At 45.7% G+C, this 125,220-nt stretch overlaps 2 protein-coding genes and 1 long non-coding RNA gene across 4 annotated transcripts; 2 read left to right on the top strand and 1 right to left on the bottom strand.

Annotated features, from left to right (window-relative positions):
- Positions 1–7,671: 7,671 nt before the first annotated feature.
- Positions 7,672–69,584, bottom strand: C2H18orf63 (chromosome 2 C18orf63 homolog). Its single transcript, XM_060376950.1, has 13 exons — positions 69,532–69,584; positions 67,802–67,939; positions 45,124–45,202; positions 43,796–43,852; positions 40,588–40,699; positions 40,011–40,052; positions 37,751–37,827; positions 35,410–35,519; positions 28,502–28,598; positions 28,304–28,392; positions 26,628–26,811; positions 16,147–17,079; positions 7,672–15,458 (listed from the first exon to the last, which is right to left on the bottom strand). Exons 1-13 carry the CDS (start codon positions 69,582–69,584, stop codon positions 15,291–15,293), a joined length of 2,139 nt encoding a protein of 712 aa, XP_060232933.1. The 3' UTR covers positions 7,672–15,290.
- Positions 69,585–69,943: 359 nt separating this feature from the next.
- On the top strand, positions 69,944–102,903 carry LOC110542132 (cytochrome b5). Of its 2 annotated transcripts, none has more exons than XM_021628776.2 (5): positions 69,944–70,212; positions 95,315–95,443; positions 96,938–96,967; positions 101,496–101,530; positions 102,548–102,903. In XM_021628776.2, the coding sequence occupies exons 1-5, from the start codon at positions 70,084–70,086 to the stop codon at positions 102,627–102,629; spliced, it is 405 nt and encodes a 134-aa protein (XP_021484451.1). In that variant the 5' UTR covers positions 69,944–70,083; the 3' UTR covers positions 102,630–102,903. The 2 variants fall into 2 exon arrangements, with proteins under 2 accessions (XP_021484451.1, XP_060232957.1); XM_060376974.1 differs by lacking the exon at positions 69,944–70,212 and adding an exon at positions 70,367–70,531.
- Positions 102,904–112,794: 9,891 nt separating this feature from the next.
- LOC132652258 (uncharacterized) lies at positions 112,795–115,704 on the top strand. The gene is made up of 2 exons (XR_009589727.1): positions 112,795–113,820; positions 115,311–115,704. It is a non-coding gene; the product is annotated as an uncharacterized LOC132652258 (long non-coding RNA).
- Positions 115,705–125,220: the final 9,516 nt, after the last annotated feature.

Here is a 125,220-nt window from a genome sequence, read left to right as displayed (position 1 = left end):
AAATGGAATCAATAAATCTGCCTGCTCTGGAATTCACTTGCCCTCATTACGGGGCTGCAGGCAGATCAGTTTTCCTGGCAAGAGTTGGGAGGTGGGTTAAGGACCTGGTTTGGTGACCTCAGTCAGGGCTGCTTTCCTTGGAGAGGTGGAGAACAAATAAAGTGATGGGGGGTGAGGTGGGGAAAGAAACTGGCGAGGGCAGAGAGTCCCTGGGAGATAACTTAACTCCATGGAGAATAGGATTGTCTAGTGTGGTTTGCCTTATCCTGTGCACTGAGTGGAGGCCAGTACCACTCCAGTCTGACTTTTCTGCTCTTGCTGGCAATCTTTGAGGTTAGAAACTTGCGACTCTTTGGGATCTCCCATGGGTTTTCAAGGCAACATGGTGGCCCGAGTTGACCCTGGAGAGTAGAAGGAACTAGATGGCTAGGCCCCAGTGTGAGGACGGCTGGAGTGTCCTCCTATGGAGCTGATGCAGCCAGTGCGGTGGGATCCTTGGGAGGCTTACCCACAGCACCGAGTGAGTGGCCATGTGCTGTGTGGGTGTCTGTCTTGTATAATTTAGAAATGATCGGTAGAGGTACATGTGCTCATAGAAACACAGGTGAGCGTGTTTAAGGGATCATAAGAAGTTGCTAACACGGATTTTCTTGGGGACAAGAATCAATCTGCCAAGACCTGTACTCCAACCAGGAAGCTGTCACTTTGGGGTCAGTTACACGCCTGGGCACCTGCTGAGAGCTGGTGAGTCTCGGCGCTACCAGGGATGACTGAGGGAACACTGGCTGGACCATACCACTCGCTTCCCATTGATGAGGAAGAGCGGCTGCGCTGCTTCCCAGAAGACCACTGGGCCCCTGGGAAGTCCCCGATGTCTGCAGGAACAGGGCATGCCATGTCCAGCCCCTGGACATCTGTGGAACATGTGAGGCTCAGCTTGCTGCCAGAAGCACAGCCCTGAGCAAAGAGGGTGTGTAGAATGTGAAGGGCAATCAGGATGGGCATAGAATGAGGTCACAATGTTCTAGCTCTAAAGAGAGGGCCTGGAGAACCACCAAAAAAGCCAGACCCCCCTGGAACCAGGGTACAAAGCCGCAGTGGATTGTGGGAGGGCAAAACTACTGCCTGGTTACCTGTGTGTGAATGCCCCAATCAGGATCTCATCCGCCCGATCAGTGAGGAAAGGAAGCAACTTTGGCAGGTGGCAAAGCCTCTGCCTCCCTAACCAGTGGTCCCAGGAGAGGCAAGCACCGAGAGAAGGCGTGGCCAGACCCCCACTTTCCCCAATACACTCACCTCAAAAATCTCCTCAGGACCCCAAGCATAAACTGTAAGGTGGGAGATTTGCATCTTATAATGAATGTCAGGAGTCTCAGAACCCAGGTGAAATGCTCTAAAAACTTAGTGACTTAGAGTTATGGAAATTGATCTAAATGCAAATAAGGAAGTTTGCCAATCAATGGGAAAGGGACAGAGTGGACAGCATGCTTGTGTGTGTGTGTGCTTCTATATAACAACAATCTGCTGCATGACTAGGTTTCTGAAGAGAAGGACATGCTATTTCTAATTTTTCTCTTCCCAAATGAACAGAAGTCCTGGCCCCCGAGTGCTCACTTTATAAAAGAAAGCCTTGGAGATATTTTCCTGTTATCTGGCTCCAAAGCACCCAAGCTGTGTCTTGACCGGCACTTGAAAGTAGCAAGTCTTTCTTTCTGGTCTAGACACTGGCTATAAACTGAGAGTTCTAGTCTGTTTGCTTTAAACCTCCCAGCTGGGTCTCAGCTGGAGTTGACATGTGCCCTGTTCTGATGCCCCACAGCCAGGCAGCCATCAGGACAGAGGAAGGGCAACACGAGTCGTGGGTGGAGGCTTTAGCAGTGAGCAGAATGACATACAATGTCTTCCTGAATCACCAACGGTGCCACTGCTTCTAGGGCTGGAAGCATGCTAGCACACACCTGGACACAGCTGGAAAAGGCTTCAACCTGTCCCTGGCTTTAGGCAACTAATAGTGCTTCCAGCCACAGGAAGGAAACACCAGACTTGGAGCTCACTCAAATCTCAAACTGGTTGTGATTGTTTGCTTTTGTCTCTTGTTTTGTTTTGCCCGGGTTTCAGAAAGGTCCCAGTTAACAGCTATCTGAATAACATATATTACCTATTTTGGCTTCATTCTTACCTGAAACTCATGCTTTGTCTAAGCCAATATTCAAAGCTTGCTGGCTGCAGTGGTACTCATGAATAAAGTGCATGGGATAGCGGAGGTATCTGGTGACCTGCTGGTGGATGCCATTGCTGGAAAACATCTGCCTTTTCTCCCCCTACCCTCTCTTATTTTCAGCATGAAGATGTCTGTTTGTTTGTCCTCAGCTGGAGGAAGGGCAGCAGATGTGTGAAATGAAGTCATTAGCTTGGGAAGGCCTCTGCCATGTTTGGCCCAGCACAGCTTGCTGTCTTAACTCTTGTCTTTTCCCACATTCCTCCATTCTAGCCAGGTTGGTTTCCATACTCCTGTCAAAATACCTGGAACATGCTACATCTTCAGTTTGCAAGTGTCATTTTTCTTTTTGGTCTCCCCTGTCCATTTCTAAGGCATTCTCTCACATCTGCAGCTCACAGAGTTTTCTCTAATGACCTAGAGAGAGGCATGACCCAGAAGGCAGCTTTGGTGTCTAAATACCCGTGCCAACATGGCATATGTTCCATTGCTCTTCATCCTGCCACGTGCCAGTCTTCTTGCCCTGAGCCTGGGTCCTGTAGGACAGCCCACATCTTTTGGTAACTCTAGCTACAGAAACTGTGACTCTGCAGCCCCCTAGCCCTGTAACTCGTAAGGGTCAATGGGCAGAGATGCAGCCCATGGTGGCTCTTCCTCAGGGTCCCTGGCTAACGTTTTAGTGGGAGACCCTTTGTGGACTCAACACATGCCGCTCCATCTGCTCTCCACTCCTCCCTGCCATGCTTCCTTTAGATACGTTTGTTTGTGGAATATATTTATACCCGGGAAACGATTCCTTTCCGTGTAATCATTTTAGATAAAGCTATCCTTCAGCTTCAACATCACAGAGTAAAGTCTCCCAAGTCCGCCTTGAAGAGATGAGAAATTCTGTAGCAGAAAGCCAGTAGAAACTTTGAGAACACCATGTTGTTGAAAAGTAAGAACTCTGTACCTCATTCGTGATAAACAGTGACATCTATAAATGACCTTATTTTAGAAAACTTGTATAAAAGTCTCATGGGCTTTTGGCTGTACCAGGGAAAATCTGGTGGCTGGTTGCACAGGAGCTATGCCAACAGTTCACAGAGAGTGAAAGATATTAGTGTGGAGTGTCATTGCCCTGTCTCGACCACGTCAAGCATCCTATATTCATTAGAGATCTCATGAGTGGAATGACATTTCTTCTCATTAGGCTGAGGCTAAATGAGGACTTGTGGGAGCCAAAGCTGCAGCTGGATGGGAAATGGGACATTGGGCAATCACTGCCACAGAGCTTCCCAAGATGTGGGCAGAGACGTAAATGTCATGTTTTAGATGTGGGACGCAAGTGGCTCTGAATTCCGGGCTCAGAGGCAGAGACCATGGTTTTAGTACCCAAAGAAGAAATACACTTCAAAAGAGAGTGAGAAGGCTTCCAAGCTGTTTTAGGTTAAAATTGTTGCAAAGAACCAAATGATTGCTACACTTGCTCAGCAGCTGCTCCTAATTCATCCCTCCTCTTCTTTCAAACTATGACGTTCTAAGAGACAAAAGTTACTATGTTTCTTCGTTTAAAATGTTACCCAATTGCTTAAAATTGGGCATTTTAAGAATTTACAGGAATGTAAGCTACAGACTTCAGGATTTATTTTTAAAATGTGCTTTTAGTGTTTCATCTCTTTATTCCGTGTGAATTGATTAGATTCATCCCTGTCTTCCTCCCTCCAGCTCCCCTACTGCCTCCTCACCCTGTTGTCCTCCTAACTTAATGTCCTTTTTATTGTTACTAATAACACACTGAATACTATCACCAATATTTTCTCCCAAAGGGGCGAGACCTCGAGGGTCCTTCCCATCCATGCTGAAATCTTGGCTGCTCTTGTGTAGATTATCGTGGTGGCTTTGAGTTGATGTGAGCAGTAGCCAGGTCATATCCAGACAGAGTTGAGGATTTCTTCACTGTGCTCCCATCAGTCTCTGCTTCTCCTGCTTGTTCACAGCATGGCGGACATTGTGTAACAGGGTTAAGTGTGTTGCGCAGCAGCTGCAGTGAGGCGAGGACCACAGTGTCTCAGGCTTACCATTCCAATGTGTTGAATCTGATCTGAATGGCCCCTCTCCAGAAGCTGAACAGGAGGCAGAGGGGCCTGGGGCTGGCATTACATAGCAGAAGGCCCCCGTGGGACTCAGGCTGTTCTTAAGCTCTAACTGCTTAAAGAGAGCAAAGTGTCTGCACACCGTCTATCTCATGCTCCCATCTCAACACAGGATTTTTCTTCTTCACTGAACAAGGCAATGAGCTATGACCCTGGGTGATGCCAGATCCCAAGATTTCTATATCTGTATCTAAGCCTTCAATGAAGAAAGACTTTAATTTGCAGCAGCATCTTGCTTTTACAGCATAGAGGCTCAGGTTTGAACTTGAGACCTGTGTCTTTCTTCAGACGTAGAATGCTGGCGGGAAGGCGTTTTCTCTGGACTCTGCTTTCGGGACCTAACCATCTTTGCTTGTGCAAAGTAATTACTGTGGTAGAGCTGCATTTCTCAGACTGTGATTCTTTAACTTCTAGAACAACTGTTTTCCCTAAAGATGGACTTGGACTGCATCATTGTTGTTATTTTATTGCTTATTTCTGTGGAGGTGGTGCATGGATCTCCTGTGTGACCCTAAAAAGAGATCTCTGGACTTTGAGAGACCCAGGCAATATGACTTCTCTGCACTGGAAAAGAGGACTCAAAAAGGCAAGAGAGGGACTTTTGAAAAATGAGAAGTGACAATAAGGAAGGCAAAATGAAGGTACAGTCGGGCGGGCCGGGCTAAGGAAGGAACCAGTTGGGCTGAGGTAGGGCAGTGCCATGGGTAGTGCTTCACATGACATTGCTGTTTAGAAGGAGGAGGTCCGGGCTTGCGAAATGGACACACGCTGTAGCCCTAGGAGGCCACTGGGCAGAAATTTCCCAGTTCATTTCCATGGACGATTTTTAAATTAATAATTAATTATGGTCACACACACAGTGCATGTCTCTTTTTCTGTGTCTGTGTGTCTGTGAGTTTGCATACATGATCCACCTGTGAGTGGAAGTCAGAGTATAGCTTGCAGAGTGGGTTTCGGGGATTGGACGCAGTCACCAGGCTTGCTCAGAGAGTTTTTAAACTTTGTGCCATCTCACCAGGAATACCTTTCTTCCAAAGTGCATGGCTGTATCTGCTGCTGGCTACCCTGGGAAGGGGTGACCAGCTTGTGGCAGCCTAGCCTCATGAGGGAGCAAGATGAACGCTGAGGGAAAGGGTGTGAGCAGCAGGGGGTGGTTCTGAGCCCCAGCACTTACGTCTTCACTGAGTTGTGAGAAATGCATATGTGACCCACACAGGAACAAACGCATGGGGATCTGACATTCCCCCCTCTACACCCGAATGGAGTTTGGAGTTTGCGCTCTCTGTGAATAATGCCACCATTCACCCAGGAAACCTCAGGCATCCATACCTTGCTTTTCCCATGGTCTCAAGAGAGCGGCTGTTGGAATGAGATTACAGGGGCTCTGAGGAAGCATCTGAAGTTCTGGTGAGAATGTCTCATGTATGCCCTGGGTGAGTCACTGTTATTATTCCTTTTTTGTTCCTATTTATTTCTCATTATCACTCACTATCAATTATTGAGTCATAACAAATATTATTTAAATTTTATATACATAAATTTCTTTTAAGTCTTTGACATTTTTCACAACAAAAAGGTTAGTTTTTTAAGGGAGCAAAATGAGACTCCAGAGGACTGTTATCTATTTCCATAGTTACCGTGTAACTCCACACCTCAGCTCCTTCCTTGTTAATTGTGGGTCTAGGTTTCCATCGAGGAAGGCCACTTCCTGCTCTAACCTCCTGCCACATACCAGGCAGGTTGGAGAGATGCTGAGAAGTCATTCGGCACAGCTCCATGTTCCAGCAGAATTACCCATTAATCAAAACCAGTAAACCAGTTTGATCTGGAAATTCCCAGTTCTTATTTTCTGACTCCCACCCCTTCCCCCAAAGGAATTACACAGCCTTGATAGACAACCAGTTTTGATGTCTCACAGTCCATGCTCTGGACTCAGACAGCTTACTTGCACTTTAAGGCCTGTTTTTGAGCAAGGCAGCATCAGGGAAGTCATGGTCCCTGGCATCAGGTGCCTGCCTTCCCAGCAGGACAGGGAAGCCAGTGAGCATGCCTGTGTGCTTGTGGAGAAAGCAGCAAGGAAAGCTGGTCAGTCTTCTCCTTGGCCACATGGAGCTCGCCGAGCTGACACACAGACAGACTACCTTGTCTCTGAAAGAGATCATGCCTGTGTCACGTGCTGTTCCTGTCAGGGAGGGAAAGTAAAAGCCATATGCTGTGATGAAAATATTCTCTGATAATGTGGAATAAACACTCTGTTTCTCATCATCCCTCGGATCTGAGCTTCACTTGAAATCAGGTTAGCGAGAGCTAAATTTAATCATTGTGTGACCTGATTGGATATTTGCAACCCGGGGTATCGAATATCCTACTTTCTGTTGCTGTTCTCAGTTTCATCTCAGTATTTCCTTGGGGACTGCAAAGGCATAGTAGGCAGCAGAATAATGAAATGTGGTAAATCTGCTCAGAGAGAAATATGACTAAAATACTTTCCTTTGTTTCACTTCTACAGCCCCATATTTAGGGAGGGTTTCTTTGGTTTACAAAGCACTAAAGCCCATTCTTGGAAGGAAAGAGGCAGGCAGAATTGTTGCTCTGGAGGATATGGAGACTGTTCCACTTTATAACACACAAAAGTCCTTTGTCTTTTAGATACATTATAAAAGTAGGTCATGCTGTTAATTCTCTTTGTACAAGTTTGCTAAGCGCTTATGGGACTGTGTGAGAAGGCGTGCCTTTGGTCACCAGCACACACAGGGCTCTCTCCCACCCAGCACCTCTCCCCTCACCACTGACTGCATGGATCTGGAGCACACAGGGTGGCCTGGAAACGTGTTGCTCTGAGAGAGTTTGTTTTCCCTGATGATGAAGGCTGAGTGTCAGGCCTTTTGGTAACTGTGAGAAATTAACACTTGTTCTCAGATAAGTCTCACATTGTAAGCTAGATAGAGTTTTAGGCCTAGGCCCCAAACCATCCGAGAATGATTCTCAAGAGAAAAGCAGTAGCAAGCTAGCTGGATGTCTAAGGAGCTTTGTCGATCGTGGAAGTTCCGTGCACCATGCTGAATCCTGCCCTCGCCAGTGGGTGAGATACATGCTCCTAACGGAAATGAGTTTATGCAGGAGCGCTGGCAGGAAGACTGTGACTCTGCAGAAGTGTGTCAGAAGCCGTGTGTACTGCATTCCCCTCAGCCCTGAGAACAACCTCGTCCGTGGATCTTCCTCCACTGCTGCATCATGTTTTAGAGCAGAGCAGCAGGAAGAACAGCACACCGAGCCTCCCTCATTGCTGCTGTAGCTCACTTTTTGTTGCTGTGAAATATCACTGACCAAAACCAATGTGGAGAAGAAAGGCTTTATTTGGCTTACAGTCTACAGTCCATCACCGAGGGAAGCAAAAACAGCAACTCAAAGCCGGAACCCGGAGGCATAATCTAAAGCGCAGAACACGGAGAAATGCTGCTCCTGAGCTCTGAGGTGCTTCTCCATCCCCCTTCTCTGCCTCTGCCACTTGCAGAACTGCACACTAACAGTAGAGAGTCTCAAAGTCACAAGCTAAGCCCATGAGTGCATTCAAGCTCTCACAGAACATAGCTCTGAGCTTGACTTTCCAGCCCAGCGTCCCACAACCCTCCCATCACCCTTCCCCACATCAACATGGTCAGGTCCTTCAGCAGTGTCCCAGCCCTGGCCCCAGCACTTGTCCTGGTTTGCTTCCCATCAGCATCTTATCACAAAGGTCTTATGACAAGGAAAAAAAGTGGATACAGGATACAGGGAAGTAGGATCTCAGAATGAGCTAATAACACGCCTGTTGGGAAGAACACTCACCATGTAATTCCCTAAGCATTAACACTTAGATTGCTGTTTCCCACCGTGGACAGATCTACTCGGGTCTCCAGAGCTTTGCTCTCCTGTTGAGAGCACTATAATCCAAGCAAAGCAGCCATCTTTGTCTTCAGAGGGGGAGAAAAGATTCACTGTACCCTCACTTAATTCCCCTCCGATTGCTCCCTACTGCACCTGCCAAATACAGTTCTAATTGCACGTAGTATTATGGTCTCGGGAGGCACTTGAGTATTGAGCGTGTGAAGAGCTGGCTGAAGAGGGACTCCATCCCGCTACGGGGACGTCACCACCGATGCAGGGTGAGACTTTCTGGCAATGTGCTGCTGGAGTCTCACTCATGGTCCTATATGTAGCCTCTCCAATTAGCCTGATTAACTCGCCAGCTCACCAAGGAGAACTGTCATGGAATTGTGCTTATGTCTGTTTTTGCTGTTCTGTCTTGAGGAAGCAGGGAAAAAACTCTCATAATATGCTCTGATTCACAGAGGTGGAAAGAGGGGGGAAATTCAACAAAACTTGCATACACATACTTTCCTGTGTTTTATACTAATATTCTTAAGCTCTTACTGAATGAGTTGTTAGTTTTCTCGTGGCTGCGACAGAATGCCTAGCATAAAGAATTTAGAAAGAGGCAAGTTTTCTTTAGCTCCGCTTCAGTCCACATGGCAGGGAGGGTAGAATAATTCACATTCTGTGCCGAGGAAGAAGTGAAGGTATCCTTAGCCCCTTCCAAAGCTCCTCTACCTCCTAACAGGCATCAGATTTTATCTCATCAGGATTAGGTAATTCTTTAGGTCAGATCCCTCAGCTGACTACGGACTACATTAGCAGGCATACTCCTAGACATGTTTCTTAATCTCCTAGGCATTTCACAAGCCAATCAAGTGAAAAGCTGTGCTTAACCATCACAGTATCTATTATACTTCACCAGGTAACAAATCACCTCCAACACTGTGGCTTAAAACGGGGATGAAGAGGATTTATCTCATACAGTTTCTGTGGGTTGGGGATTTGAAAGTGGCTTGGATATGGGATAGATGACCCAAACAGGGCTCCTTAGGAGGCATTTTAGGAGCTTCTGGTGGTGTCCATCAAGCACTAAGTGAGCTGCACCTTTTTCTTCGCATTGCAACACTGACTAGACATAGATTCTGTTTCCCCATGCATTCTTAAACAATTGAGCTTTTAAATGTCTATCTCCCACTTCTCTTGCTAAGTCTGGGCTGGGGGCATTTGATACATTGATAGATACTAAACCTGGTTACTGCTCAATAGCTCTCACTGTAACACTTACGTTGGCTTTTAAGTTAATGAAAGGATACTTTCCTGGTCTTCCTGTTCTTCATAGTTAATCATCACAGTGACACATAGTTATTTCAGCTCAACGCTGGCCATATGTATGCCTAATACGAAACTTTCTACCTCTGCCTTTTGTTCTCAGGCCTGCCTCTTGGCATCTTCATTATGTATTAACTAAACTGAAAACAGGGAATGCAAGCTAATGCTTTATCTCAGAATCACATAACCGACTTCTTCAGGACAAGTCTGTGACTCCAAGATCTGAGACCCTTACACAGACATACTTGCAGGCAAAACTCCAATGGACAGAAAATAAAAATATAAAAAAGAACAAGTCCTATAAAGTAAAAATCATATAAGACAAGCTATAGGCCAACACTACAGCTCAATTCACTACTCATTACTTTTTCTAATGAAAATTCCTCAAATGGCCTGATGTAATTAGACCATTTAACTTCATGCTACAGTAGGTCATGTGTAAAATTTATACTCTAGTTCTAGCTAGCTCATCAATGACATTTTCTGAGAACTCTGATTATTCCTAGATTTAGTTTTAAAACTGTAACACTTCCTTAGAGAAGCATTCCAAAGTCTTGCCAGTTATAAAAATTGACTTTCACCTTGTACAGCAGAAATGCCTTCTCACCAATAGGCAGAATTTTCCACATAAGTAGCAGATCAGGAAGACAAGTCATTTTTACTTCCATTTTCTGTATTTCTGGAGAAGGAAAACATTTCATGGGATGGTGTTAGCTTTTTCCCCTGCAAAGCAACTATCCTAAAGGAGACCATAGAGCAATAACTACAACAGGACTGTCCTTCCTGGGGGAGCAGGGCTGGACAGGACACAGGACCTGGCCTTCCCAGCAGTCCGCGGCACAGAAAGCACCTTTGGGCTATATGTCTTAAATGGGAAGGCACCAGAAGCCAGTTAGACTTTAGGTTACAAGAACTCCTAATGTGGGACTGGCAAGATGACCCATCAGGAAAGAGTGTTCTGGTCTTGCAGAGGGCTGGCCAAATGTGGCTCCCACTGGCAGCTCTCAGCTCCAGCTCCAGCTCCAGCAGATCCTAGGGCCCTGCCGACACTTTGGTTTACACACACATATCCTCACATGTACATGTAATTAACTTAAAACATCTTCTAACAAGCCCTCTTAGATATGTGCATACTGTGAGAGGAGAACAAGGAAAGCCCAGGGAAGCTGCTGCTGCGCAGGTGCTGGAATTCAGTGTGCAGAGTGACTGGTCTTTGTCATACACATCAGAGCAATGTCTAGGTGCATTCAGCTCAGGGGGGTGAACTTACTTTCTTGAGGCTGATACCTGGTACTTTAGCCTGATCCTGCCACTTGCTTGGCTGCACTGGAGTGAGCAGGTTTTAGAAAGTCGTCAGTTCTCTTACCTCAGGTGCAAGGGTTATCACAGTTCTATCGCATGATGTACTAAGGACCTACGCTGGTTTCCATAGCAGCAGGTGCTCATGAGGAAATAAGCTGCAGTGGGAAAGGAGTTTGCAGGATACCTAAGCTCTTCTCCTTCTCTATACCGTCACTCTGACATATGAAAAGCACATGGATTTGAAATGTCTTTACTGCTTGTCATCTGAAATAATATTCAGCAGGAACATTCCGAGCATCAACACATAAGGGTCATGAATCTTTAAGTCCTTATGCTGATTATTCATAACAACCTACAAATATATATTAGCAGGCACAGCATAAAAACAGATAATCTGCAACTTGAAAACAGAGAGTGCAAATTGGTTGGTAAATTTGTCAAATAAAACCAATCACTGAGATTCTCAAGATTTTGTTTGCTACAGTGAGTAATAAACACAAATAAAATAATTGTAACATATAATAAAATATAAAACCACATACAAATATAGTAAGCACCAATGTACATGAGGAACATTTTTACATAACTATAAATATGATTCTTGGCATTAATTTTGGCCTATTTCCATAAGTTTGTTTTGGTGTGGTGGTTGATTTCTAAGCCTCTGGATATAGGCAAACATAAATTATTTATGGTTAAAGTTGTAATGCAGAATTGAAAAGCAAGGAATGAATTTTTGGAAGGGGTCCGTACTGCAAACAAAGCATCCAAACCTAAAAGAGAAAAATTTGTTTTTTTCTAATTGGCTGTGCAGTTATTTTGGTTTTCAGAAATTGAAGTCTTTTAAAAATATTCTATGCTGTGAATTTTGCCTTCGTGTATGCATGTGTATCATGTATGTGCCTGGTGCCTGAGAGGCCTGAAGAGGGTATTGTATCCCAGATCCGATTGGAATCTGAGTTATAGATGATTGTGAGCAGCTATATGGTGCTGGAAATAAACTTGCATCCTTGACAAGAGCGGCAAGTGCTCTTAACTGCTGAGTTGGCTCCAGCCCCAATAACTAAAGTTTTAATGTGAACCAGGATCTTCATTGATTTTTCTGTTGAATTTTGAGTACAGAAATTTGGTGTGTATAGAGTGCATTTTTGTATATGTATGGAGATCACATATGTATGTGCATGGAGATCACATATGTATATTTACACAAGGAAACAAACTCATATAGATTCATTTTAGCATAACAAGCCTTGCATGTATGTGACCATTTATCTAAAATGAAATCTAAAATGGGATACAGCTCAGTTGATACAGCTCAGGGCTTGCCTCATATGTGCAAAGCCCTGGATTCAATTTCCAGGATGTGAACTGAGCTATAATCTAGCACTCTGGGAGCCGAGGTAGGAAGATTAGCAGTTCAAGGTCATTCTAGGCTACATAGTGAATTCGAGGCCAACATGGGCTATATGATGCCTTGCCTAAAAGGAAAAATAAGAAATATTATGCTGTAGGTCTGCGTAGCTCAGCTAATAGGGGATTATCAAGATTCTTTAAAGAGCTGGGAAACACTCTCCATTGCTTCAGCAGTAGACTGACGTTTTAACTACTTTGCTTAGTGATATGGTGTCTTCCCAGCCTATGGGAGAGTGAGGGAGCAGCCCCAGGAAGCATCTAGGGAAGGCCAGTTCAAGAATGGCATGTCTGGATGACTCTGCTGACCACACATGAACATTCAGGTCTTTACCGTGGCCTGCTGGCTACCCACTACATGGACTGCATGAGAAAGGAGTTAATGTACACTCTTCCTGTGAACATGATTGTCTTTCTCAGGGATTTCTGGACGCAGAAGTGCTCATAGTGAAAGCATAGAGCAAACCAACTTCGGGGTATAACTTCAGGAGACAGAATTCCACAGCATCCATATTTAACAAGCACAGTGCAACTTAAACTTGTTTTTGTTTTTGTTTTTTGTTTTTTGTCAGTTTTATGTACATAATGAAGGATTATTGTAGTAGAATTTTCAATGAAGAGTTTTGACTTTTAAAATGTATGCTGATTATATGTTATCAAATCCAGTTAAAGCCTAAAATATTTGACGTGATGAAAATTTTCCTTAGGAGAGGAGCACCATTTGTGCTTTTCCTCCCCATCTCTAACCATCTGTAGAGGACAAGCAGGCAATTCTGGACACTTGCTTCATCACATACATAGTGCTAAGCCTGAGCCACAGGCACACGTGAGTTGGCTAGAGACTATACTCAGCCTTTGGGGCAAGTCCTCCCATTCTAGGAGTGGACACAGCATGGCCACTGCCTGGCACACAGCAGGACTAATGAGTCAAGCTGGGCACAGAAACTGCCACCTCAATAAAACTCCAAATCTGTAGTATAAATGACCTCATGTCTCTGGGGGTTCCCATGCGTCACACAAAAACAAAAATAAAATTTAGTGGCAATACAGCACACCACCAACCCCCTAAATAAGCACTGGGACAGTGTGCCCAGAATTATGAATAAGCAGAGACTATAGAGCATAGACCCTTTCCTCGCATAACTACAGCATGGTTGGTTTGGAGATGAACACAGGGGATCCTCTCAAAACGCACAGTGTAAATGCTCCTACAAAGTATTTTCTTTAAAAAGTACACTATACCTTAGCTAGAGTTGTATTCTGAGGTGTTTATGAATGGAACTGTAAGAATATTTGAATTTGCCTTAAAATGTTGCAGTAAAAAGCACCTAAAGGGCAGAGGAGACAGTGTCAAATGTCAACAGGCAGGAAACGGGGGTGATAGGCACCTAGCTTCTTCACACTGCTGCCTGTTGTCTTTATACTACTGTGTCTGTGAAGCCCCCAAGCTCTGACAATAAAACAGAGTCACTTCAAACTAATATCAGTAATAAAAACAGTAAGGGCAAAATAAAAGTATTTTAAACTATCAATACACTGAGTATTGCACTGGGTAGGGTGGCACATGCCTTTGGTGCCAGCACTTGGGCAGCAGAGGCAGGTGGATCTCTGTGAATTTGAGGCCAGCCTTGTCTACATAGCAAGTTCCAGGCTAGCTGGGGCTACAGAATGAGACTCTGTAATTAAAAACAATGTACTATGTAAGAAAATTTGGTACCAGATTTTGTATAGAACAATTTACATAACTTATAATACTGAAAGGGTGTAAAAAGTTAAGTCCCAATAGGAAGAGAAGTTAAACGTGATGGGCCCACATCAATGAAATACGGCGCAAATACTAAGGAGACGACGGTAGAGTTGAGAAGAGACCACAGAGCAGCACACACAGCCTTCGTGCTCACAGGCAGTGTCTGGGAGAGCATCCTCGGGTTCTGAGCGAGCGCTCCTGCAAACAGCAACTGTGGGTGGTTTTACGTTGTAGAAACTTACTACTTGGTGTGCGTGGGTGTCTTGCCTGCATGTATGACAGTGTACCACGTGCAAGCCTGAAGCCCACAGAGGGGAGCAGTAGAGCCTCTGGAACCGGAGTTACATGTAAGTGTGAACTACAGTGTTGGTCCTGCCTGAGCCCCCTCTTCTGGAAGAGCAGCGCGCTCTTACCTGCTGAGATAGCTCTCCAGCCCGCGTTCTTTAACTTGCTTACTGAACTACTCCATTCACAGAAATGTCTGTTAATTTTATCACTGGGCAGAAGTGCACAGATCACCACAGAAACCACAATTTTCTCATGTTCTTCCCAATAGGGTGATTTCCTATTAACATCGTGTTGGGCACTAAGTAATTCAAGAAGAGAAAGTGGCATCCCTCTATGACAGCATGGAACCTACGACACATTTCTCTCATCCCTAACAAATGCAAATTGCCATTTCTAAGACACAAACAATATTTTCCTCAGCCACATGACAGCATTAACATGAAGATGTTTAAAACCACATAAAATATCACATCACAACATATAGAAGAAGAAAATGACATATCTTTTAGTTAATTCAAATCAGGTTGAAAATTCTATTAGTTATAGAAATAGCATTTGAAAAAGAAAAAAAAACCGTTTTCTACTTGATTCTTAAAGAATCTGAACGTATGCCAATAGCTTTATGTGAAGAATACTTGTGGATGTTTTAGTAATGTGTTTGTTCTTAGAATAGAACAGATGGCAACAAGGAATAAAATGTTATTTCCAGATGTAACTTTTTGTGAACTCGGTGCCAGCGACCCAGAGCGAGAAACAAGTCTCAAGCTTACGGGTGGCTGGCACCATGGCATTTCAGGAGTGGACTTTAACTTACTGGTTATCTCCGGGGCTCCATGCAAGGTCTGCCGTTGGGATCATGCCCAAACGACAGTAGGATTTCAGGTTTGCACACCCTGGCAGCTGCTGTGGCTGCGGTGCAGCGCTGGCTCCCTAGGCTCTGAGAGCCCAGAACTGAAAAGGAGCCTGAGGGGTCCTTTGTGTGTGCACAGTACAACCAGTTGCTTATTCACAGGATGTGCGGTCCCAATGTCCTTGCTAATTTAAGCTTGGGTATCTCTAAGGAACCAGGAAAAGAAGTGTGTAGCGCTGCAGTTACCAGGCGGCCACTCTGTTCCACACTGTAGCGGGCCTCAGGAACGATGAGAGAATCCTCAGGTTTTGTTGTATTAGATACCTGTGTCAAATCAAAGAACAGAAGACTGTTACAAACTAACCACATTGCTAACAGTTTTTCTTAATTAAGAGAGCTGGTCTCTGTTTTTAAAATTATTTGTCAATTTCTTATGTGTGTTAAAAATGAGTTTTGGTCATTTTTGTCCTAGTACTTTTTCGTAATCCTTGTCCCTCTTCCACCAACGCCCGTTAAAACATTCCTGCTTCTCCTCTGAGGTATTTCTTTTGGTGACCAGCTGGGTTTCATTTTGGTTCCTTGCATGAGCCCGGTGGGTGGGAGTTATGTAAGGCAACTTATGAGTGCCTCCACTGCAGACAGTGAGTGATGCTTTCCCTGCAGCCATGACCGCTCTGAGTGGGTGGACTCGGAGCCCTTCCCATCCACGCTCAAGTGTGCGTGCGCCCGTGTTCGCAGGGAAGCACAGCTGCCGTGAGCTCACGGATGCGGCCGTGTGGTGTCCTGAGACCCGTTTCACGGCCCCTGTCCTCCAGCTCATGCCCTCTCTGCTCCCTCTTCTGCCGTTGTTTGGTGACCTGAGAAGGGACTGAGCTAGGTGACCCTTTCACAGAGGGGCAGATGGCTTTCCTAATTATCCTGTCTCCACGCCTGCTTGGGCAAGCCGTTCGCATTCTCCTTTGAGGGTCTGAAAGAACACGAGTGTTCCGGATTGGAAGAAAAACCACGTTACCTGGCTCTCAGAAGAACGAGGTTGCCTCTTGTGTGCATCAGGGCGATGCCTTGTGTAAGCCTTTGAAGACTCGGGACGCAGCTTCTGTCTGCGGCTGTGGGCTGCCTTGCGCTCTGTTAGGCCGCGTTCAGCCGCACCAGCGTCGGTAATTTCATTTGCTAAGTGTTGCTGCTGGAGTTGCCACTCTTCAGCTTCTGATTCAAAAATGTGTGGCTGGCTTTTGAGTTTTAGTGACTCGTGGCTTTTCCCCAGAATCTGTGTTATGAGCCTGCTTGTTAAGCTGTCTTTTCCCGGGGTGTGGCTGTCCACGGCATTTCTTACACTGCTACTCGACACCTGCGTCACGCTGGCGGACACCGCGCGCCTCTCGGAGGAAGAGGGTGGCCCCGTCCTCCGCCCACACAACTGCCCCTGCGGGGGTCCGGAGCGCGGCTGGTGTCCGCCGTGGGTGTGACTGTGACTGTTCGGCTTTTTCCGGGCGGCTGTGCCTGAACTCGGCTTGCCTCCCTGGGTTACACTGGGGTCCCGTGCCGACCGGGTAGATTCTGTAACGGCGTTCTGCTTTCTTTTCACGGCGCCAAGTGCTGAGCCGGCTTTGTTCACTTGCTCGGATTTCTTTTTGAAAACCGGTACGAACGCTGGGGCTCTGCTGGCTTGTGCGCAGAGATGCTCGCCTTGAGCCCGTGTATCTTCTCTGCTGAACCCTGCCTGCTCCAAAGGTGGCCGGGAGAGCCTTCCGCCAGCAAGAGGCGCGGGCTGCGGGCGCCCCGCCGGGAACACGGCCGCCCTCTGCTGGCCGACCGCGGGCTCCGCCGCGCGGCCGGCTGACGGTGCGAGGAAGCGCGGCGCCCGCGACGCCGTCAGCGTGGCTTGAGTTAGAGAGGCTCTCAAGAGTCTCTTAGTTGTCAGGTTGGGTGGTTTGACTTTGTTTTCCTGAAAGGATAGAGATCAGGGAAATTAAAAAAATGAAATAATAAGTGAAAAGAGAAAGGCTCCGAATGCAAAGTAACACTAACATACAAGAAGAGCTGAACAAGAAAATACACCCGAGCCTCCGTGTAATGTGTCTGTTTCTCACGGCACATTCTAACCCTAAGTAAACCAAGTGTGAAAATGACACGCAGCTATGCCGTCTTCCGGATGTGCTCAAGGAAGCGTCTGGTGCCCCGTGCTCCCTCTTTTCACTGCTCGAAACTGTAGCCTCTCCTTTAAGTCCTTTCTTGAGTGCTCCACCCGTCAACCTACCCCGAAATCGGTTTTCTTTCAGTGTCTCAAGCTTCTGCTATTTGTCATTAATAAACTAGGACAAGGTAGCGTGACCTGCTTCAGTGTCCATGTTCTATCTTCTTGAAGTGTGTGAACTACGGCTTACTTCTTCCTACTTCTCTCAGGTTACTAAGAAATACTTGTTGAAAAGATCTAATGAAAGGGTGGGTACATTTGCATGGAACCTTTATGTGAGATTTGACTTCAGGACACAAGCATGTCCTCTTCTTTAAGCACTTGGTGCATGTGTGAAATGAAACTTTACCATGTTCACTTCTGAGCACACAGATGAACACTGGGACAACACAGAGATTAGCATGGCCCCTGCACGTGGTGACAGGCAAATGCAGGTCATGCTCCATGCTTAATATCAAATGAATGAACGAATGAATGAATGAATGAAACCTTACCATTGAACCATTGCGTCATTCAGGGGCATCAACATTCTTACCCCTGAACTGGTAAGCTCAGCAATCTTCACCCCACACAAAAACAAAAACCTTGTACCTTGTAAATACTAATTCACATTTCTTCCTTACTCTGGGACTCCAGCAACTCCTGCCTTACCTTCTTTTGCTAGGTATCTGCCATTCTAGATACTTCATATGGGATTATATGAGATTTTCTTTAGTGTCAGGGTTATTTCACCTAATACAGCATTTTTTTAAAAGATTCAGCTATGTTGTGGCATGTATCAGACTTTCCTTTCTTGTGGCTAACTCTTTCTCTGTATGTATATGACAGTTTGTTTATCTGTTCAGCTGTTCATGGAAAGTGTTGCTAGTGTTTTGAAATGAATGTATACTGTGCTTCTGTGAAAGAATAACTGCACTAGTTAGTTGTAGGTTTTTGTTTTGTTTTCCAACTTGCCACAACTGTAGTCACGTGGGAACAGGTAACCTCCCTCCCTCAGACTAGTCCATGAGCATGTCTGCGGAGGTACTTCCTTGACTAATCACTGATGTGTGAGGGCCAGCCTCTGGGCAGTGCCACTGCTGGGCAGGTGCCCTGGGCTGGATGGGAAAGCATGCTTGGCAAGCCAGTCAGTGCCATTTCTCCAGGGTACCTGCCTCTGCTCCTACTTGAATTCCTGCCTGCAGTTTCCTCATTGATTGACTGTCAGTTGGTGGGTCAAACACCCTCCTACCCCAAGATGCTTCTCTTCATGGTATTTACCAACAGAAAGTAAAGCAATACAGTAAAATTTGACAATGAAATGTAGACCATAGACTTATCTTTTTATCCTTAAAGATAAAAAATGTCACAGCTTGAAACAAAAAATGTAAATGTTATAGAAATAATATGCAAACCACAACAACTGGTTTTTGAGGTCCAGTTTTTGAATTTGGCTGAGAAGAGACTAGGAGACAGTTTTGGGAGATCAGAATTATAAGTGGGCACAGAAAACTATAAGATTGATCCAATTATCTACTAGGTATAACAAAGCACATAAAAATGAAATGGCTTAAAATTAAGAAAAACCAGGGCTTCAGTATATACACTTTGGGAGAACACAAATATTATGGCTCTGAATAATGAAAAGGGGGGGGGGGAGATGTTCTTCAGAATATTCTCTGTAAAAGGGAACCATCATAAACTAAAAGTTGTCACTAAAACCTTGCATACCATCAAGCCATCATAAGAGCAAAGACTACCAGCACCTGCTCAGGTCTGGAAGGAAGGCCTCCCCTACTTGCAGTGAGCATGGTGGACTGGTACAAAACCTCTACTCTACTCTTCCCATTGCTCCTCTGGAACAAGAACCTGTGAAGCTGAAGTGTCATGTTCACATTTGCACTTAGGGTGCTGACTTAATGCCTGCCAGTCAGATGCACATATCAACCATTTGGAAGGAGAAAGGAGGGGAAGCGATGCCTGTGCTAGCTTGGCTGAAAAAGTCAAGCATAAACACTTTGATCAACCTCAGCCATCAGTAGGCAGACTGTTGGTATAATGTTCTTTTGGAACACTTCACCCGTGTTCATTCAAATGTTGATTTCTCTCCCCCACTCTCTGGTTTCAATCTGGACAATGAATTGTGATACTTATTCTAAGCATCACCTGTCTCAACTTCGTGTAAACATGCCAAAATAAAGCAACTAACCACAATGTTGAGCAAGGGAAAGGAAGCAGGAAGAGAAGGAGGAGCCAGAGGACAGGAAGCAGTGGGTGGCAGAGAGATGGGAGAACAGAGGCAGGAGAGAGATCTTGGAACGATATGGAGAGAATGAACCGGACCTAAGAGTTCACAAAAAGCAAGTATAATGGGTAAAATCTAAATGTGAGGAAACTGAGGACTTGGAGGTTTAGGATGGAGTGACTATTGCCCAGCATTGTGTTCTAGGTTAATTAAATAAATCCCAGTCTCTGTGTGGTGATTTGGTTATACAGCTGTTTAGGACTAACAACAAGCTTTACCAGAAGATATATCAATAGAAAATATTAATCACAGCTTACAACAGCAGACCTGCACCATCTACTCTCTAGATTTCTGGCTGTCCAGTGCAGACAGACATTATCTGCTCACTGGCTGCAGAGAGCCCAGATAACCCACTGACATACTTGCCGAAGACCACCGTCCTTGGGCTGTGCATGCTATGTAAGCAAACAGATGCTAGCATAAGAAAGATTCTTAACCTAGGCTGCAGTTCTACCAACTACCAAGAGAAATGTCAAAACTGATGGAGTCACTCTGGAGAGCAAATGTTTTCCCATTGACTTGAAAGAAACATATAAGAACTAAGTTGAAGTTAATTATGGACCAGAAAAGAACACTTGCTTTCTAGATCCTTGAGTTTTGCAAACTGCATGTCTTCTTCTCTTTAATGAACCTATTACTTGAGATACACGGAGAAAAACCCCAGGCAGATTTGGATGAGAACAAATCTCTTGCGTTCTGAGAGAATGTGTGTGCGCCTGGGAGAGGCTTTATTCACACCTGCTTTTCCTCTCCTGTCTGAGAAGGGCGCACCTGGTGAGAATAGTTTCCAGGAGACTGCTTTGCAATCTAGTTTGTCAATACATTATTATTCACTGTCTTAATTTTTAAATGCTGTACATAGCCACAAGGGAGGAAAGTTTTAGGTTTATATTCAAAATGTATAGAAAGAAACAAAAATGGCCTATGTAAACAACAGATGAGACCATAAATAATTCACAGAACTTAAATATTCTTATATGGTCAATGAACTGAAGCTTTGTGAAGCTGTGAGCCAATTAAAAAGCATATGCTTCATTATACATGTCATTTATCTAAGTCATTGGAAGATGTATCTTAGTTGACCTTTAATTTCTAGCACTGACATATAATGTATACAAGTTTGTATAGGGATAAAAGTTATGTAAACTATAAGTTTTACAGATATCCAGTGGTGGCCCACTATTAAGGTAACTGTTAAAAGGATTGGAGAAGCCTTCACTTATCTAGGCTATGTGCCTGGATTTTACTCAAGGGGAAAGTCCCTCTGCTGCATCCACACATTCAGTGTGGGAAAATCAGGACTGTCCCTTCCCTCCTGTTACCTAGGAAAGCATCCATATCTATCTGCTTGTCTCTCTAGGCAGACTGTGGCAAAGAGGTCAGTATGATTAGGGTTAGCAGCATACACACAGCACATATACAACCCCCTACACACACACACACACACACACACACACACACACACACACATACACACACCACATACAACCTCCTCCACAAACACATACATATACTCATATACACATTTAAGCACCACACACACCACACACCCAGACACAGACAATCCACACATGAAAACACAACACAAATACACACATATCACACACACACACTGTCATACATACACCATACATATACCACACATACACGTACACACCACACACACACACACAAAGACACACTTTCTCACACACACACTATACATACACCACACACACACACACTCTCTCACATACTATACATACACCACACACACACACACTCTCTCACATACTATACATACACCACACACACACACACACACACACACACACACTCTTCATGGCTGCTACACCTGGGCATAAGGTAATCCAGGGTGGCATAATTCACCTACACTAGCAGTAAGGGGCAGTGATAGAAAACGTCTGGGGAGGGAAAACTGAAAAATAACCAGAATGACAGACTAGATTTTCATTATTTGTTAAGTTTGGGTTCTATTTGTGGCACCACACTTGTCTGTCTTGCTTAAAACAGAGCCCTGGATTGTAGGAAACATGGAAGCATGAAGGCTATGTGAGCGTTAATGACATGACACATGGAAGCACCTGCCCAGCCCCTGAATGGAGACTCTGCTCCAGGCAGGCCTCCTGTCCAGCAAGCAGCGGCACGAGGACTGCTGTAGAAGAAGGGGCCCTAGCAGACAGAGCAGCGCGTGATCTGAAATGGTCCTGTTTAGATTTTCACTTGACAAAACCCTTAAAAACAAGTCTGAGCTAACCGAGAACAGGACCTGGCCTGGCATTTGGTGGTGGTAAGGGGCTGTCGTTCACTCTGTGGGTATAATAATGACACTGTGCTATGTAAAGATGCTTTTTAAATGCTGCATGTAGAGAAGCAAATCTATTGGCTTGACGTAAGGTGAAATAACATTTTATCTGATACTTGTTTTAAAATATCCATTTTACCCTGCACTTAAAATTCATTTTCTCTCAAGTAATTTTGAAATTTTCCATAATTAAAAGCAAGGCTAGTCTGGCTAAATCCTCCTGTTAATTTAATTTTGTAGAAAGTCAGCTGCATTTAGAAAGCTCAGGAGGGCTGTGCATCAGGTTTTTGTCACCAGTGAAGAACAATGGTCTCCTGACAGGGCTGGCCACAGCTGGAACCTGCTTTGGCTGCTAATTTCTCTGCTTCCTTCATGGCCTCTACTTGCTTAGCTCCTAAGGGCTGCCTCTGACAAGCCTGTGCCCTGAACTCCACCCTAGACTGTTCCCACAGTCATCAGGGGCCAGTGTTCTAATCACTGCCACTGTCACCTCAGCCCACTCTCAGATGAGGACACAGAAGCACGAAGAGACCCAAGGACTGCTCCAAATCCACACTGGCAAGGAACTCGAGCTAGGCAACCTGTTTCAGAGCCTGCGCTCTTGGCCACAAACCTAAGGCTCATTTTTATTGTATTTTCTCCATCATTGGGCTAAGATCTGGCCAAGCTTCAATTTTAAGTCAGAAATGTGTTTAACTTTGTGTTGGTTAAGATACTTGTACGCTGCTCTGTGGGTCCTTCTGTAACTCTGAGAAAGCAATTCTTCCAAGAATCACCACTGAAAATAACTGAGCTAGTGTACATAAAAGCAGCTGGCACACAAAAGAACAGACAAAAATATGATGAAGTCTATTGTCAGTAGCTGTATGAAGGCAGGAATGTCAGCTAAGTGCTGCTGTACAGCAAAGCTTCGCCATAATAAATAATAAATCGTCTGGATTTATTATTCATAGCCCAGACATGGGCTGGAAATATGGAGTATGCAGCAGCTATCAATACAAATGCAGGACGCAAGTGTCCACTCAGCAACAGTGCCTTAGGTTTGATTTGGCAAGCAACCTAACTTTAAAAAAATACTATGCCAACTAAAAAAAAAAAAAAATGTTATACCAGGCAGATATGGTGGTGTACGCCTTCAATCCCAGCGCTTAGGAGGCAGAAGCAGGTGGCTCTCTGTGAGTTCAAGGCCAGCCTGGACTACATAATGAGTTCCAGGACAGCCAGTACTGTATAGTGAGACCCTGTCTCAAACAAACAAATAAACAAACAAACAAACAATGAATACCTGTGTAAACTTTGAGACTATCATATAGGTAAGAAGTAAGCATTTGTCCCTCACACCCTCTTCTCAGGAAGTGGCCTTGTCTGTAGCCACTAATGCTCAACTTCCCAAAGTTATGCATTCAGTGATATGGGCCCTGCCCATGAACACAGTTCACAGGCTGGCCAGTGACAAGTGGTGTGATCAGACCTGAAAAGGTGGCTTCAGCTGAGGCTAGCAAGAGAGAGTTCACAGTTCCCAGCACCCACATGCCCACTCATATTCACCGGTACCAAGCACACACATGGTGCACAGATAAATGTGCAGATAAAGCGCACGCGCGCGCACACACACACACACACACACACACACACACACACTAAAATGCTAACAACTCTTTTTTAAACAAAAGAAGGTCTGGCAAGTTGGAAATGAGACAGCATGACAGCTGAGAAGACTGATGTGAGTGTAGTGTTTGGCCATAGAGGTCAGCGAATGACGGTCTAATCACCAGAGCAGGAAGCTACAGAGTCAGACAGGCCTGAGTGTTGCAGTGAGACGGTAGCCCTCGTGAGTGATCTCTGGAGAGCATGTGGCTCCTGATAGATTTCCAAATACAGAGCAAAGTCCTCCGAATTAGGAGCGCAGTAACACAGAGGCAGGCTTCCCAAGCACAGGGTTAGCTACCACTGTGCACCAGTACAGAAGACACTCAGAAGGACCTGGTGGGCACAGGACCTTTTCCAGAATGGGCTGAAAGACTTCCTGGACTGAGGAAAGGCAATGCTAGCCTGCTGACAGGCTCCAGTGCTCTCTACTGAGAGTGCTGAATAAAATCCAGCAGCCACAGTGACTCTTACCACTCTAAGGCAACAAGCTGAGCCACATACAATGTACAATGTCAAGTTCAAGTCACCAGGAAGACAAGCAAATCCAAATGCTCTATTTTTCTGTTGGTGATGGTGCATACACAGACACACACACACGCAGTGCTTGCAGCAGCTAAAGGCACTGGGTCCCTAAAATGTGTTCTTTTGACTGCTGAGCCATCTATTCATCCCTAGGACAGACACACTTTTTCTTTTCTTTTTTCCAGACAGGGTTTCTCTGTAAGAAAAACACTCTTAAGAGTTTCAAAAGAGGAATCAGTAGAAATCTAAAAATATTTTGAAATAAAAGATAAACAAAAGTTTAAGAAACCATTCATTAAAACTATCAAATGCTAAATATAAATGTAAGTACTGATCGATGTAGTAGTATTGAAATATTAAATAGAGCATATTTGAATATAGGAGCGATGGGAAGAGTTCATAGGGAGAAAGCCCTCAGTAGCATCTGTGGGCACACATGTGTATGCATGTGTGCGTAGATCTGCCTTATGTGCATGCATAAGTTGACAAGCTGCGACAAAGTGTCTGCGGAGATGCATGGGCCAGGGAGAGCTAAGATGCTGCTGGATCACAGGCCTGTGACCGCAGAAGCCCAGAAGGCTAGAGTAGGAAGAGCAAGGTCAACCGGACTGCTTAGTGAGACCTTGTGTCAAGAAGTAACAGGGAGCTGAGCAGAGTCCAATGGCAGAGTCTTGCCTACTATGTTGGGGTCCTAGGTTCAATCACCAAGTACCCCCCCCACACAAACAGTTAAGATGCTTCACTATATTTAAAAATCTTTTAAAATTAATGTTCATACAACACTATTTACTCTAACTGTAAAGCTTAGCAGTAACTATATTTCTGCTATATCTGTGGAAGGATAAATAAGTAAATCAGAGACAAATGATAGCTCAGAGACACATGTAGAGAGTAATCTTAAGAGAAAGATGTTTCTGTAGAATATTGGGGGTTTTCAGTATCATTGTATGGACAAATATATCTAATTAACAAAGAAATATAATTGCCACATCACACTATATTACAAAATAAATTCCAAGTGAACGTTTGATGACATCATAGAAAATACATGTATGATTTTGGAATGTATTTTTAAAAGTTGAGACAAAAGTATGGCTACCATAAAGAAATACCCTGTTAATTTAGACTGAATTAAAACTGCTGCTAAGCAACAGCATTAGGAGAAAGAAAGCATGTTGCAGAGGGGAGGGGAGAATGTGGCCTACGGCTGATGGAGAACGCAGACTGGCATGCTGTCGGAACCCTGTCAACGGGTACAGGCCTTCCAGGCAGTTACCCAGGATACATACGTAATCACGAGCTCGCGCATGAGAGCAATGATAGTGAGCACATCTGCAGAACTGCTGAGTAAGGACTGACAGTGCCACATGTGAACAAGGGCAAGGAGCAATGGCAAGAGGTGCACAAAGGCCAAGGCCGCCTCAGGAGGTCGGCTGGCGTGTGTCCTAACCCTGGACAGGCTCATGCTGCATTTACGGGACCCCTGCCTGAGTCTAGAGGCTGTGCGCCTGAGCGCTCACTACCACATTACTGCAAACAGCGTGCACAATCCAGCTGCCAATCAACGGAGTGATGGGAAAGTAAACAAACTAGGGCCTAACCATGTAACCATGGAAATGAAAGTGGACAACCGTCACTTGGTGGAAGAGCATGGGTGAGTGTCACAAGCACTAGACACAGAAACACAGACACAACCCTTCATCCGCATAAAGCACAGAGCAGGATGTAACTGAAGCCCAGTCTAGGGAGTCGTGACAATGGCTACGTCCCTGGACTTACGCCACAGGTGAAATAGGGAAGGCAGGAGCAAGGTGCTGCCTTGGGCCACAGGAAAGACTGCTCAGCAGTGTCTGTGCCCACCTGAGTCTTGTGTCTGCTCTTACTGTGCTTGCTGTACCGGTTTGCTTGATATCACCGGGAAGCCTGAGCTTTTCTAAGGGGAGCAGAGGAGGAGTGGATCTGGAGGCTGCTCAGGATATGTTAAATGAGAGAAATAATGATATAATAAATGCAGGTGGGGCGATGCCAGAAGTAACTCTCCCTTAAAACTCCTCTTAAAACTTCCAGCTCTAGTAAATACAGACTCAGAGTCTGTCAGTGTGTGTCTTCTTCCCTGAGCTGCTAAGTCGGACTGCAGCAGAAACCCCAAAGCACCCTTTCGCCTTTCACTTGTCTGCCTTCCTCCTAACGGGCTTCCCAGAAGCTCTTCTCTGACTCCTCCCAGTGGGCAGCGGGCACCCAACTTGTACAGAGCAGGCCTGCACCCACAGTTCAATCTGCCCAGCTGAATACCTCACACCGTCTCTCTCTTTAATCGCCAATAACCCAGCTCATGCATACCCAGATCGGTATGAAACATATCAGAAACTATTGTGTGCCAAATCAAACAGAAGCACAACCAACGGCAGGATGAACAGGTAACAATGAACAGCATGTGTGAGAGGCTGGGCAGAGAGAGCTGTGCTCTACTGCAGAATCAAGAGACGCGAGAAAGCAGTGATTGGCATGCAAAAGTGGGTAAGTAAGAGTGCATCCCACCTGCACCTGAGGTCTGCTCAGCCCCTGCGTGTAGTAGCATGGCTTATTTGTCATCTTGATGGGAAATCCACATAAATGCGGCAGTTTAGACTTCAAGTCTGAAAGAAAGCTTTTCAGCACACCGTCCAGATCTACCCTCGGGAAGAACTGAATGGGCTGACTTCTGATGCAGGTAAGAGGGTACCTGAGCAAGGTTAAAGAAAGAACAACACAGAAGTTTCTCTCTACTAGACACAAAGTCTCGTTTGTAGAAGGCGGTAATGTTGACAAGACAGATAAATGGCTTCTATTTATGTTATGTTTTACAGATGCAAAAGCTAAAAAGCATTCCTTCACTTTTAAGTTTATTAACAAATTATATATGTGGGTGGTAGCGTGGGGTGGGGAAGGCAACGTAGTAGGCCTTGATACGACACAAGCAAGGTGAATCACTGTGTCCCCATTTTGTAAGAAGAATTTTAAGTAGATTACATTATTCCAGGAAATATTTATGAGGTGTGTGCCATTGCTGGTACCGAGTATAAAGACAAAAGCAGCAGACAATAAACTGCCCCTAGCTTCAAAAACAATGGAAAAGTTGGCCCAGAGAAGGAAACACATGACCATTATTTTCAAACTTCAAAAGCAGTCCTTCAAGGAAAGCACCTTTCTACTGAGAATGTCAACACCTGGGATAGTGTTGGCATCTAATGAAAGGGAATTGCTGGCAAGCGTCAGCTGTAGGTTTGGTGGATTATCTTGGTTAGGAAAGAGCACAGCGAGGACACATTGGCCGGTCCATCTCAAAATCCCAGCCTCTCAGTGGTGAAAGCCATGCCAAGAAAGATTTCAGAGCTCCACCTAAACACTGTGTTGTTTCAGTGTGTGTTTTAAAGTGAGAGCCATTTTCCTAAGTCAGTGCTGTGTGTTAAGTGCAAGTCTAATCTAAAGCACCAATCTTTCAAAAGGGAGACCCCAGTAACTTTTAATTTAACCCTTTCAACAATATCCAAAGAACACTGGGGGGCGCTCTTGGCTAAGGAGAATCCTATGATGGGCGTCTCAGGTTCTATTACGAAATACATATACACACATATATTTTTCTATTCTGAATGTTCTTTCTCTTCGAAAATTTTGCAATGGTCCTTAAGGAAAACTCCTCATAACCTGGGATGGTGATAATTTCAACACTGAGGCAGGAGGATAACCAGTTCAAGGATCAACTTACACAAAAAGATCTTATCTCAACCTCTGTCCTGTCACCACAGTGGTTTCATATTAGAAACAATTAAGATCTGACGGGTCTTCTATTAAAAGATGAGAGGTCAGAAGTGCAGCTCAGCTGCTGGAGTGAATGCCCATATTAAGTGAGTGCTGAGTTCAATCCTATCCCCAGCATAAAGTGCATTGTGTGGTGTGTGTCAGAATAACAGCACTTGAAAATCAGTCAGAGCATCAGAAATCCAAGAATAGCCTGGGATACATAGTGAGTTCCCAGCCAGCCTGGGCTACATGAGATCTATGTCCAAAACAAAACCAGAACACCCAAAACAACCAGCCACAGAAGAGTCTTATTAATCTCATCCTCTAAGCTAAAACAACTGTGCAGAAAAAGTGGTCTATTAAGCAAGGGGCATGAGCAGGGTTGGCCCAGAAGGCAGACAAAGAATCTGCTATCACTAGTGTGCAAAGGATACGTGAAGGTCCTTTCGTTGATCATTCTGAAGTAGACGCTGCAGTATGTTCTCATCTCTCCTCCACCATCCTCTGGAAGTTTGTAGCCATACTATAGGTTAAGCACACAATGTAAACCATTTCAGAGGAGGCTATTTTTAGGTTACATGGCAAAAAAAGAGATGGAGTAACATTTAGCATGAGATACATCTGCTTCCTACCAGGTCATCCCAGTGCCTCCGGAAATCTTCAAAGGAATGAAAGGGGCAGTCAGGCGGTGCAGTATGAAGAACATTTATTATCTGCCCCATCTTCATACTACGAAAAATGTGATTTGATACATTATGTCAGTGATTAAGTGTAGTTCAATGTTATTTGAAAAGCTAACTGTGATTTGGAAAGTATTCCAAAGGACTTAGCAATTATGTTACTATCCAAATGCAAACAACAAACCAATCACTTGCTCCTAGCTCCAAATACAACTGCATTAAATCTTTTACCGTAAGATGTAAATTTTAGTTATATATAACATGCTTTGAATTTTTTTAAAAAAGGTTGTAGGAAGTCTTAATCAACTTAATATATACATTACTTCACAAATGTACAAGTTTTGTGGTAATGATATTTTTGCGTGTCTGAGATTATTCTGATCTAGTAGAAAGGTCCTTCCTACCCTTGGTAACTGCAATTACACTGTTTTTATGAGCCCAACTTGTTAGCTGCTACATAGAAGACCTCACAGGATTTGTCTGTCTGGCTTATTTTACTTATTATCACATGTTTCCGGCTTATCATCCATTTAGGGTTGCCTTAGGGCTGAATTTTGCTACATTGTTTATACAAACCTCATCTATGGGTATTCCGCCTAGGTAGACACTTAGGCTGCATCCACATTTTAGCTACTGGGAATAGTGCTACAATGAGTATGAGTGCAGAAATATCTTTGACATACTGGTTTTATTTCCTTTGGATATGTCACATATATAATATATTATTAGGATTGATGATCATATGGTAATTACATTTTAAAATTCCATTTACCCTTTTGAGAAATTTTCATATTGTTTCTATAATATTTGTACTAATTCACATTCTCATGAACAGTATGCTGGCATTCCCTTTACATGTGATACTTACTTTTTTTCTTTAAAATCTTACATATGATACTTACATCTTTTCTTTTAGCACTGACAACTGGGGAACACGTTTTCAAATGCCTGAGCCTATGGGAGACATTCTCATTTAAACCACTACAGATGCGTAGCACCGGTTTTATTGGATTCTTTTTCTTTGTTCTTTATCTTTTTAAGTTCTTTGCATACTCTAGGCATGAGTCCTCTGTTGGATGTAGAGCTGTTGCCGATTCTCTCCTGCTTTGCAGATTCCCTCTTCATTTAATGCTTTAATTCATTTAATACACTACATGTACTTTTAGTTTTATCAGTACCCATTTGCAAATTGTTAGAACTATTCCTGGGTCAGTGGCACCCTACCAAAAATGTCTTTTCCTACACCTGCATTTTGTAGGGTACAGACTGTTTTCTTGTAGGATTTCGGACTTTGAAGTTCCTGATGGAAGTCTTTGATCTATCTGGAGTTGATTCTGTGTGTGATGATAGATATGAATTAAAACACTCCTTTGATCTGGAGTTAATTCTGTGTGTGACAATAGGTATGAATTAACACCCTCCTGTATGTGTGTATCCAGTTTCCTCAGCCTGTCTGTGTCTGTCAGCTGTCTTTCCTTCACTGTTTTTGGCATCTTGGTCGAATATCTCATGGCTGTCATTATGTGCATTTGAAACAGAATCTTCTATTCTGTTCCACTGATCTATATGCCTATTTTTGTGCCAATACCTTGCTGTTTTATTACTATCGATGTGCAATATAACTTAAAATCTTGTATGGTAATCCTTCCATCATTATTATTTTTTAAATCTAGGCTTGCTATCATTATCCCTGGCCTTTTGTACTTTCATGTGAAATTTAAAGCTTTTTCTTCTCTAAGTCATATAAAGTTTAATTGAGATTGCACTGAATCTGTAAACTACTTTTGGTAGGATGGTCAGTTTCACAGAATTAATTCTCCAGTCCATTGGCATGAAAGGTCTGTTGTCCTCCCTTCGGCAAGAGCTTAGTGATTCCCAGGACCAGCTTGTTGTCTGCTGTTCCTCAACCTGCTACTGCTGAGCATGGCTCAGTGCTGCCAGGTTCTGACAGGATGAACACCACGCTGGAAGCCAGGCTTCTGGACCAGGACGGGGTTCTGGGTTTCTCATGAATGGCTCAAGTGCCTTAGGGTGAGGCCTGTGTGTTAGGCAAGGCTCCCGGTCTCACCGTGGGAAGTGGAAATGAATTTTTCCATTAGGGGGTTACAGGTAGCTCTCTTAGAATGAGATTGCTGGTGGCAATGGAATCTTGGGCATTCCAAAGCCTATGGAGATACCAATGTGTTACAGCCCCTTGGTTAAGCTGCTGTGCTAAGCATGGCAGAGGCTTGAGACCTGCCAGAAGGCAGGTTCAGTGAAATGCAGGTTAATGGCTGCTGAGGCAGTGCTCCACTGGTGAATGGTGGAAGCTCACTGCAGCCAGCAGCATATGGCTGGCTGATTTGCAGTCAAGGCCTGGATGGTCCAGAAGCTCTCAGAAGTGAGCAAGTAGCTACTTGATTGGCAGCCAAGTTTGGGGCATTCAGTGGCAATTTGCCAGGGAAGAGGGGAGCCCTCCGTCCCCCAGAACAAATGATAAATCTCAGGTGGTCATGGTGGAAAGATGATGGCATCACACAAGTTTATTTCCTGTGAAATCAGGGACTTACAGACTTTCAGCAGTGGGAGGGGTTTTGAGGGTGAATATATTTGAGTCACTGAGGTCAGAGGTGCTAAGGATACTTGATTTACATGATTTAGTTGTAGTACCTCATTTACCTGTACTAGCATGGTCCTATCACAAGAAGGAGAACACAATTCTTAATTATCCTATGGGCAAGTGAATCTCCAAGTACAATTGAAGGTCATTGCTGAGATCTCCTTAGCATAGGGTGGGGTATTTTCATGAATAACCAGATCCTTGCTGAGCAGGTTTTCTTATCCTGACCCAGCCTGCACTCTTCCCTGAGGGCTGTGTGATGCTTCTTATGAGATCTGGGGTCACCAGATGAGGTGGAGAGAGAGCTGTGCTGAGAAAAGGGAGTCCACCATTATGGATGGAACATGGAGGCTATCTGAAAATGTCATATCCAGCAGAGTTCCACACTGGTTTTTCCACTTTTTAGTGATTTCCTCCATTTATTTAAGTAACTTGAATTTTTCATTTGGAGATCTTTCACTTCCTGATTAGGTTTATTCTTGGGTTTCCCCCCTTTGGTTTGTTTGTTTTGAAGGTCTGCGAATGGACATATTTATATGGATTCCTTTCTCAGCATGTTTGTTATTGGTATGTAGAAAGATATTATTTTTTTGTAAGTTAATTTTGTATCCCGCCACTTGCTGAAGGTGTTGATCACTTACAATTTTCTAGTGCAGTATTTGAGATCTCTTATATATAACATCTGCAAAAGTAATTAAATAGGGATAATTTAACTTATTTGTATTCCTTTAGTTTCCTTCTCTTGTCTTACTAGTCTAGCTAGGGCTTCATGTACTATATTGAAAATGAATAAGAATAGAGGACATTACTCTCTTACTCCTGATTTTAATGTGATTGCTTCAAATTTTCCCCATTTAGGATGTTGACTAATGGGTGTGTCATATAGCTGTTTTATGTTGAGGTATGCTTTCTCAGGTTCTATTCTCTTTAGGACTTTTATCATGAAGGAATATTAAGATTTTGACAAAGGACCTTTCTACATTTATTGATTTTTGGTAATGCCATTATAACAGATATGAGGTGATATCTCATTATGACTTAAATTTGTATTTTCCTATTATTGTTGCTGATTTTTTTCATGTATTTATTGGCTACCTGGATAAATTTTGTCTATTTAAGTTGTGTGTAGTGGCATCTGCTTTAAATCTCAGCACTCAAGAGGCAGAGGTAAGGTGGAAAAAGAAAGAAGGAGGAGGAGGAGGAGGAGAAGTAGGGGAAGGGTTTATTTCTTTAATCATTTGAAAATCAAGTTGTTTTCATGCCAGTGAACTGAGTTCCCTTACATCCGTCCCATGTGGATGGAGTGTTTGCTCCCTCCTAAATTTAATTAACATTGTAACCATTTTAAGAGGTAATTAGGCTATGAAGGTTCTGCTCACAAGGAGTATATTGATGCAATTATTTCAGGTTTGGGTTCCTGTAAAACAGTGATTTTGGTCCTTTGTGTGTAGGCCCTCTCTTTGCCTACACCCCATGGGACATGCAACAAACTTTTGGTAGAGACTTGATGTGTGGGGACTTTGATCTCACACTTCCTGGCCTCTAGACTATAAGAGAAATAAGTCTGTACCGCTTATACGTTTTCTGGTACTTCGCATTCTAATATAGAAGTACACAATATTCTAAGAGAAATGTAGTTTAGAAGTATTTTCTCCTACTTCATAGACGGTCCTTGTTCTTTTGAATATTTTTCTTGGTGAAGCTTTTTAGTTGGTGCAGTTCTTTGGAACCATTTCTACTTCTGTAGTACAGTGTTTCAGGCAATATAAAAAAATTCATCCCCAGATCAAAGTCATGAAGTTTTCCTACATAGCACTAAATTATTGGATTTTTGTATAAAGTGAGAAATAAGGGTCTAAATTTAAATCTTTTACATGTGGATATATAGTTTTCCCAGCACCCTTTTTGAAAAAGACTATCATCTCTATCTTGTCTTCAAGACAGTTTTTCTGAAAATCAATTGATTTTAAATACATACTTACAGACACGCTGTCCTGGTCTCTGAGTCTATGTGTCTGCTTATATGCCAGCATCATATTGTTTTAGTTACTGCAAGTTTGTAGGAAAGTTTGAAATCAGAGTGTGATATCTCAGAGATTGCTTTAGCTCCTTGGGGCCTTTTACTTCTATAAGAAATTGATTTTTTCCTATTGTTTGAAAAATGGCATATTTTGGTAAAGATTACATAAAATCTATAGATTACTTCTTGTATTGTGGACATTTTAATAAGTCTAATGCTTCTAATCCATGACTGAATTTTCTTTCCAATTATTTGTTTCTTTGTCAATTTCTTTTAGAAGTGTTTTATAATTTTAATATTCACTCTTTGGTTAGACTTATTATACAACTTCTTTTTGGTAGATATTCTACCAAGAATTGAATGAAATAATTTCATTCATACCAAGAATTGAATGAAATTATTTCATTCAATTCTTCTTTATAGTTCCTTGTTGAAGCATAGAAATGCTGCTGGGTTTTCTTATTTCATATTTCTTGTTGGTGGTGGCTTGAGACACAGTCTTGCTATGTAAGTCCAGGTTTGTCTTTAACTCACTATGCTCCTGCCTTAACCTCCCGCATTCTGGAATTACAGGTGTGCAGCATATACAATAGATTTTTAGAAGATTCTGTAGCATGCAATGTTTTAAATTCTTGTCATAGTTGTAGGTTTTGATAGGATCCTTAAGATTTTCTATTTGTAGCATCAAATCGTTGGCCAACAGAAACCGTTTACCTTCTCCCTTTCAAATTATGAAAGGAAATTTTGATTTCTTTTTCTTTCCTAACTCCACAGGCTAGGGCTTCTAATACTATGTTGAATAGAAGTTACAAAACTGAAATTCTTGTCTTGTTCCTAATCCTAATAAAAAGCTTTCAACATTTCACCACTAAAAATGACCTTACAGTGGGCTTATTATGGTCTTTACTTGTACTAAATCTTAATAACTGAAATGGTTAGGGAAAACGAAGTTGAACTGCTACAAACAATGTGCTAATCACAAACACGCACAAAATAGAAGTACAAAATTTTCCCATCTGCAAGTATTCTTGGTGCTTGTTAAGACTGCAAAAAAAGTCTGTTACAAGAGAAGTGAGTCAGAATCACATCCTTTCCCCTTCAATATTTTACCATGTATAAGCTTTTATTTAATTTTCCTGAGCAAGTTAAAACTTCTTCTCAATATTTTTGTATCATAAATGAATCGTTTTCTGATGATAATACAGTCAGTTTATATTAAATTATAATAAATCATTATTATCTAAGTGTTAATAAATTTTGCTATTAGGATTGTTGTAGCATTGAGAAATTTAGTGATTTCACTATTTATTAAAAGCAGAGCCAACAAATATTTAAATACAAAACAAATTATTTCAGTAATTCAAAAGGGGAAAGTTACAGCTTCTGTTATTATAACAAAACTGTTCCAGTACTTTCATTTTTGTTTTCATATATGAGTGTTTTGCCTATATGAACGTATGTGCAGCACATTTGTGCATGAAGAGGCCAGAAGAAGATGCAGATCCCCTGAAAGCAGTTACAGACTGCTGCAAGCTGCCGTGGTGCTGAGAACTGAAGCAGGGTCCTCTGCAAGAGCAGCCAGTGTCCCTCAGCTGCAAGCCTCCTCCCCAGCCTGCTTCAGTCACTCATAGTGCTACAGTTGTGTGTCCAAAGTTCAAAGCAGTGTAGAGTTTTGCACACAATGGTAAAGACGCAAAATTATAAGACTCTGACTATATTCTGAACCCACTCTTCACGGTCAGCCTGACTGGATTTAGAATGACCTAAGAGATTGCTGAGGGCACTTGTAGATGTCTCTGTGAGGACTCAGAAACGAGTGACTGGAGGCTTGCCCTGAGTGTGGGCATTGCATCCTCACAGCCTGGGACCCAGGCTGAACAAAGGAGGGAACAAGAACCCTGGCAAGCACTCGCCTGCTCCATTTCTGCTTCTTGACCTTTGATAGCATAAACTGTGCTGGGTAGTTTCAAGACAGCATTTCTCTGTATAGCCTTGGCTGTCCTGAACTCACTTTGTAGACTAGGCAGCCTCGAACTCACAGTGACCCGCCTGCCTCTGCTTCCCTGAGTGCTGGGATTACAGGCATGTGCCACTGCACATGCTAAAACATGATGATTTGAACCCTCTAAAACTGTAAGCCCAAATAAACTTTCCCTTCCATAAGTGCTTATGTAAGATATTATGGTCACAGTGGTAAAAGGTATCCATTATACCAGTTTCACATTACACCTAAAATCTTACCTTGGCAAAACGTAGCACCAGTTGTTTAAAATGGAATGTCTCTCAATGACAGCACTCTGGTTGGTATGAAAATCCTCTATAATGTGCTGAGAAATATCAAAGTCCTTTAGCTTTAAATTGAAATAAGATTTCAATATATAAGTCCTCAAAGAATTTGCCACAAAATAAACATTAAAACAATACACACTGACAGTGCTTTATAAATGTCTTAGTGATTTATGCTTTTCTGAATCCTGTATATATATATGTGTGTGTGTGTATGTCTATACATATACATATATTTATATCCACTTTACACTGATCAGTGTTTCAGCACATCCTGCCTCTCCACTCCATTGTACACCGAATACATTAGGTTATGCTTTCCCTTCCATATCCCAAACCATAACTTTTATTTTATGCTTAATTCAATCAAGTTTATTATGTTAATTTACAGAATTATTATTCAATCAATTTTATTATGTTAATTTACAGAATTATTATTATGCTAATTTCCCTCTAAAGGAAAGTATTTATGTTTTGTGTGTATCTGTGTGTCGTTTCTGCATGTGGACATGTGTGCAGATGCTGATGGAGGGCAGAGGGCAACCTTGTGAGTCGTTCCTTAGGAATGTATCTCTTTATTTTGAGACACGGTCTTACTGGTTTGGTGCTCTTGCCAGAAAGGCCCAGAGATCTGCTTGTGTGTTATTTCAGTGCTGGCATTACAAGCATGCACCACAGTGGCCACTTTTTCTTGAATGTGTACGCATGGAGGGGAGTTGGTGGCCGAGGGGGGCCAGAAGAGGGCGCAGATACCCTGCAGCTGGGATTATAGGTGTTTCTGAGCAATTTGACATGAGTCTTGAGAACCAAATTCAGTTTTCTGAAAAGCGATACATGTTCTTAACTTCTGAACCATCTCTTTAGCCTCAAGAGGTAAACATTATGATGTGATGTACTGTGCTTGAGAAGTCTGTTACCTAAGCTATGCTATGAAGAAAAAAAGAAAACAAACAGGAAGTTAGGAAGAAGGAAAGAAGAAAGAATAGAATGAATAAATAAAGATGGCCAGGGCAGAGAGTCATTAATGCGACCACATACTGGCACGATGCAGAATGACTGGTTTGGGAGAAAACAGAATCTAAAACAAAGTTCTGAAGCTACAAGAAAAATCACACCCTTCTTCCCTATACCTTGGTAATCAAAAACATCCTCTAAGCACTGCCAAATGTTTCCTGGAAAGCAAAACCACTCACCCTCCTTCACCCTTCTCTGTCATTGGGGAACCAGTGACACCCAGTAACGAAGTAACACATATAGAGTGACTGACTATCGGAGCACAAGACCCTACAGCAGGTGCCATGGGAATTAGGAAGGTAGAAGATGACAGAAAGCATGTTGTATGAAAAAGAGATGTAAAAATGCTACTAGAATGTCAAGAGAAGCCTTGAGATGAAACTGTATTTTTAATGTTTCGAGGTGGGAAAGCAGCTGAAATTTGTGCCGAGGAAAGACAAGGTGATATGTGGATGTGTCTAATGATATTTTCAACAGGAACAATGCGATTAAAGACCCCATGTTAAATAAGGAGAATGATGTTGGGGATAGCATAGACCTGCCAAGCATTCAGCAGCATGCACTTTATTTATTATTTTTTGAAAGCTGGCATGGTGTCCTGTGCCTACAATCCTAGTACTCCAGAGACTGAGCTACAAGGATAGCTGCAAGTTTAAGGCCAGACAGGCAGATAGCAACTGATAACCAGCCTGAGCTATAAAGTGGACTCTGTTCAAAACACTGAATCCAAACAAACAAATAACAAGCACTGGGCTGGAGAGCTGGCTCAGCGGTTAAGAGCACTGGCTGTTCTTCCAGAGGTCCTGAGTTCAATTCCCAGCAACCACATGGTGGCTTACAACCATCTATACAAGGATCTGGTGCCTTCTTCTGGCATGCGGTGTACATGCAGATAGAGCGCTTAAATAAATAAATAAATAAACAAACAAACAACAAGCACTAAGCCCTTTTAAACATCAGCACACAATGGCACGCTTCATTAAGACACTTAAGTGTACATTTGTACGTTGTCCGCAGTCATCACACTGGTCTCTGGTATTTACCCTGCACTCCTGCTAGGTCCTACCCATTTTTTCTCCCTCCAAATAGTCCCCCTTCTGTTTTCAAATATGTATGTATGTGTGTATACATGTACACCCTACATATGACAGAAAACATTGCATGTTTTTGCTAACAAACCTTCTATCAGCTTCCATGTTAAAAATTAAAATTGAGTAGCATATTAGTAATAATAACATGTACATACTAATGTGGGAACTTATAGAAATCAAATATTTTATACCTCAGGTGGCGGCAATCTTATTGTATAGACTTCTATACTTAGACAAACTTGTGTTTCTGTTACGTTGATGTCTAATACTGAAAAAGAATTAAGCATGAATATTCTGGAATTGGTATTCCGTCCTATCAAATGAAACATTTTAGTAACACATAGTACTTTATTCAACTTACACTTTAAGAACAGTTTTTTATCCATATAGTAAAGTTCAAATAATTAACCATAGGTTTGACACTCTACAAATTACACTTCTAAGACAAAGATATGAATCACTGTGAATGTGCAGGAGGGAGGTCCTAAAACAGGAAGACAGTAAGAAGAATGATACTTCCTATGGTTTTAGTACACTCAAGAAATACTTTCTACTCAAGAAATACTACTCAGCAATTAAAAACAAGGAAATCATGAAATTTGCAGGCAACTGGTGGGATCTAGAAAAGATCATCCTGAGTGAGGTATCCCAGAAGCAGAAAGACACAGAGGGTATATACTCACTTATAAGTGGATATTAGACATATAAAATTGGATAAACGTACTAAAACCTGTACACATAAAGAAGCTAAACAAGAAAGAGGACCCAGGGTCAGATGATCAATCCTCACTCAGAAAGGCAAATGGGACGGTCATCAGAAGAGGGAGAAAACAGGAAACAGGACAGGAGCCTACCACAGAGCACCTCTGAAAGACTCTACCCAGCAGGGTATAAAAGCAGATGCTGAGGTTCATAGCCAAACTTTGGGCAGAGTGCAGGGAATCTTATGAAAGAAGGGGGAGATGAAAAGACCTGTAGGGGACAAGAATTCCACAAGAAAAGCAACACAACCAAAAAATCTGGGCACAGGGGTCTTTTCTGAGACTGATACTCCAAATAAGAACCATGCATGGAGATAACCTAGAACCCCTGCACAGATGTAACTCATGGCAGCTCAGTGTCCAAGTGGGTACCCTAGTAAGGGAAACGGGCTGTCTCTGACATGAACTTAGTGGCTGGCTCTTTGACCACCTCCCGCTGAGGGGAAAGCAGCCTTACCAGGCTAAAGAGGAAGACAATGCAGCAGTCCTGATGAGACTTAATAGGCTAGGGTCAGAGGGAAGGACAGGAGTACCTCCCCTATCAGTGGACTTGGAGAGGGGCATGGGAGGAGATGAGGGAGGGAAGGTGGGATTTGGAGAGGATGAGGGAGGGGACTACATCTGGGATATAAAGTGAATAAACTGTAATTAATATAAAAATAAAATTCAAAATAAAAAGAAATACTTCAATTCTGACATCCATTACTGAATTCCAGTGAGGCCTCACACCAGGCTTCCAGCTGGAATAATGCTGTGCTGACAAGTTGTAGCTATGGCACCCTGGGGAGAAGATAGTACCTGAAAAGAGCTTCAGGAGCTTAAGGGAGGCTGACAACAGTATTTATTGAGCTGTGACCAGTTACAAGGCTGCATTTACTTAGTAAAACTTTAGTGAGTATACACTTAAAATTTCTGGGTTTTACTGAAGTATATTACATTTAAACAAAAGTAAAAACAATCTTCTAACAGGCACTGAAGAAATCTGCTTTTCTCAATTGTTATCTTAAATCTCTAATTAAGATTTCATGCTAGCACAGTGAAGCTAAACTTAGGTCCAAACTCACTCATCCAGAATAAGATCAGAGTGTTTGTTACTGTCTAACTGAAACACAAAACTAGTGCCAGACAGGAAACACGGTTCAGCAGGACAGGCTCCTCTGTTCCAGGAACTGGGGATTACAGATAAGGATTTGAGAACAATGCTCAGATGATGGGGAAACCTATCTATCTGGTTAATAATGCCTCCTGGAGTCTTATGATCACATCCATCTGTGACCTCAGCATGGCTTTTTAGGAGCCTGCCTGCCTTCAGTGTAACTATGCAGAACAATCAAACAATGAGATAAGATGTTATAATAAAGCCTATACCTGAGACTATTCATGTTCTTCTAGATAATACTTTCAGGAGAAAAATAATATTCTAATAAAACTAAACTTCAACATGGGGAAATACAATTTTAATATAATTTAAAAATATATTCAATTATTTGCAGAAATAAATATCTTCATAATCATTTTCTTAAGTAGAGAAAGTAAAATACACCTTTCCTCTCAATGAGAAGTAACTTCCCAGGTGAAATTCTGATTATAATTATGTCTGACAAATGGTAATGTAACAACCTAACATTGACTTTAAAACAAATGTTAGCTGTATTAATGTTTTGTCTATTGTTTATACATTTTTACTTACCAACAGCACTTTGCTTTCCCGTATGTGAAAGAAAATCTCTTCCTTAAAAAATTCACAGGATATACCACATTATAATAACTCAGAAATAATTATTAATAGAACCATTTAAATAAAAGCATAAAAGCTATAAAAATTATAAAACAAATATGTAATGACAGCTCATAAAAATATTAGTCAAAAACTATCTCTTCGCTAAAAAGGACAAAAATACACTATTCTTCCTTTAAAAAAATTATCTCTTGCTATAAGATACTTAGAAAACCATCAGACTTCAGCACAAATTTCAAGATGGTCATTTGGATCCAACAATACTGACAAGCAGTGTTTATTTTATCAAATCCTTCATAAATTTTATTCTTAAGCACTAAGTATTATAATAATAAAAGCATTTTAAAGCAGCATACACAGGCCCCACACAAGGAGATGACAGTGGTGTTATTGTGGCTTGTCTGAAGATGTTTAGAGCTGGAGCTAAGAACTCTTCTCTAAAAGTAAGACACCTTGAAATTACAAACAGATGTACACAGAGAAGTAATCTACTTCAGAAGGTCCGAATGGCTGGCAAACACAAAGTCACCTTGTACCAAGAGATGGCCTGTTCTGTTCCAGGCCGGAGCAAGTCTAGCCGGGAGTGAATAGGAAAGGCAGTTTTGAAGAATCACAGGAATCACTCTTTGTGGAGCCTCCATCTAAGACATCAAAGAAAAGACGGGCAAATTAGGAACAATTGCTATGTATCTATAAGCTCAGAAAATGCCTGCAGTTTCAGGTCAACATCCACTAAACTAAGCAATTCTGGGCAGAAATTATAGCTGTTCCTACGAGCACTATTTAGTTACAAGGCTAGAGAATTTAAGGAGAAACTCATTTTGAAGCTACTGCTGTGGCAACGCTTTGTGCCAGCTTTTCCTGTTTATTTTTAAGTTGAACACGAGCGCTGTGCGGAGTCTTCACCCATGCATCCTGCTCCACACACAGGAACTCAAGCAAGGATGACACTGTGGTTTGTTCATTTTGTTCCCTGTAGTTAACACTACAAATGGCTAAGTACAAAAGCACACATGCAACAAAATGCGCACATATTTGTTCAGAGTTCATCTTTAATAGTAAGCTTTCATTGCTGACTCCTGAGTTATAGGAATGAAATGTATCTTCCCACTTGAAGTGTCTTCTAAAAACTGGGCAAGTTATTTGAAACAATGGCTCATTAAATACCGGCCTTTATGAACAAAGAAGAGTTCTTCTCTATGGAAGAAAGGACAAGGTAAGCCCTGGGAAAATCACAGAGCCCATCTTGTTGGCTCTTCTTCTAGAGAAGGAAACTCTCCTCCCCCAGGTTATTGTATGAAGGGTGTTTTCAGGCTGTGGTCACAGGAGAAGCAATCTAGAGTCTGTCAGTCTCTATGACCTGAAGAGATAGAGAGTCCACAGGGAGTCAAAGCAGCTAGAAAGAGCTGGCGAGGACAGGACTGCAGGAAGCAGGCTGCAGAGCCTTGGGGAGGGGCACTCCTGGTGTTACTGCTGAATAAGAGTTAGCAAGCAGATGTGAGGGAAATGCTGAAGGTTAGAGTGAGAACCAAGGTTGTTTGCTTTTTAAGCATTGAATAAAATCCAGAAAAATCTGCCCTGAAATCTGTAAGGAAGGCAAGCAGAAAAGTGAGAGAGCCAGGACTATACTGGGAAATCCACAATCACATATAGGAAGAGATTTAGATACCCTGAGCCTGACAATTGACACAAACAGACAGAAAACAGGAACAGAGTAGATGTATCATTATCAACCAATGAGACCCATTTAACATTTATAGGATACTTAATACAATAAGACCTGAATACGTAGTTTTGTCAAAATGACAAGAGATGTTTACTAAATCTATAGTAGATATGCTCTGGACCCTAAAAATAATTTCAATTTTTAAAATAAAAGCTTTATGAAACATCTGTCAAATTGAATGAGAAATCAGCATCAGAAAGATCTCTTGGAACCCCCTTTGGGAACCCTGCAGCCTATCTGGAACAGGTGTTAGGAAGCATTTATACTAAAGTCAAGGGGGCAACGATTTAGAGAATGTGTATAACACCAAACGTAGCTACATTAAAAGATAACGAAATTCTCAACTCAGTGGCATCAGTGACCACATTAAGTTGAAGAAAGGAAGTACTACAAGCTGAAAGGGGAAAAAAAATCAACAAAATATAAAGCGGTAAGACAATAGAGAAAAATAAATGAAACCAAATCCTCTGTCCTTAATCCTATCAACGATTGTCAACTCTCTAGCTACACTGATCAAAGAGAGAGAAAAAGAAAAGGAAAAAAAAATCAAAAGATCACACATATAGCCAATGCTAAATAAAAGAAAGGAGCCATCACTTTACATTTTACAGCAAAAGAGAGAGACTATCAAAGCAACTTCATTAAAAAACTTGGAAGTTTAGATGAAAAGGACACAATCCTTGAAAAAAATAAATAAAAGCTCTATTACCAGTTAAAATACTTAACTGGTATTATAACTTAATAACTCTATTACCATTTAAAATTAGAGTTGAACTTCTTCAAAATCTAAGTTCCAGATACCAATATGGATGAGACTCAGAAAACATTTAGGGAAGAAATAGCAAAGTTAGACATAATTTCTTCCAAAAAAGTTTATTTTTGTTTTTATTTAAGGGAGGGGATACTCTTTTACTAGTTGGTTTCTGATGGTAGGGATCCTAACTGATCCACAGCCAGGAATCGTCAATGGTTGCCTTGAACAGTGCTGAAGGGATGAGTAAAGCATTCTTTTGGCTGTGGATGAGGATTTCCAGAGAGAACTAACTCAGGGTAGGGCCCATGCCACATGTGGTAGAGCCATGCTCACAGGCTGTGGCTGAGGCCAGGTGGACAGAGGAGGAAGCAGGAAGCCCCAGAGTGCAGGCTCTCTCTCTTGCTCTCTCTCGTTCTCTCCCACCTGGGTGACCTAAGGCAAGAGGAGCTTTCACACCACAATGTGCTTAGCCCTCTGAAGCTGTGATGTACTGCCCAACCCCACACCAACTTTCTCTCTTTGAAGAAGCTCACCATTGGTAGAACACAATCTATAATTTTGTTTCTCTCTCTGTTAGCTATATAATTGTGGCAATACTTCCATCTCTCAGGATTTCAAATTTTCCCCCAGTGTAAAAACGTAGAAAACCCACTCATTCCTCTCATCCTTAAATGTACACAAAATAATTGTCTGGAAAAATCGTGAGGTCTTTTCCCACACATAACAATAACTTGTGAGAAAGATACTCCAAATTTTGTTTGTTGGCTGTGGTGGCTAGGTTTTGGCTGTTTATTTATTTTTGGCAACTGTACACAAACAAGGGTTATCTGAAAAGAGGAACCTCAACTGAGAAAATGCCTTCATCAGATTGACCCCTAGCAAGTCTGTGGATTTTTTTTTTTTTATTAATGATTGATGTGGGAGGGCCCAGCCTAGTGTGGGTGCTGCCTCCCCTTGGCAGGTGGTCCTGCATTGTGTAAAAAAGCAATCTGAGTGAGCCATGTGGCAGGCCTGTAAGCAGAGCTCCTCCGTGGCCTGCACCTCATTCCTGCCACCACGTTCCTGCCTTGAGTGCCTGCCCTGGCTTCGCTCCATGGTGTGCTGTGGTGTGAAGGCTAAGCCAAATAAACTCTTTTCTCCCCCAAGTGGCTTTTTGGTCATGGTGTTTTTATCAAACAACAGGAAGCGAACTAGGAATCTGGTAAAAGAATTAGAACATACAAGCAATATAATATCTATATTGTTATAAACACATACCTTTGCTCCACATTTTTCAATATAGATATTGAGCCTCCCAGATTTAAAAAATGGTATCTATAACAGAAAGTCCACATTTGTAAAAAGGACTTAACATAGATATATAACAAAATATTGTGATACATAAATATTTTAAGCAAAATACAAGAGAGGGCATAGATTCCACTGTCATCCTTTATTTCTCTTATATATCCATTTGAAGAAAGATACTGTGATAGCCACTTTTCCCCTGCAATAGGATCTGTGACAGGTACACTGTCAAGATGAAGTTACCTGATAGTGACATGATATCCAACCCATATAGGAGAAAAGGGAAATGAATTTCATGTAAGTACTTAACACCTTATACATACACAAAGCATACTTAGACATGATTATGGAAAATGGACCTACAGAAGTTTAAATTTAAAATTTTTAAAGGCTATTATTTTTATCTTGGTGGATATTATTTTGCTAAATGGACATGATATCAAGCTGTCTTCTCTATGTGTTTGTGCCCGGTAGATCAGTGCAGCTCACAGTCCTCACCAAAGAAGCTTCTTCATGTGGCTAATGGTGATTAAGACAGACTCATGACCAAGCAGTGTGTAGGGAATACGTGACTATGAACCGCTCAGTCATAAATGGGATAATATATCATCCTCCCTACACCCAAGGCTCATGGGACATCATGGAGGAGAAGCAGACAGAAAGACAGAAAGAGCCAGCGGTCAGAGAGGACTGCTGTGACAGGCCAGTGAACACACAAATGTACAGCAGTTGTGTCACCCTGCACAAAATCAAGAAACATGCCAGCATGGCTGGGGGAGGGACCCACACGTAGCTGAGAAGCCACTGAGTGTGACAACCAGGGAAGGGAGAATCTGTTTTCTTCAGGGGTGAGGTACCTGTTAGGTGACTAGAGTCTTACCCTATGCATGTATGGGCAGCACTATCTAGAGTCAGTGAATTATTTTTTTAGAGGATATAAGGTTGGGAGAAGAAAGGGGTTATATCTGAAAGGATGTGGAGGGGGAAAGTGGAGGAAGAATGTGATAGAAATAAATAAAGAATAATAAAAAGTTTATTTACTGAGATGAGAAACTTAAATTTAACTGAAATATTGACAAAGGGCATGAAAGCCCATCCTGTCTTAGATACTGTGCCATAACATAGCTAAGCGTTTATGCCAGATAAACACAGATTCATTAGAATCACTGATAGATTTAAACATCAGGCATACTAAGCTAAAATACAGGGTGGTTAGTCCTGGTAAACCACCTTAATCTCTGATAGTATACTTGAGTTGTTGTTTATCACTATTGCTTCCAATAAGCAGTAATACTAACCGACATCACCACCCAAATTTGGTTTACTATTTCAGGCACAGGTGCTGTGAGCATATCTTCATGCAAAAGTAGCAACTGCCTGTGGAGAAAAAAAACAAAAAACAAAAACACATTATTTTCAAATTGAATTTGACTACTTCTATACTGGCATGTTACGGAAATATTTAGAACCAGTCTAAAATCTTTCTACCCATTTTGTTATTTTTCAAAAGGGCCAGAGGTGATTTGTAGTAAGTATAACTAGATAACACCCAAACAGGGAGTGCACTCACAGACTGTCTTCCTCATTCTGTCCTTAGCATTTTGTTGTTTTTGCAGTCATCTTATTGTATAGTCCAGGATGCCTTTAACCTAGATCCTCATTCCTCAGCCTCCAGACTGCTGCGATTATAGGTACACACTGTTACATCCAGCTTGCTCCAAAACTCTTACAGGTTTTATTCTTCTCCAGAATATTTATTTCAGTATATAATCTATCTCGCGTCTTTTGAGTACATCAAACAAAGGAACTAATACATAAGTCCTTAATAATCAGTCTTCAGCTGAGCTGTTCTTAAAGATTATCTTGGGCCGGGTATTAAAAGGTAATTCTTAGAGAAGTATTCTTCATTGTCATGTTTTGGTGTGAAAGTTTAGAGATTATATTAATCTTTTAGTATCTTTAAATGCCTTCTAAAGAATAGATAGTAACTATGTATTACTTAGTATCTCTATGTTGTGAGGAGCCTGACCTAATTCATGAATTAAGTCTTATAGAGAATTAAAGTGTATTTTCTTTTATGTGCATTAGTGTTTTGTCTGCATGTATATATGTGTAAGGGTGTTGAATCCCATAGAAGGGGGTCACAGACAGTTATGAGCTGCCATGTGGGTACTAGGAATTGAATTCAGGTCCTCTGGACCTGTGCTCCCAAGCACTGAGCCATCTCTTCATCCTGAAGAATTAAAAAAATAATAGTCACAAATATAAAAGCTCCACAGTAAGATATTTATCTCAAGCATTTTAAATCCCTTTTTAAATGTAACCTAACATACTCAGGTTCCTTGCTTTCAAAGTATATAGATGGATTTAATAAATATTTTGAAAAACTTTCTAAAATAGCTATAATGGGATTTTTAAAGTGTAAAAGCTTAGCTAGAATTCACATGTTTTTACCTGCACATCTTTATCTGTGTGCTCCTCATCTCTGTTTCTGCTACCCTGCTATTCAATGTTATCTGGACAGCGCAGAGTTTGTGTAAATCTGGAAGTATGATAAAGAACAGAGACTGCTGCCTGGACTCATTCATAGTTTCTTGTTGACTGTGTGTTCCAGCAACCAAATCTTCAAAAACAAACAGCAGTAAAAAGTACATCAACAGTTTTAGCCATAAGGTTTCAATTCTAACTCAGCAGGTAACATCTGATGTCATGGCAGAATAAGAAAATAAGAATAAATTAGTAAACTTTAGCCACAAAGCATCACCATCCGCCTTCAAGGTTTTCTAACTGTTTCTAACTGTACTCAACACAGTCCAATTAAGATATTGTTCAGCTCCAGTTATCCAGTTAGTATCCAGTTCAGTGATTTATTTATTTTTACTATATTCACAGACTTATGAACCTATTAATGCAATAAATTAAAGCACTTTCATCATCTCTCCAAAGATTCTACATCTTCAGTTCTACAACAAAAATCAAATGGCTAATTTAAGTGCAAATAATAATCCCTAATTTGTTAAGTACCTAAGTCTTTTCTAGGTACTTGCTACATATGTGTTATATTGTATTTAATAATTTCATCCTACCGATCCTGGCTATTCTTAAAGTTGTATTTCCAGAAAAATAGAATATTTCCTCCTACATAATTTAAAAATAAAAACATATAGCAAAGACTTCTGCTATTTCCGATTCTCTCTATAAATCACTTCAAAGTTAAAGAATATATTATTTTTAATTTTACAAGAAAGAAAATGTTAGCCAGATTTCATTTCCAACAAATTATTTGGCTTTAAACCTCCATTTGGGGCACATTTTGATGCTGTTAATTCACATTCTGCCTTTGAGCTGTATGTCATGCGTTGCAGAAAGCTGAAATGTAAATGCAGGCTAGGAAGGTCACATACTCAACGGTGCACAAATAGGAGAAAGTTAACACAAACATATTTCCTCTCTTTACAAAGAGATATGAGCCCCGGAATCTGAAGTGTGGGTGGACTCTAGCAACCAAACGGCTTTGTGTTTTCATTTGAGGAATGCTCACCATGACCTTCGGCCTGAACACACCTAGCTCACAGAAACCACAGCTTATGAAATTTTCTTCAGCATTTTAGTGCTGCATTCACTTATGCTTCCCACGGGCCCTCGGGATAAGTTCCCTTCCCTCGTTAGGCTCCACTTTCTTAGTGACAGCAATATCTCCAGTCTTTACAGACATTTAAAAGGTGATTCTAGAAATTTCTAACGCTTTGAAAAAAACCGAATACCCTTTTCCTGGCCCCAAAACTCGCCCTATTCGGAACCAGCACACTCTGCCCAACTGTGGGGACTCTCTCCTCGATGGGGTGCTCCCTCCCGCCTCGGCTCTCGCCTAAGCGCTGCTTCCTCACAGAGGCGCCTGCGAAGCTGCAGCCTTCCTTCAGGAGGCGAGGGCGCCTGGCCTGCTGCTGCGCCGCCCAGCACCTCGCTCAGCACCTCGTCTGCCTCTCAGCGCTCGCTCGCTTGCTCCCCTCCGCGCCGCCCTGCAGCAGAGGCCGGGGCTTCGGTGCCTCATGCTCCAGGCAAGCCTCGCGCCCCAGTCAGAACCTCTCCTCACACCCAGCTCCTGTCAAGTCCCACGCGCTCCAACTCCCATCAGGCCCTGCGCTCCGTCCAGCCTCTCCCATCAGGCCCTGCGCTGGGGTCTGGCCTCTCTCCCATCAGGCCTTGCGCCCACGCTCCTGGGGAACTCCGAGTTCTCTCTGGTCAGGTCTTGTTCCTGACCCTCTAGCTCTCCAGTCAAATCTCGGGTTCCTGTGTGGAGCCTGGAGCTCCAGTCAATCCCCTGTTCCCTGCGGGGTCCGCTCTGGGCGCCCTCAGGCTCCAACAGGTCTAGGACTCCACTCAGCCGAGGCAGCACCTACCCACGTCACCGCCAGGCCTAGGGAAGGGCTCCTGTCACCTTGTCAACTCTCTGCTCCAATTGGGCCCTTGTACTCCCACCGGGTCTAGCTCTCAGAGGCCCTGGGCCCTGGGCCTCGTTATAGCCCTTTGCAGCTCTTCCAGCGCATTCCTTATTCCCAGCATGCTCTCTGTCGACAGCATCCCACGATGCCTTCCTTCAGAGTGTTTCAGGGCTTCTCCGCACAGGCGGCAGTTTTGAGCAGCGCCTGCCCTGTCAGCGTGTCCTGCCCTGAAATACAGCTCTGTCACCACCCCAGCACTAACCGTGGGTTTCGCACCAAATTCAGAGTTTGCTTATAACCTCTCGGGTCACGGAAATGCCTGGGAATGGGTGGTTCCGTGGTCAGTGCAAAGGATGGCTGGGAAGCCGTAGGCCACACAGTTGGCTGACATGAGAGATGGCAGGCTGTTTGGTTACAGGACATGATTCTGCTGAGATTCTCTTTGCAACTTCCAGAACTATTGTGATGACGAAAAGTCTTAAAAAGCTGGAAGTGCTCTCCTTTTAGTCACTTGACAGGTAGTTGTTAAGCACGAACCAGCGTCAACTGCTCTTCTAGGTGTTTTATGATGGGCGCACTAAGCAAACGGTATTTTCTGTCCCAGAAGAATTTACTCGGAATATTACTAATTTTCCATTAGTAATACCAAAGTGAACTTATTCTTGTCAGACCCACGGAAAACGAGAGTTCTGAATGACAGAGTGTTGCCTCTGAAAAGTTCTTTCGCAAGACTCCAAAGAGCTTTCTCCTTGCAGAGTCACGGATTTCTGTGATAGAGTATCTATAACATTCAAGACTGCAACAATTCAGACAAGATGTGCTTGTGAGAATTCATGCTCCACCTGTGAGCTCACCCCAACTGCTGATGAAGGCCTCCAATGCTAATGAACTTTATATCCATGCAATTCACACTAAATTCTGTCCTTTTGCCATCAAATACTCTTTCTCTTCACGCTTCTTAAATATGCTAATAGTTCAGGTGATGCTATAATTCTGAATGTAACACTTTAAAATCAGTAATAGTTTTCTAATCAAAATCAAACAATGCAGTGGTGACGGATTTGATTTTGAGGATTGCTTAGATAATCCCTTAGCTTCTGACCTGGGTGACATCATCATCTCTGCTTCTGGGGGCTGTCTAGGATCCTGAAAACGTTGCATAGTTAAGTATCTGGGATTCTCCTATTGGCATTATTTTAACATTGTTATTGCTTGTTGAAGGGGGTCTCTGTGACCACTATGGCCAGCAGAGTGACAAGCCAGAGTATGTAAGAAAGCAGTTTGGTTCAATGTGACTGAGTAGCTGGTCTTAGTTCTGGAGTCTGACTCTGAGTAACTTATCTTAGGAACATTTAAGCATAGGACAATTTGCTGAAAACTTGTTCTGATGATAATTCTGTGATCACAACACAGTATACATGATTTTTTTTTTTTTACTCTTTGTAAAGTCCATAAAAATAGGTTCTATAGATTGACTGGAAAAAAAAAAACAAGCATATAATAAGGGTCTAAGGGAGTATCTAGTGCAAGAAAATCTCTAACCACAAAGGTGGAGCAACGGTCAGTAGGCTAGAAAGCAATTTGCTTCCAGCCTTTGGGTAGATAATGGGCTTAGCTTTCCTTTTTGGAAACAACCCTGTGTATTTAACATTCCAGGTCCATGCAGTGTTTATCTGTGAGCACAGAGACCTGCATGCCTCGTACGGCATATGCTGAAGACCAAAGGCTTGCAAAATAAATTTAGTGTTTAAACCGTTACCTGTAAATAATTTATTACTCTTCTGTCCTAATCCTATTTAAAGAGGAGTAGCAAACGTGCCAGGGATGATTGTTAGGGTTTGAAAAAGAAATATTCACCATTGCCACATGGGTTGTTGGTCCTCAGCTATCATGTCAACTTTAGTACTGTAAGCTACCCGAGGATGCAGAACATGTGGGGACAAGAGTTTGGAAGTTAGACTTGGTCCCCAGTTCTTTCCTCTGTGTTCTTGCTTCTCATGAGCTGCGTACGAGCCCTTGCTCCCATCCTATAATGTTTGGTCTAAGTGCATGAGATCAAATGATCATGTACTGACCTCTCTGAAACCGTGAGCTAAAATCAGTGATTCTCCTTTTCTAAGTGTTTGGTTGTAACTTTGCAAAATTAACTAATATGAATGCATTTATAGCAGGATGCTGTACATATATTTAACTTGCCATTGTCTGAAGTTACTGTGATAAATGGCTGTAATCACCAAATGCCTCCAGACGCTTTGAAAAACAATTGTTTAACTTTGAGATTGTAATTTAATTACAGTATTTCACCTCCCTCCCTCTAAGCCCTTCCATGTACCTACCTCTGCTCTCCTTCAAACGCATGGCTTTTAAAATTAATTGTTACAAGGAACACACATATACATACACATGTTTATGTATCCTGTTCAGTCCATAGATAATTACTTATATGTGTGTTTTCAGGGATGACTGTTTGGAACTGGACAACCAATCAGCATGTTCTTCCCTAGAGAAAATTATGTCTCCAAATACTTTTACTAGCTGTATGACTGGAGATGATAGATTGATGGAGTTCATTCCTCATTCTGCTGCTGAAAGAATCTCAGCAGCTTGGTTGGTGTTTATGAATAGTCATGGGGTAAAACAACTTCAGCACATGGAAATATGTTGTGCAAGCTTTAGTTTATGATATGTAAACATGTTTTTGTTTTGGTCCCAGGTGTGGGATGTGGAACTGATTCAGATTGTCCACAGCAGCAAACTATTTACCTCATTCGGGCTCTGAGAGGATCTCTGTGCCAGCTGCAGAGAGTTTAAATCGGAGGACCCTGGAGAGAAAATAAATGCCAGAGCCCAGGGAGAGGAATTGGGCTCTGAGTAAGAAGGCTGCTGGTTGCTGTTGATGCATGCAGCATGAGGACCCCCTGAAATGAGGACTGGACTTCCTCCAAGGAACCCTAAGACCCTAACCAGCAGGAAGTAGCTAAGGAAAACTCCGCCTCCCTCCCCACTACCCTCTTTCTCTCTACCTGGTGTGTGGTGTTGGAAAGGACTGTGGTGGAGAAGGGAGGAAAAGACAATGAAAAACATAAATAAAATAGTTTAAGAAAAGTAACACCAACAGAAAGATATTTTATTTTTAAATGAATCCATATTTTAGAAAAATTGGGAACTACCTCTGGTAGATGGATAATTATTTACATATAATTAAATATGTACAAGAAACAGACAGATATTGAAAAGGCATGAATATAATGTAGATTTTCTGTTTGTATGTAAATGGAGTCCACTTTGGAGAAAAGCTTATTTTGATAAGAAAGCAGAGAGAAAAAAAAGCAAATACTTGTTAGAGTATATTTTTATTTGCAGAAGGTTAGGACTGGAATCAATTTTCTAAATGTTCATTACAATGGCCTCACAAGTAGAAGTCACAAGACATTTATAAATATTTGTGTACTTTTAATTTCTTAGGTTTCTGTGACTAAGTTTGACTGTTTACAGTACTTTGCCAGGTAGGCCTGTGTTTAGAAGCCTTATTGAGTAATACTAACAATTTTGGTGGGTAAGCTTTACTGATTTCTATGTGCTAAGGATGAATTAAGGGCTTTACAACAGCTGAGGACTAGGCCCTCATACCCTGTATCACACATCTAATGAAAGTAAAGACAGGATTCATGTCACTGATCTCCAGATGGTTTGGGTTTTGTATGTATGTGTGCACTGGTGGTTTTGCAGGTGCATGCACATGTGTGTCAAGGCCTGAGGTTCACTTTAGTTGTCTTAATCATTCTCCACCTTGTGTATTGCAGCAAACTCTCCCACAGAACCTGAGCTTGCCATCTTGGCTAGCCCAGCTGTGCAGGGATTTTCTCTGCCCCTCACCTCCCTGAGCTAAGATTCCAGGAGGGCTGCCTCTCCTGCCCACCTCACCATTCATCCTCCTGTCTTCTGTCTGCACGGCCAGCCTTTTACCCACCGATAGATCTCCCAGGTTTAAAGTTTTGTTTTGAAATTGGAGTTGTTTGGAACCAAAGTTTGAAGCAGTCTTTGGCATTGGGTTACAGAGGTTGTCAGTACCTCAAGAGTATGGCTGCATTGAAGGCCATAGGGACACTCAAGGGAAAAGGTATAATATGGTTCAACTGAATGCAAATATTTGAAGAAAGAAAAAGCCAGAAATAATGATATTAATAACCAACAAAATAAAAATATATAAAGATGCTTTTAACAAAACAATCAATGAAATTAAAAAAGAGACAAGAGAAAGAAACCCAGTCAAACTGGAAAATGAACTTTTGTCCTTTTGTCAAAGTGAGCAAGACTGGCAAACTTCTAGCAAAATTGACAAAGAAAAAAAGCACCTATTACTAATGTCAAGAACTCAACTTGGACATAACTGCAGGTTCTACATTATTAAGAAGGATAATAAGAGACTAATATGAACAGATTGAGCACATGAAAAAGTTCAGAGATGTTGGGAGCCGCGTGAGAGTCTCGCCGGCAGAAACCCACGCGGACACAGAATCCTCCCGCAACAAAATCTTTATTACAGTCACGCGATGGAAAACGGAGAGGAGAGAGGGAGCCCCCGATGTGGTGCTGTTTATATAAGCCCGGGTCGCACCTGAGTGACGTGTGAATACCCTGACTGGCTGCTCACTTTTACCCCGCCTGATGACTTGGACCCATCATGCTTAGCGGGCTTGTGACGTGTCAATACCCTGATTGGCTGCTCACTCTTACCCGGCGTGCTTACACAATCCTTAGCGTGCTTATGTAATCCTTAGCGTGCTTACGCAATCTGCGCATGCGCACTGGAGGTTTACAGTTTTGAGGGCGAGATGTCAGCGCCACCTAGTGGCGTCTGAGTCTTGGCTCTCCACATCCCCCTTTTGTTTTAAATAAATGAAAACTGCCTAAAAGCCTATAAGCACGGTACAAGAGGGCCCTAAGCTCGATCAAGCGAACTCCTTCTTTGGGGAGTATGCGATCAAGAGCTTTAGATTACTCCCTTACCCCACCAGGTGCAATGGAAACGAGTCCTCTGGGTGCAGGGGCTAGGGGAGAAGATTTAAAAAGGAGGTGACACTCATTCCCGTGCAATGGAATAAAATTCCAGGGAGTGCAAGAGCTGTCATCCTCCTATCTAGGTACCATAACCGTTTAGGCAAAGGCAACATTAACCTGGATCACTCATCGACTCAGTGCAATGGGTAAAACCCCTGAGGTACATCGACTGAGTGTCACAGTCTGTTTGAATTTTTTAACATGGATAACCAAATTTTTGGGAGACGATCCTTGTTCCAAGGGTGCTAGTGCTTGCGCGATTGCGACCTAGTCACGTTTGTTTTGGGTATTGAGTTTGCAGAACAACCAGAGTAAAAACACTAAGCCACAACACAATGCTACACCAAACATTCCAACCCCCACCCAATCTTAAGAAAAGGCAGAAGAAACCCAGGGTAAAGCCAGTCTGTGGGCAATGAATCCACTCGAGTAGAATTAGTGGTCCTCCTCGCCGTCCTTGGCTCTTTAAGAAGTAGCAGGTGTATCTGTTGAAAGATCATCTTCAGCTGTCACGAGCTTTCACGTGAGGTGCTCCGGTACCCAGAATGGATTGTTTTCTTTCTGTGGAAAAACACAGACAGCTCCCCTGGATCTTATTAAAATAGGATCCAGGCCTTTCCACTGTCCAGTTAAGACATCCTTCCATTTAATCATTTCCTTGGGCCTGTTAGGCCCTGAACAGTGGTGATCAGCAGCCGAATGGCCTTGACTGTCCAAATTTAAAAAATTGAGAGTGAAGAGTGCCAATGAAACGGTCACTCGTGGCACTGAGGGCAGAGCCTCCTGGGCGTAACTAATGAGCTGGGGATGGGGATGGGCCGGAAGTCATGGGTTCCATCCTCAGCAACATTTTCCGCATCCTATGAGCTGAGGCATATTCTGAAAGTAAAACAGGCTGTCTGCCAAGGGAAGCCACATTGGGCAGAAGTATCAGAAACTGTAATCATTGGCCGGGATGGGACTAGAGGGCAAAGAGGTGAGAAAAGCCCCGTGGACATTAGGAAAACTGGACAAGGCAAAGGTTGAAAGCTGCGCTATGGATTAAAATGGCTTAGGCTCCTTCCATCCCACCTTACAAGTCGCAAACTGGACATGATAGGCAAGCAGCCCCATGTGCCATCCAGGTGACATCATCTCCTACCTGAACCTTCATGATGTCCTTTCACTGGACTCAACCAGCTTAAGAGTAGCTGATAGAGTGCCTGCCTAGAAGGCACAATTTCCTGGCTTAAACATCATTGTACAAGGCAGAAGCAGGAGATCAAAAGCTCAAGGTTATCCTTAGCTACACAGCAAGCAAGTTTGAAGATAACCTGGGCTCCATAAGACCCTGTCTCAAACAACCAAACAAGCAAAAAGTAAATTTAATCAAGAGTATTAATTCGGGAGCCAGTAACTCACCATTACTAGCACTTAGTAAGTGAAAAAAATTTCCCACACTTTGTTTTATTAAATAGGATTTTAGGGTGCGGTGAGCATGTTCAATGACACCCTGACTCTGAGGGTTATAGGGGAGACCTGTCAGATGGGTTATTTCCATCTGATGACAAAACTGTTTAAATTTTTGAGAAGTATAGGCTGGCCCATTGTCAGTTTTTAGAATTTTGGGCTTTCCCCAGGCACTCCATGCCTCTAGGCAATGTTGAATAACATGGGCTGCCTTTTCTCCAGTCAGGGGAGAAGCAAACATGACTCCAGAGCAAGTATCAACAGAAACATGCAAATATTGAAGTTTACCAAAAAATGAAATGTGGGTAACATCCATCTGCCACACTTGTAGTGGACAGATTCCTCTGGGATTAATCCCAACATGAGGCATAGTTAAGAACTGACAGCAATTTTGACATTGGGTAACAATATCTCTAGCTTCCTTTCTAGTTATGTTAAATCGATTATGCAATGTCTCAGCTGTAACATGAAATCTTTTATGAAACTCCTTAGCCAATTCTAAATTTGAAAGGAGGGCAAATGCAATCATCTTTGTGGCTCGATCTGCCAGGTCGTTTCCACGGGACATGGGCCCCGGTAGACCGGAATGAGCCCTGATGTGTGTAATAAAAACAGGGGATCTTCTGGTAATTAAGGCAAACTGAATCTTTTGAAAAATTTTTGCAAGCTTGCTAGACGCTTTAATTAATCCAACAGCCTCTAAGATTTTGGTTGCATTTACCACATTACTAGAATCAGAAACAATATTTAAGGGACCTGGAAATTTTTCCAAAACTTCTAGCACTACTAAACATTCCACAATTTGAGGCGAGGTCTCATGATATTGCTTAGAAATACCTTTATTATTAACCACATAAGCTCCTATTCCTGTTTTTGACCCATCTGTATAGACTACCAGTCCATCCCGAAGTGGTTTTTGGGACGTTACATGCGGGAAGACTACCTCTTGAGTTAAAGCAAATTGCAAAATAGGATGTTTTGGATAATGATTATCAATTTAACCACTAAAAGAGGTAACCAGCACTGCCCAAATATCAGAGGTAGCAGTTAATACCTGAACTTGGTGAGCCGTATAAGGCACTATTAAAGACTTTGGCTCCTTCCCAAAGTATGTAATGGCTGTTTTTAACCCACGAAGTGCGAGTTGAGCGACTGCATCCGGATACCATTCAATAATTTTTGTAGGAGAAGCATTGGGATGAACCCACACTAAGGGTCCATCTTGCCATAATACAGCAATTGGTAAATGTTTAGTTTTAATGACACACAGGTCAAAGGCCTTAGTTTCATCTACACGTTTTAATTGGGCATCCTGTAAAGCGTTTTCTACCACTCGCAGGGCATGGCTTGCAGCCGGTGTTAAGGCTCTGGGTGAAGAAATATGAACATCCCCTTCCAAAATATCAAATAGGGGCTTTAATTCAGCAGAAGGAATCTTTAAAAACGGCCTAAGCCAATTTATATCACCTAATAATTTTTGAAAATCATTTAAGGTATGTAAATGATCCCTGAGAATTTCTATTTTTTGAGGAACTATTTGTTCCGGATAAATAACAGTCCCTAGAAAGGAGCTCACTTCTGAAATTTGGACTTTTTCAGTGGCAATATGCAATCCCCATTGTTGCAGGGTTTTTTGCAACAAAGGATACGCATCTTGTAAGATGACTAACTCCTCATGGCACAAGAGAATATCATCCATATAATGAATCAGCAACAAGGAAGGAAATTGCTGTCTAACTGGTTCAAGAGCCATCTGCACATACAATTGACACATGGTGGCGCTATTAGCCATGCCTTGAGGTAGGACTGTCCACTGATATCTCTGGTCTGGCTCATGGTGATTAACTGCAGGTAGGGTAAAGGCAAATCTCTGTCTGTCTCGTGGGCACAATGGAATGGAGAAAAAACAATCCTTGATGTCTATTATTATAATTCTCCATTGCTTAGGCAGGGCTGAAAGCAGAGGCAAGCCTCATTGCACTGTTCCAAATAATCGCATCTGTGCATTAATAGCCCTCAGGTCATGGAGAAGCCTCCACTTTCCTGATTTCTTTTTTATAACAAAAAATGGGTGTATTCCAGGGGGAAGTAGATGGTTCCAAATGACCAAGCTGTACCTGTCTTTAACCAGCCTTGTAGCAGCTTCTAGCTTTTCAGAGGAAAGGGGCCATTGAGGAACCCATACGGCTTCCTCTGTGAGCCAAGATATGGGCATGGAACCCTCAATGGCAGTTAATGAAAACCCAGGCCTTGTTTTCCTGTATTATTTTCCTGTGAAATCGGGTGCAATCTCCCTTGTTCCTGTTTTCCAAGGCCTCTTCCTTCCTTATAACCCATCCTTTTTATTATATCAATTGCCTGTTGAGAGTACTCATTGGTCAATGCTAATCCTAAATCCTGCAAAATATCTCTTCCCCAGAGATTGACAGGGAGAGGAAGAACATATGGTATGAAACTTCCTGTTTGACCTTCCGGTGCTTGCCACCTCAAAGAACGTGAACTAACTGCAGGGCTGGCCTCATATCCCAACCCTTGTAAGGAGTGGGATGATTGTGTAACAGGCCACGCTTTAGGCCACCAGGTGGAAGAAATAATGCTTTTATCAGCCCCAGTGTCCAAAATACCAGTAAAACCTTTTCCTTCTATCTGTAATTGTAAGGTAGGTCTGGTCTTAAGATCAACTACCAAATGAGCAAAATCTGTTCCTGTGGAACCGAGTCCTCTTGTGCCCCTTGGTGTTTCGGTAGATGGGAAACAGTCATGAAGACTTGGGAGGAAGACTAATTGAGCAATCCTATCTCCAGGGGAAATAGAAAATATACCTTGGGGGCAGGAACAAAGCACCTGGAGCTGTCCCGTAAAATCCTGATCTAAAATTCCAGGATGGACCATAAGTCCTTTTAAAGTGAGAGAGGAGCGACCCAGAATAAGACCGACACTTCCTTCAGGCAGGGGACCTTCAAACTCCACTGGGACAGGTTGCACCCCCATGTGTGGCATTAATAAGAATTGGGAGGTGGAACGGAGGTCCAGGCCTGCTGATCCTCTGGTTGCTCTATAGCTGGATAAGCCCTCCTGTTGTCTGTGTCCCATTTTTTCTGGGGCCCTGGGACTTGGGGCCCTGAAATCCGTTTTTTGGAATATCTTCATTCCTCTCATCAGGGGGGTTCTCATGCTGGATAAGCTTTCCCTGAATATCTCTAATTGAACGGCATTCATTAGCCCAGTGATTGCCTTTTTTACACTTAGGGCAAAGCCCAGGAACTTTCTTTTGCACAGACACATGACAATCTCTCTTAAAATGACCCATTTTGCCACAATTAAAACAAACTTTATTGTTTTCAGAACTTGGGCGGTTATTGCACTGTAATATAGCTGCCGCCAGCCCGGTGTTGGTAAGCGGGCCTCCGAGTCCTCGGCAAACCTTTATCCAATCTGTCAGTCCTTTGTTCCTTCTGGGGGTAATGACTGCCTTGCATTCTGGTGAAGCATTTTCATACACCAGCTGTTCTATCATTGGCCGGACCCTTTCCGGGTCTCCAAATATCCTGCCTGCTGCATCCGTCATTCTGGCCACAAATTCTGGGAATGACTCCTGAGGACCCTGGATAATTTTTGTTAAATGGCCCTCGGACCCACCCTTCTTTGAAAGGGCCTTCCATGCTTTAATGGCAGCAGCAGATATTTGGCCATATGCTCCCCAATCATAATCTGTCTGTTGCTGGACATGCGGACCTTGTCCTGTTAGTAGCTCAAATGTCCAGCGTTGTTGATTGTCTTCTGCATTGGCATTAGCCCTAGCTTGGGATTGACAGGCATTATACCATAGGGCTTTCCATTCCAAATATACTCCCATATTAGGGAGGGCAGCTTTCACTACAGTCTGCCAATCATTTGGGGTCACTGCTGTAGAGCCTAGCCTCTCAAGCTGCATAATTGTGAAATTATCATCCACCCCGTACTTATTAACTGACTCTGCCAGTTCCTTGACTAGAGGGTAATCTACAGGCATGTGGACACGGCCTCCCTCCACATCTTCAACTACTGGAAAAGTCTGAAAAATCTTGTGTCTATCTTCTGTTGAAAAGAAGGAATCAGGCCAGTGCCTCCCGGTATAGGATGGGGGAGCACTGGAGACAACGGGAGCGGCCGACTGAGAAAGTGTGCCCTTCCTGTTCCTCATACTACCTTGCTTTTGATATAATAGTGACGGCCGCTCATCCGGATGGTTTCGTTTTTCCTCATAGCAGGCTGCTTCCCCCTCCAAATCCTCTTTGCCAGAGGGATATAGCTGCTCAAATCCCAGGGTGTTCTTCCCCTGACCTCTCTCTTCCGTGGCTTTAACGTCCACAGAAGGGTCTTTTTTTCTTAAAGACGTCTCTATTTCTATCCATTGGGGCCCCTAATCTCTTCTCACGTCCTGATTCTGGCATGTCGTCTCGCATCTCCCCTACCCTTAGCCTTTTGCTAATCCTTTTTCTTCCGAGGCAGCCCTCGAGTTTGCACGAGACCAAAAAAAAGGAGAGCTATAGCAGCTATCACAGCAGGGAAGGCCATAAGGGCTTCTGCTAGCCGAAATGAGAAACGGGATAAATCAAGGTCGAACATGTCTTTCAGGACAAACCTTAATGTTGCGGTTCTGAATTCCTCCCCGCTAACGGGGGCCCTCCTTACCCAGCACTGGCAGTAGCAGGCTCCCTGCTCCCGGGTTTCGGCACCAGATGTTGGGAGCCGCGTGAGAGTCTCGCCGGCAGAAACCCACACGGACACAGAATCCTCCCACAACAAAATCTTTATTATAGTCACGCGATGGAAAACAGAGAGGAGAGAGGGAGCCCCCGATGTGGTGCTGTTTATATAAGCCCGGGTCGCACCTGAGTGACGTGTGAATACCCTGACTGGCTGCTCACTTTTACCCCGCCTGATGACTTGGACCCATCATGCTTAGCGGGCTTGTGATGTGTCAATACCCTGATTGGCTGCTCACTCTTACCCGGCGTGCTTACGCAATCCTTAGCGTGCTTATGTAATCCTTAGCGTGCTTACGCAATCTGCGCATGCGCACTGGAGGTTTACAGTTTTGAGGGCGAGATGTCAGCGCCACCTAGTGGCGTCTGAGTCTCGGCTCTCCACAAGAGAGATGCAAATCAAAACGACCCTGAGATTTCACCTTACACCCATCAGAATGGCTAAGATCAAAAACTCAAGTGACAACACATGCTGGAGAGGTTGTGGAGAAAGAGGAACCCTCCTCCACTGCCGATGGGAATGTAAACTTGTACAAACACTTTGGAAATCAATCTGGTGCTTTCTGAGACAACTAGGAATAGTGCTACCTCAAGATCCAGCTATACCACTGCTAGGCATATATCCAAAAGATGCTCAAGTACACAACAAAGATATCTGCTTAACCGTGTTTGTAGCAGCTTTATTCATAATAGCCAGAACCTGGAAACAACCCAGATGTCCATCAACGGAGGAATGGATACAGAAATTGTGGTACTTTTACACAATGGAATACTACTCAGCAATTAAAAACAAGGAAATCAGGAATTTTGCAGGCAAATGGTGGGATTTAGAAAAGATCATCCTGAGTGAGGTATCCCAGGAACAGAAAGACACACATGGTATATACTCACTTATAAGTGGATACTAGACCTATAAGATAGGATAAACATACTAAAATCTGTACACCTAAAGAAGATAAACAAGAAAGAGGACCAGGGGTAAGATGATCAATCCTCACTTAGAAAGACAAAGGAGATCAACATTGGAAGTAGGAAAAAACAAGTAACAGGACAGAAGCCTACCACAGAAGGCATCTGAAAGACTCTACCTAGCAGTGTATCAGAGCAGATGCTGAGACTCATAACCAAACCTTGTACAGAGTTCAGGGAATCTTATGAAAGAAGGGGGAGTTAGTATGACCTAGAGGGGACAGGAGCCCCACAAGGACCAAATATATCAGGGCACATGGGTCTTCTATGAGACTTTCTCCAAGGACCATGCATGGATAACCTAAAACCCCTGCTCGGACGTAGCCCATCCCATGGTAGCTCAGTACCCAAGTGGGTTCCCTGGTAAGGCGGACAAGGATTATTTCTGATATGAACTCAATGACTGGCTCATTGAGCTTCCCCTCCCCCTCAAGGGAGGAGAAGCCTTGCTGGGCTGCAGATAAGGACAATGCAGCCAGTCCTGAAGATACCTGATAAGCTAGGGTCAGATGGAAGGGGAGGAGGACCTCCCCTATCAGTGGACTTGAAAGGGAGCAGGGAGGAGATGACGGAGGAAGGGTGGGATTGGGAGGGAAAGAAGGAGGGGGCTGCAGCTGAGATACAAGTGAATGACCTATGATTAAAATAAAAAAAGAAATAACACTGTTCAAAGTACATAAAATATATGCATTTGCCCATGGTGTCATGATTTGAGAGGATAATAAATGTTAAAAATTAAAAAAAAAAGTTCAAATGGGGCTTGGGCGATGCCCAGTCAGCAAAGCACTTGCAGCACAAATCCAAGAACTGCAGAATTCAGAGCCCTAGAACCCACAGAAAGCCACAGGCAGTCATGTGTGTCTATAATCCCTGAGCCACTGTGAGGAGATGGGCAGTGAGGCAAAGTATGGAGCTTTCAGGCCCAAGCCAGGTATGCTAGCACACACAAAGTAAAGGTTGGGAGGCCCTTCCTAAAATAAGGTGGAGGAGGGAGAACCCAAGGGTCTGAATTCACACACACATGACTATAGACACATCATACTTACATCACACACACATGTGCGCACACACAAAGTTCAAAGTATCATAACTTACCCAGTATGAAAGATACATTAAATAGTCTTTTAACTAGTCAGAAAAAAAAAATCCACTGAAAAGGAAGTCCGCTGACTCATAGTAGACCCATGTGGTTTAACTAGGAATTCCAAAAAAATCTATAAAAGTAGTCCACCAAATCTCCTCCCAGAAAAATATAAAAGAAGATAATGGTCCAACTTGTCACATGAAGCTATATTCCTTTAATATTCAATTCAGCAAACTGCAGTACCTAATATAAAAACGAGATAGCAGCATCTCTTATAAATATAGGCACACAATTCTAAATAAAACATACACAGAATGCAGCAGCATATACGAAAATTATATGCCACAAATACATGAGGTTTATTCTAGAAACACAATGCTAGTTCAATATTTAAAACTCAACACATTCCTTCATAGGAAAAAATTAAAAAGAGGAAATCATAGGCTCTTTCTACAGTTGTAAAACAAGATTAAAGCTCTCTGCCTCCTGAGATAAGATGTCTCAGAAAGCTGGTGGTCACAGGAAGCTATTTAAAGAACATCCACAGAAATATCAACCCCACTGCCTGTGGTGGTCAGTCTTGATTGTCCACTTAATGGGATTTGGAGTCACTGTAATAATAAGCTTCTGAGAATGTCTATGTGGGATTTTCTAGATTAGTTTAATTGAAATGGGAACACTGGGCCTGGCTCTGTCTCGTCCACCACAGCTTGCACTCCAGGGCGCCAGGACCAGCATGAGCCGGATGGGCAGTGGGCAGCAACCGTGTGCCTCATGGACAAAAATCAAGTAACCATGGGCAAAGGAGGTCCTAAGCAGCCGAGAGGCGAGGTGTGCAAACGTGCCAGGAGGAGCACAAGAAGCAGGCCCCGGATGCCTCCATCGCCTGTCAGAATTCTTCAAGAAGTGCTCAGAGGGGTGGAAGACCATGTCTGCAGGAGAGAAGGGCCAATGTGAAGCCAGGACAAGGGCCGACAAGGCTCGCTCCGAGACAGAAACGAAAAGCTACATCCCTACCAAAGGGCAGACCAAAAAGAAGTTCAAGGTCCCCAGCACATCCCAGATGCCTCCCTCGGCCTTCTTCAAAAGAGAACACCCCGGCTTATCCATCGGTGATTGAAGAAGCTAGCGAGGATGTGGAGAACCCTGCAGCGGACCACAAGCAGCCATAGACAGAAAGGCCGCCAGACTGCAGGAGAAGAGCTAAATGAAAACTCGACGCCGCAAAAAACGGGGTGACCAAGGAAATAAGAAAAGAAGGAAGAGGAAGATGACGAGGAGGATGAGGGGGAGGAGGAGAAGGAGGAAGACAAAGAGGAAGAAGAGGATAATGAGGATGAATAAGTTGGTTCTAGCACATTTTTTTTCTCTATAAAGCACTTAACCTCCTTGTACACAACTCACTCCTTTAAAAGAAAGAAACCCTGAAATGTGAGGCTGTGTAAAATGTTTTTAAACTGCACAGTGTCTGTTTTTGTATAGTTAATACACAACTGAACATGTCTTTAGACAGCCCTGTCCTGGTGGATTTTCAGTGGCCACTAACTGGCCTGGTACAGTCTGGGTGTGTAAACCAGCATGGAAACTTAAAGCACGTGGTTGGAGCAAAGCACAAGTTAGTTACATATGGGGATGGTAGGGTTTTTTTTTCTTTTGTTTTTTTCATCTTCAGTTGCCTGCGATGCAGCTTATACGAAGGTAACTGTTGTTCTGTTACCTGAATACCACTCTGTAATTGAAAAAAAAAAAAAGACAAGAAAAAAATTGCGGCTGTTTTGTTGATGTCCTTAATACTTATAAGTAAATACAATTTTTTTTTTCCTAAAAAAAAAGGAAGACCCACCCATTCCATGGCCTGGGACCCTGGGCTGAATAGAAAAGAGCAAGCCAGCTGAATAGCAGTAGCTTAGCTCTTGTGGGGGTTTGAACAGGACCGGCTCCATAGACTCACGTGTGTGAATGCTTGGCCTGTAGGGAGTGGCACTATTAGGAGGTGTGGCCTTGCTGGAGGAACTGTGTCACTTTGAGATGCTCAGGCTGTGCCCAGTGTGGCTCACAGTCTCAAGATGTAGACGCTCAGCTCCTTCTCCAGTGCCCTGCCTGCCATGCTTCTTACCATGACAGTAATGGACGCTCAGCTCCTTCTCAGCGCCCTGCCTGCCTGCCTGCACACTGCCATGCTTCTTACCATGACAGTAATGGACTGGTCTCTGAAACTGTAAGCCAGTTGAAGTGAAATGTTTTCCTTTATAACAGTTGCCATAATCATAGTGTCTCTACAGCAATGAAAATCCCAAGTAAGACAGAAGTTGGTAGCAGGGCCTGGGGTATTGCTGTGATAGGCCTGACCATGCTTTCATTTGGAGGACTTCGGACTATGGGACTTTGGATTAGGAAAGCAATGTGTTAGGTCTGAGAATCGCTGAAGGAAGAACCCAGTATGTATGGAAAAGCAAAGAGTATTCTGCAGAGAAAACCAGCATGCTGGGGTCCGTCACTCATACAAAATGGAGATGGCCCCAAGGCGGGGGGTCATGGTCTCCTTTTAAAGGCAGAAAGAATTCCTATTGTGGCTCTGTGACTCCAGTTGGGACTGTCTGGTGCCCATGGAGGCTGCTTGGCTCCTGGGATTTAAGTCTTCTCACATGAATGCCTTAAAGGGGGCTTACTGGGCCCTCTAGTGGGAACATGGAAGCCAGTGGTGCTGAGGGTGACTTGAACTGGGGGCCTGGCTCAAGAGGCTTCAGAGGAGAATGTTAACATGTGGCCTAGAGACTCTTCTTGTGATATTTTGGCAAAGAATGTGCCTGCTTTTCGCCCTTGAATTTGGATTAATTGTGTTGGCAGAGGAAATCACCTGTAGTCTTGGGCACGTGGGCACTTGGTCCCAGTGGTGGGACTGGATGGAGAGATTCAGGAGGTGCAGCCTTGCTGGAGGCCTCTTCGAAAGTTGGGTTGGGAGGTTGGAAGGGAGGTTGAGGCCTAAACACCACAAATAAAGCAGAGTTTAAAATGGAGCACTACATTGTTCTGTTTATATTTGCTAATTGTAACTAAACTTATAACCCTGGACATATAGTGAAAAATCAAATACATACCTTGTACCACTTGGATAATCATTACTCTGCCTTTGTTCTGGGAAACTTGTATAAATAAAGAAGCACTTGGTTGCCTGATGGTCAGAGCCACAGAATCAGCCTGATTGCTAGACAGAGCTGCTAAATTCCCTAAACCATTTCCTGACTCACTCCCTACTCTCAAGGAATCTCCTTTGCTTTCCCTGTCAGCAAAGACCTGCAGACTCTCCCGTGCTGGGGAAGGCCCTGCATGTGATGAAATTAAAACAGCTGAAGGAAAATATATAAGAAAACTCTGTGTAAATACTCTGTGTTCATGTATTAGAAGGGACAACAGTAAAAAACTCTTCCTAACTCAACATATAGTTTTAATTTAAAAAAAACTATTTAAAAACTGTGTATACACGTGCACCTGCTTGTCTGTACAAAAGCTAGATACATGAAGGTGACGTTGGAGGCCAGAGAGGGCTCTGGGGTAACTGGAAGTGGAGTTACAGGAAGCTCTGAGTAGCTCCATGTGAGTGCTGAGAACTGGACCCAGGTCCTTCGCAAGGGTGGCACATGCTCTTAACCATTCAGCCATTTCTTCTGTCTTTGAAGGAGATTCTTCTTACAATCTCAGCATACATGTGTAGACATTGTGCTGATTTGGAAGAGAAATGTCTCCCGTAGTCTTGGGCACGTGAGCACTTGGTCCCAGCTGGTGGGACTGGATGGACAGACTCAGGGGGTACAGCCTTGCTGGAGGCCTCTTGGAAAGTTTAAGGACTCATGCCATTTCCAGTTCTTCTGATTTGTGCTTATTTATCCTGGTCACCGTGAAGAGACACCATGACCATAGCAACTCTTATAAAGAAAGCATTTAAGTGGGCCTTGCTTACGGCTTCAGCAGGTTGCCCCATCATCAGCATGGCAGGGAGCAGGGCAGTGTGCGGGTGGACGTGGCAGTGGAGAAGTAGCTGGGGACTTACATCTGGATCCCCGGTGGGCAGTAGGAGGAGAAAGCCACCGGGTTTGGCTCGAGCTTTTGACACCCTGAAGGTGCAGTGACACACTTTCTCCCATAAGACCACACCTACTCCAACAAGGCCTCCACACGTCCTAGTCTTTCTCACTTCTGCCATTCTTTGCTGACTAAGCATTCAAATAGATGAGTCTATGGGAGACAGGCATTTTATTGAAACCACCACGGAGCTTTGGGTCAAGATGTGAGCTCTCAGTTCTTGCTTTAGCCGTCATGCCTGTTTCTTGCTCCAGCAGCCACGCCTTCCTTCAGTGAACCACGTTTTTCCCTCTGGGACTGTGAACCCAAATGAACCCTTTCTTCTGTAGGTTGCTTTGGTCATGGTGTTTTATCACAGTAACAGAAAAGTAATGCAGAGGTTGACCATATTCTATATAAATATGGCAAGGCAAAGTTAGAGAAAAAAAATGGAGGACTCATTCCATCTGATTTCAGGAATTATTTTGTAGTTACTGTAGTTGAGGCTATATGGTATTGGTGGAAGCATAGACATTAATCTATGCAACAGAATATAAAATTCAGAATTAATTCCATGTAGCCATAATTAACTGATTTTTGATAAATAGACCAAAAGAATTTGGTAAAGACAAGCTATTGAAGAAGTTAGTGACTTGTCTCAATTATGTGGTCCTGGCATAGTGATTATTTCAAGCTGAAACCTTGACTTTTTAACACCAGGAGTAAAAATAGCCTTGATGACCAAAGGGCGGCAATAAACCTTTACAGATAGGTGCTTTACGTGGCCCTTGTCCTCCATTGTCTTTCACACCCCTCTCACCTATCTCCTGACTTCCCTGGAATTTACTCCACAGTTCAGAGGTCCATTTGCCCTGTCATCTCTTCACAAGTTTATTGTTCTTGATCTAAAAAGCACCACACTTTGCTTGTTTTTTTTTTTTTTTTCACTTTTGTCTCTTATAAAGATCTCCTTGTGCACATAAAATTAACACCACTCATGTTCTTTCTCTTGCTGACCAGGTCCTGTGTTTGTTTGATTGCTAAGTATAGCCAAATAACCCATGTGTGAGTTGCTACTGTATAGTGGATTTCTTACTCCTTTCCTTTCAAGTCTTCTCAACAAATAATGCTCGAGAAATTCGATACAAGAAGAAGGAACTCCAGTGTGAGTCATTTACTTTACACAAAGAAAATGGAGCTTTTAATGTTGCAGTTGGGAGTAGTGGGGTATGCCTGTAGTCCAAGCCACTCAAGAATCAAAGATAGAAAGATCTCCTGGAACCAGAGAAGCCAGCATAGGCTACACAGTAAGTTCCCATCCAGACTGGATCACATAGAAAACACCAAAACAAACACAGAACCAAATAAAAATTTAGTGTCTCCAAAATTAACACTGCTTTGACAAAGACTACGATGATGAGAGGAAAACCCACAAATGGGTTAAAAAAAAATCACACTTCTTACAATGAACTAACTTATCTGTAAAATCATTTGAAAAATTACAAAAGCGAAGAAAGATGAAGTCCAAATGAAAATAAGCACATGGAGCAGTGGCTCTGCGAGGACTTCCACCCTGGACACCTATGGAAGGGAGCCAGGGCAGAAACCGCTGCACAGGGTGTTGAGAAACTGGGTCCCTCAGGCACTGCCGGAGGAACGTGAGTGGACAATGACTTGGCACTTTCTGAACAAACTGGTCATACAGTTACTTATATTTCCTAACAGCCACACTGTGTGGCATTTATACCAAAAAAATAAAAAGTTATGTTCACACAAAACTTGTATACGGTTGCTCATAGCAATATTTCTGGAGTTAATCAAAAGCTGGAAATAACCAAAATGTCCTGTTAGCAGAGAGCTTGTAAACAAGGTGTTGTAACACGGTCGCCCACACTGTGAAATCGCCCTGAAGCTCCTGAGGTCAAAGCCTGGCCCCTGGCAGTCCTAACAAGCGCAATCAACAATCCCAACAGGCCACACAAACAAACAGTGATAGAGAGCATCAGAGCAAGAAGACCTATTCAACGCCGTCACATGGGGAAAGCGACTAACAGAGCTCTGGTGACCGCCTGCCTGCCTCAGCTGGTTTTTGTCCGGCATAAGTTCAGGTTTAGATGGAAGGCTTAAGCGTAACTAAGCATTTCCAGCTGAGTCACTGACCCACCGTTGGCTCAGTTCCAGTCTCCCCTGTAATGCATGCTGACAGCTCGGCAGAACTCTGTGGACTCTCTTTCCTCGGAGACAAGGTCCTCTTCTGGCTGGCACTGGGCTTGAGCTCTCTCCTTCTCCCAGTATGAGATTCCTATGGAAATAAATTTGGGGGCAATGTCTCAGCAATCTGATAGCTAACGGAGGGGACAAAATTGTCTCTCCCTGGAATACCCTTGCTCCTGCCAGGACGGTTATGTAGCCTCTCAGTGATGAAGATGAAGTGACTATGGATACAGTTTGCATCTTGGATGAATATCAACAGCAATTAGTGAAAAAGCCAATCTCAAATATGTTATTGTGTGATCCCATTTACATAGACCTTGTGATGACAAAAATAACAGGAATGAAAGAGGTTCCTCATTACCGGGGGGCGGGGGGAAGGGGTAGGGATGGCATGGGATGTGAGTGTAATTCCTGAACACAGCGCCAGCTAGAGCTTGTGACAGGGCAGTCACTAAGGTAGACATGGACCTTGCTGTGTAGAACAGGCTGGCTTCAGTCTTGCTGTCCTGTCTTTGCCTGCTGTTTTGCAGGTGTGTGCTTCCTTGTTTTTGTATTGCAAAGTTATGTGTAGCCATTCCAGGAACTGGGTGAGAGATACAGAGAACCTATTTGTGCATATTTGTAACTTCCCATGAAGATATGCTTTAAAATTAAAGGTTTAAAAAAAAAAGACCCAGGCCAGGTGGTGGTGGTCGCCCTTTAATCCCAGCACTTGGGAGGCAGAGGCACGAAATTTCAAGGCCAGCCTGGCTGCAGAATGAATTCTAGGAAAGCCAGGGCAACACAGAGAAACCCTGTCTCCAAAAAACCAAAACAAAAACAAAAAACAACAAACACAAAGAAAATCAAAACAAAACAAAACAAAGTCCAAACAAACAACTCATTTGGAAAAATTTCCTACATTATATTTTAGTTGATGTAAAATAAAATATTCATACGTTGTATGTGAACTAAACTGATCAGCATCCTAATATAAATAATGCACCTGAGAAATAGTTCTGGCTAACAACTGGAAATACTTTCTTGTGGTTAAAAAGAAACAGTGGAAACAGTTTGGAGTGCTTTAGGCAATGTTTGCTTCCCAATGAGCAGGTCTTCCTGGAGAAGCTAAGGGGGAAGGAACTTAGCTCCAAGCACCGACTATGTTCAGGAACTTACTGATTTCCTTGGGGAAGCGCTGGTGTGCCAATCACTTAGGTTTTTTGTTTGTTTGTTTTTTGAAGTTAATTACCATTGCTGAAAAGACCCAAATAAACTTCGAAGGGCTTTTTAAATAGGCAAATACATTCAGTCTTCTGCCTCCCGACCTCTTAGAGGTCTCTCTTAGACGTCTGTGGGGCTTACTTCCTGTAAAAGGGCAGGGAGTGACGGAGGAGCTGACCCAGCGCGCGCTGGTCCTTACTTAGGAAGGAGGAGGATAAGAAAGAGGGTAAGAAAAAGTCTTGCGGCGTCAGGGTCCGGTGGCACAGAAGTTACTTCGGGTGCCAGAAAGTACTAGGTGCGAATAATTTCTATGAGGCATTTTCCTAGGAGTTTCTGTCTGCCTGTTAGAGGAGCCACTCCCAACCCCTGCAGACACAGTGAAGCAAAGTGCCCGCGCCCATACTTTTGGCTCAAGGGCTGTGATGCGGTGTGAGCGGCTCCTTCACGTCTTCTGTGTTTAAGGGTTCCCCCCCGCACAGATGGTCACTCTGTGGATTTGGATCTCTGCGGTTTTTGTTCCAGACGATCATCAGGATGCAAGGCCGCCCTGGTTAGGACACACGGAGAGTTCAAGCGAAGCTGGGCGCCAAGGGACGGACCCGGGGCCGGGACGGAGTTTGCCGCGGCCACCCAGGCTCCGTCCCGGCTGAGCGCCCGGACCTCAGGCCTCGCCTCCCTCCCCGCCTCCCCGTGACCCCACCCGCCGCCTCCTGCGCAGACTCGGGAAGGCCGCACCCTCCGCGCCGGCAGCGGGTGATGGTGACGGGCACCTGTGCTAGCCAATCAACAGCCGAGCTCTGCACGGGGGCTCGTGATTGGCCTGCTGGAGGGCGTCGGCCGGGCGGGAGCACCGCACTGGCCAATCCCCGGAGGCCATGCGGGCCTCGCCCAGCTCGCGGCGCCACCCCCCCGGTCCTGGGCACGCGGCCGGCTGGGGCCGGGGATGTCCCGGGCGGAGGCCGCTCAGACGTGAACAGCGCACCACCCTGCACGGCTGCGTAGCGGGGCCCGGGAGGCTACTGTTCCGAGATGGCCGGGCAGGCAGACAAGGACGTGAAGTACTACACCCTGGAAGAGATTCAGAAGCACAAAGACAGCAAGAGCACCTGGGTGATCCTGCATCACAAGGTGTACGACCTGACCAAGTTTCTGGAAGAGGTGAGCCGGGCGCGCACGCTCCGGTGGGGCGCGGGGAGGGTGGCCCCGGCCGTGGGTCTCCCGGGCGTGACCTGGCACCGACGTCGGGCGCGTTATCTGTGAGCGAGCAGTTGTTTGCGTACCTTTGGGAGGGACCTCCGCGTCTGCACGCTCGTGTTCGCTTCTGAGCATGCTCACCTGCGTGTGCACACCTGTGTCTGTGCTCCTGTGCGCCTTGGGTTTGCACACCTGGGCATGCCTCCGGGAGGGCAGGGAGCATCCTTGCAGTGTGAGCTGTTTTCGCAGGCTGCCGTGGGGGACAGAGCTGGATCCGTACAAGGTGCTCTGGAGTGGCCCGGGTAGAAGCTACCTGCGCACTTGGTGGGGGAGGGCACGGCTGCGTGAGGATTTTAAGAGAGCCTTTTTTCTTCTTCTTTTGGCTTCTCCTGGCATGTAAGGCCCTCTCCACGTAGACCAGAAAACGCCCGGTTTCCCAGAGCACTTCCCAGCTCAGCCGCCTGGAGACCACTGGTCTGAAGAGCTGATTCCCGCGCAGGGTTGCCTCACTAGGGTTGGAAGTCCAGGAGGGGCCGCCCTGAAGTCCAGACCTGGAAGCTTACTAGTGCCCACTAAGCGGAGACTGAATAGTGTCAGCTTTAATGCAGTAGTGACTTGTCCGAGAGGCCCAGCCGCTGATGGTGACTCCCTAGTGTGTGCCTTGAGCTAGTAGGAGGAGGGCATTAGGCAGCGCAGTCCAGAGACTGGGACTTCACCCTTCAGCTACTTCGCAGGTGTATAAAGGAAGGCGTTTCCGTCCGCGGCACTGCCGTCAATGCTGTAGTTTCGGCTGCACAGCCCAAGTGGCATTTCGTAGGTGCTGTCTTCACTCCCTCTGGATGCACTTTGTTCCTTTGAGAGTGTTTTGAACCACAGCAACTTTTACATCCCAGTTCTTCCCAATAAATAAGAAGACTTATCTATGATAAGGGGTGATTTGCATGGTTTGTTTTTGTATTTTGTCGTTGTTTTGGAGGGCTGGGCAAAAGTTGAGGCTTAGTCTTAGCTAGATTATAATTTATACCAGAGATTTTTGTTTTGTAAAAAATGTTAAACACAGAGAAAAACTTGGAAGTTTGGGGTTGGATGCTTCTTGATAGAATTCCCGACTGTTGACGATAAAATAGGGTTCTGGTTTAGTTGGGGATGGTGTGAGGTGTGGACTCAGCCTGCCTTCATTCTGCTGCTCCCAGAGCAGCTTTGCATCACAGCTCCTCCAGCTAACAGTTCTGTGTAATAAGCCACCCACGTGAGTGGCTCCTCCTGTGGAACTGGCTGCATGTGCCCGGTTGGGTGAGGACTTGCACACAGCTCAGAGGTCCTCAGCTCAGCTCTCGGGACATACCGCCACAGTTTTTCTTCTTTCTAGATTCCTCCAGTTTCAGTCATTTTGTTAGCTCTACGTGATTGTTTTCATGCTTTGGTGTAAAACAAATACTTTTCAAGGCCTGAAGCGAAGCGTCTAGCCATCTGCCCCACTTTCCTTTCCTTAGCCCCCCCCCTCTGCTTCCTTCTACATTTCAAGGTTCCAGAAATTTCATGAAGTACGGGAACTGAAGAATAGTCCCTTCTTGCTAATTTACAAGTGAAAAAAAATGGGAGGAGCATCCTTCTTACACGAGGATGTTTCTGTCACTAGGAGCCCTGTCTCCACCAGCTCTGGGTTCACTGGTCCACAAGGCTGTGCTCTCCTGAGGCTTCCTTATCCTTTAAGAATCCCTCATTTCTGTTGAGGAAGCACGTGCTGTGACATAGGTGCCTGCTCTGCTGTCTGCCTGCTCTGTGCCTTAGATTCCGCCTGTGTAAATGAGAGACCAGCAGCGCCTTCTTGCCGCTGACGTGAGAATGAAAGCATTCACTAGTGGGGTGTGCATGCCTGCAAATCTTGGCACTTCCAGGAGTGGGAGGCAGGAGAATTCCTGAGAGTTAGAGAGGCTAGCCTGGGCAGCAGTGAGAATCTGCCTCCAGAAACCAAAACTAGAAAAAAAAATGTTTCCTGAACAGAAGAAGATGAGTGTTCCGTTTGTAACTGCGGTCCTGGCAGACTCCAGCTGTGGTTTCCTTTTTGCAGGGATGTGTGTCGCTGAGTGCTTGAGAGTTCAGGTAAAGTGCAAGGCCAAAAGATAATCTTGAAATATTGGAAAAATCTTTCTAGTCAAGAACACAGTTTGAAGGTTACTTGTGCAGTGTGAACTCTGTTCTCAAATTAATGTTCTGAGGTTCAGAGGATGGATAGAAATGCAGCAGGAGGCAATCTAAACAGCAGCAGGGCTTTGGTTCCTGTCTGGTGCCTGCCAACAAGATGATAAGCCTTAGTACTTAAATCTTACGAACCTCCCTTTTTCTTCTAGTCCTGACCCCTAGAGTTTACATTTATGAAATCGAGCCTTGTCATCAGATCCTGTTATTAGCCAGGTTAGTGATATAGACATTTGAGAGATCATTATTTGAAATGAAAACAGGTGTCTAAGGCCAAGGACCAGTTTGCATTTCCCCCTTCTGTGGTTGGGCCAGGTTTCGGCGGAGCTGTGGAAGGAGGGAAGAGAGCATTGCTTAATCATCCCGTTACCTTTCTCTGCTGGGCAGTGGGTGTTTGTCACACCGATATCTCCTGGACAGTGTGGAGGCAAGTTGGCTCTCCTCCCCACAGAACATTTTCTAGTGGTTCTGACAGTCTGTGGTTTTAAGCTGAAGCTTGAGTATTCTCTGAGAGCATCCTTTTGCTCAGAGGCTGTTAGCTTCTGACTCACTTTGGCTTGGGGGGGGCGCTTAAAATGAAATTTTGTTGTCACGTTTTACTTTTTGTGTCTGCTTATAGACTAAGAATTCAGAATCTGTGACCCCTGTCCTCTGAGACATTTAAGATGCTCTCTTTGATTCTGAGAAACTGGAGGGCATAGGACTTTTCCTTTGGTGCAGCCATACCACTAGCTTGGGATGGAATTCTAGCTGGTGCTGCAGCCACATGTGCCCTTAATGGATGTAAAGTGGAAATCCTATTACTTGGTGGAGTAGTTTGGTTGGTGGTTCAGGCATCCTGGGTAAATAGGTAGGAAAGCCTTATCTTGAAGGCCCCCTGGAGACTGCACTTATGTGTCTTTTAGGCATTTCTTCTGTGGTGTCTGTATGTGAGTGTGTGTGTGCCTTTTCTGAAAAGAGATTCCAGTTTGTTTTAAAACAGTAAAGACCAAACCAAAACAAAAGCACCAGTAAAATCAAAACAAAGGTAGTATAGCACACTTGAAGCACTTTACTTTTTTTGTTTGTCTTTAAGGTGATGAAAATTTTATAAATAAGGAAGTAAAATGGGTTATGCAGGCCAGCTGGGATAAAGCAGGCTCTAGGTGAAGACGCTAATCGCTGCTCAAGGCGGATGTCTGTTATTCTAGGAGACTCCAGAACCCTGGGAGGCAACCCACGGCACCTTTCTTGTGTAATAGAATCTGAATAGCTCTTGTCCTCCTCCACTCAAGGGAACACATCGGGCTGCGGTAGGGGCACTGGGTCTGGTCTTAGTGTACTGGGGGAAAAAGTGTGAAAAAGGCTTAGAAAACATGGCATGAAAAGGTGTTCAGAAAGTTAAAAGTTTATTGTTTGTTTTTGTTGTCGTTGGTTTATTTTGTTTTTGTACTAGAGATGGAACTTGGGCCTTGAGCTTGCCAGATAAGCCACTAAACGACCTCCCACTTCTTGCTCTTTTATTTCACCGTGAGACACAGGCTGGCCTTTAGCTTGTGAGTCTCTTGTCCCAGCCTCCTGAGTGCTAGGATGACCAGGGTGTGCCACCAATGATTACGTTTTGATTATTCTCTTCCCTAGCTGAGGGATGGCTCAATGGCAGAGCATTATTATAGCATGCTCAAGGCTGTGGATTTGATCCCTAGCACCTGAAAGAATTTATAAATTATCACTAACATTATTATCTGCTGTGGGTTAGCTCTAATATTGATTTAATTCATAATTAGTAATTATAATGTTTTCCAGCAAAAGAACCTATTCAAAATCCAACTCTTCACCTGAAGTATGATTTTCTAGGAAGATGCATCACACAGTGTGGGAAGCCATCTCTCTTCTGGAACTTCTAAATTTACTTTACTGCTTATTAGGTGGGGAGAAGAATCCACAATCATTGCAAAGAATAATATGAAAGAGGGGGAAGAGAAGAACTGCAGTTTCCTAGAATTCCACCCTCCTCTGGTAGCCACACAGAGCAGCCCAGCCAAAGCTCTCCAGTCAGGTTACACGTGCAAGCACGCACCCACACTTGTCAGGGTGTGTTCTACATTAGTGGAAGGATGCTTTCCAAGCCCTTCTGTCATCTGTTGCTTTGCCCACTGAACCTCACTGAGCTACCTTCAGCTCGTGTCCCTCCCGGCCTCGTCTTTATTATCCAGGTGGATTTTATCGCACCCCCTCTTGCACAGTTTGTATTCCATCTCCCTGTGACCCCTTGCGATAGAGCCTGTGGTGAAAACTTGTGAGGAGTTGTGTTGCTTTTTCATTTAGTCTTGGTATCACCAATGTGCTCTGGAATGGTGGTCCTGGTGGACAGTCGAAAGGGCTCACACAACTGAGGGTTTTTTTCTCTGAGTCTTTCAGGTCTCCTAGTAACCAAAACCTGCTTGTGATTTACTCTTCTGGATCATGTGGACATGTATTGTTATCAGAAAAAGAAATTAAGAGAAAAATGCCTGGAGCTGTAGCATGGAAATGGTGCTGATACTGCACCTTCCTGTCCTCTGGGAACTGGGCATCGCCAGCAGTAGCCCAGAGCGTTCCCTCTCTCTTAAGAGTCTGCTCTCGGTGTTGCCTGGATGGAGTCTTCTTGGAACATTCCAGGAAGTGTATTGGTAGGCTGGCTCCTGCCTGTTCGCTGCTTTGGAACCAGGAGAATGAGCTGAAGGCTGGTTGGGCCAAACTCTGTTGTAGGGCCTGTGCAGAGCGTGGCCTTTGTAGCCTCGGCTCAGGAGGGTCGCAGAGATGGAATTTACTTCCTTACACTTATAAAATATATTTTCTAGTCAGGTGGGTGTCAAAACAATGGTTGCAAACCAGTGCATGCTCGGGAGACGCTGATGAAGAATGGGTGTGGGGGAGCTGGAGGAAGAGGAATGGGATCCTAACATCTCCGTCCCCTCTGCTCGCTGGTGATGCGGCCTGTCTGAATGCTGGCAGGCCTCGTGGTACCAGCTTTTTCTCACCTGCTCTCGTTGCTATCGTACAGGTCTCAAAGTGTATTCTGCCTGTTCTCCATCTTTTGACTATGGCAGTGATGTCGCCCATTAATTCCCTCCTCCCCAGGGAGGTAATACAAGCTACCACAGGGGACATTTACTGGATATTTATTAACATTCCTTTTGCACTAGGCTGTAATGCTGAGTGTGTTTTGCTTATAAATCCTTCTTTGTTGGGGTTGGGGAGATTGCTCAATCGGTAAATTATTTGCTGCACAAATGAGAGGACCCAAGATCGATGCCCAGGACTCATGTGAAACACCGGGGTGTGCCGGTGTACACCTGTAACCCCAGTGCCGAGGAGGCCGACTTGGGAGGACTTCTGGAGCTCACTGGCCACCTTGGTTAACTCCAGGCCAGAGAGTCCCTGTGTCAAAAGACAAGGTGGGCGGCACCTGAGCTGGTTAGCCCCAAGGTTAGCTTTTGCCCTTTGCACACTTGTGCCTGCGCTTGTCCACATGCGCGTGCACACCCATGCATGCTCACGTCCTCTAAACAGATGTGTACATACAGAGCAGACAAGAAAACTAAAATTCGCTCTCTGAAGCAAACCTCCCACTTGCTGGAGGCAGCATTCTCCTTCAGGCAGTGAAACGTGGCAGGTCACGCTCTGCTGTGCTGCGTCCCGAGGTAGGAGTGCTGTTGCTTGCTCAGAGGTCTCTGCAACCACGAGAGAATAATGTAGGCCGTGAAGCAAAGATGCAACCAGGTGAAGGGTACACACACGCCTTCTTTCCCTCTGTTGTTTTTTCCACATGGCTTTCTGGAAGGGAAGGGAAGCTCCCATTCCAGTTTCTCACAGGAGCAGTTCAGCAGCCTTGCCCCACTTATTCTTGGCCACTGGGCCTGGCTTAACTGTCTGAGCACTTTTCATCTGCAGAGGAACAGTCCACACATATCAGACGTGTGAGGAGGCTGTGGAGAAGGCCTTTGAGTGACTGGCCCCTGGACGCCATGTGGCTCTGACATCACCCCAGAGTCACCCTTGCTCTGGCCTGTGGAACAAGCCTTTGGTATTTGTTTGGCTTGATGGTGGCAGCGCGAGCTTTTGGCTGATTAACACGCTAGCATTACACTGAGGGATGTTCTCTCCAGAAGACAACAGCTCCGTCCTGAGCAAGGCTGTCATGTCTTCATGTGATTCCTTCCAGTGACTTCCCTTTGGGTGTAGAATAGAATGCCATCTCTGCCCGCATCTAAAGCTGGGTGCTTGGCCCTGCTTGTGTCTCTCTTCCACTTCAGGCAGTAGCGCCATCTCCCTCTCCCACCATGCCTTTGTCTTGTTCCTCAAACCAGCTAGACTTGTTTCTGCCCAAAACCTTTGTTCTTCTTTCCTCCCTGCCTGTCCTCTCTTCCCCTCGTCAGGCCCCTTTTAGGTGACAGCTCCACAGAAAGGACAGCTTTCTGTCTGGCTTTCTGCTGTGTGTGCCTGCTGACAAGGAGGCCAGCACCTGAGTGCCTGTCTCCTCTAGGCGGACTTCCTGTGTGTCTGCTCAGTGCTGTCTGCGCTGGACCCTGCGGCTGCTCAGCAGGTGATACTGTGAGGAGCACAGCAGCCAGCTCAATCTGCAGCTCTCATAGTTCACCCCTTCCCCACTGTTGGCTCTTGGTGTACTGTCAGGATCCTTTCTCTGCAACAGACACTTGGTGAGATTCTGTCCTGAAGGATATATCACTCAGTACTTCTGGGACTTTGTTGTGAAAATATGGACTGTTCTATAACTACAGAGCGAAGGATGCCTGAGCCAAGCCCTGTGCTGTATGACAGAGCATATTTGAAGATACTTCCCTGCTTCCTTTCCAAGCCGATGCCTCCATGTTTGCTCTGGGTTCGATTTTCTCACTGGATGGCATGGCGTTTCCTCACCACCTTCTGTTCTCTGTTCTGCATGAACAAGTTCCCTCCTCAGGGCTTAACCCACTGGGCCATTCCCTTCATCACTCAACATGTCCTAAATGTATGTACACATGGCTTCTCTGGGAAGCGCTTCCTCAGTGTCTCCTCAGAAGCTGTTCTGTGTAATGGAGGCTTTAAAGGCCTGTCTGCCGAACCTGCCATCCCTAACCACTCCCCTCCACTCTATTCCCTCTGCTCCTTTCTCTTCAGATTGTGTGAGTGTTTTAAACTGTTCTGCCAAGGTCTCGGGAAGTGTCATGAGTTGTTTCCTGCTTGGCTTCCTGGATACGGTCTCCTGTCTTTCCCCTGGCTCCCTAGTCACGCATTTTGCTTCCCTTTCTTCCTTTTCCTCCTATCTCTGACCTTGGTGCTTGGCACCCTAAAGCTAGGGTATTTTTACATTCTTCCTGGACCACCTTGTCTAGTGTCACATGACTTCTGGGTGATCATATCCAGGCCAGAAAGACCTCTCCTGCCTGGGTTGTGTATGCTTGTCTATTTCATGTCTCCACCTCCATATCTGACAGACCCCTCAACTTAACCCCTGAAAAATCAGTACCCGTTTTCTGCCCCAAACTTCCATCTTCATCCTTCCCTGTGTCCGTTGATGTCACTTGTGTCCCCAGTCTTGAGCCTCTTGCACCCCATGTTAAATCCAGCCGAAGAGCTCTGGCTTATCTTCCATATTAAAGTTAGAATCTGACCAACTTTTACTCTGTCTGCTCTCACTGGTCTAATCCTCTGCCACCTCATGCCTGGCCCGCTGTCCTATGACCCTGAATTTGCTCATCACAAGAGACTGTCATTTTACAAGTAAAGCCAGCTTGTGTCACTTTATTCTATTTAAACGCTTTCTGGTTAATTACTCTACCTAATTAAAGATCTTCCATGTGGCTACAGTACTCTGGAGAGGGAGGTGCTGGCAGAGGGACATATATGCAGATCAGTGGAATAGAAATAGGAACATCCAGAAATAGACTTGCACAGATATTTCTCACGGCAGTTCTATGGAACAAGGACAGTGTTCAGCAAATGGTTCTGGATCAGATGTCTGTCAGTGGTGAACAAAAGTCCTTGTTCTAAACCTCATATTTTATGGAAATTAGTTCAAATGGGCCACAGTGTAGTCTTTCAAACGCCACTTTATTTGGGGGTTCCTTTAAGCTGATATTCCCTTCCAAACCCCCAACCCCAGGTAGGGGAAAGAAGGGTGTAAGGGAAAGGGGACATAGCCCTCCTTACATCTTCCTGCTGGGTGGGGTTCTAGGATTCTTTGGGGGGCAATACCAGTATCCATTGTCAGGAAATCCAGAAGTCCAGGTAAACAGCCAACCAGCAAGCAGTCCTCCTCCGTCTCCTCTAAGCTACCGCACCCGCTACCCTCTATTTCAGAGTCATTGCCTCAGAACTGGGGGCTTTTGTACCCTCCAGGAGTCAGAATGACAATTATATCTCCAAGTTCTTCACAGTGAGACAGGCGTAGTGATGGTGGATTTGAAACACTAGCCAGGCACACTGGCCCCACATACACTCATCACTGACTCATGGCTTGTTTTAGTCCAAACGCTTAACACTTTATTTCTAAAAGAGGTCTTTTGCTTTCCTGTTTCAAGGAGAGAAAAGCACTGGTTATCTGCCAGCTCACAGCGGACACCATGTTACACAGGTGCTCAACTCACAGCTGACCTTGAAGAGCCCACTGTCTCCACATGTTTCTGAGAAATCTGAGCCTCTGCAGTAGTAGAACTAAGAGACTAGGAGTTAGACTTCCTGGTAGGCCGCTCTTGTCTCAAGTCAGGAGGCTGAGGAAGAAGTTGGCTATCTTGGAGATTCACTGCTTCAACCACCGAGCCATGGCCTCTTTCCCTATCTGTCCCTCTACCGGGGAGTCTGTCTAACTCTTAGCTGCTCAGAATCCTGGTAGCTAATTAAGTCCATTGTCTTGATGATGGGGGAAGTTGGTAAGAATGGGGGTTGTTAGGGGTTTGGTGCTAGAATTCAACAATTTATAGGAGTGGGGTGATGGGGTAGGAAGAAACTACATTATTGCGTGGACACTCTTGGGTGCCTGAATCAACTCTGTTCTGCGGTTTATCTGCAGTTTGAGGGTCTGCTTTAAGGTTTTGATAAGTGATCATGGGGGTTTTTTTTACAAAGACTTGAAAGTGATATTTGCACACTTCTCCTTTCTGAATGTTTTCTTAATACACAAAAACAAGTAAGTAAACTATTAACCACTATATTTTTATACTTGTAAGATCTGGTTAAGCTCTCAAGGGCAGCCTTGACACGGACTAGAGGCCACCAGAAAACATCTGGAGTGGTTGGAGGGAGGGCAGATGGCTGACAGATGTGCATTGCTGGGGCCGCAGAGCTCATTCTGGGCTTCGATCTGGTAGCAGAGCTGAGGGCAGTGCTTTATCCCCAGCGTACAAACTGGTGCAGAGACTTGGTTTGCCTGGATTCCCACCCTAGAGTCTCCCTGAGCTTTGCCAGCTTGAGCCTCGGCTTGTGCATCTACAGTTAGGGTGATAGAAACAGCCACACTTCGAACGTGGAGAGGGCTGGAAGGGCTGACTCTCTCAGACACTTCCTGACTCAGAGTTGGCTTTTCTTAAATGTGACTTGTCCCTGTTACTGGACACTCGTCCTTGCTCTATTTTCCCAGCTAGAAGGGGGGTATTGGAAGACTTCTCCCAGGGAGATGTAAGGAAATGTCTGTTCACCCCATGAAGAGCATTGACTACCAACCAGTGAAACAATCCTATCCAAGTCTTGGTGAACCAATGAATTTATTGGTGTTACTTACAGAACTGTGAGAGCTCAAAAAGCACATCCAGCATGCTCACGTGGGTTCCCCGTGCAGCTGTTAGGTAGCTATACCTCCTTTGCTCAGCCATCGTGTGTGCCTCGTGTGACCCTGAGAGGAGTGGCCTGTGAACTTCTTAGCCTCCCCTTTCCCACGAAGACTGTTTTAATCTGGAAGAAACAGCTACCTGCTAGAGTCGAGCTGTCACTCAGCCACAGTCCCTTCCCCTCTTCTCACAGGCCCTGCAGGCACCCTCTGGAGACAGCCTGCTGGTCCCTCTAACAGACTTCAGGTGCCAGCATCGCTCACCTGGAGGGGTCTACGGAAAAGTTGGTATCAAAAGCTACATATTTGTCCCCACCCTCTTTCCTTCCTGACTGGCAATCACAGAGCCCGGCTGTGGGCTTGCGCTGTGAAACTTCCTCCTTTCTCAGAAAAGTGTGAGAAGAGATTCCCATTTGTGCCACAGGGGCCCATTCCTGTCGGCAGTGCCCTGGCCACACTGTCTGAGGGGTCTTGAACTCTGCTTAGAACTCAGTTCCACCGGGCTGTTGTCTGGGCTGACAGTCCAAGGTGTTAGCGACCTTCCTCTTCAGGTTGTCTCTGTGCTCCTCCGTGAGCATGCGTGCCTCCAGTGTGAGACCCTACACTACGCAAGAGGGAGGGACAGGGATTGAGGGCTGCGAGGTGACAGAAAGAGAGGGGAGCTTTTGGAGATGGATGATGGATGGATGGAAACAAGACAGGGAGACAGACGGATGGATGATAGAAACTTTGAGTGTTACTGTGACACAGATGTCTCAGGCAGAATCACTGCAGAGCTTCTTTCACTTTTCCCTCGTCACTTTCCCAGTTAGTTCTTTGTGGAGACAGGAGCCTGCCTGGCCCAGGAGTCTCCCCAGATTTCCCGTTGTTACGCAGCTGCTTGTTCCTCTGTGGCAAGTGAATCATGGTCTTTCCAGGCCTCTGTGCTATCACCTGGTCAACCTCTGTCACTTTCTCTGCTCTCTGCATTTCTCTGTGGTTGCCTGTACTGTCAGACTCTTACTACGCCTTGAGGTTTCCACCTTGCTCACAGGGCGTGGCTGGCACTAGTGTCTGAGTGAGTGGCAGCCCGCACGGCAGCTGGGTGATCGCATATGGGTCTCAAGTGAGATCCCAGCTGCAGTCTTCAGCATGGAGTAGCTCGTAATTCACCCTTGCGAGGAGCTCGCCGGCAGGGGAGCTTTATGCGGCGTGCGAGGCATTGCGCAGTCAGCACACCAGAGTCGGGCGAGCTCTCCCCAGCTTCAAAGACAGCATGCTTGACGTCAGAAAACATCCAGAAACAAGCCTCCTTACGCTGCCTTCTAAATTCTTTTGCATTTCTGTTTTAACTATCCCAGATAACTGCTAATAAGTTTTTGTTTGTCATTCTTTTGGGCTTTTTTTTTTAAATGGGTTTTTGTTTTTATTTTTGCTTTGCCATTGCTTTAGGAAATGTGTTTACTTTGCCTTTTTTTTTTTTTTTTTTTTAATATGCTTGGAGACTGGTGGACTTTTGGACTGCTTGGTTACATTTATGTGGCAAAGGTGTTTTGTTTTTTGTAGTTGTTTTCTCGTCCTTGGTCAAGCAGACTCTCGGTGCCCCTGACCTGATGCACGTTACAGGGTTGTGTGCTCTGCCTCCCCTTGGGCCCCCCCAGGACTAACCACTTCTCCATCCTCTCTCACCTTTTTGGTGGGCAGTTTTGTAGTCAGTTAAAAGCTTTGGCATAAAAGTATTCGAGTCTGTGTGTACGTGCATGCATTCGTGTGTGCACAGAGCGGGCGGGCAGGTGGGTGGGCATGCATTTGTGTGTTCCTGTTCTTTGAATTATCGCATCTAGGAAGGTAAAAGTTAGGTTTTCTTGAGTTTAAAGGAGTGGTTTCTCTTCATATTCCCCTTCATATTCTCTTCATAAAGAAATTATGAAGAAAGTTTGTTTTGAAAGTTTTACTTTTATATATGAAGTTACTCTTTTTTTTTTTAACATTATTTTTAAAAAGCAACTGACCTGAGTCAGAAAAGTGTCCGCAGCCCTATCTGCTCTTCTGAATTGTGGCTTTTATGTCAATTCTTTGTGCCCCATTTTCTTTGCCTGTAAATGTAGGAAGGTCGTTCCCTGAAGGTCCTTTTAGTTTCTCTACATCTGGCTTTCAACCTTCAGCCTGATGTTGAGAGTCGGGCTCTTTGGCCCAGATACGTGCTTCTGAGCGTGGCTCTGGGCTGCGGAGGAGGAGGAGGCCGAGCTGCAGGGACTAGGCGTGGTGTGCTCTGGGCTGGGCTGGCTGCCCTGGGCTAATTCAGACCATGCACGTGCAACAGCTCTTGTGGCAATGCTCAGGGCAGCTTTGCTCTGGCTTCCTGGAGTTGAGTCACCTTGGCTTTTAGCCTGCGTGTGGCCCATTGTTTGAGGGGGCCAATCCTTTGCATATCTGTCCTGCTGTGTTCTTCAGGCCTCACATGGTTCCAGCATCTCCCGCAACATGCTGGCTTTCCACATCCTCTGTGCTGCTTCATTCTAACTACCCAGTCTTTCATAAACTAATTTCTTTGCTAATAATAGTCAGGTTCTGCACGTATCAGCCAGTAACCTGCCTTTCTTTTTTTAACCTCTACTCCTTTATCTACCTGCTCTTTGAGTGTCAATTTTAACAATCCAGAAAGGACTCAGATTGTTTTTCAAAAATCCTACTTTTCTGTATAGATGTCTATTGTATACTGTTTAGTCAACGATACAGAAGCCTCCTAAGTAGTTCTCTAATCGATTTATGTCAAGACATTAGCCCCTGCATTTGTTTGAAATTTCTTGGGTCTTAAAACTATATCTATGCCTCTAGAGATGGTATCTGACAAGCTGGATTTTTCTTGACTAGGTAATTGATGTAGTAATTAGACTTAAACCCAAGAGGGAACCCAAATAACTGTGCATGGTGACGTGGGAGCTTGTTCATTTGTTAAACCCAGTAGCTTCCTGCCGGGGGCTGTGCACTAACAGCTCTACCCTGAGGAGTCCACGCATCTAGCTTCTGACTCTGGCAACCCAGGCAAGGACCTCATCCCTAAGCTCAGGCGCAGCAGCGGACTGAATGCCAGGAGATAAAGAAGACCGGAAAAGAGGGCCGGCCTCTGGCAGAGCCTGGAGCCTTTGCATCCTCCTGCCCTCAAGCAGACTTTCATCATGAAGGATTTGAAGCCAGAGGGGAAGCTGGAGCTCCCTGTTCCAGCAGCCCCCCTCCTGGTTTCCTGGTCACCTGCACCACGGGTGGCGCCATGGCTGCAGGTGTTCACCACTGCAGAAGACCCCCCCAAGCACACGAAACTTTCCCTTTCACTGGATAAGCACAAAACTTTCCCTTTCACTGGATAAGCACACAAAACTTTGCCTTTCACTGGATAAGCACACAAAACTTTCCCTTTCATTGGATAAGCACACAAAACTTTCCCTTTCATTGGATAAAAGCACACAAAACTTTCCCTTTCATTGGAAAGACATTTGGATTGTTGAGTTTGGAAGTTTATAGTGTATGTTCTGAACCCACTGAAAGGTAGCCATTCTAGGGATTAAGGCCAACCACAGAACAAAAATATTTCAGATCGTTTAAAATAGTTCTATTAATTTTTTTTTTTTTTTTTTTAAGGAAGAACACAGCTGACAAACGTAATTCCAAAGCTGTACCCTGTTCTATTTCTATTTGAAAGCTGGGGATGGGACTGTGAAATGGCCCTAGAAACTAACAGAGGTGAAGGATGAGCCTGGAGAGCTTTTTCACTAAGGAAGGATTGTCTCTCTGGTGGAAGTTGTGGGCTGTGTGTTTAATCCAAAGTCATTCTGGCTTCTCTCGCAGAATTTTTTTCTCCTTGAGCTCATTGCCTCTGATAAGTGAGTTATTATTCACTCAGACAATCCGTATCAGAACTAGTATCAAAAGCTATTTTATCATAAGTTTTTGTAGATCCATTGTAAGGTCTCAAAAAATCTGAAATGGATTTTTTGAAACAAACAAACCTGGCTCTTACAGAGGTTCTTACCCTGTGGGGTATGACCCATTTGGCAATAAAAGGACCCTTTCATTGGGGTCACATCTCAGATATTTACATTACAGCTCATAACAGTAGCAGAATTACAGTTATGAAGTAGAAATGAAATAATTTTATTGTTGGGGTCACCATAACGTGAGGAACTATATGAAAAGGTTGCAGCATTAGGAAGGTTGAGAACCACTGCTGTAGAGCCCACAATAATGTATTCTTCTCTTATCATTTATTTTTGCCCTCATTCTGAAAAGGGTTTAAAGTATCAGTTCAGTAATATTTCATCATTCTTGAGCTATTAACATAAAAGGTAAGCCCAAGTCATGACCTTTAAGTGCATTCTGGGGCTGTGCTGTATGTGTAGTTTTGTGCTTTGGAGAACACCGTCTTCTGTTTACTCTGGTATCCGTTGTCTTTTGTATGAGAAATTTTACTCTTATTTCTGTTGACGAGGCAGTGGCATGGCATGTGCTGTATTGTCCTTCCTGGTTGTTGGAGAAGTAGAGGCTGAGTGAGGAGCACGGAGATGGAGAGCTTCACGGGTCAGGGTTAGCCACAGGAGCCCCACAGGGTCAGACACACATGGGCTCTCCGACATTGCCTGTAATGGTTGGCTTATGACTCAGAGTGAACCGTTGTGCACTGTGGTCTTGAACAAGAGATGTGCATTCTCAGTGAGGGTCTTGGACTTGGTGTGAGTCATTTCATTATCCAGTCTCTTAGGGAGCTTCTGTGTGTGCCCAGCAGCCTGTGCGACTTCAGTGACTCTCATGAAGGGAACGTGAGCTCTTCCAGGCTGGGTGCTTCTCAGGTGAAATTCTTTCCACTGGAGTTTACTTGGAAAGGTGTAAGGTAGGCAGGTGCGGCTAGCTTTTGTAGATAAGCTGTGTGTGATCATGCTTTTAATGACTGGGCTAATTTCTCACAGCAAGTAATGTAACAGTAATTACGTAAAAATATTAGGTTAGCATTATTAGTGAAAGATGAAACGGGATTCTGCACTTTCATCAGCGTTGGCCAGCGGTCTCGAAATAGAAGTTAATTCACTGGGTAGATGTTGCTCAGTGAAGAATGGTGGTCAGGTTTGTGATGTTGTCTTCCTTTTTACTCCTCCACTTTTTTAAAGGAAACCAAAGATACACCTTTTAGACTTTTGAATGTCACAGCAGCTCACCAATGCCGCTTGGTTGGGATGCCCAGTGAGTGCAGGCAGTGCTAGCCCCACCTTCCCGGTCAGTTGTTCTGGATAGTGGGAGCTTGTCTATCCTGCTATCTGAAATGACCATCTTAGCCCGAGTTTATTGCTGCTTTCACTTAATGCTTACTTTCCTACCTTATTTTTCATTTTTGGTAGGTAGGCTCTTGAATTGTAATTTATGACATATATTGCTATATTTTGCATTTAATAATTTAAATTAATAAATAAATTTTAAGTGAGGTTAAGAAACCAGTTCATATCTTTAGTGACTGTAAGCCAGTGATTAAAGCAGTAACTCTTAATTTATATTAAATTAATACAAATGAAATGTTACATAAGCTTTAAGTGTATCGTGCAAGCGAGACTTTTCAGAACCTCTTCGTGCCATGGGACTGGGAAGATTGTGAAACAGGTTTGGCTTGATCCTAATATCCATTCCATAGTTGCAGAAAAGACATTTGGTCCTTGGCTCTTGTGGGCGCCTTTTCAGGGATGATTCAGCTACAAAAGCCTTTTCTTCTGAAACACTTTGGTTTGTTTTTGAGTCTTCTTCTGGGGTGTATTGAACATCATGATGACTGTGGCCAAGTATGATGTGTATTTGCAAATTGCTAAGAGGGTGAATCTTAAATTTACTAAAACAAAACAAAAACCCGATAGGTATGTGAGCTGATAGATAGGTTAATTACCTTGTTTGAATACACAGAATGTGCATTTCAGAACATTATGTTATGACACATACACAGAGCGAGGAGAAGAAAGGAGAGAGCCGGGAACTATCTTACTCTAAAGCTAGGGAGAGATTTTCTTTTCTTATTTTAGTGTTGACAAAGATGGAAATCATGCAGCTGCGCTGTGGTGTGGGTACTTGTGGCTCATTCACACTTGCTGTCTCAGGGAACACTGCTTGGAGCTGTGGCTCAGGATTAGGACCTGTTTGGTATTCACGATTAGTCAAAACTTAGGCTCCAGCAAGGAAGGGCTTAGATCTTCTGTTCTGTTTTGTTTTGTTTTGTTTTGTTTTGTTTTGTTTTGTTTCTTTCAGCTCAAAGGAATTATACATTTCTTCAGGATCATAGCACATACTTTTACTTTTTTCTTTTTGATTTTTCTCTCATTCAGTAACTACTAACAGGCTTAAGCCTGCTTAGCTAGCTATAAGATCAGACAAGATTGGGTGTGTTCTTTCTTATATGCCCCACAGTGCTTTGCACAAAGTAGAATTTAATTTAATGAATTATCAGTGAAGTGTGAAGTCATGTGACCAGAGGGGTAAGCACTATTGTAGTGCAGGGAAAGGAGATTTGTGGGAACTGTTTGGAGTGAGTGTGTTCCATTCCTCCCCTGCCTGCCCTACGAAGTGACCTTTCAGGGTCACTGTAAAGGTCTGTGCTCACTTGGTGTATTTCATCAGCACCTCCTGGAAGGCATTGTGCAGGTGGCAAACACAGATGAGCAGGGCTGAAGTCTGAGTCATGAAGAATCTTGCAAACAAACATGACTTGAAAGTGTAACAGTGGGAGCTGTTAAGGAGAGCGTGGAGGCTGTGGTGGCATGATAGGGAAGGTCATGGATGGAGGGAATTCAGGGATGGTATCTGGAAAGTTGCCATTGCAGCAGGAGTGAGATGGCCACAGCATGCGGATGGTCTTTACTGGAAACAGAAAGACTGGGAAAGCGTACATTTATGGCAGGAGAGAAGAATATTATGCTTGGAATGTGCATTGGACATCGAGTGGGGTTTGCAAGGAGAGATCCATTAGGAGCCTGGCACCATGACTGCAGAGGGGCTGCTACCCAGTTGTGTGCATTAGCGGACAGCCGTCCATTAACAGCTGGAGAGGGATCACCAGGAGAGAGCCCGCAGGCCGGTGGGAGCGGGGGCCAAGGGCGGAGCCTCGGCGTTTGCACATGGACATAGGTAGCAGTGGTGGACTGAAGGCCGGGGCAGGAGACTGAGTCAGGTGAAAAGAGCATTTCAGGGGGGAGAGCCGTGATGAGAAATTTTGCTGAGGGCCAGCTGACATTTCAGGAGTTGGTAGCCAACGCTAACTCTTTGTGATGCGGTCTGGAAGTGCTTGGAACTAGCAGCGTTTCAGGCCTCCAACTCTGGAATATTGGTATATTCAGAGTGACGTCTGAGGGCTAAGACTCACCAGTGAGTCCATGTGTTTCACACACTTGTGTTTGTGCTTCTTCTTGTGTGTCAAGCACAAGCTCAGCTCTAGACCTTGGTTCTGTAGATGGGTAGCCCGATCTTGCCCGCTGCACTATTCATTTTTCAAAAACGGAGATGCCATCTACATTTTTCTGATGTCCTTTGAAAACAAAGACACAGACAGCAAAACCCTGTTGAAGCTCTCTGAATCAAATCCACTAAACGAGCCGAGTTCAGCCTCATTTCTTTCAGAGATTATGAACTCATCTTTTTGGACTTGAGAAACAAAGAGCAGGTGACACGGGTCTTCTTCAGAACCCTGCAGATGTGTTTTCACCTAAGGAAGTTTGGATTTGAACAAGAGACACTTTGTTCTGCGTACAGACCATGGTAGGGAAGTGCGCATGCGCAGACCACAGCTTGCGCTGGACCCACGTGTTCTGTGCGGAGCTGCAGACAGTATGAGCAGTTGTCAGTTTCCCGTTTCCCACCGTCTCTTAAGCCAGAGCCTTTCCTTTCTTTCTAAGTAGCCTGAGTTCTGTATCGATGTGGTGCTGTAACTGAAGAACCCAGGAGGGTTCTTCTGGTTCCCTTCGCAACACTGGGTGTCCTCCCGAGTAGCGTAGCTGGTCCTGGAAGGCGGACAGCCTCCCTGCTCAGAGCGCGCTTCATCCTTGCGGGATGTGTGGCGAGGCTGTGTCCTCCGTGTACACATGCCTGCAGGTAATGTGTGTGCCTGTGATTTGACTGTGATCCCTTACATGCAGTCAAATTAGGGAATTTTCCAATTGGAGTATGATGCCATCTCTCAGTAGGTTTTGTATTTGGGGTTTTTCGACAAGGAATGTCCTGCTTGTACCGTGGCTTCCTGGACGAGTGCCAGGTGTGGCAGGAAATTTCTCCAGGTATGGACAGTGCTGACTTAGTCCTTTAAAAACAGAGTTCTTATTTATTTTAGGATCAGACAGTGAGAGCTGTCCAGAGCCGTTGTTTCTTAGTGGCCCTTATCTCTGGGAGTGCTCGTGTTCTGCCAGGGGAGCTGAAGAAGCTGTGGATTGACAAAAGTACAGGGAAGAAATGTGATCCCGCAAGATGTGTGGACAGTGTGTTAGGCTGTTCCGACGGCCTGCCACCTGGCCTCTGCGGGACTCCTATTCCACTTCCTTCAGTTGGTTCTGCGGTTACTGCGCTTCGTCTCCTGAGCATCCGTTCATCAAATGCCTGAGTCCCTCCTCACTGACTGGAAGCCCTGTTGTCTCACATCTTCCAGTTCACACCTCTGTCTCACACCCATTCATACTGTCTCGTGCACACTCACGTCTCAGCCAAATGCCCACACCCTCTTCCCACCTTCACCTTCTTCAGGCTCCAGCTGCCTCCATCTTTTCTGGCCTCAGTTACTCACTCTGCTCTCTCACCCTCAGGATTCTTCTCAAAGTGAAATATGACTTCATCACCTTTGTTCCTCTTTACCTGTGTTTCAGTGACTTACCATTGCTCACCAAATAGGACTAAGATCCTTGAAGAGATCTGGAAGCCATTCTTGACCTGGCCTGGCCTTCTCCTTCCTGGGCCCCTGGCTGGCTTCCTTCCTGTCCCTGAACTCAGGGCCCCCTGCACTGGAGCGCCTTCCTGCTGTAACCCCTGTCCTCACAACTCCAGTTGTCTCTGCTCTTTTCTTCTGCATTGGTGACAGTCCTTTTTTTCTTTCTATCTTGATTTCAGAAGTGACATTCACTTCCTGTTCACAGTCGAACATTATTTATGTTTGTCTGGTCGCCAGGGGCAGGAGCCAGGGCTGTCTTTGTTTGCTCTTGAGTCTGGTCTTTGGGGGCACAAGGCATGTATTTGTTGTGTGAATTAACTAAAGCCACATGTACAGAAAATGAAATATTCCTTTGGGAAAATGTAGACATTCACAGAAGACTGGCTGTATGAGCTCTACACCCCGCCAGCGTAACCCAGTGTGCAGTTATGCATTTGAGGCACCTTCACTCTTGCCAAGCAGTCACCGGGGGCTGGTTTGATTCCACTCCTTTTCCAAAGCCTTTTCTGTGGGCCGTTCCCCAGTTCTGCAACATGCCCAAAAGATAGGATGTGAACGTCATGTGCACTCCTCATTTTTTATTGCCATTATAGTCTTAAACTAACTCTTGTGTTTCTGAAAACTACAGCATACCCGCTAACAACAATGAGAGGATAACGAAAGAATTGACAAGTTTCAGACAATTATGATTTAATGATTTAGTTTAATTCATATGGCAATCACTTTCTCTTTTTCTGTGTGTGTCTCACATTTCAAGAAAATGTTAGATATTACAAAATGTTCTGCTTTGTTTTCTTATCAAGGCTTCAGATTTATCTCATCTTATTCCAACTTTTCAGCTTTGATTTTTTTTTTTCATTCATCCAAAAAGTTTTTAGGGTAGAGTTAAATTCAACATCAATCAGTTTATTTGGCGTTATGTTTTTCCTAAGTTGTTTATTTACACACACACATTTAGCAGTGGCCAGTGAGACCAATAGCCCAAAGTGTTTTCCCTTAGAAAATTGCCTAACAAGTGGTTTAAGAAGGGTCATCTCCAGGACAGAGCTTTGGGTAAATACGCTCTTGTTTCCTTTCTCTGTGGAGCTTACATTGAGGGCTGCCCCTTGGCTCCACTCTTTCTGAGGTGGAACTGTGCTTTCCCCACACAGCACTTTCAGTCCAGGATCCCCATGACTCCGGAGCAGACCCAGATGGTGACATTATCTCTTCTGTGTTGTCCTGTAGACAGGCTGGCCCCGGTGCACAGTGACACTCACTTGTCCTGAGCAGGAGTCCCAGGTTAGGTACTGTGACTCTGTAGTCAGCTGAGGGCCAGTAGTGTGGGCCTGGTTACCTGGGGGCTCTGGGACTTCGTGCCTTCCTATCTCCCACCTGCAGGCCCTTCTGCTCTGTCATCAGATCAGTGTTCACAGTCCCAGGTTGTTTCAGAATCAGAAGATCCTGCTCAGCGCCACCACACCTATGAGATGCGTCTGGAGCCTCCGTGTAGCGATGCTTATCAGGCAGTCATTGTCAGGATGATTGGGGCAGAGCATGTTTCAGTGAACTAGGGGAAGCCCTGAGCCACGCAGGAGGTCCGTTAGGGACAGAGACTAATACTGCAAAGTGTTTAGTACAGTCACTGCTGTGTTTTTTGAACATAGGGTATATGTCTGACACGTATAAAAACACCTCCCAACGCTTTGAGACAAATTCCAGGATTTTCTTGCGTTTTCAGCTTTTGTGTGTATGTGTGCGTGCCTGAGTGTGTGTATGTGTACCGTGTGTGCAGGTGCGCACTCATCTTGGCACTGGAATTACAGGTGGGTGAGGGCCATCCTGCAGAGTGCTGGTGTCTGGATCTGGTTTGCTCTGAGTGGCAAATGCTCTTTAGTGCTGAGGCACCTGTCTGACCCCAAATATTTTTCTCAAGCTCCCATGGTGTCTTAGTTGGTGGTCTACTGCTGTGAAGAGATGCCATGAGCAAAGCAACTCATAAGAGAAAGCATTTCTAAATCAGAGGCGTGCGCCCAGTGTGAGATGGTTAGCCCATGGTTATTATGGCAGGAGGACACAGGAATGGCACAGGAGCAGCGAGAGCTTTGTATCCTGCTCTGTAGGCAGCATGTAGAGAGAGGGAGACACTGGGCCTGGTGTGGACTTTTGAAACTTCAAAGCCCTTCCCCAGTGGCACACACCTTGCAGTAAGGCCACACCTCCTAATCCTTCCCAAACAGTTCTACTAACTGGGGACAAAGCATTCAAACGAGGAGCCCATAGGGTCGTTCTCATTCAAACCACCACCCTTGCACAGCCTCTGGACCATGGAACCTCATCTGCTTTGTATTTAGTAATAAAGATCCTAACTTTCCTTTAAAAGCTCATTCAGATATGCTTGTTTATTTAACTTCCTTGGCAGCAAGATTATCAGCAGCTTCTGTAGCTCCTTAGATTTTTTTTTTTTTCTACAGTGTAGTTTGTGATGTTTTACAGAGAAGGAAGAAACATTAGGCTTTAGTGCTAGACATGTCCAAATAAAGAAGCAGAAGGACCGGGCACCTTTTGACAGTGTCAGGTGTCCTTGTTGTTTTCTGTTTGGGGAAGAGGGAAGCCTGACTGCAGTCAGCTGCGCAGGGGGCAACTCTTGCACCCTAAGGGCCTTGCTTAAAGGTCAGGATGAATTTGATCCAGGAACATCTTCAAGCTTAACGTAAGTGGTTTTGGGTGCTGGAGAGGTGGCTCAGTTGAAGTCTAAGAAGTGGTTTTTGGTTCTCTTTTGCTTTTCTGCCAGAGTTAACCGAGTGCACTGTTCTGCTTGTCTGAGATCTCTTCCTGGGAGTCTCTAGGTCTCGTCACTGGGTGTACACAATAGATCTGCTCCCTGAACCTTGACTGTCCTTTGTTTTATCAGTTAGTGCAACCAAGAGCTCTAAGACGCTTCTGCCACGTGTAGGGTTCTTCCTGCCTTCCCTGAGCAGACGCGCGCTCTGTCTTTGTAGGTGTCTGGCTGCACTGATGGAGCTAACGTCCATTCCTCTAGAAAGAGCCTCCTGCCTGCCCGGCCTGCCCGGCCTTCCTGGGCCTGCCCGGCCTGCCCGGCCTTCCTGGACCTGCCCGGCCTGCCTGGCCTTCCTGGGCCTGCCCGGCCTGCCCGGCCTTCCTGGGCCTGCCCGGCCTGCCCGGCCTGCCTGGGCCTGCCTGGGCCTGCCCGGCCTGCCCGGCCTGCCGGGGCCTGCCCGGCCTGCCTGGGCCTGCCCGGCCTGCCCGGCCTGCCTGGGCCTGCCGGGGCCTGCCCGGCCTTCCTGGGCCTGCCCGGCCTGCCCGGCCTTCCTGGACCTGCCCGGCCTTCCTGGACCTGCCCGGCCTTCCTGGACCTGCCCGGCCTTCCTGGGCCTGCCGGGGCCTGCCCGGCCTTCCTGGGCCTGCCTGGCCTGCCCGGCCTTCCTGGACCTGCCCGGCCTTCCTGGGCCTGCCCGGCCTTCCTGGGCCTGCCCGGCCTTCCTGGGCCTGCCTGGCCTGCCCGGCCTTCCTGGACCTGCCCGGCCTTCCTGGGCCTGCCCGGCCTTCCTGGGCCTGCCTGGCCTGCCCGGCCTTCCTGGACCTGCCCGGCCTTCCTGGGCCTGCCCGGCCTTCCTGGACCTGCCTGGCCTTCCTGGGCCTGCCCGGCCTTCCTGGGCCTTCCTGGGCCTTCCTGGGCCTGCCCGGCCTTCCTGGGCCTTCCTGGGCCTGCCCGGCCTGCCCGGCCTTCCTGGGCCTTCCTGGGCCTTCCTGGCCTGCCCGGCCTTCCTGGGCCTGCCCGGCCTTCCTGGGCCTTCCTGGGCCTGCCCGGCCTTCCTGGGCCTTCCTGGGCCTTCCTGGGCCTGCCTGGCCTTCCTGGGCCTTCCTGGGCCTGCCCGGCCTTCCTGGGCCTTCCTGGGCCTGCCCGGCCTTCCTGGGCCTTCCTGGGCCTTCCTGGGCCTTCCTGGGCCTGCCCGGCCTTCCTGGGCCTGCCCGGCCTTCCTGGGCCTGCCCGGCCTTCCTGGGCCTGCCCGGCCTTCCTGGGCCTGCCCGGCCTTCCTGGGCCTGCCCGGCCTTCCTGGGCCTTCCTGGGCCTGCCCGGCCTTCCTGGGCCTTCCTGGGCCTGCCCGGCCTTCCTGGGCCTTCCTGGGCCTGCCCGGCCTTCCTGGGCCTTCCTGGGCCTGCCCGGCCTTCCTGGGCCTTCCTGGGCCTTCCTGGGCCTGCCCGGCCTTCCTGGGCCTTCCTGGGCCTTCCTGGGCCTTCCTGGGCCTTCCTGGGCCTGCCCGGCCTTCCTGGGCCTGCCCGGCCTTCCTGGGCCTTCCTGGGCCTTCCTGGGCCTGCCCGGCCTTCCTGGGCCTTCCTGGGCCTTCCTGGGCCTGCCCGGCCTTCCTGGGCCTTCCTGGGCCTGCCCGGCCTGCCTGGGCCTGCCCGGCCTTCCTGGGCCTGCCCGGCCTTCCTGGGCCTGCCCGGCCTTCCTGGGCCTGCCCGGCCTTCCTGGGCCTGCCCGGCCTTCCTGGGCCTTCCTGGGCCTGCCCGGCCTTCCTGGGCCTTCCTGGGCCTGCCCGGCCTTCCTGGGCCTTCCTGGGCCTGCCCGGCCTTCCTGGGCCTTCCTGGGCCTGCCCGGCCTTCCTGGGCCTTCCTGGGCCTTCCTGGGCCTGCCCGGCCTTCCTGGGCCTTCCTGGGCCTTCCTGGGCCTTCCTGGGCCTTCCTGGGCCTGCCCGGCCTTCCTGGGCCTGCCCGGCCTTCCTGGGCCTTCCTGGGCCTTCCTGGGCCTGCCCGGCCTTCCTGGGCCTTCCTGGGCCTTCCTGGGCCTGCCCGGCCTTCCTGGGCCTTCCTGGGCCTGCCCGGCCTTCCTGGGCCTTCCTGGGCCTTCCTGGGCCTGCCCGGCCTTCCTGGGCCTGCCCGGCCTTCCTGGGCCTGCCCGGCCTTCCTGGGCCTTCCTGGGCCTTCCTGGGCCTGCCCGGCCTTCCTGGGCCTTCCTGGGCCTTCCTGGGCCTGCCCGGCCTTCCTGGGCCTTCCTGGGCCTTCCTGGGCCTTCCTGGGCCTTCCTGGGCCTGCCCGGCCTTCCTGGGCCTGCCCGGCCTTCCTGGGCCTTCCTGGGCCTTCCTGGGCCTGCCCGGCCTTCCTGGGCCTTCCTGGGCCTTCCTGGGCCTGCCCGGCCTTCCTGGGCCTTCCTGGGCCTGCCCGGCCTGCCTGGGCCTGCCCGGCCTTCCTGGGCCTGCCCGGCCTTCCTGGGCCTGCCCGGCCTTCCTGGGCCTGCCCGGCCTTCCTGGGCCTTCCTGGGCCTGCCCGGCCTTCCTGGGCCTTCCTGGGCCTGCCCGGCCTTCCTGGGCCTTCCTGGGCCTGCCCGGCCTTCCTGGGCCTTCCTGGGCCTGCCCGGCCTTCCTGGGCCTTCCTGGGCCTTCCTGGGCCTGCCCGGCCTTCCTGGGCCTTCCTGGGCCTTCCTGGGCCTTCCTGGGCCTTCCTGGGCCTGCCCGGCCTTCCTGGGCCTGCCCGGCCTTCCTGGGCCTTCCTGGGCCTTCCTGGGCCTGCCCGGCCTTCCTGGGCCTTCCTGGGCCTTCCTGGGCCTGCCCGGCCTTCCTGGGCCTTCCTGGGCCTGCCCGGCCTTCCTGGGCCTTCCTGGGCCTTCCTGGGCCTGCCCGGCCTTCCTGGGCCTGCCCGGCCTTCCTGGGCCTGCCCGGCCTTCCTGGGCCTTCCTGGGCCTTCCTGGGCCTGCCCGGCCTGCCTGGCCAGCGGGTGGTGCTGGCTCACACTGCAGGTGCACACAGTGCACCCCGAAGGGCAGCCCGTTCACATCTCTGTGTCTGACCAGTGGCCTCTCCTCGGTCCACACTCAGACGGAGAGTCCCAGGTTTGCAGTCTCAAGGAGAAGGCTGAGGAGTCAGTTTAGGAGCAGTTGATGGGGCAAGTTTGGGGAACTTTCTGGAAAAGCAGAGCAAACATTAGCACATTGTTAAGGACACCCACGTGACACTTGTGTTGCCGGATCACTAGCACGGGAGCACAGCATCAGGGGAAGTGTCTACTGTACTGTAACCAAGGAAATGGAGAGGGAAGTGGGGTGTCTACAGGCAGCCATTGCCGTCGGTGACTTCTGGACTGGGCTCTTTAAGTCGATAAGCTAACCATTTTTTAAAACTCATTAGCCTGAAAAGATTTGACTGCTCATGCACCTGTCCTTTGAACAGCATCCTGGTGGGGAAGAAGTCCTAAGAGAGCAAGCCGGGGGTGACGCCACTGAGAACTTTGAGGATGTTGGACACTCTACTGACGCACGAGAACTGTCTAAGACGTACATCATCGGAGAGCTCCATCCAGTAAGTCATTTCCTGGGGCAGGAGGGTCCTTTCTTCTTCTTTTTTAGGGCTACCATTTGACATTGCTAAGTCTAGATTTGTATCTAAAGAAAACATAAAAGGGAATAGAACAAAAGCAATTTCTTTTGATTTTAGAATACTTTGTTTGAGACAAGGCCTCAATAAATAGCCCAGGCTGGCCTGGAGCTCCCTATGCAGACCTGGCTGGCCTGCAAGTCTCTTCTCAGGCCTTTATCTCTCAAGCCCCAGGATTAGAGGTATGCATCACCATGCCTAGCAGGACACCATTTTTTGTGATAAATACATTGATTCAACCTTTTTTGCATTGCATTTTTTGGTTGCAGTTATTATTGCTGTATTCAGGATCAGAATGCTGTGTTCCAAGGCCTTGTCCTGGGGACACTCCTCAGTCTCCAAGAGCCCACAGAGAGACACGTTCAAAGGGTGGAGCAGGCACCACAAGTCCAGGCAGTTTGTTCTCCTACAGCCAGGGAGTAAAGGGTAGCCAGTTGTACACATTCTCTAAAGAGAGACAAACAGCCAGCAGCCCCAGCTCATGGAAAAGAAATCAAGGAACTTTAAAGATAGATAAAGAAATAGAGGCATATCCCTCTTTATGTGTGAGTCTTATTGTATATGAATGACAGCTTTTGTAAGAACTGCAAATGGAGGAAAGATAAAGTAGACTCTTTTTAGAAGGCTCAGAAATTCATTTTAGTACAAATTCTGTTGAACAGGTGTGTGTGTGTGTCCATCCGTGTGTCCGTTTGCTTGTGTATTGCCTTTTGGTTTGCTGGGAGGTGGTATGTACTTTGGGAGCAGGCCTCGCTTATCTCGAGGTTCCTCAGCCCATGTGTGTTTGTAGCCATATTTCCCAGGAGAGGCATGGTCGTTTGGCACCTGTGTGGTCTGCCCTTGTGAACATTCCTCCCCACCCGTTCTTTTAAGCTCTGTTCCTGTAAGAAGGGAGGGTGGGTTTATTTAGGTCACCTCCCTTCCAGGCTTTTCTGTGGTCAGCATTTAGATGCCCTTGGATTTCGACATCCTCAGCCTGAGGTTTAAATAGTTTATGATTGCGTTGTTGGGAGATTGCAGGCTTCACTGAGGCCATCATAGCAGAAAGATGCCTATCTCAGTGAACTTGAGAGATGGGGAGGAAGGGAAGCATTTGGACCTCAGTTGTTGCCTGACGTAGAGGTCAGCTCAACTCTAGTAAGCCCTTAAACAGCTCCAATACAAATACAACAGTTCTCGATCCATTCCAAACCCCGGGACTACGGGTGGAAAATGCCTCCTGTTCCTAACTACTCTGCAGTTAATGTTTGCTGTAGAACCGCATGGACCAAACTTTGCATTTGACTTTTCTGAATGCCAGGTGCTGATCATGAATAATAATTTTTAAACATTCTCAATGAAAGTCAGCCTTTTGGAAACAAGACTTTCATAGATGTCCTAATATTTCTTAATGCCCACTCCCCTCTTTTTTCTTTACAGGATGACAGATCAAAGATAGCCAAGCCTTCGGTAAGTTTGTCCAAACATCTCAAAGGAGGGTTGCATAGAGGTGACTGTGTATCATCAGTGCGTTTAGTGCGTGTCAAAATGAGGCAAAGATCAGAGCCTACACAGGTCTTTCTACATAATCTAGATATGGAACTTCCTGTTTTTTTACAAAAGTTTGGCTTGGGTTTTTTTTCTTTGTTTGTTTGTTTTTTACCAGTCCATGTGTTTTTGAGGAGAGCTTGTGTGTCTCTTTGTACAACAAATGTATTATTTTTTTTAAAATGATAATTATTAATAAATAAGAGTCTTGGTGTAATTATCAATAAGTAAAAGTCTGGGTGTATAGCTCAGTGGAAAGTGCTTGTCTAACATGCATGAAGCCCCAGGTTCAGTTTCTAGTACCAGATAGAAGTGAAATAAAATGTCACTGTGAGTCTGCTCGGAAAGATTTGACATACGCCTTATTTCCAGAGGACTTAGAACTTGTTTAAGTTGAGGCAGCACCTGTGCCTCTTCCTTCTTTGCTTCTTGGTGGCATCAGAGGCACTCAGAAGAGGCGCCTTTTGTATTGGCATCCCCTAGCTCTTCAGTATGAGCTGACCTCACCTACATTCGCTCATTAAATCTAGAGCAAGAATGTATGAGGACATGAAGATGACAAAGTCTAAGCAGGAAAAGTTAATTCAGGCCCCTAAGTAATGAAGGCTGAGGGAAGGTTTTGTTTCAAAAATGAGAGCAAGAAAATCAGATTTTCCTTTTCGCTTTATGCTCTTGGTCTGAGTGTGAGGGCACACGGCATCTCCCGAGCTTGCTGTGAATGCTGGAAAGACGCTGCCCTGTCTCTGCCGACAAGAGGCTGTTCTTGGCGCATCACAGAGGACTTCAGCAGTGTGAGTGCAGGAGCCAGGCTTCTCCAATCCTCTCCAACCCTCACACAGTGCAAGCAGATCCCCACTGCTTTTCAGCACATGGCCACTTCACTTCCGTTTCCCCTGTCCCTGTTCCACCTGTACCACTGTGATGGGAGTGCTTCAAGAAGATTGAAAAAGAGTGGTGTCTGCAGTCTGAATGCTGTCGGTGACTGCCGCTCAGAGTCGGACTTACATGCTCTTTGTGGCTGCTGTATGGCCAGCTGAAATTCTGGAGCACCTACTTGTTGTCCCTCTTGAAAGTTTGTTTCTGTCCTGTTAGTTGTTTAGGCTGTTATTGACTTTGTTGTAAGTCACCTGCAGGAAAACAAGGCCTTGAGGTTTGTTTGCTGAGCGTTGGTCTGCTACCCTGAACCACATCTAACCATGGCAGATGTGCGTGGTCAGCATCGCTCATGCCACAGACCACCGAAGGCCTCTCTTGTCCGTGTGTTCTGAGAACGCATTCATTGTGCAGCCTGCATCTCTCTTGGTAGAGTGCTTGCCTAGCATGAGTGAGGCCCTGGGTTCAGTCTCCAACAACTGGCTGTTGTTCTACTCAGCCGTGGTCCTGAGTATCTGGGAAGTGACTCCAGGAGGACCAGAAGTCAGCCTTGGCTACATAGTGAGGTTGAGGCTAGCCTGGGAATTATGAGAGCCTGGCCCAAAAAGTCATGTTGAGGGGAAGAGCATGCGTGTGCCCTCCATGTTTACTGTTCTGTGGGGGTTTAGCTTTCATTTGAATTTATAATTGCTTTGCTGTTTGGAATAGCTGGTGGACAGAGCACCCTTAGGGGATCAATTCTGGGACTCTCGCTGTCAGGGGTGATGGAAGCCCTTCTTCCTGCCCAGGTGAGCAGGAGGGAGCAGCTGTGATGCCCTGGGTATGGAGCTTCTCCCTGGGCCTGAGTCTACTCGGTGTTTCAAGTAGACACTTTTACTCTCAAGGTTTGACAAATGGAGCAACATTGCAGTGTTTTATTGTTCTGAAACAAACAACCCCCCCCCCTTTGTCCGCTACTTTGACTTTGCTTAAATAGGAGCACAGCTGGGAGAAAGTGGGGTGACCCTTACTGGTTATTTGAGAGGCTAGGAGCAAGTGACACAGAAGAAAAGGTGTTGCCGCTTTTCTGGGTGCTTTGTTATTTCTGCCGAAGAACACTGGGACCTTAAGTGTTTCTCAGGATCACGTGTAATTGTCTGTAGCTGGGAAATACGTTCTGTGGTCTGATGTTTTGATGCTTGGGGTTGGAGCTGGAGCTCAGCTGTAGAGACATCATAAGGCCCTGGTGTGTGCATTAGTGCTCAGTGTTGAGGGGAAAGTGTTACTTAAAGTGTCTAGTTTAACTTTGAAAAATAAGGATGTATTGGAGAGTATTAGCTTGAGCCTGCCCCAAAGAAACTAAATTGCCAAGTTAAGGTTTTTATAGATGCGAATTACACAACTTAAGTGTATCCAGAGCAACCAGATTTGCTTATATAAATATGCTGTTAACTCTCCTGGTGCCTTTCCTTGGTATTAACTTTCAGAGCACAATGACATCAGGGTGGTATTTGTCTCTGAGATCTCTGGACCTCGAGGCCCCGAAGCTCTGGTGAGCAGCTACACACCAAGCCTCTGGCTTGTCCGTGGTGGGCTCCTAGGTTCCTGGAGCTCTTACTGTTGAGGAAGGCTCCACCATCTGTACTTGAGGGGAGCAGTGAGCGAGGCTAGATGAACTTGGTATTCTGCTGAGTCACACGACCTTTGTAAGGCATCACATGTGCTGGACATGGCTGTAAGTTGCTGTAAGTTGGAAGGCCTCCAGGTTTTACAGTAAGCAGGTGGCATCGTTGATCCGTGTGGCGGTTCCTTCCCTGACAGCTGAGCCCCTCAGAACACGCAGGGAAACAGGGCTTCTTTCCCCCAGTGCAACTTAAACTCTCAAGCATTCTGGGTTTGAAGGCTAGGAAGAAGATAAACAATACAAAAATATATGATTTGTTTTTTAAGTTCTACCTTTTGGAGAGTCATCATCGCCAGTGATGGTGGTTGTGATGATATGCTAGCCACATTTTATGTACTTATATTTAGTTTTTTAATATTTGTTTACTTTGTCTGTGTGCACACATGGGTCAGAGGAACTGGTTCTCCTTCCACCTCGTGGGTCTCAGGAATCAGTAAAGCTCAGGTTGTCAGGCCCTGAATTAGGTACCTGTGCGTGCTGGGCCATCCTGCCCGCCCTTACATTTTAAGTGGTGTGGGCGTTTGAGCCTCAGCCTCAGCCTCACCTCACAGTGGTGCCTTTACATTAGAGTGCAGACACCAGGACAGGGGAGGTAAGGAGGGGCACAAGAGGGTGCAGAGGGTGTCCTGCACGTTTCCCTGCCTGTGCCACAAGCTAGAGGCCATCCTTGTCTGCCTCCTCACACTGACTTTCCAGCGTGGCACAGTGTCCTGTCATCAGTGAGCTCTGCCGAGTCTTACGGGATTCTGTTTGTTTCGATAACTGACTGTCATTGCTTGCATAGTTAATTGTCTATAATCAATTAATTGTATTCATGTACTCATAGAAATAATTGTGCTGGTTATGAATTCCTATAGTTACTAGGATTTAAATTGCTTAAGAGATTGCTAACTTTTAAATGACTCGTTTTTCTTCCCCTCTGTGTCAGGAACCCTAACGGTGATGTGCCAAGGTTGGTGTGTGTTGCCCGGCTTCGCTCATGCATCCCCAAAACGCATTTGCCTTTCCAAGGTCATCTCCCTGACACGCTCTGCAGGGGCATCACCTGTCTTGCTGCAGACAGCTGCTTTCCTGATGTTTTTCATCTACAGGGAGCCACACACCTGATTTTCTCCTGGAGCTGGCTTGTCTGTGGCTGCTTCTGTTGAGGCACTAACAGTTTTGCTGGTGTGGAATATTACAAGAGTGCTTCCTAACGTGTGTGAAAGCCTAAGTGTGTGTGCTTCCGTGGGCTGCACTTTTGGAAAATGTGTTTGGGAAAATACACATTTTTTTTATAGTCTTCCCGAGAAGGGCTGTGATCAGGGAGTGCTAGAAGGTAAACACAGAGCTTTATTTGTTGGGTAGGCAGAGCAGTTTCTGAGTTAATCATGTCCTCCTGGTGCCATCCAGTGAGTTAAAGAAGCCTCAGAAAAGGTGCTTTGCCACGTGACATGGCGACTCTTACTCTTTCATTTTGGTTGAAACACTGTTAATGTAATTTAGGTGTAATAGGGCTTTCACGCCCTATCAGATTTGAATGAAATAAATGACATTTTTATTCATATTCCATTCTTTGAAGAAGTTCCCTTCCAAAGACAGTGATGGAGTCTTGTATATGTTGTGTCCATGAGTTTTTATGTTGAAGTGCTTAAATGTTAAGTGTGGGTTATTATATTTATATATCTTAACATTTTCAAGTTATGAAGTGTATGTTCTTAAGTAATTTAAATATATTTCTTAAAATTTTATTTTCTTGAAAAATGGTGAAATTAGGCTTTTCAGTAAGTAAGAATTCAGGCATAATTTTGCCTTTTAAGAATTTTTAAAAGATAGAGTTGAATAAAATACAGTGATTTTTATCTTAAAACAGGATTTCTGTCAGGGATAAGTGCTTAGACGGAAACTTAACTTCATGTTTTCTTTATGTTCCAGGACACTCTTGTCACTACCGTCGAGTCTAGTTCCAGGTACGCAGTAGTCATCTGTCTGTCTGTCTGTCTGTGTTGAGAGGAAGTCTCTTGCAGGGACCGAGCCAGGTTGACTGGCTCCTCCCTCTCTGGTCCCATGCTTGGATTCCCACTGTGCTACTCAGCGGTCAGTCTGCGCATGCGTTCCGGACCTTTGTGGCTTTCCGTCCTAGACTGTCATTTGTAGCACTTTTCCATGACCCCAGATATCATCACCGTCTGGATGTGTTGACACCAGGACCTTAGAGAGCCAGTGGCGTTCCTTATGCTGTGGCATAAGTCCCTCGGGTGACCTGCTGTGGCTGTCTTGCAGGCGAAGGTTCAGTTTCATTCTTCCCTGACACATGGGCGCCTTTTAAAACTGGTCATTATGTTTCTGCAAACAAGGCTCAGTTTTCACTTATTATTCTGAACCCACTAATCCAAGTACAGCATGACTCTGGTTACAGGAGCCAGATTTCCTTCCGTATTCCAGCCCAAGCTTGCTTTTTGGCATTTCAGCCATGTTGGCTTATATAATAATGGTCTTGCTGTTGTTTTCATTTCTTAGACTCAAGCCCAAAGCTACCTACTTTTGTAGTTTATTCTTTCAAATTGAACCGCTCCACTCTCTTGGTATTCTAGAATATTCCCAGCAGGCAGGGAATATTCTAGAATATATGTCACTTCCTTTTCTCTGGCAGGCTAGTCTCTTTCTAAACAAACTGATTTCCCCTTTGTCAGCATGTAGTGGATGTCCGAGGAGGCTGTTAAGCACTCTCTAAAGCATATAGAAAGAGCTGGGATCAGAGTGAGGTTGTTAGCTTCCTCATGGTGACAACAGGAGAGAGAGCAGTGACGGTTCCAGGGCGTGCATTGTGCTCAAGTGGATTTTAGCCAAGTCGAGCTGTTCTGTTAGCCAAAGTGACTCTAGGGTAAGAAGGATATGCTGCGGTAGGTTTCCCTCAGAGGGGACAGGGGCCAAGGTCTCGGCATTGCGGACTGCTTAAGCATCTTTTTGCTCGTGTGTCTTTCTAGTTGGTGGACTAACTGGGTGATCCCAGCCATCTCAGCGCTGGCCGTAGCCCTGATGTATCGCTTCTACGTGGCGGAAGAGTGACATGCCTCTCAGAAGCCACGGAAGGAAAGACCACCCCAGAGGGGAGAAAGAAGCCAGTGTTAATCACGTCCGCTGACAGCACCTTCCCCCGAGAAAGTAATTGTAATATAACTGTCTCCCTCTCCTCCTGTTCTAGTAGAACCAACAAGGACCTCCTGGTATTCTTCCACTTCTCAAATGTGCCTTTTTATTCAACTTCGTTTGATGTTTCTTCACTGCATAATTTTCTTATTGTAAGCATGATCTTTTTAAAATATATCTGGCTTTTAAAGTTCTCGTGTGCCTGTCTGTTTGGTGTGTTGTCTGTGGTGCTGCGTGTTCCAGGTTAACAGAACTGCTAATTTTTCAGACCCGGCTGTCTGTGTCCTGCAGTGCAGCAGCAGCCTTGCTGCTTGCTTGCTCTCTCTGAATTGCGCAGTGATACTTGCCGTTAGGCCGTACCTATCGCACGTTTCTGCATCACTTGCCTTCTTCTCTCTGTGAAGAAGAACTGAATGAAGCAAAGTGCAGAAGAGGAGAACCTAAGTCTCCACCATGGCCAGGAGGTTAGCGTGCAGGTCTGTGGCAGCACTTTTAGATCAGGAAGCAGAGAGCCAAGGACAGAAACGGGAATGGATCCTCATCTCCAGTGACCCAGTCCTGCTGGCTAGGCCAGAGAGGCAAAGGTCCCATGGCCTCCCGAGCCAGGGCCTCCAGGGGGACCCGAATGCTCACATTCATAAGTGTGGGGGGACTTTGCACATCCAAACCGTAAAAGCCAATGTTGTTTCCTTTAAAAGAAGATTAAGACTCAAGTCATAGCTCAAAGACTGATAATGTTTCTCCTTGAAGTGCACGGCACAGTGTGAAGTGGCCTACGCTGACTATAAAGAGGTACTCGTCTCTGAATGGCCAACAACAGCAAGGTAAAGCAGCCCGCGGTGAAGTGGCCTACGCTGACTATAAAGAGGCTCTCCGTCTCTGAATGGCCAGCAACAGCAAGGTAAAGCAGCCCGCGGGCCTGGGAGCTGCTGGAAGAGGCGTCCTGGAGACTCTCCCCGCCCTAACTCTGAAGTTCTGCACCCTGCCTGCCCAGGGACCACAGCGCCGCACGGTGTGCTCGGCTTGGGAAGTGCCGGCTAGGGGAGTGTCAGCACAGATCTGCAGCTGTCTGCTACTTGCTTTTTGGAGTTGCTGCAGCTGCTGGGTGAGGAGTTTGGTGTGGCTCTGCCCATTTCCGAACAGGGCGCTCAAAGATTGACTCAGCGGCATCCCGTGTCATCCTCTGCCGGGTGTGCTATTAGTATCCGTGACTTTTCATTTTAAATGCAGAAACCCAAGGGAGTCGTTTACTGAATGGGAAGTGACTCTGTCCTGAGTGACTGCATGACCCACAGTGACATTCTTAAGAAATAGCACGTCAGAAAGGAATGTTACCGTTGTTACGAGCGTGAACTGTTTTTTTTGTTTTTGTTTTCTTTTTCTTTTTTCTTTTTATTAATTATAGTTTATTCACTTTGTATCCCTATTGTACCTCCCTCCTTCCTCCCCTCCCAATCCCACTCTCCCTCTTTCCCACCCGTGACCATCTCCCAGTCCACTGATAGGGGAGATCCTCCTCCCCTTCTCTCTGATCCTAGTCTAACAGGTCTCATCAGGACTGGCTGCATTGTCTTCTTCTGTGACCTGGTAAGGCTGCTCCCCCCTCATGGGGAGGTGATCAAAGAGCAGGCCAACCAGTTCCTGTCAAGAGACAGCCCCTGTCCCCATTACTATAGAACCCACTTGGACACTGAGCTACCCTAGGCTACCTCTGTGCAGGGGTCTTAGGTTATCTCCATGAGTGGTCCTTGGCTGGAGAATCAGTTTCAGAAAAGACCCCTGTGCCCAGACTTTTTGGATCTGTTGCTCCTTGTGGAGCTCCTGTCCTCTCCAGGTCTTACTATCTCCCATTTCAGTTATTTTTATTGTATGTGTATGAGTGTTTTGTCTGCATGTATGCATGGTCTCCACATGGGTACCTCATACCCACAGAGGCCAGAATGCTGAACCCCAAGAGTGAGTGTTAGGTGGTTGTGAGCTGCCATGCGGGTGGTGGGAGCTACACCATGTCTTCAAGACCAGCAAGTGCTCTGAACCACCAGCCCATCTTCAAGATCAGCAAGTGCTCTGAGCCACCAGCCATCTTCCTCGCGCCGCTGCGTGTGAACTGTTAGTCAGCTTCATGCCTCACACTTTCCCATCATCTTTATGGTGCTTGGGCAACTCCTTGTGTATCCTGTGTGTATGCTGTGTCACAAGCAATCCCTGTGCATGCTAAGTGTGTGCAGTGTCACTGGGCCATCCCCCCAGCCACTTGTCATCCTGGGTCATCTCATTGGTGGGAAGGGTCAGGGTCTGTGATGGCATTTCCACCTTCTCTACTGCACACTCTTCAGGTTTCCTCCTTCTCACATTGCTCCCTGTGTGCTGTTTAGAGGGCTCAAGACAGAAGAATAAGGAGCTATGACCTGGAGTTGACAAGTGTGTGCATATTAAAGTAAGGTACATATTTCTTAAGATTGTGGTATTCTGCTAGAAAGTGTCAGATTTTACTGCATTATGAAGCATTTCTCTTAGATCATGTTTGCAGTGAATTGATACGGATATAGCATATCCTGGATGGTATCAGGATTAATTTATAAATCAGTTTTAGCATCTGCTTATGTGGAAGGTAGGTGTGTGGAGGTCAGAGGTCACCTTTTGGTGTTATCCCTTAGACACTACCTTGGCTTTTTAGATAGAATCTCTCCTTGGCTTGCAGTTAAGCTAGGCTGGCTCTGACTCCCTTAATGCTGAGAATAAGTTTCCGTCACCAGGCCTGGGCTATACACTGGGCTGGGGGTTGAACTCAGGCCCTCTGGGCAGCCAGCACTGTCTACCACTAGCTTCACTCTCCAGCAGCAGCTAATGCCCGTGCTTACCACACGGTTGGACTAACACTGTCAGTGTTCCTCATGTAAGAACGGTGTTGCACAAAGGAAGAACTGGTTTATATTGTATTTTGAACATTTAGAGCTTGTACAGCCAAAATCTCAAGGAAAGAAAGAAAGAGAAAGAAAGGAAGGAAGAAAGCAATTGTGTGTGTGTTGCATGCAAACAAGTCTGTGGTTGTGAATGACCATGTGTGCACACGGGGAGGATGTCAGGTGTCTTTTCCAGCATTCTGCCATGTTGCCTTGAGACAGTATCGAACCAGAAGATTGAAGTTTCACTTAGCCTGTTTGTCTCCATCTTCCACAGCTGGGGTTACAGGCACAGGCAGCCATGGATTAGAACTCAGGTCCTCTGCCTGCAGAGAAAGCCACTTAGGCCTGAGCCACCTGCTCAGGGCCCACTCCTCCCATGCTGTTCTCTGCTGCTCTCCGCTAGGGGAGGCTGAGGTTTCCATGGGTCCCATTGCTGTTCACACTGAGTTGCAGTAGGGAGTGGACAGAACTGTGTGAGGGGTCCCACAGCCTCCCTGCCCTGGCTCAGGTTAGCACAAGCTCCATTCCACAGGCCTGGTGGCTTCTCGTGGTTACTGTGCACAGCGCTGGTCTCCTTGTCCAGGGCGTTTGGATCTGCTTCCGAATTCTGAGCTTCTCTGTGGAACTGGAACAGTCCTAGGCTGCTGGGACAAAGTAGCTCAAACCCAAACTCAAAACCAGCACAGATTAATTAGCTCTGGAAGCCAAGTCTCAATCGCCCCTTCCCCGTGTTTCTTCTGCTTCCTGTGATAGTTCTTAGCCTTAGAAGCCCTCAGCTGATGGATATGTCATTTTACTTTCTGCCTCAGTTTCTAAGTATGTCAAATTTAGGGTCACCTCTGGTAGCGGGACCCCTTAGTGCTCATGTCTTCACACCCTGTGTCCACACGCAGTCAGGGACACAGTGAGTTTGTTCTATAATTTTCTCTCTGCTTCCTTTTCTCTGAGCGTAGATCTCAGAGCCTCACACGGTCAAGCCAAGTGTCCTATCGCAGAGTTGCAGCCCAGGCCTGAATGTTTGACTTCTGACTTAAATAGTGCTGTGAAAGGGAGGGGACTCACACACATACAATAAAAATAACTGAAATGGGAGATAGTAAGACCTGGAGAGGACAGGAGCTCCACAAGGAGCGACAGATCCAAAAAGTCTGGGCACAGGGGTCTTTTCTGAAACTGATTCTCCAGCCAAGGACCACTCATGGAGATGGCCTGGAACCCCTGCACAGAGGTAGCCTAGGGCAGCTCAGTGTCCAAGTGGGTTCTATAGTAATGGGGACAGGGGCTGTCTCTGACAGGAACTGGTTGGCCTGCTCTTTGATCACCTCCCCATGATGGGGGAGCAGCCTTACCAGGTCACAGAAGAAGACAATGCAGCCAGTCCTGATGAGACCTGTTAGACTAGGATCAGAGGGAAGGGGAGGACCTCCCCTCTCAGTGGCCTGGGAGAGGGACATCTTCTGTCTCTGGGCACATGTGCTGTGTTGGTGTGCATGTCTGTGTGAGCGCCGTGCCGAGGTGTACTGAGGTCTCTAGAACCAGACCGGCCTAAAACCAGGTCTCCTTAAGGGGAGCTGCCGTGAAGGGCGGCCTCATTCTCCGTAGAGAAGGGTGAAACAGCGGTGCTCCTGTGAACAGACAAGTCCTGGGTAGGGCAGGAAACAATACAAACTATGCAGTTGAAAAGCATTATCTCGAGGCAGACCAGACTGATGCATGCTGTGAGAGCACGAGGGCCCAAGTTCAAACCCCAGAAGCTTTGTGAAGAGCTGGGGTGGTTATGTCATGGGGTTCCATGTGCTTATAACCCCAGCGCGGGGCGGGGGGAGGCATGTTAGAAACAGAATCGCTGTGCTCTGAGGGTTCAGTGAGTCTCAGGGCGACGAAGTGAGAGTGCTGGAGTCAGCCTACATCCTCTCAGTGTGCACAGGCATACACACCTACACACATGCACACCCACACACGTGTACACATTGTGTGGCCACTCTCCTGTGCAGTGCCAGCTCTACTTGGAAAGCCCTTGTTTGGTGACCTGCCCCTGCTGCTGAACTGATTTCTCGGCTGACTACCTGCCTGGCCAGCCGTCGACAGCCGAGGGCCAGTCCCTGAGAACATCCAGGCCTGAAACTTTAATGTCGTAATGGATGATGGTCACGTTATCTTCAAACTCACAGTCTCACTTCCCCAATTTAAAGACTGCAAAGATCCGTGAAATTCTTAGAAAAAAAAAACAAGAATAAATCTCAGTGATTTGGGTAAGACAGTGGTTTCTCAGATAAAAGCTGAAAAGCACAAATCACAAAGGAGGAAAGGGATACACTGAAATTAATAAAGTCACTCTCATTTCAAAGCGCACCACTGAGCAAGAGGAAAGAAACACAGAATGGAAACACCTGGAGATTTTCATCACAAAATGACAGACTCACAGCTGGTGTGAGAATAAAGGACGGGAACACTGCACCTCACATAGGTGCGTCATGCCCCCGTAAGGCTCAGGGAACAGCAGAGAAAGGCTGGGGACAGACTGGAAGAGCCCAAGGTTGGGGGGATTTCTGGGCTCAACAGACCCATGGCACTTGTGAACTCCAGGCTGTTGTGGTTGCCTCAACAGAACCAGCACAAGACCAGCCCAGTCCAAGCTCCAGGGTGAAAAAGGTCTCACCAGGCCTCACCCCTAGCTGAGGAGCTAGTGACGAGGGTTGTGGCCTCCAGTGGGTGGCTCAGCACCCATGTGCATATGGCCAGCACTGATTGGCTTTGGTGAGTTATAAAAAAGAGGAACATAAACTTAGGAGAATGGGGTGTCCCAGAAGAGCTGGCTGGGGAAGGAGGGACAGATTCATTTAAACAAACTATATACATGTGTGAATTGTCAAATAATAAGTTTAAAAATGTTTAAAAGTTTATTTTCGAGGTACACAAACTATCAGTGCAGGCCCCATGAGGTCGCACCTCTCGGAGCCTCTTCAGCGCTTTGGCATCATCGTTTGTTAGGGAGCTGCAAGTCAGACCTCACTAGAGACGCCTCTGCTTCCCTAGGAATACTGCAGTAAATTTAGAAACGAGTTTTGAGAGAGGTGTGGAGAGGTTGTGCTTCTCTGGTGGGCACGTAAAAGGTGTAGCCGCAGTGGGACCGGCATGTCCTTCAGAAGTTAAGCGTAGAACTGTGCAACCAGGAGTCCCTTTGCTGGCTGTAAGCCTGGAAGTAGACACAGGTGCTCACAAGAAGACTCGTATGTAGATTCCAATTCAGAAACCACAAAGTAGAAACGAGGAATACTCATGGCGGATAAGCAAAGCTCGTTCTGGCCGTAGGGGCAGTCAGATGGCTTCAGGCAAAGGGGCCTTCCTCCACTCTTGGTCTCCGGCGTTAGATCATTAGGTCATGGTAGAGGGACAGAACTGACTCCCACAAGATCCTTTGACTTCCCCGTGAGCCATACTGTTAGCACACACACAAACACAAACACACAGTAGTTAATGAAGTATAATAAGATAGTCCCGTCAGTGAGTGCTTACTACAGCGTATCATAAAACTTAAAAGCATGGTGAGTAAAGATGGTTCCAGTATTCAGAACAGGCAAATCTGTAGACACCAGGGTGAATTGGGGCTTCAGAGGAGGGCTGGGTGACGATGACAGTGGCTGGAGATGGGCACGGAGTTTCTTTGGAGAATAATGAAAATGTTCTGACTTTGAATATGGTGGTGGCTGTGTAGCTCTGAATAGTCTAGAAGCCGCTGATCTGTTCAGCGTGAGCTCTAACCCAACAAAGCTCAACTTGGTCAAAACACACTCTTATCTGGGCCCTGGAACTACCATCTCCAGCTCTTCTTATCTCCAGGAACCAGGCTCTTTCACTCAGAGTGGGTGTCCATGTTCATGGCCCTCCCCTGTGTGCTTCCTGCTGCTGTCACCGCTGGACGCAGCCTCCTTTGTGGCTGTGTGTGAAGCTGGAGAAGGAACTTTGCCTTCCGCTGTGTCTGCCCACTTTAATTATGTTTGAGATACATAGATGACTTTTGCAGTTGACTATAAACTATTTGTAGTGTTTGTTTGCAGCTACTCCATCGATTGCCCGCCTGCCTACCTGTGTCCATGCCACAGCCTTCATCCAGGATTTAGTGCTGCAAGCACGGCTAACTAGTCTGCTGTGATGCCCAGGCCAATGTCGCTGCTTGCAGTGTCCCTGAGAGCTTAGTCCGATTCTTGAGGTATAGGTGGTGTTTGTTAACTGAATTCCCAAGCCACTGATGTGTCTAACTGGTTTTTCATCCTTAATCTGCATTTCTGATCTTTTGTTATTCTTGATTGGCACCGTCTGGCTGCGACGCTTGCTGCACGCCTTGGTGAAGGCAGCAAGTTCAGGGTCCTGCTGAACTGCGCCTCAAGAGTTTCATACAGTGTGTTGTGAGAACGCTGAGTTCTGGGTCTTAGTTGTTGGAGCGGAGGTGTGTTAGCTCCTGTGGCTGCCCGGACTGGCAAGAAGTGAAGGAAATGCTGCCACACACTCTTCACTCTCTGCTTCCTGTTGGCTGGTGAACTACTGCAGATGAGGTCTTGTCTGTCCTGAAATCCATCCAGAACCATGCCGGGTGGGGGATGGTGGGAGGTTATCAGAGGCCAACACAGAGGGTGGGGCAGCCTCGTGCTCTCAAGGCCAAGTTTTGATAACTTGTGGTGCCTTTGCTCAGCCACAGGGCCTCACCCTGGCAAGCAGATGGAGGTCTGGTGGGCCTCCGGGCCAGGGAAGCTCACACTTGAGCAATGTGCCCAGAAAGTCCTGACTACCCTCCATTTGTCCCAAGCCTCAACTGACACTCTCCTCCTGGGAAAATGGTGATTATATCAGCAACCAAAACATCCTGCTGAGATCTGGCAGTAGGAAAGGGTACATTTTTGGTTTTTGGGTGAGGCACAGGGTCGTTCACTGAACATCTAGCAGGCCCCAGGAGATTGCATTGAAGTAGCTGATGTTTTGAGTTGAAGTTTTCGTAAGTTATACAAAACAAATCCTTTAGGGAAAGCTTGTGTGGCAATGCCACATTAAAGAAAAAAGAATAACTTGCTGTCCCGCCTCCAGCAGTGACCTGATTCACATGGGGAGTTTGGGCTTTCCTGTTCTATACTAGGTTTATGTGGGTTCTGAGAGTGGAACTCAGGTCTTCTGGCTTTTGCAACAAGTGCCTTCATCCTCAAGCTGCCTTGCTGGCTCTTGTGCTTTGTTATTTGGTCTCTGGCAGGGTTCTTAGGCCCGTGGGCACACGCGGGCAGCACAGCCTGCACTCAGTGGTTGAAGGAAGGAGTGTGGGAAGGTGGGATGGAGGAGTGGTGGGGCAGCCTGGGAGGAGGCGGAGGAGAGTCTGAGGCCTCCAGTGTGGATCAGGGCCAGCAGGCCTGGGAAGTATCACAAAAATTACCTCGCCCAATCCTCGAGCACTCAGTGGGAGAAGTGTACGGTGGTTCCCGAGTTTACAGTGTGGACAGGGAGGCACGGCAGGCTTTGCGGAGTCATCCAGGTGAGCACCAGGCCTGGCTCTGGCTCACTCATTCCCAGTGCTCTAGGCTCAATCACCACACTTGGAATCTTGCCTGGGGTATCACACAGGGGTAGAGAAAGCTGGGAGGTGGCTTCTAGGAGACAAAAAAGCAGGGACTTCAATTTCAAGAGACTTGGCTGAGACTCAGAGGTGGGGCTTCTCAAGGTATCTGTTTTGTTGTTGTTTTGGTTTGGATTTTCAAGACAGGGGTGTTTCTCTGTGTAGCTCTGGCTATTCTGGACTCACCTTGTAGGCCAGGTTGGCCTTGAACTCAGAGATGTGCCTGCCTCTACCTCCCTGAGTGCTGGGGTTACAGCGTGCACCATGGTGCCCTGCGTGTGATGTTAAAGGTGGATGCTATGATGCAGTTACTACCTCAGAGTTGAGGATGGGGCTGGCTGGTGGCCAGGGTCTCTGGAGAGCAGGCCGGGGGCACTCAGCCACCCCATTCCTCCCATCCCTGGAGGAATGCCACCTCTTCTGGGAGAGCCAGCGAGGTAAGCTGGCCCTAACATGGCCAATGGGGGAGTGGTGGGAAGGACACAGCGGGGGCAGTGTGAGCCCGCTTTGAAGCAACCCCTAGGAAAGGTGCAGCAGGTGAGAAGGGAGAGGCTGTGTAAGTTCTGGGGAGAGCAGGGCAGAAGTGACTGAACTGTGGAAGGATGCTGTGTCATGAGGCCTGGCCTCAGCTTCCCCAGAGTCCACCGAGAAGCCAGCGTGAGGCGCATGGGCCCTGTTCTCCAGGGCTCCCTCCTTCAGGGCCTCTCCGGGCTCCCCAAGTTAGGCTAGCAGTGTACGTGGACGTGTTTATGCCAATGAATGACCACTCCCCTGTTGTAACAGCACAATTGACTTGTGGGAGACCTCCAGCCTCACTCCTAGCTACACGGCACACAAGGGGTAGCCCTCACTCTTTTTTTATGTAAGTTAGAATCAGCTTGAGGTAAAAGAGCATCTGCACCAGAGTGGAACTAGATGGTTTGTCTGTGTAAGAACCAGGGAAGTGGAAGAGGTGCTTACCCAGGCTTATGGAAGACACAGTCTGCTGCCCTCTTCAGTGTCAGAGAGGTGGCCTCTCTTCCTAGGGATAAGGAGTGATGATGCAGGTCCGGGACCATTGAAGACATTTCTGAGATGGAACTCGGGGAGGTTGAAGCTGAGCCTGTCCCCAGAGCCCCGAGAAACCTGAGTCCCTGGAGGTGCTGCTCAGCATCAGATGGTGTCTGTCTTGGAGCCTGACTGCTCTGGCTTTCCAATAGCTTTGCAGTGTGCAGTGCTGCTGGTACTTTGACAGCTGCTGACACATGGGAATAGTGTGTTCCATCAGTTTAATGGGAAAGTTGAAGCCCTCATATTTCCTTATTGGTTGAGTCAGTTCCGGTGGCTTTTCTTCACTTGTTCCTGAAGGCTTTCTGTGTAGTGTGACCAAGACCTTGTCTCTTGCTCTGAGGAATGAGAGTGCATCACAGGCCTTAGGTGCTAACAGTTGCCCAGGGCCTGTCTCTGATGCTGTTGCTGCCGCAGGGATCCTCTTGTTCCAGAAACTGGAGCGAGATGCACAGAGAGACGCAGAGGTTTGCAGTTGGTGGCATGGGTCCCGTACTCTGGGTACACCCTCAAGGAGTCGGCTGCAGGTGAGTGCACTGAGGCTCTGAGTAATACCTGGCTCCCAGCAGCAGAGGGGAGCAGTTGGTGTTCCTAGCCTGGTCCCTGTGGAACCAACAGTTGGCCTTACTGGCAGTGTGGGAGTGAAGAATCCTTTCTCTTTCAGGACCATCAGGCCCTGAAACCAATGCCTTTCCAAGGAAACTCTATGGAAGGGCCTTAGGCTTCAGACACCTCAGCTCACTCCCTGTGTTCCCCACCTCCACTCCCCACCCAATGTGGTATGTGCTGTTATCTGTGTGGTGTAGAAGCCAGAGGTCAGCTTTGGATGCTGTTCCTCGGATGCTGTGCATTTTTGTTGTTGTTTGTTGTGCTTATTAAAAATTCATTAATTTCTATTGCGTGTGTATAGGTATTTTGACTACATGTATGTCTGTGTACCATGTGTGTGCCTGGGAGGCCAGGAGAGGGTGTTATATCTGTCCTCAGGAACTGAGGTCACAGACGGCTATGAGTATTATGGGAACCAAACTGGGGCCCTCTAGAAAAGCAGCCAGTGCTCTTAACCACTGATCTGCCTCTCCAGCCCCCACTGGGTTTTTTTTGTTTGTTTGTTTGTTTGTTTTTTGAGACAGTCTCTCACTGGGACCCAGGGCTCACTGATTATGCTAGGCTGGCTTCTCAGCCAGGCCTAGGGATCCATCCATCTGCCTTTCCAGGAGTGGATTTACAGGTGCATGCCACCATGCCTCCATCCTTTATGGGAACCGGGATCGAATATTGGGCACCATGCCTTCTGGCAAGCCTTTAGCGACTGAGCTGTCTTCCCAGCTTGAAGTCGAGCTATTAAACTGAGATGCTTCTGGGGATGGCTCGGGAGACTTAGCTGTGTGAGCTAGGACTAGCATCAGTTTTGTGGCCTGAAAGATGCTTTTCTAGGCCATAACACAAAGGAGATAAACTTGGTTTTTCCAGCTGGTGCAGTGCAGCTGGTTTCTCACTAGACACACTGCAAGTTAAACTGGAAGTCATGAGTAAGCACTCAACATACGTGTTTCATCAGGTAAGAGGTTCTTGGCTTTAGCGGGGAGAGAAAGCTTGTCAGAATTTGCACAGAAGTGTCTGTGCGATTTGTGCTTTTATTTGCTGTGCTCGCTGAGAGCTGCCCTCGCAGGGCTGTCCTGGGCAACTGGGACTTCTCTCAGAGGAACTCTGTCTGTGTCTTCATCTCCTTAGTCCTTCGAGAGCAGCTCGTCCTCTTGGGATGGGAAGGGGTGGAGTGTTATGGCAGGTGACGCTCTCACATCTCTGTCTGGCTTCTCAGGGGAGCAGCTCCAGAACTCTCTTTTCCCCATAATCACAGAATACTTTCAGTGGGATGCTGTGGAGAACCTTGGCCACTCTCAAAGCCCAGACTGGCCAAATCAAAGGCCTCTCTTGCTTGTTAGTCTCTGAGCAGAGACACAGTTCAGCAGGGTTCATTGATTTCTCCTGTTCTAATCTCTGACCCCAGAAAAAGTTCTTGTGTTCCTTACTAAGCCAAGGTAGATAAAGGACATTTTAATCCTTTCATGAGCCCCATGTTAGGTAACCACTTTCATAGCAAAGTTTAAAGTTCATGTAGAGATCACAGCTGGCAAAGACCAGTCAGGTTCTGACTACCTCTCAGTGTTTACCTCTCAGGTGTGGAAAGTCAAGGCCCTAGCATGGTCACAGAATGTGATTATTTGTGAAAGAGGTTGTTTTCATGGTAGCTCTTTAGTCCCCTTAAAAAGAGGTTAAAAGTTGGCCAGCACCTGGCCTAGCACTGCCTAACCAGCTTGTGACTCTTGTGTGGGCACGAGAAAAAGTTCTGGGAGACACTGTGTGAGCCAGAGCCAAACCAAAAGATTTCATCACTCACAAGGTTTATGTCATGATTTTGCCACTAAAATATAATCTCCTGTGCCATAAACCTTTCGCTTGTTGCAAGTAGAAGAGAATTGACTGACCTCGTTATTTATTTGTGTGTTCATTTAAAGCAGCAGTTCTCAAGCTTCAGGTTGGGACCCCTCTCAGGGTCCAACTGCTCCTTCACAGGGACCACATATAATTGTATGGTTGGGGTCACCACAGCATGAGGACCTGTATTAGAGGGTTGCAGGGTTAGGAGAGTTGAGAACCACTGCTCTACAGGGGAATGTGGTTGAAAGCGCCACTGCAAATCATTTCACACAGTCATGAAAGCTAGAATGGCAACAGGACCTACCTCTTTAGCAGCCCTGAGTCACCAGTGGGCTAATGCACAGGGTGATAAAATAGTTGATAAGTAACAAAACCTGTTCTACCTGCCAAATGAATTCAGTTAGATACATGAAGGACTAATTAGAAGTCTGAGTCACATCACGGGCCACTTTCCTGGGGTCAAGGAAGTATTTTCAAGGTCAAGGGAGCAGCTGATGTCTATTTATTAATTTGGTCATGACATATTAAGTGGCAATCATTGTGACTTACTGGCTTTATGGGGCCAGAGCTAGAATTTATTATTTCTCACTGGCTGATCTCCTTATCTAGACATACCCAAAGAAGAATCAGACTGTGATAAGCAGAAGGCGGAGTCCTTGAGGGGCCCAAAGCAGCACAGGCGATTGTGATATCTCAGGCTTCTGAGGAGAGTGGAAGGCGCCATGGAGGCTGCTGGGGCAGGGAAGACACCGAAGTCTTGCCCGGTGCTGGATCCTGCATGCCATAGAACACTGACTAATTAGACAGCTTGTGCCCGTTGCTGTGATAGTGGTGCTATGGTTATGGAGGTAACCAACCCTTTTGGATTGTATCTGCAGCCTGCTCCACAGGAAGAATTTCATGTCTAGTACCGCCACCTGGCCAAAAGCCCAGGACTGTGGAGGTCATAAGCTTTTGGTAGGAACCTACTGATTTTGTTTCAATAAATGTTCATAATGTCAAACTCCCTTCTGAGTATTTGTGTTTATACCCATGGATCTACACTGCATTTAACTTAAGCAAAAACAAAACAAAAGAAGGGATTTATGGGAGTGGGAATTCTGATAGATTTTTTTTTCTGTTGTTTTAAACACAAAATGTAAGTACTGTAATGAGACATTGCTCTCATGGATTGTATATCAAACACTGGTAACTTGTTATGATTTCTTAGATAGACAATGGACAGAAAAAGTGCATTGGTTTGTTAGGATGAACACCGCAAAGTCTTGCAGAATGGGTTGCCTGAGCTGCTGAAGTGAGCATCTCACAATCCTAGAGGTTAAAACATAGCTGGGTGTCTAAGGCATGCCTTCCTTCTGAGAGCAGGAAGGAGAATCTCCCCTGGGCTTCTCCCCGGCGTCAGCGGGCGCCTCAGTCAGCCTGTCTCTAGCTTTGCATGCCACTCTCACCAGAAGTGCATCTGCATCCAAGCTTCTCTCCTAAAGAAACCTTTTCATTATTTCATATGTGTGTGTTTGCCTGCGTGTGTATATGTGACCTGGGTGGTTGCCTGGTGCCTGTGGAGGCCAGAAGACAGCATCAGATCCCTGGAATTGGAGTTACAGATGGTTGTGAGCCACGATGGATAGACTGGGGATTGAACCCAGGTATTCTAGAAGAGCAACCAGTACTCTTAACCACCAAGCCCAATCTCCAGCCCCCAGATCTTTTTATTAAACATATTGGTTGAACTGAATTAGAGTCTGCCCACACCTGCACTGACTTCGTCTTCACTTCATTCATCTTCAGAGGGCCACGACTGACCCTCTGTCCTAATCAGGCCACACTCTGAGTTGTGGGGCCTGGGTGGAGAGCAGGTAGGAGCTCTCCAGATGGATTGGGGGACAAAGCTCAGCCCACCACAATGACTAAACCTGATGTCAGGCCAGGTCTCCACAGGAATGTGCTGCAGAGCTGTTTATTTTGTTTGCTTTTACATTTAACGAGCTTTCTGAAATCAGAAAGGCAGGGCCGAGGATGTAGTTGCCAGCACACTTGCCTAGCATGCACAAAGCCAGGGGTTTGATCCAAAGTACCACACAAACGTGGTCTGGTGGAGGCACAAGCCTGTAACCCCAGCATTGCGAGGGTGGACACAGGAGGATCAGAAACCCAAGGTCTTCCTTAGCTCCATAGTGAGCTTGAAGGCATCCTAGAAGATATGACAGGCTACCTCAAAAAGAGTGAGAGGGGAGAAGAAAAGAAAACATAGAAGGAACAGGAGGAGGAGAGAAAAGAAATGATGAAGAAGAAAAAGAGGAAGAAGAAAAAGAGGAAGAAGGAGAGAAGAAGAAGAAAAAGAAGAGGAGGAGGAGAAAGACCAGTAGAAATTTGTCTTGTGACAGAAGGAGAAAGAGCAGAAATGGGTCCCACTTATGGTGGGGGCTTTGTGGCCTGAGGAGCTTTGCCATATGCTATTGTCTACATGGAGGATCTAGACTCCATTGGGGAGGACACAGTGGAATAGGGGTCTCCAAGGCTTTCCATCTCTGTCATCTGTACCTGGCTTTCACTGTCCTTACAGGAAGCAAGGGAATGGAGGACAAACAGGTACAAAGGTGCAGGAGCAAGTGCTGAGAGGTGCTGACAAGGAAGCTCCAGATCTCAGGGCAAAACTTCACATGCTACGCTGCGGACTGTCTTCACTTGCTTTAGGTGGATGTGTTTTTTTACTCAGCTTGGCTGTTCCTTCTGTGTTGGGAATCTTGTATGTATCTTGGCAAGTCCTATGTAGGTGACTCAGCTCCCTCAGGGATCAGGGTGTTCCTATAAAGCCCTGTGGCCAATGAGCAAAATCAAGCAGCCACTTGGTGACTTTTAGTAGGTGTGAGTGAGGCAGCCTGACCCCTGCGGAGGGCCTGCCCGGCTGCCCTTGGGGCTTCTGTCTTCTGATAGGGCACTTGCAGCGGATGCAGTTCCTATGTTAACCTTCAACCTCTCTCCTGAGTCCATGGCAGAGTTAAACAAACATTCCTCTCCCACCTTGTTGCCTGTTGCCACTGTGGCTCAGGAAAGCCAGAGTTAGGAAGGGAGAAGGAGGAAGCTTTGCCAAGGGTTCCTTCCCACTCCAGTGTTGGCTGCACTGGCTCACAGAACCAGAGGCAGCAGACCTCAGAGTGTGGAGTGTGAGGCACAGTGCACATGTGTCATGGAGGCAGAGGCCACAGGTCTCTGTGTGCTAACTTCTTCTATCGCTCGCCACCTGATCATTTAAGACAGTGTTTCTCACTGAAGCTGGAGCTTGCTGACATGTCTACACAAACTGGCCAACAAGCCCCATGGATCTGTCCTCACCTCCCCAGCGCTGGACCCACAGGCACTTGTTGCTCTGCCTGGCCTTTTTGTTTATGAAATTTATTTTTAGTGTTTTAAATTGTGGGTGTGTGTCTGTGTTTGCACATGAGTTCAGGTGCTCAAGAAGGCCAGAGGTGTCTGACACTGATAGAGATACAGGCACTTGTAGGCCACTGACATAGATGTTTGGAGACGAACCCAGGTCCTCTGCAAGAGCAGCACTGAGCTGTCCAGCCCTCACCTGCCTTTTCTTAAAAATGTGGTTTCTGGGGACCTAACACAGGTTTCATGCCTGTATGACAAGCACGTCACCAGTTCCCCTATCCCCCAGGCTTTGAACAGGCAGATTTTCAAGAACGTGTTGTGGAAGCCTTGGAAACGCGCAGACCCCAGATTCCCTGTGACTGTTGATCATTAAACCGATTCTGGCTAGGGACTGCGATGGGATTCCTAACAGCCACATGGCTGTTTTGGGTTACACATCTGGATGAATTCCCCCTGGGCAGATGCGAATATTCAACTCCTTACCACAGGCATGGTACCAGGGACAGTAACCATTCCGCCCAAGTCTGCATTAGGAACTGGTGTGTTTCCTGGGCTTTCTTACCGGAGCATGAAGGGTTACTTCTGGAGGATGGAAGAAGACCCCGAAACAGCCCCCATTGAAAAATCTTACCCTGGTAAGAGAAGAGACAGTCTCTTACATGAACTCAGTTGCCTGCTTCTAGATCACTTCTTCCTGGTTGGGTGACCTAGTCAGCCCACAGAGGAAGAGGATCCAGGTAGTCCTGATGGGACCTGATAGTCTAGGGTCAGACAGTCGGGGAGGAGGACCTCCCCTATCAGTGGCCTAGGGGAGAGGGATAGGGGAGGAAGAGGGAGGAAGGGTGGGACTGGGAGGAGATGAGGGAGGGCCTACAACTGGGAAACAAAGTGAATAAATTGTTAATAATAATACTAACAATAATAAAAAATGTAAAAAACCAAGCAAATAAATCCTTCATCTAAAAAGAAAGAAAGAAAGAAAGGAAGGAAGGAAGGAAGGAAGGAAGGAAGGAAGGAAGGAAGGAAGAAAGGAAGAGAAGAAAATCTCCCCCAGCATGGACAAGTTCTGTGTGCTTGCATGGATGAATTCAGTTAACCATCTCCACTCTTCAGGTGAACTTAGTCTTAAGTATTCACATATTAACATCAATACTATTACTTAATTATGCATTATTTTGTTTTTCCTTTGTATACAGTTCTTTTAACAGGCGTGTTTTGTTATTCATGCATCTCGTTTTAGATTAATTATAGAACAGCTGTGGGAGGGAGGGCACGTGTGTAGGCCTGTGCACAGGAGCACTCTAGTTGAAGCTTCTGCGGTGTATGGATATAAATAGCCCAAAGAGCAAAACCCTGAGTGTTGACTTCTGTCATGTTTTTAGGATTCTCTCTCCAGCATCTGTGATGAACCTCTAAGATCAAGATACTGAGTATAGGGGAGCCTTGTTGGGCCACTGTGCAAAAAGCAACAACTCAGGGTTGAGAGGCTGTTAAAGTCAAAGGTCGGTTGAAGGCGATTGGTGTTGATTGTTTTCTTGCTGTTTCTTATCGGTGTGGTAGTTACTTATTTGGTCCTGTTTCCTGCACTAGTGTGTAGACCTTTGATAGAAGGTAATCCCGTATCAATGAGAGCTCTGCTCGGAAGGGCTCAGTGTGCTGGTCAGGGCCAGCTGCCTCGCTTCGGAAAAGCCCAGTGGCCTGCTGACGTCCACCAAGCAGGACATGTTGCTGTGAGACTGCAGAGCTCTGTCTTGGCTCTGGCTTCTCTGCGTCTGAGGCCGCAAGCCTCACGGTGCCTTGTTCGCACCCTGATGTGTTTCCTGGAGCCAAAGAGTTTTCTGCTGTTTATTAACAACCTTGCCTCAAACCCTCCTGACCTGGATTACAGGACATGAACTCATATTCATCCTGGTCGGGCCAGGGACTGAACCTTGCGGAGCCGCTTCCAAGGATAAAAATGGAGCCCAGCAGTGTATCTTCCTTTGGACCTGCTTGCTGGTGCTTAGGTTATATTGAACCCACATATGGAAGAAAGTGTTAGTGAGACTTAACACCAGGCCGCCAAGATAGTCAAGTCTTCACCGATAGCATTTATTTGGAAAGAGGGTCAGCAGGGGTGTACTCGGTTAAGATAAGGCCATGCTAAAGTAGAGTGGGCCCCTGATCCGATAAGATCAGTGCATGTATTGGAAAATAACCACTGGAGACTGACACACAAGCGCACCAGCAAAAGCAGTCTCTGCAGAGGCGCAAACACCATGTGTCCACACGAAGAAGCTGGAAGAAGCGGGAGGGAGACCTTTCTTCCAGGTTTCAGAGAGACCAGCCTTTTTCTGACAGCTTGACATCAGAATTCCAGCCTCCTGAACTGTTAAAAAATTGATTTGCCTTGTTTTAGTCAACTCAAGGAAATAACTTGAGGAAAGAAGAAGGCGTGTATCTCCTCTGGGATGTGCGATCATGGAGAACTGAATTGGTTCATCTTTCTGTGTGAGAATTCCTGCCTCATTGGCCTCATTGTTCCTGTGGATTTTAGTCTCATCCTATATTCAGATTAAGGTAAAGCTGTAAATGGAACCAAAGTGATCACTGAAAGGAAGCGGTTTTCAGGAATGTTTTGTTTTATTTTGTGTGAAAGACGATAAAATGAGCCGAGGGTTTTTCTATGATGAGACTAATGAAAGTGTGGCTGTTCTCTGGTGACATAAACATCTCCAAAGCACAGTCATCAGAGGTAATGCCACCAAGGCAGACGCTAAAAGCCGATGGGAGCGCTCTGTAAACAGCTTCTTGCAACAAATAGCACCAGCTTCTTGGTTGTTCCCAGCCTACCTCCTTTCTGGTGAAGTGACTTTCTGTCAGATTCCCAGCAGTGCTTTCCTTAATTGAAATTACAGTCTACCTTCCTCTTTCCTTTTCCCATTCCTCTGGACTCCAGGTCGCTGCTAAACCTCACCTGGGAATGTGCACTTCCTCTTACACTCATACGGAATCCCCCACCTTTGCCACTCACTGGGCCAGCAGGTACTTTTTCTTAGGCTAAATGGTCCCCACATGTTGAGAGCTAAGTATCACAATGTATCAAGTCCTAAAATGTCACCCACATTCTCCAACAAGCAAAGGACATTAAAAGAAAAGAAACAAACGTTGCATTTGGCTGGCAGAGTCAGTTGGAGCTCTGAATAGGAGCCCAGCCTGGTCTACACAGCAAGTACAAGAATAACCAGGACTATACAGGGCAACTCTATCTGGGGAGGGGGAAATCAATCTAAATATAAACCTCATACAATATAAACATACAATTAAGATAAGGAAGGAGTAAATGACTTTTTAAAGTAGGGTATAAGGGCTGAAGCGATGGACCTGTGGTGAAGAATACATGCTACCTTTGCCTGTAACTCCGGTACCAGGGGATGTAATGTGCACTTCTGGCCCCAACGGATGCCAGCTGGTGCCTATACAGACATGCAGGCAGAACATTCATACACACATGCAGGCAGAACATACATTCATACACACATGCAGGCAGAACATTCATACAGACATGCAGGCAGAACATACATTCATACAGACATGCAGGCAGAACATTCATACAGACATGCAGGCAGAACATTCATACAGACATGCAGGCAGAACATACATTCATACACACATGCAGGCAGAACATTCATACAGACATGCAGGCAGAACATACATTCATACAGACATGCAGGCAGAACATTCATACACACATGCAGGCAGAACATTCATACACATGAAAAGGAGAAAAAGGGAAGCTTTTTAAAAAAGGATGGAGAGCACTAGAAGGCACTTGATGTCAACCTCTGGCCCGTACATGCACACATATGCACACAGAGAGACTTTCGTCAAGACTAGTCATGCGACTGCTGAGGAAGACTGTTGCCAAGCCTTTCTGAGCTGTCACCATGGTCAAGCTCTTCCACATGTACTGTGCACTGTAACGACTTGGCATGCAGCGCTGGGGTGTGGATGCATAAGGACATGCATAAGTCTTGTTTATTTGCACCTTCACTTATGCAAGGCGCAAAAACATATTTGTAAGACAGACGGAGAAAAGTGAGCAGCAGCTAGGTCCAGTTAGGTGATGTTAGATGACTAGATCGTTACTTGGAATTTGTTGGCTATGATTGTTAACTGTTTGAGGTGAATGATGAGGTATGTTTATAATTTACTTTAAGATTTTCTTGATGAGAGTGTTGGGGAGAAAGGGCAGTGATGAAATAAGAATGTCAGCCATGGCTCAGGTGGGGTTGCATGTGGAGGCCAGAGGTCAACCCTGGGAACTGTGCCTCAGGCACTATTCAGCTTGTTTGTCTCTTATTTATTTATTTATTTATTTATTTATCTATCTATCTATTTGAGACAGGGTCTCTCTATATTTCTGGCAGGCCTGGAACTCACTATGTCAGCCAGACAGGCCTGAAACTCACATCTTGGTTTTGACACAGGGGCTCTCACTGTCTGGAACTCACACAGCAGGATAGGCTGGGTGACCAGTGAGCTCCCAGGATCTACCTCAGTACTGGAATTACAATTGTGCGCCTCCACGCGCCACTTCTTTAACAAGAGTTCTGGGGTTTGAGCAGCACTGTTCCGAGCAACCCACCTCCCAGGTACACCAAAACATGCTTCTTTGTTTGGCTGTTAAGTCAGCTTGTGCTCCGAGGTGCCAGCACTACCAGAGTCGCCCGGGCTGTGCCCCACTCTATGGTGTCACACAAAGAAGAAGGAAGAGTGCAGGTAGATGCCCAAGGTTCCACGGGTGTCCCAGACAGGGCACGGCACACTTTTCTAGTTACAGCTATCTAGTGTCTTACTGTCTGAAGATGAAAGCCGAGCCATCTGGGCTGCGATCCAAGCCGAAACCTTTGTCCTTTGTACCGTGAGTCACTGTATTCTTTCACTATGCGTGCGACTGCATCGATTCCCCTCTCTTGGCTTGAGCTCTTGTACTCTCTGTTCCAGTGGGAAAACAGAAGCCTGTTTTATAACACTGGTTTAAATAAAACTGACTTTCTGAACATTCATCTCTGATGGACATGCTCTGATTAGTTCACCCCTACCAGAAATTGCTGGACACTGGCTGTTGGGAGGACCGGAGGCTGAAACACCATAGTCATGATCACAGGTCATGGTCTTCAGCACCTTGCTCACAGAGGCAGCCAGAAGTCCTCAAAGGAGTGACTGCTTTCAGCGTTAGGTAGTGTGGGTACAGTGTAAGTATGTAGGGTGTTCTTATGCCCCCAACTAACTTGTTATAAAAACATGGAACACATTAAACAGGACACAGTGGGCAGACACCGAGGGCTCCAGGATCACATCTGGCAGAAACGGAGCATCTAAACAATGAAGCCCAGGAATGCATTGTGAACCACCAGAGAAATATGAATATTAAATCCACTGGTATGAAAAATGTGTTATGAAGGAAAGGGGACTCCTGTCCAAAGAACTGATAAATGTAGAGGAATCAACCATTTGCAGACTCTGCCATGAGTGCTAATGCAGGTGAAAATCACTGAAGGATGTAAGGCCAAGGGCAAGTTTCCCATGATGCTCAGTATCTGGACGGGATGTTTCTTGATTTCCTCATAGACTACTGACTTGCTGCAGAGGTGTGTGATAATATGTGTAGCTTTATCATTCAAATGAGCACCATCAAGAAAGGGCCTTGGTGTCACCAGGGACAGTGGACCAGGCTGCGCTTGCTTAGCTGGGCAGTGCAGATGAGCAGGAAGAGAGAGATGAACTTCAAGATGAACTCTACTTAAAATTGGAACATCAGGTCCACCCTGTGGAAATGCACTGTCATTAAAGATAAGCAAGGGGTGAGGGAGTTCTCCAGGCCACAGGAAGTAGAGAGCAGTGACAGCACCAGATCCTAGAAATAGCCAAAGAGAGGCAATGCTCTAACGAGCCTGGGGGCCATGGGTGGAGGTGCATGCCCTTATCCCATATCTCTGAGACTATTCAATAGAAAAGGGGCAGGAGGGGAGAGGAAGGAAGAGAAGGGAGGGAAAGAAGGGGGAGGGTGTGAGGGAGAGAGAGAGTTGGAAAAATGAAATAAGAGAATGTAGATAGTAGATTGGGTGAATGTATTGGCATTAAACTCAGTGAAGGCCAGAGACGGTCTTACAGTTAGCTCAGAGGCTCTCCCTGTTGGCAGGAAATGCAGTTAAGGTGGGAATGCCCAGTGTATGCAGCTCGCTCTCAAGCAGCTTACAAAGATTATATGCTTAGTAACAACAACAACAACAAAAGTGGGAAAGCAAATGGGACGCCAGGGGAGTCACTGACAAACTGGGTAATGGGTAGAGATCTAGATTTTTAATATAAAGTCTTTCATAAATTTGAAATTATTTCTAAATATAAAGTCAAAGTATCCAAAAGCTCAATTATTCTTGGTATTTGAGCCTTGACCTTCATTTGCTGTACTTCAGTGTTACTGAAATGGATTACTGGGGACTGCTGCTTCCACGTTTTCTGCCATCCCTGTTTGAGATCAGTGAAATGTCCGAAGATCTTCAGTGAATTAGGGAAAACATAGAACTTAGAAGTCAGCTCTGGATTTTTAGGAGCATAGGAAAACATCTCGTAGCAATTCGATCAGTAGGCTCTGAGCTCTGCAGGGTAGACTTGATCTGTCTCTCAGATCCAGCCTGTTGTCTGTTAGATGGTAAGGGTTCAGAGATTTGTTGGACAAATATGCAAATTATTCCAAACTAAGATTTGAAACTTAAAGGTAACATCTCACCAGCATCTGAAATGATTTATAAATTAAGGTGAAATGAGTCTATCTGCTATATATGTTTTGGTGTGGAAAGTGTCACCTTAATGAAGAGATTTCGGCTGGCTTTACTTCTGCTACATAAGCAGAAGCTTATGCTAAAAAGAACAAGAGGAAATAACTTGGAAGAAAGCCAATTATCTGCGTGTTTCTTATTCAAGTATCCCCACAGGTCACTTAACGTCTCTGAGTCTTCATTATACGCCTGCTATAAAAATGATGCACACAATCACATAGTGTCTTGGAATCTATTTTCTGTAGAAAATGATTTACTGTTGTCTTGACTCTCTAGCCAATGGGAAGCTACACTTTAAATTGCTTCTTCGAAGGGAGCTG

Source organism: Meriones unguiculatus, chromosome 2 (assembly GCF_030254825.1).
Source record: "Meriones unguiculatus strain TT.TT164.6M chromosome 2, Bangor_MerUng_6.1, whole genome shotgun sequence".
Taxonomy (NCBI): Eukaryota; Metazoa; Chordata; class Mammalia; order Rodentia; family Muridae; genus Meriones; species Meriones unguiculatus.
Note: the sequence above shows the minus strand (reverse complement) of the source record. Positions and strands in the feature narration are given on the sequence as shown.

Coding starts and splice junctions, on each gene's coding strand:
- C2H18orf63 (XM_060376950.1), bottom strand. CDS start 69,584: ATGATCGTCTGGAACAAAAACCGCAGAGATCCAAATCCACAGAGTGAC. Junction 67,940..69,531: donor AATCCACAGAGTGACCATCT/GTGCGGGGGGGA, acceptor TTATTTCCATAG/GAATCTCATACTGGGAGAAG. Junction 40,053..40,587: donor AGGCCATCTCTTGGTACAAG/GTGACTTTGTGT, acceptor GAATTTTTTAAG/GAAGAGATTTTCTTTCACAT.
- LOC110542132 (XM_060376974.1), top strand. CDS start 70,382: ATGCTCACCTGCGTGTGCACACCTGTGTCTGTGCTCCTGTGCGCCTTG. Junction 70,532..95,314: donor CAGAGCTGGATCCGTACAAG/GTGCTCTGGAGT, acceptor TCCTTTGAACAG/CATCCTGGTGGGGAAGAAGT. Junction 95,444..96,937: donor TCATCGGAGAGCTCCATCCA/GTAAGTCATTTC, acceptor TTTTCTTTACAG/GATGACAGATCAAAGATAGC.